The following is a 116,426-nucleotide window of genomic DNA, read 5'->3' as shown; positions in this document are numbered from 1 at the left end:
GGTCGTACCAGGGACCAAACACCACTGAGGAAAGCAGCCATGTGGACATGAGAGGATGTTAGAGAGATAGATAGAGTTGCACATATAGTCAGTAAAAATACTGATCAATAAGCCAGAATCACAGAGCCTCATCAACATCTGTACTGTGCTATCTCTCTTACTCATTGTAATTGATTTGTTCACAGACTCGTTCATTCACTCGTTTATTATGGATGTCATAAGGTGAAAGCACCAATTTGTAAGTCGCTCTGGATAAGAGCGTCTGCTAAATGACTTAAATGTAAATGTAAATGTTATCTCATTCACTCACTCTTTCCATCCATGAATCTCTGTAAGAAGTTGTTCCAGTCTCCTGGCTCTGGCTGTGCCTGGTTCATACGGTCAAAGTGGAAATAAGACACTGCATTGTCCTTGGCATTACGGGCCACATACACTACCTACAGAGAGAGGGAGAGAGAGAGAGAGAAATCGTTGCAATTACAACATAACTTGATGTAAGAGTATATTATTTAATTATACAACGGATGGGTCTAATCTTGCATGCTGATTGGTTAAAACCACATTACAGCTGGTGTCTGTTCCACAAGTTACCACCGGCTAAAGCTATGATGTTGAAATGCCTATTTACTCTGTTCCATCTCACTGTGCAATCCACTGTCTCATCAGCCCATCCAGGCAATTTATAAACTTGATCTCCACTATAAAAAGTATCTAGACATTCTCACATTTCTTTTAGACTAACATTTGTATAAACCTTGGTGTTTGTCTCTCTGACATTTGCAACATTGTTTTAATATTCAAATTCAGTCTCCAGCGGTCCCATAGTGATGAACGTGTTGTGAGTCAGGACGAGAAAGACAGACAGGCAGCGTTTCTCAGCCAGTCAAAATCATGAATCAGCTGGCATCATTTTTATGGATATATACAAAGAAATGTCAATAGGAAACAGGTCAAATGAAGTGAAATGCAGATAGTTTGCAGTCTTTTCAGCTTCAGTTTGAAGTGAGTGTGTTAGCTGTGTTGTTGGCTAGCTCCTCTGAACAACAGTGTCCTGACGAGAGAGCATATTTTCTACATCAGGTGAAACCGCGCATCATTAGTTAATTGTTATGCATGTATCCAAATAAATGTCACTAGTAATTCTGGATGCTCTGTTTGACATGACTGTAAGTTAGCCATAGTTGGATAGCTAGCAAGCAAGGTATAAGAAAATCGCCAACCAGTATGGCAATCAAACATTTTGAACGAACGACTGAGGGGCGTCTATAGATACAGAACAAAAAGACAAAACAACTGAGTCCCGTCTCTGGCAACCGAACCGATAGAAAGGATCACCAGCCGGCTTGGGTAGCAACCTTAGATTTATGATGGGACTACATCCCATGGAAGGATGAAAAAGTATGAATAAATTCATCAAAATAATGTTTTTTAATGAACATTTGTCAACCCGTGGTATAAAAGTGATATTGCCCTCGACGCCGGTGTTTGGAGGATATGTTGGTACAGTTTGCCGGACCTCGACTTCATCTCGGGTCCAACAACACCCATGTCAATATATCCTCCTAACACCGGCTTCTCGGGCAATATCACTTAAACAAACCACACAGAAGGAAATGGAAGAGGAAAAATTAGGACAACAAAAACTGTTTACAAAGACTGGAGTCTTCGCAATCCACACGGAGACGCACGCTGGTTCTAGAGAGGTTTGCAAAAGTTAGTGTATTGTGTTATGCTGCCCTCCATTGGGGATTCACACAAATTGTGTCATTAATTAAGTTCACTTACTGGACAAAATGCAGCACAGGAGGTTTGAGGATGCATAAATGTTAACCATATGCTATACCAGCAGACATGAGCAGAGTCAGATTCACAGACTACACAGACAACAAGCAGAGAGTTACATATAATGTACCCTGCAGTTCTGCTCCCAGAAGGACTTGGGTACCAACTGGACTGGGAGGTGAGTCTTGATGAGGCGAGGAGAAGTGGATAACTTGTCTGCCAGCTCTGTTCCTGTGTGTACAGAGGGGTGGGGATCTGAATCGGTTACTTTTTGGAGATAAGGATGATTTTTACAGTAAACCTGCTTATTGTCATGTAGCTGTGATTGGCACAACTTCTCACAGTATAAGATTTCAAGTCATTCAAAAAGTCCTTCAACTTTGTGACAGTAAAAAGGCTGTTGATGAGGACTTAGGTTATTGTATTGTGTGTGGTGTTTTCCGGATTCTGTTTTCAAGCATGACAAAGATTTGATCTACGCAGACTTTATTGATGTATAATCAAGATAAAGGCTTCAGTGTAGAGTCATATCAGGGTTGTATTCTAACCTGGAGGGAGAATATGGAAGTCACTCTCCAGGAAAGGCACCCTCTCATAGATAGGCAGTGAAGTCTGACGCTCAGGGGCTGACTGACCAAAATACAGCAGGTCTAGAATGTAGGAGACCCATGTGGTACCTGGGAGAGAGAAAGAGGGGGAGGGAGTATGGAGAAATGGGGAGAGAGAGGCATGTCAAAGATTTATTTCTACAAAATGTTGACAACACACAAACACACACACAAACACACACACAGACCTGCTTTGGGGTAAGTGACAATGAGGATATCATCTGGCCTGGCCTGGAAGTTTTGTATGTTCTCCCAGTTGTCAGTGAAATAGTGGGTCATGGAGACTCCATGGAAGTCAAAGAGTTTTGGTCGAGGTGGCAGCTCCATCTGTTACAACAACACAGTCCACCTCTGATCAGAGAGATATTATCAGGGAGAATTACAATAATCAACTATTCACTAATATTCTTGCTTACTTCAAGGATATTCTCCAGGTGACAAGAGGTCCCAGTTTCCACATATAATTCCTTGCCAGTTCTCTTGTCAAAATACATACAGTACAGAAAATGATAGACTGTAGATGGTCACGATGACTTTCCAAAGCACAACTAGCTGACTATTAACATTGTATGTTTCCAACATAAGCCTGATATGTGATCTATAAAAAACTGGTTGAATAGGCCATTTGATCCTGTCTCTACAAAAGCAAGAAGCTGGTTATGTTACGTTAAAGGGAAAAGGTCTGCAGGTTTCCTGGCATGGTCTCTATAGGTAGATGGCCAGTAATTTCGGGCCAAGATCTTATCTGTACACACTTCAAAACCAGAGCACAAGCACTTTCAGACTTAGGCATGTAAAACCTTTGTCAGTCTCATGGAAAAGATCTAAGAAAAGGCAACAATCTCTTCGATTCTATCGAATATTGAAATGTACATTTGAATACATTTCGTAATATTTGCATTGGTGTCAGTAAAAACTTTGAATAACTTAAACAACTGTATCTGCTTTTGAACCATAATGAACTTCATGTTCACCACAGTCACATTTATTCATGCTAAAATACAAAGCCATCATGCACAAATACACAATAGAAAGCCATCTGCGGTAAGACAACACAATTTGTGAGCAGAGAAAATAAATAAAAGTCAGTTACATTACACTCAAAATGTTGAAATATGTAAATAGAATCATAAGATATATCAGCTACTGTCACAGAACATTTGAAAATTAAAAAAGAGAAGCTCACATTTTCCATGTTGAATGGAATTCAGTAGTATCCTGTTTGGCAACACTTCTCAGCTTTTAAGTCTCTACTTGTCTCTGTACAAGCAGTCCTTCTGCTTCTCCTTCCCCTGTTCCTTTCTCTTCCCTCACTACAGCCAATGTATTTTCTCTCTTGTTTTGGTTTATATTTTCCAACCCAGCTTCACATTCTTATCTTACCTCCACTCCTTCTTACATAAGTTCAGAACTCTCTCTCTCTCATTACTGCAACCACAGATGTATTGTGTCAAGCCACCCCCTCCATATCCTTTTATTCCCGTTAGTGACCACCCTCCTTCTGCTTCACATTCACACATACACTCACTCTGATACTTCTTTCTTCTAATGGGTTCTAATTCTTCTTTCCAGTGTGTAGGTTGGTTTTTATTTCATGCACACATGTATGTGTGTATTAGCACTCCTCTCACAAATTATGTCACAAAATGGGTAAGGTGACAAGAGCCTAAAGCAACTCACTTCAATTAACATACATAAGGTTTTCAGCTCTTTTGAAGCTCCCTAGAACAGAGCAACATGTTGTCAAAGAACCTGGAGAATACCCATTCTCTCAGTCCTTGATTCATTCCACGCCTGCTCTGATTGGTCAGGCTAGCGGATATGAGCAGATTTCAACAGCACAGTGGATCCCCAGAGAGATGCGTAGAAAGTCTGCATGGGTCTGGTTCTAGATGACCTCTCCTCTCTCTTGAAGTAATGCACTGGTTGGATCCTTTGTGCTCTGGGTCTGTGAATTACCACTTCACCATAATGCTCTTTAATCCTCAGGTACTTTCCCTCTTAATGTCCTTGTTAAGCCTAATTTAATTTGTCGCCCTCGTAGGCCCTCTCTTTTACCCCTCGGACACATTGTTGGCCCCTTTTCAAGTAAGCACTTGCTTTCCGGAACACTGGACCAAGCGACCCTCGAACCAAACAATTTGTCCACTCAGAGAAGGGGGATTTGTGAAACCAGTTCCCATAAGATGTTGTCTACAGGCAACAGTATATGTTAAGGTGATTGCATGTGTGTGCGTGACACACACTGAAAGTGGGAGTATGATTCTCTGAGGTATGTGCGTGACAGAGAGTATAGGGTGGAACAGAGTGAGAGAGGGAGGGGCACTCTTCCACCGCTCTCATGCAACAGAAAGATAAACTATTTTCACTCTTGCATGTCAGAGAGAAAGAGAATGTGTGCCTGTAATCAATCAATCACATCTATTCATAAAGCCCTTTTTACATAGGCAGATGTCACAAAGTGTTTATACAGAAACCCAGCCTAAAACCTCAAACAACAAGCAATGTTGATGTAGAAGCATAGTAGCTAGGAAACACTCTCTAGAAACGCAGGAACCTAGGAACAAACCTAGAGAGGAACCAGGCTCTCTTGTACCCCTCTGCCTCTAGTCCACTGGGACACATTGTTGGCCCCTTTTCAAGTAAGCACTTGCTTTCCGGAACACTGGACCAAGCGACCCTCTGACCAAACAATTTGTCTACTCGGAGAAGGAGGAGGGATTTGTGAAACCAGTTCCCATAAAATGTTGTCTACAGGCAACAGTATATGTTAAGGTGATTGCATGTGTGTGCGTGACACAAACTGAAAGTGGGAATATGATTCTCTGAGGTATGTGCGTGACACACACTGAAAGTGGGAGTATGATTCTCTGAGGTATGTGCGTGACAGAGAGTATAGGGTGGAACAGAGTGAGAGAGGGAGGGGCACTCTTCCACCGCTCTCATGCAACAGAAAGATAAACTATTTTCACTCTTGCATGTCAGAGAGAAAGAGAATGTGTGCCTGAAATCAATCAATCACATTTATTTATAAAGCCCTTTTTACATCAGCAAATGTCACAAAGTGCTTATACAGAAACCCAGCCTAAAACCCCAAACAACAAGCAATGTGGATGTAGAAGCACAGTGGCTAGGAAAAACTCCCTAGAAGCGCAGGAACCTAGGAAGAAACCTAGAGAGGAACTTAGTTTTCTTGTACCCCTCTGCCTCTAGTCCACTGGGACACATTGTTGGCCCCTTTTCAAGTAAGCACTTGCTTTCCGGAACACTGGACCAAGCGACCCTCTGACCAAACAATTTGTCTACTCAGAGAAGGAAGAGGGATTTGTGCAACCAGTTCTCATAATATGTTGTCTAAAGGCAACAGTATATGTTAAGGTGATTGCATGTGTGCGCGTGACACAAACTGAAAGTGGGAGTATGATTCTCTGAGGTATGTGCGTGTAAGAATGTTCTAAGATAAATACACAATGCAGCGGACTAGAGGTCAAGAGGGCTAGAGAGCAATAGAACTAGTGCTTTTCAGTTCAACATCTGATTAGGATCTGTGTAGGAATTTCAGTCCGGGACTCATAGCTACATGTGGAAGGTTTTCATTGGTCCAAATTGTCTATACATTGAGCCTGAAACGGGATACTTGGTATTTGGCCACTGCCACTCTCCTTCTCTCTTTCTTTCTCTCTCTCGGAGGACCTGAGCCCTAGGACCATGCCCCAGGACTACCTGACATGATGACTCCTTGCTGTCCCCAGTCCACCTGGCCGTGCTGCTGCTCCAGTTTCAACTGTTCTGCCTTATTATTATTCGACCATGCTGGTCATTTATGAACATTTGAACATCTTGGCCATGTTCTGTTATAATCTCCACCCGGCACAGCCAGAAGAGGACTGGCCACCCCACATAGCCTGGTTCCTCTCTAGGTTTCTTCCTAGGTTTCGGCCTTTCTAGGGAGTTTTTCCTAGCCACCGTGCTTCTACACCTGCATTGCTTGCTGTTTGGGGTTTTAGGCTGGGTTTCTGTACAGCACTTTGAGATATCAGCTGATGTACGAAGGGCTATAAAATGATTTGATTTGATTTGCCTCGATTTTACTGCAAGGAATGCTAATTGGTCAACCACAGGCTAGGCCTGGGTAGAAACTACATCCTGTCTCTTTGTTCAGTGGAGAAAACACTGAGGACGGGGAAGAATAAACATCTACTTTCCAGCATAACAACTATGATTTGTTCTCTTTGAATAAATATATTTTTCTACTCCTGATTTTCTTTGGTGTCTGTGTTATTGAAGAATAACATCAACTGCTAAAGTGCAACAGCGAGTAAAAGGTGGAACAGAGTGAGAGAGGGAGGGGCACTCTTCCACCGCTCTCATGCAACAGAAAGATAAACTGTTTGAACTCTTGCATGTCAGAGAGAAAGAGAATGTGTGCCTGTAATTAATCAATCACATTAATTTATAAAGAAACCAAGCCTAAAACCCCTAACAGCAAGCAATGTGGATGTAGAAGCATTATGGCTAGGAAAAACTACCTAGAAAGGGAGGGAACCTAGGAAGAAACCTAGAGAGGAACCAGGCTGTGAGAGTTGGCCGGCCCTCTTCTGGCTGTGCCGGGTGAAGATTATAAGAGTATATGGCCGTTAAGGCCAGATTGTTCTTCAAGATGTTGAAACGTTTATAGATGACCAGCAGGGTCAAATAATAATCACAGTGGTTGTAGAGGGTGCAACAGGTCAGTACCTCAAGAGTAAATGGCAGTTGGTTCTTCATAGCCGAGCATTCACAGGTCAAGACAGCAGGTACGGTAAAGAGGGAGAGGGAGAGGGAGAGAGAGAAATAGGGTAGAAAACAACAGGTCCGGGACAAGGTAGCACGTCCGGTGAACCGGTCTGGGTTCATTAGCCACAGGCAGAACAGTTGAAACTGGAGCAGCAGCACGACAAGTTAGCACATTTGGTGAACAGGTCAGGGCTCCAATAGCTGCAGGAAAAACAGTAGAAACTGGATCAGCAGCATGACCAGGTGGACTGGGGATGGGGACAGCCAGGATTTCTGAGACATAGTCCTAGGGCTCAGGTCCAGAGAGTGAAAGAGTGTACTTAAGTTCACACAGGACACCAGATAAGACAGGAGAATTTCACCAGATAGGACAGACTGACCCTAGCCCCCCAGCACATAGACTATTGCAGCGTAGATACTGGAGGCTGAGGACACTCTGTCTGGGGACACTCTGGCCCTGTCAGACAATACCCCCAGATAGGGACAACCAGGCAGGATATAACCCCACCCACTTTGCCAATGCACAGCCCCCACACCACTAGAGGGATATCAACAGACCACTAACTTACTACCCGAGACAAGGCTGAGTATATGAAGATTTCCTCCACTGCACAAGTCTGAAGGGGCTTCAAACCGGACAGGAAGATCATGTCAGTGACTCAACCCACTCAAGTCGAGTATTGCAAAAAAAGCCTGGCATGACGTGACGCACCCCTCCTAAGGACGGCATTGAAGAGAACTAGTGAGCGACTGACTCAGCCCCCGTCATAGGGTCAGAGAATCCCAGTTTAGGGAGGGGAGCAGTCCAGGCAGAGACAGCAAGGGCGGTTCATCACTCCAGTGCCTTGCCATTCACCTTCACACCCCTTGGCCAGACTCAATCATATGACCTTCTGAAGAGATGAGTCTTCAGTAAAGACTTAAAGATCGAGACAGAGTCTGCCTATCTCACATGGATAGGCAGACCATTCCATCAAAATTGAGCTCTATAGGAGACAATAAGGAGGCCTGCATCTTGTGACTGTAGTGTATGTGTAGGTATGTATGGCAGGACCACATCGGAGAGACATGTAGGAGCAAGTCCCTGTAATGCTTTGTAGGTTAGCAGTAAAACCTTGAAATCAGCCCTAACATTAAAAGGAAGCCAGCGCTGGAGTAATATGATCAAAAATGTGGTTCTGGTCAAGATTCTAGCAGAGGTATTTAGCACTAACTGAAATGTATTTAGTACTTTATCCAGGTAGCTGGAGAGTAGTGTTGCAGTAGTCTAATCTAGAATGGACAAGAGCATGAATGAGCTTTTCTGCATCATTTTTGGACAAAAACGTTCAGATTTTTGCAATGTTATGAAGATGGAAAAAGCTGCCCATTAAATATTCTTGATATATTCATCAAAAAAGAGATTGTGGTCTAAAGTAACACCAAGGTTCTTCACAGATTTATTTGAGACAACTGTACAACCATCATGATGAATTGTCAGATTAAACAGCAGATCTCATTGTTTCTTGGGACCTAGAACTAGCATCTCTGTTTGGTCCGAGTATAAAAGTAAAACATTTGCCACCATCCACTTCCTTGTGTCTGAAACAGACTTTCAGGGTTGGGAATTATGGGGCGTCACCATGTTTCATCAAAATGTATAGCTGTGTGTCGTCCGCATAGCAGTAAATGTTGACATTGTGTTTCCGAATGACATCACCAAGAGGTAGAATATATAGTGAAAACAATAGTGGTCCTAAAATAGAACTTTGAGGAATACAAAAACTTATCATTGATTTGTCAGAGGACAAACCATCCACAGAGCCAAACTGATATCTTCTGACAGATAAGATCGAAACCAGACAAGAACTTGTCCGTGTAGACCAATTAAAGTTTCCAATCTCTCCAAAAGAATGTGGTGTTCGATGGTGTCAAAAGCGTCACTAAGGTCTAGGAGCACAAGAACAGATGCAGAACCTTGGTCTGACGCCATTAAAAGATTATTCACCACCTTCACGAGTGCAGTCTCAGTACTATGATGGGGTCTAAAACCAGACGCAGCATTTTGTATACATTATGTGTCTTCAGGAAGACAGTGAAATGTCACGCAACAGCTTTTTCTATAAAGTTTGAGAGAAATGGGAGATTCAATATAGGCCAATCGTTTTTTAAATTTTCCGGGTCAAGGTTTGGCTTTTTCAGGAGAGGCTTTATTACTGCCACTTTAAGTGAGTTTGGTAAACATCTGGAGAATAGGGAGCCATTTATTATGTTCAACATAGGAGGGCAAAGCACAAGAAGTATCTCTGTCAGTAGTTCCGTTGGATTACGGTCCAGTAGGCAGCTGGAGGGTTTAGAGGCCATTACTATTTTTGTGAATGTGTTGAGAGATACAGGATTAAAAAAAACTTGTGTGTCTCCATTGATCCTAGTTCCTGGCTGTTTTATGCAGACTCAGGACAACTGAGTTTTGGAGAAACTCCTGTAAGAGGAGTCTGTCATTTTTTTTTATAATGATCATGATCTTTTCGTCAATTGATCACTGCTGAAGTGAAGGTCATCCTCACTTGGAGAATGTGATTTTTAGTTAGCTTTACAACAGTATCAAAAATAAATGTATTGTTTTTATTCTCCTCAATCATGTTGGAAAAGTAGGCTGATTGGGCGCCGTATGGATGGTGTGACACAATTTATGGATAGTGTGGCGCAATTGCGGAGCCTCTGGAACCAATTTCAGCTCCGTAGCACATTGCCGTGTGCCTCAAGTTTTTTAACAGTGTGTAGGGCTACGTATAGCTCCGCATTGACATGATTGGTTGACTGCAGGTGAGTGAGGGAGGACCTGTATAAACACAAACATACTTCCTTGACAACCTCCTTCACAACAGCACTGTGCTGCACGGCGAAGTGCAAGAAGTATGAATGCCCTGACTTCTGATTAAATTGTTATAAAGAGTTAAAAGTGAAATGGTCTGGCAAGTAGCAACAAAGAGTACAGCAGTATGGAGACATCGCGGAAATGCATTGCATCACCAGTCACCAAACACACTGAGTCAGCGTTGACTGACACTCATTCAAAAAGTAAATGGGACAGCCATTCAGAAAAATGAACAGAGAAACACAAACACATTGTTTTGGTAAATAACACATACAATCTGTTGTGAAATCATATTTCTACATATCTATTTCAATAGCTGCAGAAATCATCAGTTGAAATTTAAGTTTTATGTTAGGTCTCTCTCATTCTTTTTCAGCAATCCATCATCTCTGCCACCTCCGCACAGTGGATGTCAAGCCATTTCTCACAATTTATTTAGTATTAGGACTACTATTGTTTAATTACTGTATATCTCAGACAGTTGTTCTATCCAAGGCATCACAGAAAGTAAGCCACATCATGTAATCCAATATGTACACATTGAAACAATTCAGGTCATATTATTAACTCAAAAGACAGACAAGTTGCATGATTTACATTATTCATTATTCATAATTATTTCATCATTAACTTTTGGTTCATGCATGTAACCGACCAATAGCTCACGAGGCTTCTTCTCTCCAAGCTGAGACCTTGAAACTGAGATATCCCTTTCCATTCTCAAAACAATGTTCTGGGTGTACTGCCTAATTGCTTCTACTAATACTGAGGATTCCTCCCACTCATGATCAATCAGTCACTTTCATGAACCTAGTCTAATTGGTTATTAGAAAAGCACATAATGTTCCTTCACATTCCCTCCTCTTATCACTCTGTGATAATTATCGTTCAATTTTCAGGTAATCATTAGATTATAGCTTCTATCAAAAGGAGGTTCTTCTATGAAGTAAGCAAAATCAACATATAAAACCAGACACTTAATTCTTTCAAACCTTTCACTCTGGGTTGTACAATCTAAAATACACACAAGGGATCTGTAGAATAAGATTGTTTCCATAGCTCTTACCTATTAAACCATTGCAGTAGAATGTTTTAACTTAAGACCTTCCCTTCATACAGTTACACATATGCTTCATTACATCATTTAATTTATGGATTCTGGCAATAACATTTCAGCTGGAGCTTATGACGTGAGTGGCATGTTAATGACAGATCGGTATCTCAATGCATTTTTAATGATACCCCAAATAAACAGAGAGGGAGGGATTCAGGAAATCCAGAAAAACTATTAACTGTATGACAAAATATTACTACTACCAATATTCTTAATACAAATATCTAAGACAAATGTGACTCACCACTTGGATTCGGTCTTATGTAGCAACATTTGAATTTCTGCTTTTACATTATATACAAGTAGAGACTCAGAGCTACAAAATGGTATATCATAAATTGCATTTGAGGAAACAATGGGAAAATAATTTTGCTTTGAAAGATGATCAAACTCACTTTTGATTAAACCGTCTTTCAATGTTTTGATACAACAATTGGAGAGCCCCTCTTTGTCTACACCCATTCAGCATTGTTCACACCCTCTTAAGCCTTAGCCCCACCCATCTCTTTAAGGGTTGCCCGTGCGTTCTGTACTAACTTGCCAGCTACTTCCAGACATCTAAGAGAGAGAGAGAGAGAGAGAGAGAGAGAACAGCTCACTGAACATTACTTGCACTTGCAGAGCTGGTTAGGCTGTTATGTTATCCAGAGCGTTGGTGACTGCAACTGTGCTGTCAGATTGTCCATTCGTAAATTCAGTGTTTCGCGTTCAGAGCGCATCCTGGATGCTCTGGCCAATAAGTAATGTAAACTAACTCACTTTTGTACATCGCGCTGGTCCGTACAATTGATCTTATTTTAGTGCCCAAAAAACGTAATACTTCCATCAATACCATTGTAAAGCACAATTTCTCCCCTTTCCAACAGAATCAATGACGAGACCATCATGATGCCCATCTCTGCATGATTCAAGAAGGGAATGAACTCCATTTGGTCTTTGTTTAAATGGCGAGTGTGTGATTGTGAGAAGGAGAGATGTTGTGTGGGGAAACGGCTTTCTTCACTAGATCTGGTCAGTTTTTTCAACTTTTCTCCAATACTATAGAGCCATTACCATGTCAATCAACGCTTGAAAAGAAACACAGTTCACACCCCAGATTTTGATGTCAACACAGTTGCTACAGTCCCATTTGTTTTCTTTGCAGCCTCGTTTGAATGTCGTGGTTGCGCACATGGAATGGGGTTAGCGTAAGTAAGGGTTGTTCTGAAAGCTCCGACCAACAGTCAAGCACCCAAGCTAACTGGCTACCATTGGCTAGCTACTTCCAGAACACATAATGAGAGAACACCCCACTGACCATTTTACTCCTTCTAGCAGAGCTGGTTAGGCAGTTGTCATGTTGTTCAGAGCGTTGGTGACTGTAACTGTGCTGCTGGCAACAATTGAATTACGCTTTGTTGCCAACGTTTACTGACACAGGACATATTCAATGGGTGTTGAGCATTCAAAAATTAATCAGTTATTTTGGATTCTGGCACACTAGGACGAGAGTCTTTTATTAAGAAATGTAGATAGATAGATAGGTAGCTAGGTAAACACTGAATCCCCAACGCATGACGTAACGTTAGATAGCGAGCCAGCCAGCTAAAGTTAGCTAGCTAGCTAACAGTACACTAACGTGAAAAGAAAATACTTTGTCAAAATTGAAGTCTTTTGTTAAGACATGTAGCTAGCTAACGTATACTCACCATATTCCGTACAAATGTGCGCAACCGCAACATTCATAGGAGGCTACAAAGAAACTAATGGGACTGTAGAGACTGTGTTGACGTCAAAATCGGGGGTGTAAACTAGGTTTCTATTCAAGCGTTGATCGACATGGTGTGACGACCCTCCCACTCTGTCTGCCGTATTCTGTCTTTGTGCTTGTTTCCTTATTAGGATGCCGGTGGGCGGAGTTGAGAGGGTCGTCAGCTTCATGGGAAACACCTGGGCCAGGTGTCTCCCAGGATAAATAGACCTCTTCCACATTCATGGAAGAGACTCTCCATGCAGACACCTTATGTAGATTGTGTTGTGGTTCTTGGTGACCTTTTGTTTGTTTGCTTTGGCACCTTTCAACACCCTGCATTATCACATTCATGCATGCAAAACACTCACTTACACTACTGATTACTGATTACACACACCATTGTATATTTTCCTTAGTTGCTTTAGTTAATAAATATATATTTTGATACTCCTTATCTCCACATTGTCTCCCTTTGTTACGGGCTTTGAGCCGGTTCGTGACTCTATAGTATTGGAGAAAAGTTTAAAAAACGGACCCTCCGTTACATCTTGACGTGTCATATCGTAATGTACAGCACGCATAAAGCAACTAGTTCTGTCTTACAATCTCTCTCCACCAGGTGTAGCACTTCTATCATCCTTTAAAAACAAGAAATGGACAGTGATGGGGGTAAGGGGGATACCTAGTCATTTTTTTGCGTCATCATTGCATGCGATCATCATTCTCAAAGCCGCTGTTTACTTCTAAGATCACTTTAGCACCGTCCTAAAAACCCGATTAAAATTCGACATAAACCTTCAAATAGGTATGTAATGAAACGTTATATAAACTCTTTATAGTGTTTTATTTACATTCTAGAGGCGAATAGGTGATAAGTTGGACAGATCGAGTGAAAAAAAGCAATTTTCCCACACAACATCTCTCCTTCTCACTATCACGCATTAGTTTCGTTTCCCCATCCGCCATTTTTAAAAAGACACGACGGTGCTCATTGCCTGCTTGAATTATAGAGAAACGGGCAGCGTTTAGGTCATGTAATTGATTCTGTTGGAAAGGGGCGAAATTGTGCTTTACAATGGTATTGACATTACAGTTGATCTGGAAGTATTACGTTTTTGGGGCGCTAAAATAAGGGCAATTGTACGGACCAAGGCGATGTACGAGTTTACGTGAGTTTACGTTAGATAGCTAGCTAAACAATGGACCATAATCACAACTCATGATGTTACTACCCTGCATGAATCTGCAGGTAGCTAACTAACCAGGTTCTATGGCTTTAACCAGCCAAGCAAATGTGTCTGAGATACAAAGAATAAAACTATGCACAAATTTAGCTAGCGGCCCAGCCAGCTAACGTTAACTAGCTAACCAGCCAGCTAACGTTAGCTAACGTTAACAGTACACTTGAAATGAAACCACTTTCTGTCAAAATTAGAAATGTGTATTATCTGAAAATGTAGCTAGCTAGACTATCTTACCAGTATACATCATGGTTGGACACGTCTCCTGTCTGATGCCATTAATAAATGCCCTTAGTTTGATGTAATCCAGACTGGTGTTTTCTCCATATCCTTAGCTATCATACTCGAATTCACCTATTTCTAAAATCGATCCTCCAGAAAGTGGAGAGCATAACACCACAAAGGTGGTGCTACAGTAGTGTGGAGTAAAGACAAATATGTGACAGAAGCCTACCGTCAATTAGACAATGATGAATTCTACCAATCTTTTACCTTCAACCCTAAAAGCTAGGCTTCTGAAAGGGATCCTTTCTGAATTGAAAGGGATCTTCCCAGAAGCTAAGGAGAATGGCTACATTTCAGACAATGAGTTCAAATTTCTTTTCAATGGCAGTATGGCTTCTTTTTACCTTGTTCCAAAAGTCAACAAAAATCTTGAAAATCCCCCAGCAGACCAGTCATTAGTGGTAATGAAAGTCTGACAGAACCCATCTCTAAGTACATTGATTACTTTATTAAGCCTTTTTTGACGTCACTCCCAGCCCATCTTCAAGATACCACAGATGTGTTGAACAAAATGAGAGAATTGAACAATATAGGTACAGCTTCCTTTTTAGTCCCCATGAATGTGGAGTCTCTCTATACACCACCATTGAGCATGAACAAGGTTTGGCAGCTATGCACCATTTCTTGAGTACCCGACCTGAAACTGAGATGCCTCCTACAGAATTCATTGTCTCACTGACTGAATGGACTCTTAATCATAACATCTTTATCTTTCAGGACCGTATTAAACAGGTCAAAGGTTGTGCCATGGGAGCTACAGCCCTTCCTACGCTGGTTTGTACTTGGGTATATGGGAAAATGACTTCATTTTGGATCCTTCTAATAACCATTTCTTTGACCGGATTATATGGTGGGGACGCTATATTGATGATGTTTGCCTGTTCTGGTCCGGCTTAGAAGATTAACTTATTTCCTTCCACCAATACCTTAACAACATTAACCCTAACATCAAACTAACTATGGAGTACAGCAAGGATAACGTTCATTTTTTGGACCTCAACATTAATAAAAATGACAAAGGTTGTTTGCACACATCAATCTTTAGGAAGCCTACAGATGGGAATACCATTCTGAGGGCAGACAGCTTTCACACCAAAAGGCTAAAGGAGAATATTCCATATGGCAAATTCCAAAGAGTCCGCAGAATTTGTGATCAGGAAACAGATTACAGTGTCAAATCTGCTGAATTGGAGAATCGCTTCTTGAATCGTGGCTACAGCGTTCAGGTCCTGAAAGATGCCGGTATAAGGGCTGGATTACTTGACAGAGAGAACTTGTTGCGAAGGGGAGAGCCTCGTGATACATCAGAGAGAGTGTATTTTGTTACAAAATACAGCACTGAATCAGAGAACATTAATAGAATCATTCAAATTAATTGGGGAATCATCCAAAGTGATACGCTACTACGCCAAGTCTTTCCTGAGCCACCAGTCATAAGCTTTAAGAGATGTCCTACCCTAAATGACAAATTAGTCCACAGTTATCTTCCGGGTGACTCTTAAAAAACTTGTCTTGACCACAAACCCCAGGGCTCTTTTAAATGTAACCATTGCAACCATTGCAGTAATATTGCACAGAAGAAGTATTTTGTTGACACAGCTTCCAAGATGGAGTATTACGTCAAGCATTTCATTAACTGTAAAACCACTCATGTCATCTATAGATTGGAATGCCCACAGTGCAAGGTGTTTTCTACATTGGATGGACAAAGAGACACCTTCAAGACCGCTTAGCGGAACACAAGTACGCCATATGGGTAGGCAATGAAGACAACCCCATGGCAAGGCACTACAAGTCCCTACACCATGGCAACCCTGCCTCCATACAAGCTATGGCTATTGATCAAATTCCGCCCTCTATTAGAAAAGGGGACCGTCTTAAACAGTTAAACCAAAGAGAAAGTTTTTAATTTACAAACTACAGGCCACTAAATACCCTGGTTTAAATGACAATATGGATTTATCACCCTTCCTGTAGGGATGTGATGGGTCTATGTGCTGTCATCTAGTGGACATTTTGCTCAATTGCCCTCAGCTATGTTTAGACTGTTGTTGTTCATGTTTTGCTGTGTTGTAGTGTACTATGGAATATATTGCTTTCTTATTCTTGACACTTCTCCCAGTCATATTTAAGGTTAGAACTACCTTTTGGTGTTCTGATACTTCTAGATACTTGGAGATGTATTTTTATGATAACATAGCTACAGTATTTAACCTTTTAATGTGTATAGTATTGCTTACTAGGTGTGTCCAATTCATTTTGTAACCACTCCCTCTTCCAATTAGGGCTAATTAGAAAAGCTGTTCAAAAGAGGACATTGTATTCCTTTTTTTTTGTACTCCCTGATGAAGGCCATGCAGCCGACAAAAAAAGTTGTTTCTATTGAACATGCCATACTAATAAAGGCATTTTAATTAATTATATGAAGAGTGCCTTGGTCCTCCTTTATTTTTGATGACCAATTTACTCCTTTTACCAAAGAGCACCTTCTATCTACCAAAATGCACTATTGTGTATCTTAGTAGCGCTTCCCTTCCTCCTCTTTCATCTCTCGGCATGTCCAGCCCACTCATTATCTCCGCCAGTCATGGCTAGCGGGAAGGTTGCCCCCCTTTTTCTGTGGCTAAACCAACTAGGCTCATAATTTAACAATTTTAATCGTATTTACAGATGGCATACACATTTGATATTAAGGCACATGAAAGTTCACATGTTCGAGGAGGCATCCGTGCCAAAAAACACATTTTGCTAAATATATTTTACGTTCAAACAGCTTTCCTGTGAAATCGTGACTTGCGACATACGCCTAGTTTCCTGAATCGGGTCACAAATGTCAAAGAGAATAACAACACACAGTTGAAACCGTTTTTGCAAATTGGCTCCCTTATCATCTTGGCGATCTCACCACAGGGTCAGGGGGTTAAAGGGATAACATACACTTCTTCCCTTTTGACACATGACTCATATCGTGCGTCCCAAAAAATACAACACTGCCGGGGCAGCGCTCTCTCTCTCTCTCCTTCTCCTGGTCCGAATCACACATATGACTACTGATAAACTATAATCTTCTTCCTAATTATCAGTGTGTACATATTACATTTATACAGAGGACAAATCAAATCAAATCAAATGTATTTATATAGCCCTTCGTACATCAGCTGATATCTCAAAGTGCTGTACAGAAACCCAGCCTAAAACCCCAAACAGCAAGCAATGCAGGTGTAGAAGCACGGTGGCTAGGAAAAACTCCCTAGAAAGGCCAAAACCTAGGAAGAAACCTAGAGAGGAACCAGGCTATGTGGGGTGGCCAGTCCTCTTCTGGCTGTGCCGGGTAGAGATTATAACAGAACATGGCCAAGATGTTCAAATGTTCATAAATGACCAGCATGGTCGAATAATAATAAGGCAGAACAGTTGAAACTGGAGCAGCAGCACAGTCAGGTGGAAGTTGAAACTGGAACAGCAGCATGGCCAGGTGGACTGGGGACAGCAAGGAGTCATCATGTCAGGTAGTCCTGGGGCATGGTCCTAGGGCTCAGGTCAGTTGAAACTGGAACAGCAGCATGGCCAGGTGGACTGGGGACAGCAAGGAGTCATCATGTCAGGTGGTCCTGGGGCATGGTCCTAGGGCTCAGGTCCTCCGAGAGAGAGAAAGAATGAGAGACGGAGAGAATTAGAGAACGCACACTTAGATTCACACAGGACACCGAATAGGACAGGAGAAGTACTCCAGATATAACAAACTGACCCCAGCCCCCCGACACATAAACTACTGCAGCATAAATACTGGAGGCTGAGACAGGAGGGGTCAGGAGACACTGTGGCCCCATCCGACAGAGGTCATTCAACCCCATTAAGTGAGTGTTTCTTTCCCTTTTCTTTCCCTGTATTTCAGACTCATTATTTAAAGACATTTCTAACATTTCAAAAAAATGTTGTACCAGGTTTACACTGGGTTTTTCAGTATATATACAGTACCAGTCAAAAGTTTGGACACACCTAGAGTGTTTTTTTGTATTTTACCCCCTTTTTCTCCACAATATGATCTTGTCTCATCGCTGCAACTCCCCAACTGGCTCAGGAGGCGAAGTCATGGTCGAGTCATGCGTCCTCCGAAACAGTGTCCTGCAAAACTGCGCTTCTTAACACCCGCCACCAATGTGTTGGAGGAAACACTGTACACCTGACAACGGAGGTCAGCCTGCAGGCGCCCGACCCACCACAAGGAGTCGCTAGAGCACAAAGAGCCAAGTAAAGCCCCCATCAGCCAAACCCTACCCTAACCTGGATGACGCTGGCCAATTGTGCGCCGCCCCGGAGGCCCCCCAGTATAGTTCTTATCAAGAGACTTTACATATGTGCAACCAAAACCCGGACAATAGATACTTCAGAAAATGTCCTTTGTGTGCCCTTTAAGGTGCATCCTTTCTAGCCTGTGAAAACCCCAATACAACCATATTAAACCCCACACAATAAATGAAACACAGTATTAACACCACTAACAAATATTCATAACAGGTGGGTTTATGTGTGGGTGCTGGCGTGTGTGGTAAAATGTAGGGTAAAAACAAACAAAATGGCCAGGCCTTATTTCATTTGGGAGCTCCTTAAACAGCCGGATCAGAGTACCTTTAAACTGTAAAGTACACAGTCTCAATAACTGCTCTCCTAAGGCACCTGCCTCAGGAAGCCTTTCAAAGGGAGAGATACAGAATCATTGGTACATTTGGAAGTGGGCTTTCATCAGTCCTGTAAGAAAAAAAGAAAAAACTTTACTTAGTTTTCACTATGCTACATCTTAGTCAGTCCTAAGATTTTCTTAAGCTTAATCTCACTTACTTCATCTTGGGCAGGAAGTCTTGATAAAAACAGAATCATACTTCAGACACATCAGATGATACAGTGTCACGTTAAGCGGAATAGGCACTTTCTAAAGTAAAGAATCCAAAAGCCCCTTTCTTCTAATTTGATCATTTTGACCTGTTGCATTGACACATGTTGTCACGTTCTGCCCTTAGTTCCTTTGTTTTTGAGTTCGGCCTAGTATGGTTCTCAATCAGAGGCAGCTGTCAATTGTTGTCGCTGATTGAGAATCATACTTAGGTAGCCTGGGTTTCACTTTTGGTTTGTGGGTGTTTGTTTCCGTGTGAGTGTTTGGGCCACACGGTACTGTTTAGTTTTGTTCCATTGTTCAGTTTGTTTATTAAAAAAGACATGAACACTTACCACGCTGCACCTTGGTCCTCCTCTCTATCTCCAGATGACATCTGTTACAGAAACACCCACCAAAAAAGGACCAAGCAGCGTGATATCGGGCAGCAGCGATCTCAGGACTCCTGGACATGGGAGGACGTTTTGGACGGCAAGGGTTGCTACACATGGGAGGAGATCCTGGTTGGAAGGGATCGCCTCCCATGGGATCAGCTGGAGGCAGCCAGGAGAGCGGAGGCAGCAGGTAATGGGAGCCAGCGCTTCGAGGGAACACGGCTGGCAAGGAAGCCCGAGAGGCAGCCCCAAAAATGTATTGGGGGGAGGAACACGGGGAGTGTGGCTAAGTCGTGCTTACCGGAGAGAGAGAACGACAGGGCAGGCACCGTGTTATGCGGTGGAGCGCACGGTGTCCCTGGTGCGTGTGTATAGTGCGGTACATTCCAGCTCCTCGTATCGGCCGGGCTAGAGTGGGCATCGAGCCAGGTGCCATGAAGCCGGCTCTACGCATCTGGTCTCCAGTGCGTCTTCTCGGGCCGGCGTACATGGCACCAGCCTTACGCATGGTGTCCCCGGTTCACCAGCACAGTGCGGGCTATTCCACCTTGCCGCATTGGCCTGGCTACGGGGAGCATTCAACCAGGTAAGGTTGGGCAGACTCGGTGCTCAAGAGCTCCAGTGTGCCTGCACGGTCCGGTCTATCCGGTGCCACCTCCACGCACCAGCCCTCCGGTGGCAGCCCCCCGCACCAGGAAGTCTCTCCGTCTCCTCCCTACAGGTGCTCCCGCCTGTCCAGCGCTGCCAGAGCCTTCCTCCTGCCCAGCGCCGCCAGAGTCTCCCGTCTGTCAGCCAGGAGCCGCAAGAGCCGTCAGTCAGCCAGGAGCCGCCAGAGCCGTCAGCCAACCAGGAGCCGCCAGATCCGTCAGCCAGCCAGGAGCAGCCAGAGCCGTCAGCCAGCCAGGCGATGCCAGAATCGCCCTTCACTCCTGCGCTGCCGGAGTCTCCCGCCTGTCCGGCGCTGCTGGAATCTCCCGTCCATTTCGGACCCGTGGCGTGGGTCCCCAGTCCAAGGTCGGCGGCTAGGGTAGCCGCTCAAAAAAACTATGGTGAAGTGGGGTCCACGTCCCGCACCAGAGCTGCCACCGCGGACAGACTCACACCGAGACCCTTCCCTATAGGTTCAGGTTTTGCGGCCGGAGTCCGCACCTTTGGGGGGGTATTGTCACGTTCTGATCTTAGTTCCTTTGTTTTTGTCTTTGTTTTAGTATGGTCAGGGCGTGAGTTGGGGTGGGCAGTCTATGTTTGTTTTTCTATGTTGGTTTTTGAGTTCGGCCTAGTATGGTTCTCAATCAGAGGCAGCTGTCAATTGTTGTCCCTGATTGAGAATCATACTTAGGTAGCCTGGGTTTCACTTTTGGTTTGTGGGTGTTTGTTTCCATGTGAGTGTTTGGGCCACACGGTACTGTTTCGTTTTTTTCACATAGTTTATTGTTTTGTTCCAGTGTTCAGTTTGTTTATTAAAAAAGACATGAACACTTACCACGCTGCACCTCTCCAGACGACATCCGTTACACATGTCCTGTACTGACTGTCCCTGTAACATCAACTAGGCAAAATATGAAACCTGTTTAACAAATCTGCTAGGTCCTTCAGAAATCTGCTGCTCCAGTTTCAACTGTTCTGCCTTATTATTATTCGACCATGCTGGTCATTTATGAACATTTGAACATCTTGGCCATGTTCTGTTATAATCTCCACCCGGCACAGCCAGAAGAGGACTGGCCACCCCACATAGCCTGGTTCCTCTCTAGGTTTCTTCCTAGGTTTCGGCCTTTCTAGGGAGTTTTTCCTAGCCACCGTGCTTCTACACCTGCATTGCTTGCTGTTTGGGGTTTTAGGCTGGGTTTCTGTACAGCACTTTGAGATATCAGCTGATGTACGAAGGGCTATATAAATACATTTGATTTGATTTGATTTGCTAGCTTATCAGCTCAATATTCAGTACTACAGTTCCACGTAATGGAAACCAGATTATTGTTTTAGGTGACATTACATTCTTACTTAAATCACTGGTGTTACCCAAACTATAGAATTGAGTAATAATAATTGGAAATGGTCAAAAACGTAGTAAGAGACAAAGATAGTCACATACAAAATACACACACACCTCATACACAAGCAGACTCCTGTAGTCACATATACACACACACACATCCATACTCACAAACACACACTCACACACATACATACACACACACACACACACACACACACACACACACACACACACACACACACACAGTCAACACAGCTGTCCCATGTATACAGTATATAGACATTAAACCCAGGACACGTACCATTTATTTTATACTGTTTTTCACACTGTGTATTCATATACTGGATTCTTGACATAGCTCACTGTAATATATCTACTGCTGTACAAGTAATTCTTAGTATATATTTTTGGTGTATATACACATAGATTGCATTTGGATTACTGATAGTATTATTTAGGTTGTTATTGGATTAGTTCTGACATTTTTTATTTTTTATTTCTCGTTTTTGATTATTTGTGTTTGACATTTTACAGCACTGTGAGGATCTAGTAACACAAGCATTTTGCTGCACCCGCTATAAAATCAGCTAAACTGTGTACACGGTCAATAAGCATAGACTTTCCCTGAGGAGGAATTATTCAAATATATTTTTTAAGGGAAAGGGTTGATGAAGTCAGCTGGTAGGTGGAGCAATTGAAGTTGAAGATTCCTGATGTTTGTGACACCCATCATTTGGGCCTGGTGGGGAGTGTGGTGATAAACAGAGGTGTCAAAGTCTGTCCTTTTGAGTTTTGAATCAGTCTTTATCTGACAAAGTCATGTTATGACATTTCAGTTATCCTGTTAGAGCTTTTGTGCTGAATCTGCTGCAGTGTTTCAGGTGCCACGTTTAAGGTCATGTTGCAGAAGTGCATTCGGGAAGTTTTCAAGACCCTGTGACTTTTTCCACATTTTGTTACGTTACAGCCTTATTCTAAAATGAATTAAGTTATTATTTTCCTCATCAAACTACACACAATACCCTATAATGACAAAGCGAAAACATGTTTTTAGACGTTTTTGCTTATGTAATAGAAATAAAAACCAGAAATACCTTATGTACATAAAAATTCAGACCCTTTGCTATGAGACTTGAAATTGAGCTCAGGTGCATCCTGACTCCATTGATCATCCCTGAGATGTTTCTACAACTTGATTGGAGTCCACAAATGGTAAATTCAATTGATTGGACATGATTTGGAACACACATTTAGGTCGCACCACAGTTGACAGTGCATTTCAAAAACCAGGCCATGAAGTCGAAGGAATTGTACGCAGAGCTCCAAGACAGGATTGTGTCGAGGCACAGATCTGGGTAAGGGTACCAAACCATTTCTGCAGCATTGGAGGTCCCCAAGAACACAGTGGCCTCCATCATTCTTAATAAATGGAAGAAGTTTGTAATCACCAAGACTCTTCTTAGAGCTGGCCGCCCGGCCAAAATGAACAATCGGGGGAGAAGTGCCTTAGTCGGGGAGGTGACAAAGAACCCAATGGTCACTCAGGACAGAGCTCCAGAGTTGCTCTGTGGAGATGGCAGACGGAAGCCACTCCTCAGTAAAAGGCACATGACAGCCCACTTGGAGTTTCCCAAAAAGGCACATAAAGACTCTCAGACCAGGAGAAACAAGATTATCTGGTCTGATGAAACAAAGTTTGAACTCTTTGGCCTAAATGCCAAGTGTCACATCTGAATCAAACCTGGCACCATCCCTACGGTGAAGCATGGTGGTGGCCGTTTCATGCTGTGGGGATGTTTTTCAGCGGCAGGGACTGGGAGACTAGTCAGGATCGAGGGAAAGATGAATGGAGCAAAGTACAGAGAGATCCCTGATGAAAACCTGCTCCAGAGCACTCAGGACCTCATACTGGGGTGAGGGTTCACCTTCCAACAGGACAACAACCATAAGCACACAGCCAAGACAATGCAGGAGTGGCTTCGGGACAAGTCTCTGGATGTCTTTGAGTGGCCCAGCCAGAGCCTGAATTTGAACCCGATCGAACATCTCTCAAGAGACCTGAATATCGCTGTGCTGCGACACTCCCCATCCAACCTGACAGAGCTTGAGAGGATCTACAGAGAAGAATGGGAGAAACTCACCAAATACAGGTGTGCCAAGCTTGTAGCGTCATACCCAAGAAGACTCGAGGCTGTAATTGCTGCCAAAGGTGCTTCAATAAAGCACTGAGGATAGGCTGAATACTTATGTAAATGTTATATTTTTATTTTTAATACATTCGCAAACATTGCTAAAACCCTGTTTTTGATTTGTCATTATGGGGTACATTGTGTAGATTGATGAGGAAAAAAATATATTTAATACATTTTAGAATAAGACTGTAATGTAACAAAATGTGGAACCAAGTCAAGGGATCTGAATACTTTTCAAATGCACTGTATAGGAGGGAGATTCCAAGATGTAGGAAGTGTCAAGGAGGGCATGGTACAGAGCATTGTATAGTCTTGGTGGAAATAGTACTGTTTGTCAACTGTAAGGGTACCCATATTGCTGGGGATCTGAAGTCTCCGGTGCGAGAGAAGCAGTTTGAGGTGACCAGAGTCAGAGTCGTGCAGAAGGTGTTGTATGCTGAGGCAGTGAAGAAAGTAGAGGAGCATGGGTAATGGTTGAGGGATCCTGAGAGGATCGCTTTTAGTAGTAGATCTCTACCAGCACTGAGGGATATGCCTACGAGTGATATATGCTTCATTAAGGTTGGCTTCTTAGTGTTCATAGCAACGGTCCTCAACTGTTCCGCATAAATGGAATGGAAATCATTGAAAATTGATGTTGTGATGGCAGCTGCAGAGAAGTACTTGGGTGTACGAGATTGGACTTCAGAAGAGTTCCAGGATGTGTTGAGTGGTGGTGTCTCATCCTCCCAGGCTGTTGGCATTGTGCAGGAGCAGATCGGCTTAAAAGGGAAAGGGGAATACCTAGCCAGTTGTACAACTGAATGTCTTCAGATGTAATGTGTCTTCCGCATTTAACCCAACCCCTCGGTATCAGAGAGGTGTGGGGGGCTGCCTTAATTGACATCCACATCTTTAGTGCCCGGGGAACAGGGGGTTAACTGCCTTGCTCAGGGGCAAAAGGACATATTTTTACCTTGTCAGCTCGGATTTATACTATAGTCCAGTTGGGTGCTTTTAATGCAACGTATTGGATGCGAACCGCCGTTAAACCTCACAGAAGAAGAAGAAGTCAGTCGTTTGTGATGCTCGTTATTTGGGTCGAGGCAGACAGGGTGGCGAGAGTGGTGAAACAGAAGAGTCATTGTCTGTTCTTTTCAGTTTTGATGTTGAGTCTTTGCCCGAAAAAGTGATATTAGGATATATAAGTTATCCTATATGAGCATTGGTGCCAAATACATTACGCTGTTACAAGTGTCAAGCTTATGGACATGTGGCAGCAGTGTGTAGGAGGGAGGTTCCTAGGTGTGAGAAGTGTGCAGAAGGGCATGAGACAAAGGAATGTGTTGCATTGGGGAAGGTAGTGGTATGTGTTTATTGTAGGGGTGCCCATGGGGCTGGGGATCAATGTCCCGTGCAGGTTGAGGTTTCCAGGGTTAGAGTAGTGCAGAAGTTGTCATATGCTGAGGCAGTGAAGAAAGTAGAGGAAGATGGGTCAAGGAGAAGGGATCCTGAGAGGAGTGGTGTGAGTAGTAGATCTGTACCAGTACAGAGGGGTAGGCCATCTAGTGATATATGTTTCAGTAAGATTGGATTTTTAGCGTTTATAGCAATGGTTATCAACTGTACTGCAGGGATGGAACGTAAGTCACAGAAAATGTAGGTTGTGGTGGCAGCTGCAGAGAGGTATTTGGTTGTGCGAGACTTGACATCAGAAGAGTTACAGGGTGTGTTAAGTGGTGATGTACCATCCTTTCAGGTTGTTGGCCTGAAGTAGGACTAAATATATTTAAAAAGTAGAGTGTTTTGTATTTAACTACGCAGTCAGTTAAGAACAAATTCTTATTTACAATGACGGCCTATCCAGCCAAACCCTAACCCGGGCGATGGTGGGCCAATTGTGCGCCACCCTATGGGACTCCCAATCATGGCTGGTTGTGATACAGCCTGAAATTGAAACACGGTCTATAGTGACGCATCTAGCACTGAGATGCAGTGCCTTAGACCGTTGCGCCACTCGGGAGCCCTTGATATGTAGGGTGGTATTTAATTGAAATATTTTTTAAATCTAATTTTTGGGCGAGTTAGATGGTAGGGTATTTTTTTTTTTTTTTTTCAAGCAAAGTATACGGGAGTTGTACTCCAGTCTAGTAGGTGTAGGTAATGCAACATATTGGATGCCAACCGCCCTTATAAACCTCATCGAAGAAGAAGTCAGCCGGTTCGTATGACGTAACAGTTCTTACCGGAAGTTAAATAATACACAACATAGATGGCGGCGTCCAGCGAGACAATGTTGAAAAAACCACACGTGGGGAAAAAGAGAAAGGTAAAGTTCTACATTTACGACACCACGTTTACAAATAGATTACTTACGCCAGATCAGCTAATGTAGCTATATTCTACTCTCGGTCCTACTTTTTTGATCCTGCAACGCTGATTAAAGGCTACACGCTGCTTGTAAGCTCTGATCCCCTATCCAATTTTCTCAACGCTTTCAGTAACATTACACTGCTAACGATTTAGTGACTGCAGCAGTTTCTCAAAACTCGTTGCTTGCTTGCCATTTTGTTGATACGTTTTCAATTGTTTGGGATAAAGAGTATACTACTGAAATCCCTTTACTTTTAGCTAGCTACTCTGTCTTCTTGAGGGCTAACGTTAGTAATGTAAGCGTCGATGCCGCTACTGTCTAGCTACCACTGAAACTGGTGAAAAGGCATCTGAAAAAGTTACTTCTCTGTAAGATTTTAAGGATTTTCGTAATATGTATAATGGACAGCATTGTAAAAAATCCAGCCTGCTCAAATTAATGTGTTATTTGACTTAATGATCGATATCTGTTTGTTCTGCAATCAGCCTCCAACGAGATACTGGGAGGGCACAGAGGAAGATGGGAAGAATGATGGAAAGAAACAGAAAGAAGGGGACAACAATGAACAGACTCCGCAACAAAATAACACTAGGACAAAGAAAGGAGGAAAGCGAGGAGGAAAGCGAGGAGGAGCAGGAAAAAAGGTCATATCAGGGGTAAGTGGTAGATCAATCTGTAGCACTGAAGATTCTTGAAATGTTTCACCCTATCCTTTAAGAATGCGTTTTTCATGAATGTTTAATTCAATCCCACAGAAATCAGATCCATTCCCAGGCTCAGCACCTGTCCCTGAAGAGAAGTTGAACAAATTCAAGAGGGGAGTGAAGGGAGAACTGGTGAGGCATTTTTGAATACACATTCACCAAGACATTCTGTCAGAATAATGTCACTTACTAAATTTGAAAATATACCATTGTTTTGTACATGTACTGTAACTTCAGTAAGTTGCAAGGTTTTTCCCCATCCCTCTCTCCCCAGCCCCCTCGGCCACAGTACAAGCTCAGAGATGTGGTCATTCGATCAGAGGCTGCCTCAGACCTGGCCCAGAAGCAGAATGCACGATATGACCTTATGCTCCCAGAGGATGCTGGGTAATGTCAATATATTTGCAGGGCCAAGTTTAGTAGACAAAAATGGCTGTCCCACTATATTCTCTGCAACTTTCTGTTTTTCTCTGGTCTTAGGTTCCTGGAGGGAGACGAAGATGAGGACACATGCACCATCTCACAGGATGACATTGTTGATGCTGTGGATATTACCGCAGGGGCAAAGGTGAGACTCTGAGGGGGCAATAGCTAGGTTTCCATCCAATTGGCGACAGATTTTCATGCAAATGTGCATATTTTCGCAGCAGTGCTGTGTTTCCACTAAACGGACTTGTTGCAGATAAAAATCAGTGCGTGATGATGTGTGCGCACAGTTTACTTTTTCACTTTTCATGTACCGAATAAAAGTCTAGATTTCAATGTTTCCATCATATTTTCAACTCTACTAATTGTTTTGTCACAAAAACGTGCATTAAATAGCAAATGTGCTTATCTGGTCTTGGCACATCTGGTCTAGCCAACAGCTATCAAATACAGTGCGGGAAGGCTAGTCTACATGAGATTATTATTGATTTAAGAGCGAGAATATTCTTATTTGTGAAACGGCAGTCAAACATCGACCATCATGTCACCAGAATAAGACCCTTGATATTTATTGGAAAGGAGCATCGAGCTCATCACCAATCAATCAAATGTATTTATAAAGCCCTTCGTGCATCAGCTGATGTCACAAAGTGCTGTACAGAAACCCAGCCTAAACCCCCCCAAACAGCAAACAATACAGGTTTAGAAGCACGGTGGCTAGGAAAAACTCCCTAGAAAGGCCACAACCTAGGAAGAAACCTAGAGAGGAGCCAGGCTATGAGGGGTGGCCAGTCCTCTTCTGGCTGTGCCGGGAGGAGATTATAACAGAGAACCTGGCCAAGATATTCAAATGTTCATAGATGACCAGCATCGTCAAATAATAATAATCACAGTAGTTGTCGAGGGTGCAGCAAGTCAGCACCTCAGGAGTAAATGTCAGTTGGCTTCAATATCCCTATATTCTACCACCATTGAGCAAGGCACTTTACCCCTAAGTGCTCCAGAGGCGCTGTTCTGCCACAACCCCTGTGCTGCTCCCTGTGTGTGTGTCAGGTACTGTGACGGGAAGAAATAAAGAATATCCATGCAAATGGACCAATAAATCAAGTAGTATTATTATTGTTTTCTAACTCTGTCACTCTCTCCCTCCACAGTACTTTAGCCTGACCCTGTCTCAGTTTGGGCCTTACCGACTGGATTACAGCAAGACTGGGCGGTCAGTTTCATGTTCTGTTTGTTGAGTGTGTTCTGTGCAAGCAGGTCAGATATTCTGTTTGTGCTTTTATTGTTAGAGCTGGATTTTCTGGGTAGATTCATTGTGATTAGTTGTTTTAGTCCTGGGAAGTCTGATGTTTTGTATGTGTGTGTTCCCTCTATTCCAGACACCTGCTGCTTGGAGGCAGGAGAGGTCATGTGACCTGCCTGGACTGGCAGTCCAAACAGTTGATGTGTGAGATGAATGTGATGGAGACAGTCAATGACGTAAAGTGAGTACACACTTACATTCACACACTCATTTACATTCAGTTTTAGGCATACTTTCCTTTCCTCCTCCCATTGACTCATCCTAATATGTACTTTTCTGTGTGTCCACTAGGTGGCTCCACAGTGAGGCTTTGTTTGCAGTGGCTCAGAAGAAGTGGCTGTATATCTATGACAACAAGGGCATCGAGCTCCACTGCATCCGCAAGTTCAACGATGTTCTCCGCATGCAGTTTCTCCCCTACCACTTCCTGCTGGCTACAGCAGTGTGTAAACTTATACTAACGTTGCAATATGTGTGTATGTGTCATTGGAATCAATTGTGTAATGAGTGATTTGTGAATCAAGATGTAGGTAAGCTCTGGGGGTTACACAAGTCTTCAGGTCTCAGGTTACTTGTCTCGGATTACTCGACACAACAGGTGACTGTAGTCTCACCCGTGAACTCATCCTGTCTCTCTCTACCCCCCTGTCTTGCTACCTCTCCTCCTCCAGAGTGCGACAGGCTTCCTGCAGTACTTGGACGTGTCGGTGGGTAAGGAGGTGGTGGCCATCTGCACCAAGGCTGGCCGGCTGGATGTAATGGCCCATAACCCTCACAACGCCATCATCCACCTGGGCCACTCCAACGGCACTGTCACCCTCTGGACGCCAAACCAGAGAGAGCCACTTGTCAAGATGCTCTGCCACCAGGGGGGTGTGCGCTCTGTCGCCGTTGACAAGACTGGCACGTAAGTCCTAGTCAAAGACATAATATAGTTCTGGTTTTGTTATGAGTGGATTTGGTCTCTCGGCCATTGAAAAGGTGGTTATGTTGTGCAGTGTAGCTGTTGTATTCAATATGATATCCACATTTGGGTCAGTGTTTTGTGATTGGTCTTTGCTTGTGTACTTCCCTAAAATGTCCAGCAGGGGGCTGTCCTGTAACACTCTTCTGTCTGTGCAGGTACATGGTGACCTCTGGCATGGACAAGAAGCTGAAGGTGTATGACATCAGAGCCTACCGGCCCCTGCAATCCTACTTCCTGCCTGCGGGAGCTTCCTGCCTGTCTCTGAGTCAGAGGGGTCTGCTGTCCGCCGCCACAGGAGACATAGTCCAGGTCATACATGCTGCTTATAATTTTGCCCATGTTTTTGTCCCATGCCTTTTGTATTTCGCTGTGGTCTTCTTGACACTGCTATTCCATAGTTCCAGTCCAGCAAGCCATGGTAACACCTCAGAACGATATTGACCTATATTGTCCACTGAATCTTGAACCAAGCATACTAATGGAATTGACAGAACTGGAACCGGAACCCAAATACTCATTACTCATGGAGAGAATAGATTGCTCTGAGGCAGCAACATGGTGCCCAGCTCTAACGCTGTCCAAACTCTCTGTACTTTTCCTGACCCAGTTTTTTTTTTACACTGAGTATTCTTTAAAGGAAAAAATCTACCCAAAACCACTCATTCCTTTTAATTTACAGTGTTAAATAACACTGTAAGGAGAATATTTTTTGTGAACAAATGTTTAATTTTGGTGTTATAATAAGGTTGTTAGCAACATGGAACATTGTGTGAATCTGCAGCTCAAGTCGAAGACAAAATCCGCAATGCTCTCTCTTTGGGCTGCTGTCTTGAGAAATTCTATAGGAAGAGAGACAGCAAAGATTTTAGCACCAAGAATGGTACAGAGTTGAAAGCTTAACAAACATAATCGGGTCTCTACTTTTATAGAAAAGTACAACCACTTTTGTCTCCGTGGCAGTTTAGCAGATGTGTGGAACATTATGTAAAAGGCGATTGGTTTGTCTTTTCAGATAACTGCATTTGTCGCAGTTCACACTATAATGTGCTCCTTCCTGCAAGGTTCCACACAGCTGACTTCCTGCAGATAGTAAACCCACGGGATGTCTCGCATACTGCAGTCGCACCTAAATGGATCGTAGCTATACGCCCAGTCACAAACGTGTCTTTGTGTATCAGGTTAGAAAAAACACTAGCAGATAACAAGCGACTAAGCAGTAAAACATGGGATAGCACTAATTATGTAATTTTCTACAACACTGCCTAGCTAGCTAGCAAGAAAACGTTGCTACACACAATAATACCAAAGACAATATTAGCATGTAACGTAGCTAGTTATCAAGGAGTGAATGGGAGTCTATTGGGCGATAGCACAAAAAAAAAACATTAGCATGAATTTCGTCAACAACTAAGTACAACATTACAAATCTTTTCTGAGAATTGAGATGATGAACTTGATACCTGTAGTATCGTATAGCTTTGGAATCGTGGCATCACATACTTGAGGAAAATAGGGACGTTTGAGAAGGGATTCCGTGACGATTAGTTTAGCAACCGCGTGACAACATGAAAGCGGTTGGTCGACAGTATGCTGGGTGGGGTGTTATAAGTTCCTTCATTCATTGGATTCCTATCTCCTTTCTATAATATCTCTGGCAACGGCACCATGCAATCCACACTGGACTAGAGGCAGACAAATAGGCAAAAATGTGCTAGACCCTCCGTTAAATAAAACATTTCTCGAGGTAGGAATATCGCAAAAATACGATCAATGCCACATTCAAGAGAAGACAACCTCCCGTGTTATGACAGCGACCTGTGTTTAAATCTGGCATGTATGATATATGTTTTTGTGATCTAAAAGTCGTATTCCTATTAACTTCCAGTGTAGTGAGAGCGACTTTATCACGGTGCTACGTCACACCGGCTTGAACGCCAATAACTCAGATACACATGAAAACGTGAAATGACCCAGAGAATCGATAGAACATCCCTCAGAGATGCACAAATATAATATAACATTCAAAATGGGTGAACCTTTCCTTTAATGTCTGTGTCTTGAGTGTTTCTCTGTTGGAACCTCTGTGCTCATGTTGATATCTCTGTGGTCACGTTGTCTGTGTAGGTGTACAGAGATGTGTGGGGCATCCCAGTGACCAAGCCCTACATGGCCCACAGGGCAAAGGGCTCAGTGTGGGGTGTGCACTTCTGCCCCTTTGAGGATGTCCTAGGGGTGGGCCATGGAGAGGGCTTCACTAGCATGGTCGTACCAGGTCAGAATGAAATTCGGATTCAAATTCAATCCATATTCTCCTTCCTGTGTGGCGTGTCCAATTGATCTACATTCTGAGTGACCCCAACCCTGGTGAACAGTCTCTAACTCCATGCTCTCTCTCTCTGCCATTAGGTGCTGGCGAGCCCAACTTTGACGGTCTGGATGCCAACCCGTACCGCAGTGCCAAGCAGAGGCAGGAGTGGGAGGTCAAAGCCCTACTAGAGAAGATCCAGCCAGAACTGATTGGCCTGGACCCTAGCCAGCTCAGCCAGGTGGACCACTCCACCTGGGAACAGAGACATAAGGACAGGGTCCAAGTACTGGTGAGTACTACCAAGGGATGGAAGCAGTTTATCAGAGTGATATTGAGAATTAAGATGGTGACAAATCTGAACTTTTTCATAAATCGGGCATTGATGTTGTGTGTGTGGTTTGATTTCAGGGCTTTGACCCGCTGGCCAAGGAGAAGTTTACACCAAGGTTAAAGACCAAAGGTCGGAGTTCAAGTGGAAAAGTGGAAAAGCGCAAGAAGCAAGTGGCACATGAGGACCAGAGGGTGAGTTCTATTACAAAAACACCATGCAATTTATATGGAATGATGTCTTCATTATTTCATCTTTTGATATTTTACTAATTATGTGCATCTCCCTTGGTCTTTCTGCTTCCTTGGTGGCTTTCCTCCACTCAGGATGTGATCAGGCAAACAGTAGAAGACAGGATGAAGATAGATAAAGAGAGGAAGGAGAAAGAGAAGAAAAAGGCGGCAGCAGCTGGTCAAAAGTCTGCTCTGGACAGATTCAGGAAGTAAGACCGAGGGACCTGTGTGTGTGTAGACGCCTCTGTGGGAATGAGCGTTGACCTTTCAGATAAAGGGCACATTCTGAGTATGGGACATGTTCCTCCGAAGCCCAGCCAGCAGGCTCCAACAGCCACTGCAGACACACAGAACATGCATACCAAACTGTATGAGATGACTTGGAACTGCATCATAATCGGTGCTCTGAGCTCATTCTGTGTGACATTTATAAACTGTCAGTGTATTTCATATCAAAATCTAATTTTATTGGTCACATACACATATTTAGCAGATGTTATTGCGGATGCAGTAAAATGCTGTCAGTGTATTTATGCCAGTTGGAAAGGCTGTCATTAAGTATTATGACCTTCTCTATTGTGACAATTATGATGGGTGTTTTCAGCACAGTTTAATACTGTTTTTATATTAAAAAAACATGTCATTTGTGAAATAAAAAACATTTGTTCACAAAACAATGTGTGGTGTATTGACCAGTCCTTTTCCATCAGTGGCAAAATATTTCATATTCTACCTCTGTTTCAATTAACTTTAATGTAATGCTACAGACCGGGAAGTCAAAAGTAGGATGAAATGTCGTCTATCCCCGTTGCTCTCTTTCGGTCTGCTGGAAAGCAAAAACCAACCATCAGTTTTATCTACACAAACACTACTACGACTGACTACTACCAGCATGTCATCAGTGCGGCATACTAGCACAGCTTTACCAATGTTTTTTTTTTTTAAACCACTAAACAAAATGCATACTTATTGATATTTAGATTCTTCCACAGTCTTAGAACATTGGGATAAAATGTTCTGTTGTGAACATGAACATTATTACGCCTTGATTGTTTTTAGTTATTTTTTACTTTCCACGCCAACTTTCTCATACGGGTTTACTAAAACGTGTGTATAAAGAGGGGGACTGATCCCTGTCGAGTACATCATTTGGGAAGGGGCATCGTCTCAATGATGGGTGCTGTAGTTGTGCTGGTGTTGCTATTCTGTGTCTGGAGCACAGGCTCAGGGTGAGAATGAAACTACTACAACAATTCAAGTTGACTGACTAAAGAGCTGATAGACTTGGTGCACAACCAGGGAATCACAGTGGCGGAATAGAGAGTGGAGCTGAGGAACATGGAGGTCAGACTGGGACAGTGGAGGGAAGGTGGAGAGAAACAATGCAGCCCATCAGCACACCTGTCAGCCATAGAGTTCTGACTGAATGCAAGTGAAAGCCAGGTGGTGGAGCTGAGTGCTGCTAAGACCGTACTGCAGTGCCATACGAACAAGGTGGAGGAACTAGAGAGAATGCAGCCTTGGACTGGGTGACAGTGAGAATGATGTAGAGGAGCTGAAGAAATACCCTCAGAGGCCAGAGTGACAGCCAGGTGGAAGAGCTGAAGAAAGAAAAGACCACCTGGGAGGCCAGAGTGACAGCCAGTGAGAGCCAGGCGGAAGAGCTGAAGAAAGAAAAGACCACCTGGGAGGCCAGAGTGACAGCCAGTGAGAGCCAGGCGGAAGAACTGAAGAAAGAAAAGACCACCTGGGAGGCCAGAGTGACAGCCAGTGAGAGCCAGGCGGAAGAACTGAAGAAAGAAAAGACCACCTGGGAGGCCAGAGTGACAGCCAGTGAGAGCCAGGCGGAAGAACTGAAGAAAGAAAAGACCACCTGGGAGGCCAGAGTGACAGCCAGTGAGAGCCAGGTGGAAGAACTGAAGAAAGAAAAGACCACCTGGGAGGCCAGAGTGACAGCCAGTGAGAGCCAGGTGGAAGAACTGAAGAAAGAAAAGACCACCTGGGAGGCCAGAGTGACAGCCAGTGAGAGCCAGGTGGAAGAACTGAAGAAAGAAAAGACCACCTGGGAGGCCAGTGACAGCCAGTGAGAGCCAGGCGGAATAACTGAAGAAAGAAAAGACCACCTGGGAGGCCAGAGTGACAGCCAGTGAGAGCCAGGCGGAAGAACTGAAGAAAGAAAAGACCACCTGGGAGGCCAGAGTGACAGCCAGTGAGAGCCAGGCGGAAGAACTGAAGAAAGAAAAGACCACCTGGGAGGCCAGAGTGACAGCCAGTGAGAGCCAGGCGGAAGAGCTGAAGAAAGAAAAGACCACCTGGGAGGCCAGAGTGACAGCCAGTGAGAGCCAGGCGGAAGAACTGAAGAAAGAAAAGACCACCTGGGAGGCCAGAGTGACAGCCAGTGAGAGCCAGGTGGAAGAACTGAAGAAAGAAAAGACCACCTGGGAGGCCAGAGTGACAGCCAGTGAGAGCCAGGTGGAAGAACTGAAGAAAGAAAAGACCACCTGGGAGGCCAGAGTGACAGCCAGTGAGAGCCAGGTGGAAGAACTGAAGAAAGAAAAGACCACCTGGGAGGCCAGAGTGACAGCCAGTGAGAGCCAGGTGGAAGAACTGAAGAAAGAAAAGACCACCTGGGAGGCCAGTGACAGCCAGTGAGAGCCAGGCGGAATAACTGAAGAAAGAAAAGACCACCTGGGAGGCCAGAGTGACAGCCAGTGAGAGCCAGGCGGAAGAACTGAAGAAAGAAAAGACCACCTGGGAGGCCAGAGTGACAGCCAGTGAGAGCCAGGCGGAAGAACTGAAGAAAGAAAAGACCACCTGGGAGGCCAGAGTGACAGCCAGTGAGAGCCAGGCGGAAGAGCTGAAGAAAGAAAAGACCACCTGGGAGGCCAGAGTGACAGCCAGTGAGAGCCAGGCGGAAGAACTGAAGAAAGAAAAGACCATCTGGGAGGCCAGAGTGACAGCCAGTGAGAGCCAGGCGGAAGAACTGAAGAAAGAAAAGACCACCTGGGAGGCCAGAGTGACAGCCAGTGAGAGCCAGGCGGAAGAACTGAAGAAAGAAAAGACCACCTGGGAGGCCAGAGTGACAGCCAGTGAGAGCCAGGTGGAAGAACTGAAGAAAGAAAAGACCACCTGGGAGGCCAGAGTGACAGCCAGTGAGAGCCAGGTGGAAGAACTGAAGAAAGAAAAGACCACCTGGGAGGCCAGAGTGACAGCCAGTGAGAGCCAGGTGGAAGAACTGAAGAAAGAAAAGACCACCTGGGAGGCCAGAGTGACAGCCAGTGAGAGCCAGGCGGAAGAACTGAAGAGTGAACACAGATCACAAGTGGCATTCTCTGCTGGCTTGGGTGACAGCATTGCAAGCCCCTTCAACATTGAGACATCACTGGTCTGCAGCAGTGATAGGCTGTCATAGGCTGTGCCAACATAGGCACAGCCTATGACAGAGAATATTACTAGAACTGGTTAAGCATGTAATGGGTAGAATAAGATACCTGTCCCATGGTAGCTAGGCAACCACGAGGTAAGGTTATACCCGAGGACGAACTTTGTTTTGCTTAATTATCTTTCCGGCTCACTTTTTTCATCACCTATATGCATCTAACCGCAAGCCTCTACTCACACCCAGCTGTAATTGTCCTATCCTTATCTTATCCTGATACAAAGGTTTCATAGTTGGACAGAAAATCAGAGGGGGCAAAGTCAACTGTTAAAGATTGTGAGAAGGTGTGAGTGTGAGAGAGAGAGTTGAGTGAGTAAATGGGAAAGAGAAATAGAGAGCGAGTAGTTTAATAGGTGAGAGTGACTGTTATTGCAGTTCCAAAGATATTCAGTCTGAGAAAGGGTATGATTGAGGACTTTATTAGTGATCAATCCATTCTTGCACACACACATTTTCTGAGTACATTCACACATCCTTCACACTAATACTTCATACTAATCTTCACAGAATCAATATTCATTCTAGGAGAGGGAGGATGAAGAACATACATGGCTACCTGGAACTGTCTCTGTTCAAACAATGCAAATTACAATGTTTCAGTTCACTTCTCACCACGTTAGTATTGAAAAGGTTATTGGAAACACTCCCCAATAACCCCCCCATAAAATCTACAACATACATCATACATAATGTTGTAAACTGCATTTGAACTTGTATTGGATCTGCTCAGCTGCATTTACGCAGGCAGACCAATTCTGATTTTTTTCTCTCACCAATTGTTTTTTGGACTAATCAGATACATGCTGAAAAAGATCTGACGTAAAAAGATATACATTTGGTCAAAAGACCAATTAGTGGGGAAAATATCAGAATTAGGCTGCCTGTGTAAACGCAAACCTCTTGACTACAGAAGAGCCCTCTGCAACAGTGGACTGAATCCCTCTCTGGGTCAGACAAATCATTACCCTCCCAGCCCAGAAAAACCAATGCATGTCTTTTATTCACACTCTACTTGCAAAACATGACAGTTACATAAGTTATTGAAGCGGGGTTATAAATACTGCATCTGTGTGTGTGTGTGTGTTCGCCTATGGCAGGTCCATCTCATCTGGTCTTCTTCATGTCTTCAGTGCTGTTGACTGACCATAGCGTTTGAACCACCAAGGAAGAAGGGCTGACTGTGTATTGAGGTGCTCCCTTTGCCGCGGTTTCAAACTTTGTTCCTTCAAGTTTATCTATAGAACTGCACAGATGAAAGCAAATCATCTATTCAGAATTCAGTTCAGATGAAGGTCATGAGTCGATGAGAGGAAACAATGAAAGAAAACCACTTGTTTTGATTGACATTTCAGCTGAATACATAATAGAGAAAATGCTTGGTACTACTGGAGTGATCTGGAGTGGGTGGGGGTGATCTGGAGTGGGTGGGGGTGATCTGGAGTGGGTGGGGGTGATCTGGAGTGGGTGGGGGGTGATCTGGAGTGGGTGGGGGAAGAGAGAAACTATCATTTACATTTTTACCATATTATTAAAGTGGAAGCAAGAGTTAGTTGCATTTTGGCAACTTCATGCATCTTTAGTGCTATTGTTTTATAACAGGTGAAAGCAGCCTGAGTCTACTTAGGCAGTAAGTAATCTTACATAGTAGCTATACAGAAGAGACTATGTACTAAGTCCTTTTTGCCGGTTGTTTCAGTCTTACAGTAAGCTGACCTTATGCTTGTCTTGTGGCAGGGCTTGTAAACTATTACAAACTACAAAGGGAAGCACAGCCGCAAGCTGCCCAGTTACACAAGCCTACCAGACGAGCTAAATTACTGCTACGCTCGTTTCGAAGCAAGCAACACTGGTGTTCCGGACGACTGTGTGATCACGCTCTCTGTAGCCGATGTGAGTAATACCTTTAAACAGGTCAACATTCACAAGACCGCAGGCCCGGACAGATTACCAGGACGTGTAATCCGAGCATGCGCTGACCAACTGGCAAGTGTCTTCACTGACATCTTCAACCTGTCCCTGACCGAGTCTGTAATACCAACATGTCTCAAGCAGAACACCATAGTGCCTGTGCCCAAGAACACAAAGGCAACCTGCCTAAATGACTACCGACTTGTAGCACTCACGTCTGTAGCCATAAAGTACTTTGAAAGGCTGGTCATGGCCCACATCAACACCATTATCCCAGAAACCCTAGACCCACTCCAATTTGCATACCGCTCCAACAGATCCACAGATGATGCAATCTCTATTGCACTCAACACTGCCCTTTACAACCTGGGCAAAAGGAACACATATGTGAGAATGCTATTCATTGACTACAGCTCAGCGTTCAACACCATAGTGCCCTCAAAGCTCATCACTAAGCTAAGGACCCTGGGACTAAACACCTCCCTCTGCAACTGGATCCTGGACTTCTCACCATCGAGAGCATCCTGACTGATTACATCACTGCCTGGTATGGCAACTGCTTCACCTTCAACCGCAAGGCACTACAGAGGGTAGTGCACACGGCCCAGTACATCACTGGGACAAAGCTTCCTGACATCCAGGACCTCTATACCAGGTAGTGGTATAGACTCCAGCCACCCTAGTGATAGACTGTTCTCTCTGCTACCGCAAGGCAAGCGGTACCGGAGCGCCAAGTCTAGGTCCAAAAGGTTTCTCAACAGCTTCTACCCCTAAGCCGTAAGACTCCTGAACAGCTTATCAAATGGCTACCCAGACTATTTGCATTGCCCCCCCCCTTTTACACTGCTGTTATTCTCTGTTTATTATTTATGCATAGTCACTTTAACTCTACCTACATGTACATATTACCTCAATTACCTCGACTAACCATTGACTCTGTACCGGTACCCCCTGTATATAGCCTCGCTATTGTTATTTACTGCTGCTCTTTAATTATTAATTTTATTTCTTATATTTTACTTATCTATTTTATACTTAACACGCATTTTCTTAAAACTGCATTGTTGGTTAAGGGCTTGTAAGTAAGCATTTTACTGTAAGGTCTATACCGGTTGTATTAAGCGGATGTGAAAAATAAAATTCAATTTTAATTAGTAAAACATTCCATTATGCATGAATAACATTACTCTAAATTCTTACATTAATGGCAAATATCCTGTAGGTTATGTGTTTCCTGGTCAGTAATATTTACATATCTACAGCAGTGTTTCCCAACTCCAGTCCTCCAGTATCCCCAACAGCACACATTTTTGTTGTAGCCCCGGACAAACTCCCTGATTCAACTCAATGAGGGCTTGATGATTAGTTGACAAGTTAAATCAGGTGTGCTTGTCAGGGGCTGCAACTAAAATGCGTACTGTTGGAGATACTGGAGGACTGGAGTTGGGCAACACTGGCCTACAGTATGTGTCTGTGTGTGTTCTAACAGTCTTAAATATATCTTCACACTAATTCCCTTCAACTACTGATTCATATTCCTTCAGCTTTGACAAAATGTCAGCATTATTACATAACATAAAATACATTCAAATATTCCTAAAAAGCTATAAAAATAAAAGCACATTTTCATAGTGCACAGTGATTCCTTACCATTCCCAATGAAATAGAGCGCTTGTGCTAATCACAGTATTGAAATCCTGGCTGAGGCACAGCCCCAAAACACAATAGTTTCCTATCCACGAGGGCAACACCCCCCTCACAGCCCCTGATCCACCCCCAGAAAGGTCCCCAGCATGGCCCGGACTTTACAGACCCCCAGAGAGGCGCGTAGGCCCAGCCAGGAGCAGGGGGGAGGGGAGTGGATGTCAGCCCAAAACCGGAGCATCTCTCTGGGGGAGATGTGGTGGATGGACACCATGGCCTGGTAGCAGCAGCGCCCATAGGGCACTGCGGGCCCACCAGAGAACAGCGGGCAGTGGGAGGGCAGCACTCCAGCCGCATGGGCACACAGACCCACAAAAACGTCCTCGGGTGGCAGAGGGGTGGGCAGAGGTGAGGAAGCGGCCATCAAGGAGATCTTGAGCAGGGAGGAGCGAGAGAGGATGTAGGCAGTGCCACTGCAGTAGTCAGGGAAGACAGATGCAGGGTACGCCCCTCTAGGGAGGTAGTGCTTACTGTCTGGGTCTCGGTCTGGAGCCACGTGAAGGTGGACCCGGCCAAGGTACAGGTCCCCATGCTCGTAGGTGTTGGTCACGGTGCTCCTGTTCAGGTAGCGCAGCAGGGCCCCGGGGTTGAACAGGACGTCATCGTCCACCTTGGCCAGGAAGTGGGCCTGGGGGCAGAAGCGTCGGGCCCAGTTCAGCATGGAGAGGGTCTTCAGGGTCAGGTTAGAGTAGGAGTCCCAGAAGCGCCCTTGGATCAGGTCCCCTCGTTCCCGGGCCTCCTCTATCAGCAGCTTGGCTAGCCCGGGGTCAGAGGCCACCCCGACCATGAACAAGGTCATGACCCTATGACCCCTGACCTCCACCTCCCCACCCCACGTGTCCCGGATGGCCTGGCGGGCCATCTGATTGGCTGGGGCGGAGGTCACCATGGCGATGAGGTAGGGTTTGGCACGCTGGCAGACGAGAGGGCTGGGCATAAGGAGGTACTCCTCGGGTCTGGTTGGGGGGACACTTTGTGGGGGTATGATCCCCCCCTGCGCCTCTACCATTGTGTTCATGTTCATGGAGGTGGCCCATGACTCAATGGAGTCCACGAAGAGCAGAGCTAGCAGGGCAGCACTGACTATCAGCACACAGAGAGCAGGCACCACCCCGAACCGCCCCCGCTTACCAAAGCGGGGCTTACACACCGACAGGCCCCGCCCCACCATGACCTCCAACCTCCACACTGCAGCACACAGGCAGCTCCACAACTCAACCCTTCTCTCTTTATCCTCCTGTCTTCTTTCCCTCCAGCTCTATAACTCAGAATTATTTTCTTTCCTCGTTTTACTTTCTTGCTGTCTCTTGTATGTCTTTCTCAACCCTCAGATAACTCTCCAGATTGTTGGTGGGTGTTTCTTGGATGCTGTCACTCTGCTGGTGGCACGAGACGTCCATTCAGTGCTGCATCATTGTATCCAGAGCAGGACAGGGAAGCTGCGCGTTATAGAGGCAAATAGAATCGGGTTAACACACACACACACATTGCCTGGAGCTGTCAATGGCTTCATATCCCACAACACTGTGCGTCAAAGCGTTGTCGTTATTCTCAGGGCAAATGAAAACAAAAGAGATAACGTATTTCCTAAAGGAGGACCCTGGCAAAGTATCTGAATGAGCGGTATCCTTTGTCGCTTAGACCGATCCTCTAAAAATATATAAGATGTGTAGCAGTTGATTCCTGCTATATAAATATCCTGATCATAAACATCACACTAACCCATAGGCTACACATCCAACTACACATCCACCACCAACTGAGACATCGTGCAGTCTGTTAATGATTAACATAATCTTTAAAACTCCACCCAAACACTTACAGGGAAAACAATAAGGCTTACACTACAGAACTTCCCCATACGTATAAAAATTGCAGTTTAACAGTATACCATGATTTGGTACTGATCGGCTACTAGATACTAGCCTACAGTTGTCATGAGCGTTTTGGCAACAAGAGCGTTACGCACGCAACATTGAGATATACTACATGTATTTGTTTTAAAATGTATATATGAAGTTAGTATGATTGAAGACACCCCAATCCTGATCTTATATTAGGCTCCAAAGAAATTGATACATATCGGATGCCTATTGCCTATCATCGTTCTGTAGTAATCAACTGTAGGCTCCAGCGAATTTGGAACTTTGAATATATGCATTATTGCATTGTTATTATTATTATAAATGGTGCCCACTCTATAAAATAAAAACGCAATAACATCAAACCTTGAATCCAATGAAGACGACCATGTCAACACATCCTGTCCATGGTTCCGTAATCCTCCGCAATATTGTGTGGCTTCAAATATTCCCCACTGAGCATAATGCAGTAACAATCTCGTCACATCCGGATGCAGGCTGTATTATGCACTTAATGTTGAAGACAGATTGACAAAGTCAATTCATGCAAATATACGTATTCGACATAAGACTGCTTGTGGTCATGCGTTTCTCTTTTTAATGTAGGACTTTTCGTAGGCTATAGGCATCGTTGAGAAGATATTAGAAGAAGATTTTGAATATATTATTGCATTTGACAATTCTTCTGTTCTTGATAGTTGCATGACATCTTGTGGACATGTTTGTAAATGTAGCCTATCTTGTCAAGTATCTTTGACCCTTCTGAGCATTATCACACAGTAAGGGTTATGCTACACTACTTGTATGCCTATAATTATTGCTTTTTGATGACCATCAGAATTTCAACTTATTACTTGAGACTTATGTTTGATCATAATGTGGCCAATATTTCTTTATGAGCCCTACTAAAGCGTTTCCCAAACATAGTCCTCGGGACACCAAGGGGTGCACGTTTTGGTTTTTGCCCTAACACTACAAAACTGATTAAAATGATCAAAGCTTGATAATTACTTGCCTATGTGAAACAGCTGTGTAGTGCTTGGCCCCCCCAAAAAAAGTGCACCCATTGGGGTCCCGATGACCGAGTTTGGGAAACCCTGCCCTACTACATTTTAGTGCTAATTAGTGCTAAAGCTGTGTATGTGACATAAGCTTTTACAAGAAGAGATGGTCTGCAATTGAGCAACCTTTTCATGCCCAAAATAATTCAGGCTGTTCTGGAGGCAAAGGAGGCTCTGAACCGTACGAGTTGGGTGTAACTAATAAACTGGCCACTTAGTGTCTATCCACCTCTTCCCAGTTCAAAGTGTTTGTGTACAATATGGGGAAAGGGGGATACCTAGTCAGTTGTACAACTGAATGCATTCAACTTAAATGTGTCTTCCACATTTAACCCAACCCCTCTGAATCAGAGATGCGGGGGGCTACCTTAATCAGCATCCACGTCATCGGTGCCCGGGGAACAGTGGGTTAACTGCCTTGCTTTGGGGCAGAATGGCAGATTATTACCTTGGCAGCTCGAGGATTTGATCCAGCCACCTTTTGGTTACTCGCCCAACTCTCCTACAAGCCAGCCACCCCACCATAATGCCTTTACCTAGCATGTGCTTTTAGATTATAGTATGTAAATAAAACTCCTTAAATTACAGTCAGATTACACAGTCCACACAGTGTAACAGTAGAATAACAGGCATGTATGAGACCATGTGGTGGTCAATTTCTGTATTATCAATGAGGAGAGACAAACTTATGAGACAATTCAGAGTTATACTTAAACTGAATAGTGAGAGGTCTGCAATAGCGATGGCTGGTCGACGAAACACCCTCAGATGATTTGTTGAGAGCCCTGACACAAAGGATACAAATATATTTTATAGCAAAGATACAAGGTGAGAAAGTAGTATCACCCAGCCAGATAGCATTTACTATGAAGACTGTTCTTACTGTTCAGAGTTTGGCACCTAAAACAAGGCTCCGATTTCATTCCTGGTACTTCATATTACAGAAACACCATTCTATGGCATACATTAATTGTCAACTCCAGATACCCCTAACTCAAGTAAAACCAATGTCCTTGACCACACGCCTAGACAAGCTCACTGAGGGGAGTGAGCCCAAGTCATGCACTATCCCAGGATAGGTGCAACATCAGAGATGACAGAATGGTTCCCAGACACTACCCCACACATCCTGTCTCAGACCTTATCTCCCCCAAAGCCGAAGGAGGGAGTGACTGGGCACAGACATTGTGGAGACAAGTAATTGGTTCCCCATTAATCACGCCATCCCTTCCCATGGTTTGTAATAGGTAAAGATACATACACACACATGTTCCCTAATGTCCTCTTCTCTTTCTGATATTCTGCATAGCAACAGGGACATGTGATAGGCAAGCCTGACTTCTCCCTTCTCTGGGCCCCAGGTGACTGAGGCCCATATGGGGAAGGAAGTGCAACTGCCAACACCAGAGTCTGAAGGGATATAATCTAATAACAAGAGTTCAACAGTTTTAATCATATAAGCATTTTAAGCAGATAAGACATCTTAATTATCTATGTTGCCGAGCTAATTCTGATTCTCCCGCCACAACCACCAACCGTTTTTGGGAATACAACCTGTTTTTGGGAATACAACCTGTTTTTGGGAATACATATTCAGAAAACACAAGAAAAACAAAGTGCCATGAATGATGTTCTGCCAAATTCTTCGGACACAAATTTTTATTTCAACAACAATAAGCAATATGAAGCCTGGAAAAGCGATGTAAAGCCAGTTTAAATATATATATGCACCACACATGAACTAGGGCTTATAGCAAGAACAATATAGGGTGAATTTGGAATAAGTTGTATTAGTATTTCCAGCTTCTGTAACCTTTTTCGACATCTATCCAACATATTAGCCCAACACATGATACATTTCTGAAATCCTCAAGATGTTTCCTAATCACCCACACACACACCAAAAAAATGTGATATCATATTCACAGGAGGCATTTGTTGACACTGAGTCATAACAATATTTTCAGTTCGCATTGGTAGACTGGGACAGCAGGTTAGATCAACTGGGACACCATTATTATAGTCCTAATTGTACCCCAATGACAATTATATTCAATTTTGTGTGATTGAGAAACATCTGAGGATTTCAGAAATGTATCGTGTTGGGCTAAACTGGATCTCTTTCCTCCATTGGAGAAGCCTTTAAGACGTTAGCTACTCCATGCTGTCCTACTTTAGCTAGCTATGGTTGGTAAAGCAGAAGAAAAAAATACAGAATTACAAAATGTAAACAATAGTTTAGATTTCCTCTTGTCAGACCAATAAATAAAAGCCTCAGGATTCAGAGATGGGCAGTATTTCTGTAAAACCCGAAATAAGATTTTGTCTAGAAGGGATACAGCTTCAGTCAAATTGGACTTTTCATAGCAGGTTTAGGAGAACTATGCAGCAGGTTAGGATAATTAATGTAGCAGGTTAGGAGAACTAGGTTAGACATGACCACTAGACATTTTAATTTTCACATACATTTACATTTTGGTAATTTAATTCACACTCGTATCCAGAGTGACTTACAGTCAGTGCGTTCAACTAAGGTAGATAAACAACTACATGTCACAGTCATAGCAAGTAAAACGTTTCTGTAACCATTACTGAGAATGTTGTTGATATGCGGGCTGGCTACTTACAAATGTATTTTACATGATGTCCCATTCTATCCGAATTCCCCCTAGGTGGAATTATTAGGCTTATTACAGTCAGATTTAATAAATGGTCAGATTTACACACCATACTCACCTCTCTCCTTATTCTAATGAATATTATATTACCAAGAATGTACGCAAGGATTAGGCCTATAATATTGACAACAAAATCTACCAATCAGCTCCCCTTCGAAGAAGGCAGACAGGCTGACGTCAGTCTGTCTGGCTCGCGCCGCGCGCTAGGAGGGAGAAAAGCGCAGAACGCGCGAGGAGGAAGAAGAAAAAACTCCAAGCATGCTGGCAGAATGGGGTCACGAACTATGACCTTTTACAGAAGAAAAACAAAAACAAATATTTTTTTTAAATAGAAGACCCAGACCTAAATCTGCAATCTTTCATCCGGTGGTAAGTCTTCACCCAAAATATTTAAGTGGTTTAATGCTAGTGAAGGCATAGTCGAGACAAAAAAACTGGATATTTTGTTGTAGCTTGATGCTGTGCGGTTCGAGGGAGAGCTCTAGCCGGTGGTGGGCTTGGGTCTGGATGGTTGTCAATCGTGGGCAGTGCTGTCATCTCTCATCTTATTCCAACATTAAACTTATTACGTCAGGCAATTAAAATATCCATTCAGTGATAAACGCCTTTGAAAACCATGTCCCCCGTGTCAAACTTTTGATATCAACGGAGATATAAACGTGCCAAAATAAAGCTCTAACGCCGAGGACAAAAGATGAGCTGTAGCTGTCAGTGCAGCCAAGTAGCTAGAATGTTAGCTAGCTAGCCGGCTAGTACTACCGCGCAGATGAACCCGACCCTTTTACCTTTGCCATCTCGGGGACAAGGAATTTTGCTTTGATTGCGTAATCATATGCAGGCGCTTTTTTTAATGTCAGGGTTTTATCATTGCAATAATATGTTAAATAACGGGTATTTAATCGATATAAACATATATATATTTACATTTAATGAATGGCTGCCTGCCGTATTGTTGGCGAAATGCCAGGTTCTCCATTTTGTTCGTTTTGAATGTCGGAAGAAATTCGTTTTTGATAGACTTGTCATTTGGCTAGTGAGCGAACGAACCCATGGCCTTCCCCCATCCTTTAGCCAATGACAGTCCTCACCGCGGTTCAAATCATAGCCTTTTCTTCCTTTAATGAGAGAGAGAGAGAGAGAGACTCACTCTTTCAAACACACACAATATGATTGGTAAAATCCAGAAATGGAAAGTGTGATGTGTAATTGTGTACACTTACAGCCTTATGCCCTCCACTCCTTAATCAAATCACGGAATAAGATGCCCTCCCCTGGATGAGTTGTCCTCAGACAGACATTACATTCTCCTTCAGAGGACAAATCGGTCATGATTGTGCATCTCTGATGAGATGGCTTTGCATGCGAAGAGACTATCACATTTCTCTTCGAGAAAATGGAACAATGAAAATAGAATACCTGGGAAATAGGCAAGATGATACCAACGGTATCTCTGGCGGGGCATAACCCTCGCCTGGCATATCACTGGGATACTGAGCAGCAAGGGGCCTCCAATCCACACCATGAAATCAAAGTCGAAAAAGGAGAATGAGGGCGCTGGCCTTGGTGCTGAATTGCATGAAGTCAAGGGGAGAATTCTATGATAAAAGCACTTATTCATCTTAAAGTTGCTATATTTTGTGGCTGTTGCCGCACACTCTTGTTACGATCCAAATATAATGTACAAAGCAAATGAGGTATTACCTGAACTTGGTTAATGACAATGCTCACGTTTGTTTTCTGTTTGAAAACATTTGCTTAGGTTTGTTCTTATTGAACGTAACCCTGCCTGCTGATATAAGAGAGGTTGCACACTGCAGTTGACAGATGTCTTTGGCCTAGCTCCAGACAGGCCCCTCTAATGACCTTATATCACCATGATGACCAATGTGGAGGTGCTTTCTCAGCAGATAGTGGCGTCTGAGAAGGTGACAGAGGTGAGTGACTGTGTGTGTGTGTGTGTGGTTGTGTTATTATGGGAGAGGATGTGTTTATGTTTGTGTACTGTACGGTAAATTGTGCTTGCATGTTGGTTTTCTGTGTGTGACTGTGTCTGTACTGTGTATGTGAAAGGGCACCCTGACCCTAACCCATCCCACGCTTCCTGTTCAAAGATTATTTACTTTGTGAGACAAAGGTGATACACTTCCAGACACCCCTGTTTTTGTCTGGTTCAATGAACTAAGTAGACCAGACCCAGCTCCTATTGAATTAGTGTCTATGGGAGACACCCAGTTATATAGACCGGAACTGACCATTTTCAATAGTAAACGGCCTGAGTGAACTGTCTTAATTAATCCACCATCTTTGAAGCTGCTGCTCTGTGTGGCCCGGCAGGTCGCTTCTGACTCCTTGGTTGCCGTGGAGACAGAGGCCACTCTTAACCTTCAGAAGAGAGGGGTCACTCTGAGGGCACAGTCAAGCCCCTCCCTCTGACTAGCTGCTGTTGGCTTCCCTGCTGCTCCCACATGTATGGGTGTGTGTGTGCTTTGTTGCACATAATTCTTAGGATTTGACTGTTAATGTGTTTGTATTGTGTGTTTCAGGTACAGACCTCTCCCGCTGACTTGTCAGTGATGAGTGGATCTCCACAACGCTTCCAGATCATCTCCACTGAGCCCTCAGCCACACCGCAGCACATTCAGGTAACAATACCCTACATTATTGACATGCTACTGCTTGAAGTCACTGCCACCTATTGATAGCCTACACACACTGCACCATAGTGACAATTTCTAATATACACAGATTCAGACAAATCCCACTAAAAACAAAATATTGTTTTAAAAACTATTTGGATACAGCTTAAATAATTGTAAGTGCTTCATTTAAAGGGATAGCTGTTGTTTGGATGGGTGGATGGATGTAGGATTATGACCCCTCCCTCCCTCTCAGATTGTAACGGACCAGCAGACGGGTCAGAAGATCCAGATAGTCACGACCATGGATCCCTTCAGCGGTCCCAAGCAGCAGTTTATCCTGGCAGCGGCTGATGGCTCAGGAACGGGCAAAGTCATCCTGACCTCCCCAGAAAACCAGGGCACCAAGCAGATAATTTTCACAACCGCAGACAGCCTGGTACCCGGCAGAATACAGGTACTGAAGTAGCCATAACACCACATCTAAACCACAGCATTAGATGACACACTGTGTAACCTTTGACCCCCTCAGTGACCCCTCAGCGACTTCTACTCCTGGTGTTCTAGATTGTGACAGATGCAGCGTCGGTGGAGCAGTTATTGGGGAAGGCAGGGGACGTGGGCCGGCCTCAACCTGTAGAGTATTGCGTGGTGTGTGGAGACAAGGCTTCAGGTACGCATGCACACCGCACACACACTCACAGGACATTGGTCCATTCATACCACTAACCCCTCCTCTCTGTTCTGTTGTCAGGGCGTCACTATGGGGCTGTCAGCTGTGAAGGCTGTAAAGGCTTCTTCAAGAGGAGTGTGAGAAAGAACCTGACTTACAGTTGCCGGAGTAACCAGGACTGTGTTGTCAACAAGCACCACCGTAACCGCTGTCAATTCTGCCGGCTGAGGAAATGCCTGGACATGGGCATGAAGATGGAGTGTGAGTCACACCAACGCACGTACATGAAGATGGGAAGAATTTTTTTTCTTCCCATCTCAACATCATCCCAACATCAGTCATGTCTGCTCACAAGGTACCAGTAGGGCAGGGGGAGGCAACTACATTTAGCCGCAGGCAGATTTTTGTCAAGAGTGGAAGGTCGGAACATAATTATAATAATTTGTACACTGCAAATTAGTGCTGAGCGATTAACAAACATTTCGGTTATTTTTAGTTTTTTAAACAACTAATTGACCAATGTCTGTTAAATTATTTGAATTCCATTTCGTTCATTTTTTTCCTGTGAGCTCGATGTGCAGTTTCTGAATCAAATGAGGCCTGAACTGTGCAATGTATTAGTTGTAGTTTCCAACAGGTCAATATTCTACATAGCTTAGTGCAGAAAACGTGGTAATCAACTACAATGACCATAATCCATTGCGCACCCACTTAACCTTGTCAGGTCTGTGCGGAGCAGACACAGATAGATATTGAGAGAAGAGAGAAAGGGATAGAAAGCAGTTGATTCGCGAGTCTGAAAATAAATGATCTAAAGTGATTGATAGTTGGTATTCAGCAGTCATAAAAGTATGCCTTATTGACTTTGAAGAACTACAAAATAGGGATTTTGTCAGACAGTATAGGCAGCAGCTCTATAGATCTGAGATTATGACTTGGAATTAAATAGTAAAGTCATCAAATAAAATAAACATTTTATTAAAGTGAAGTAATGTGAATAAATTATGGTTAATAACAGTGATAAGCAGTAATGGGCAGTCACAACCATCATGGACTTTTATTAATAGTTTTATTCAGTGTTGTTACAGCATTCAACAATAGTGCATTTAATGTAAAATATATATATTTTTTTTACCAAAACCGAACCGACTTCAAAAAGCACTAATCGCTCAATACTACTGCAAATTGACCAGAACTAAGCCCAAAAAGAGCTAATATTTGAAGATAACAATCATTTCAATACTTGATTACATTGAGACATTGTCATATCCCACTGGGCACACACTGGTTGAATCAACGTTGTTTCCACGTAATTTCATTGTACCAATGTGGAATAGAATGCCCAGTGGGATATGTATATTTTATATTTGTGGGAATACTTGGTTGGGAACAGATTTCCTAAGTTACACTAAATTTTAGCTGAATTTCATTTTTTTTTTTTGCTAAGAACTTTTGGGGTCCCGAAAAAAAATCAACCTGCCTGTTGCCGACCCCTGCTGTAGGGTTTTAGTGTTGTTGATGGTGTTTCTGTCCTGTGTGTCCTCAGCCGTGCAGAGTGAAAGGAAGCCCATTGACCTGCCCAGAGAGAGGCCTGTTAACTGTGCTGCGTCCACAGAGAAGATCTACATTAGGAAGAACCTGATGAGCCCACTCATCGCCACGCCAACCTTCATCGCCGACAGTGATGGCTCCAGGTCAGAGACTGAGATTACTACTTTGATTGGTACTTTGGGATCAAATCAAATCAAACGTTATTTGTCACATGTGCCTAATATAACAGGTGTAGTAGACCTTACCGTAAAATGCTTACTTACAAGCCCTTAACCAACAATGCAGTTCAAGAAATAGAGTTAAGAAAATATTTACTAAATAAACTAAAGTAAAAAATTAACACAAGAAAATTACATAACAATAACGAGGCTATATACAGGGGGTACCGGTACCGAGTCAGTGTGCGGGGGTACAGGTTAGTCGTGGTCATTTGTAAAGTGACTATGCATAGATAATATACAGCGAGAAGAAGCATTGTAAAAGTAAAGGGGGGGGTCAATGTAAATAGTCCGGGTGGCCATTTGATTAATTTTTCAGCAGTCTTATGGCTTGGGGAAGGACGCTGTTAAGGAGCCTTGTGGTTCTAGAATTGACGCTCCGGTACTGCTTGCTGTGCGGTAGCAGAGAGAACAGTCTATGACTTGGGGGAATGGAGTCTTTGACAATTTTTTGGGGCCTTCCTCTGACACTGCCTAGTATATACAGTATATCCTGGATGGCAGGAAGCTTGGCCCCAGTGATGTACTGGGCCGTACACACTACCCTCTGTAGCGCCTTGTGGTCAGATGCCGAGCAGTTGTCATACCAGGCGGTGATGCAACCGGTCAGGATGCTGTTGATGGTGCAGCTGTAGAACTTTTTGAGGATCCGTGGACCCATGCCAAATCTTTTCAGTCTGCTGAGGGGGAAAAGGTGTTGTCGTGCCCTCTTCACAACTGTCTTGGTGTGTTTGGACCATGTTAGTTCGTTGGTGATGTGGACACCAAGGACATTAACTCTCGACCCGCTCCACTTCAGCCCAGTCGATGTTAATGGGGCCTGTTCAGCCCTCTTTTTCCTATAGTCCACAATCAGCTCGTTTGTCTTGCTCATATTGAGGGAGAGGTTGTTGTCCTGGCACCACACTGCCAGGTCTCTGATCGCCTCCCTATAGGCTGTCTCATCGTTGTCGGTGATCAGGCCTACCACTGTTGTGTCGTCAACAAACTTAATGATGGTGCTGGAGTCGTGCTTGGCCATGCAGTCGTGGGTGAACAGGGAGTACAGGAGGGGACTAAGCACACACCCCTGAGGGGCCCCAGTGTTGAGGATCAGTGTGGCAGATGTGTTGTTACCTACCCTTACCACCTGGGGGCGGCCCGTCAGGAAGTCCAGGATCCAGTTGCAGAGGGAGGTGTTTAATCCCAGGATCCTTAGCTTAGTGATGTGGGCACTATGGTGTTGAATGCTGAGCTGTAGTCATTGAACAGCATTCTCACATAGGTGTTCCTTTTGTCCAGCTGGGAAAGGGCAGTGTGGAGGGCAATTGAGATTGCATCATCTATGGATCTGTTGGGGCGGTATGCGAATTGGAGTGGGTCTAGGGTTTCCGGCATGATGGTGTGGATGTGAGCCATGGCCAGCCTTTGGTCATGGCTCACATCACATACCGAGGTGAGTGTTACGGGGTGGTAATAATTTAGTCAGGTTACCTTCACTTTCTTGGGCACAGGGACTATGGTGGTCTGTTTGAAACATGTAGGTATTACAGACTCGGTCAGGGAGAGGTTGAAAATGTCAGTGAAAACAGTTGCCAGTTGGTCCGCGCATGCTCTTGAGTACACGTCCTGGTAATCCGTCTGGCCTTGCGGCTTTGTGAATGTTGACCTGTTTAAAGGTCTTGCTCACATCGGCTACAGAAAGCTTGATCACACAGTCGTCTGGAACAGCTGGTGCTCTCATGCATGCTTCAGTGTTGCTTGCCTCGAAGCGAGCATAAAAGGCATTTAGCTCGTCTGGCAGGCTCGCGTCACTGGTCAGCTCGCGGCTGGGTTTCCCTTTGTAGTCCGTAATGTTTTTCAAGCCCTGCCACGTCCGACAAGCGTCAGAGCCGATGTAGTAAGATTCAATCTTAGTCCTGCGTTGACGCTTTGCCTGTTTGATGGTTCGTCTAAAGGCATAGCTGGATTTCTTATAAGCGTCCAGATTAGTGTTCCGCTCCTTGAAAATGGTAGCTCTGGCCTTTAGCTCGTTGTGGATGTTGCCTGTAATCCATGGTTTCTGGTTGGGAAATGTACGTACGGACACTGTGGAGACAATGTCGTCAATGCACTTATTGATGAAGCCGGTGACTGAGGTGGTATACTCCTCAATGCCATTGAATCCTGGAAAATGTTCCAGTCTGTGCTAGCAAAACAGTCCTATAGCGTAGCATCCGCGTCATCTGACCACTTCGTATTGAGCGAGTCACTGGTACTCCCTGCTTTAGTTTTTGCTTGTAAGCAGGAATCAGGACCATATAATTATGGTCAGATTTGCCAAATGGAGGGCAAGGGAGAGTAAAGGTGGTTTTTCCTCTGGTTGCACATGTGACATGCTGGTAGAAATGAGGTAAAATGGATTTAAGTTTGCCTGCATTAAAGACCCCGGCCCCTAGGAGCTCTGATTGGTCCTGTGGGTTAGAGTTTGGTGTCTGACTGGTGTTGTGTCCAGATCCAGTCTGCTAGACCCAGGGATGCTGGTGAACATTCAGCAGCCTCTGATCCAGGCTGACGGGACTCTACTGCTGGCCACAGACACCAAGGTAGAAACTCTGTTATTCCTCAACATTCTCAGTGTAATACCTGTCCTAACATGCTGTGAATGGGACCGGTCATTGGAATCAAAGTGTGTTGTTGTTCTCACCACTGGCTCACTGGATGTACCCCCCTCGACAGTCTGAGTCGGGGCAGGGGGACTTGGGGACCCTGGCCAGTGTGGTGACTTCTCTGGCCAACCTGACCGACTCCCTCAGTGAGTCCCTGAACAACAGTGATACCTCAGACGACCAGCAGGAGGAGCAGTCTGCCAGCGAGATAACACGGTACGCATGCAGTGGCTCTGTTTGAATATGTCTGTCTGTGTGTGTGTGTGTGTAATTGCTCATGTATTGTGTATGTGTCTTCAGTGCCTTCGACACCCTGGCCAAAGCCCTGAACCCATCTGAGTCAGGGTTGGGCCAGAACCTGGCGGAGGGTGGGGAGTGTGTGGGCGGAGCCACCATCCAAGTGATCAGCCGGGACCAGGTGACCCCCCTCATTGAGGTGGAGGGCCCACTGCTCACAGACACACACGTCAGCTTCAAGGTGGTGGATCTAAACTTTAAACTTTTAAATGTATTCACATTTTGCTGGTGTTCAACCATTTATTTTTGTATGTACGTAACCTTTGAGATTTCAATAATCTGACATCTCTATCTATCTCGGTCCCAATCTGTCCCTCCTGTAGCTGACCATGCCCAGCCCCATGCCAGACTATCTGAATGTTCACTACATCTGTGAGTCAGCGTCCCGCCTCCTCTTCCTCTCCATGCACTGGGCAAGCTCCATCCCTGCATTCTCCGCTCTTGGGTAAGAACACTCATATCAAGGTGTTATTACGCTTTTGGTATTTATGTGTGTAACTTGAATTGTCTGTGTTTGTGTGCATCATCTTAACCAATCATGATTCAGTCCTGTAACAGTGTGTGTGTCTCAGTCAGGAGAGTAACACCAGCCTGGTACGTGCCTGTTGGAATGAGCTATTCACTCTGGGGCTGGCTCAGTGTGCTCAGATCATGAGTCTCTCCACCATCCTGGAAGCCATCATCAACCACCTCCAGAACAGCATCCAGGACGGTACACCATCAAACCTCCAGATCTCCATACAAAACAATGAACGCACTAAATTCACAAAACGCACACCCTGATACAATCAGACACACAGTCCCCAGAAAATAAGTTAATTTCTAATTATTTCTGTTGTAAGGTGTTGTCTGCTGTTCCCCTGTAGATAAGGTGTCTGCGGAGAGAGTGAAGCTGGTGATGGAACACATCTGGAAGCTGCAGGAGTTCTGTAACAGCATGGCTAAGATGGAGACAGACAGCTATGAGTATGCTTACCTGAAGGCCATAGTGCTCTTCAGCCCTGGTAAGCATGGTCCGATTAACATCACACATTATGTTAGAAATACATCATAAATCACAGGGGACCCAAGTTTCTCCTGGTCAGGTCACATGGTCGAGACAATATAAATTCCCTAGTTATGAGAAACATCGGACTTATCAGATTAGAGTAAATTTACTCCGATAAATTATATTTGACATATACAGTACATGGGTCATTCCACGAAATGAGTGCATTTTGCGTCACTTTGATATTTTAAGTAGAAATTGTGCACAATAATACAATTTTCAAAGCCTGTTATATTAAATGAAGTGCCCGTTTTAATATAGACCAAATGGAAAATAAATCATATACAGTGGGGCAAAAATGTATTTAGTCAGCCACCAATTGTGCAAGTTCTCCCACTTAAAAAGATGAGAGGCCTGTAATTTTCATCATAGGTACACTTCAACTATGACAGATAAAATTAGAAAAAAAATCCAGAAAATCACATTGTAGGATTTTTAATGAATTTATTTGCAAATTATGGTGGAAAATAAGTATTTGGTCAATAACAAAAGTTTATCTCAATACTTTGTTATATACCCTTTGTTGGCAATGACAGAGGTCAAACATTTTCTGTAAGTCTTCACAAGGTTTTCACACACTGTTGCTGGTATTTTGACCCATTCCTCCATGCAGATCTCCTCTAGAGCAGTGATGTTTTGGGGCTGTTGCTGGGCAACACGGACTTTCAATTCCCTCCAAACATTTTCTATGAGGTTGAGATCTGGAGACTGGCTAGGCCACTCCAGGACCTTGAAATGCTTCTTACGAAGCCACTCCTTTGTTGCCCGGGCGGTGTGTTTGGGATCATTGTCATGCTGAAAGACCCAGCCACGTTTCATCTTCAATGCCCTTGCTGATGGAAGGAGGTTTTCACTCAAAATCTCACGATACATGGCCCCATTCATTCTTTCCTTTACATGGATCAGTCGTCCTGGTCCTTTTGCAGAAAAACAGCCCCAAAGCATGATGTTTCCACCCCCATGCTTCACAGTAGGTATGGTGTTCTTTGGATGCAACTCAGCATTCTTTGTCCTCCAAACACAACGAGTTGAGTTTTTACCAAAAAATGATATTTTGGTTTCATCTGACCATATGACCTTCTCCCAATCTTCTTCTGGATCATCCAAATGCTCTCTAGCAAACTTCAGACGGGCCTGGACATGTACTGGCTTAAGCAGGGGGACACGTCTGGCACTGCAGGATTTGAGTCCCTGGCAGCGTAGTGTGTTACTGATGGTAGGCTTTGTTACTTTGGTCCCAGCTCTCTACAGGTCATTTACTAGGCCCCCCCGTGTGGTTCTGGGATTTTTGCTCACCGTTCTTGTGATCATTTTGACGCCACGGGGTGAGATCTTGCGTGGAGCCCCAGATCGAGGGAGATTATCAGTGGTCTTGTATGTCTTCCATTTCCTAATAATTGCTCCCACAGTTGATTTCTTCAAACCAAGCTGCTTACCTATTGCAGATTCAGTCTGGTGCAGGTCTACAATTTTGTTTCTGGTGTCCTTTGACAGCTCTTTGGTCTTGGCCATAGTGGAGTTTGGAGTGTGACTGTTTGAGGTTGTGGACAGGTGTCTTTTATACTGATAACAAGTTCAAACAGGTGCCATTAATACAGGTAAACGAGTGGAGGACAGAGGAGCCTCTTAAAGAAGAAGTTACAGGTCTGTGAGAGCCAGAAATCTTGCTTGTTTGTAGGTGACCAAATACTTATTTTCCACCATCATTTGCAAATAAATTCATTAAAAATCCTACAATGTGATTTTCTGGATTTTTTTCCCTCATTTTGTCTGTCATAGTTGAAGTGTACCTATGATGAAAATTACAGTGGGAGAACTTGCACAATTGGTGGCTGACTAAATACTTTTTTGCCCCACTGTAGCCCATCTGTAAATAGCCCATCCAACTCCCTCATCCTCATAGTTATTTTTTTGTTGTTGCTCCTTTGCACCCCAGTATCTCTACTTGCACATTCATCTTCTACACATCTATCACTCCAGTGTTTAATTGCTAAATTGTCATTACTTTGCCACTATATGGCCTGTTTATCGCCTTACCTCCCTAATCTTACCTTATATGCACACTGTAGTTTTGTTCTATTGTGTTATTGACTGTACGTTTGTTTATTCCATGTGTAACTGTGTTTTTGTTTGTCACACTGCTTTGCTTTATCTTGGCCAGGTCAAATAAAGGTTGAATAAAAACTATAAATGTAAAACAACCCACATAGGTATATATATGTACAGTATATCAACTAGATGAGTAGATAAGCTTAACATCATGATAACATTTCCATATTTACCTCGTAGTGTATTGTTAGGAAACAGATATTGTGTGTCTCACTAATCAGACCATCCAGGCCTGAACAGTTGCAGCCAGATAGTGAAGTTCCAGGAGAAAGCCCAGATGGAACTACAGGACTATGTGCAGAAGACTTATCCAGATGACACATACAGGTATGCTGTATGCCAATCAGGATCTTGATATATCCTTAAACCCTCCCCACAGGTCCCATAAATTCATATGTGAATCAGTTTTTTTCTGATTGGATCCATAAATCACGTATTAACTTGTCTCTCTGATTGGTTGTCCTAGGTTGACGCGTATCCTGATGCGACTCCCTGCGCTGCGTCTGATGAGCTCCAGCATCACAGAGGAGCTATTCTTCACCGGCCTGATCGGCAACGTGCCCATCGACAGCATCATCCCTTACATCCTCAAGATGGAGACCGCCGACTACAACACCCAGATCACCGGTCCCACAGCGTGACCCCCCACCACCACCTCTATCCACCCCCAAACCTCTCCAGCCCATCTCTAGACTTGTACCACCCACACAACACCCCAGTTCTGAAACCCCCATCTTTTGTCCTGCAAACATTTGATGTAATTAAAATACTCTTCGCAAGATGCAAAGTCATGGAGAAATCTCTTTCTTCCCAGAAAGTCCGCTCCTCATCGTTTGTGATTATGGGTCGTAACCATGGGGACCCCTGGATGAGGGTTTGATGGTTCTCTGAAAGAGATGCATGATGGGACTGTGAGTCTCTTGTCCAGATTCCGTGATTCAGAGCACTTAACCCCCTGGAGAGGGAGCGCTACTGTGGCTAACACGTCACTGTCACCTCTACTGCTTCAGCAAAATGGCTTCAATGTACTGTAAAGTTGACCTTTTCGCTCAAGCCTTTCAACATGGTTTTATCTTATGCAGGCCTTACTGTACATTCATGCTCAACAAAAAGTATATTGATGTGAGTTACCGCTTGCTTCTGCCTCTAATCTCGATAATCTGTATTTAACACTTCGCCGACATAGACTAAGAATGAGCGACGCTTGCCTGAATGTCGTTACATGAGTAAACTGAGACATGAATTGGTGTAAAGGTTTGTTGTGTTTTTGTACTTTGAACTTTTCACCAGGTATTACAATGTAAAAAAAAAAGAACCATTTAAATGTATAAATAGCCTATGTTATGATGCTGGTTCATGCCTCAAGCTCTGTCTGTCCCTGAAACGTTTTGGTTGAAAAGATGACCAATTCCTCTAATCAGGAATATGACTTAGTTCACAGTTTAATAGCAGCTAACCTGGATCCTTAATCTACAGAGTATACGACGATGGACAAGCAAATTTGTGTACTGAGCCACTTCATTCAGGATAATATGACATCTGTTCTCCACTTCAGATAGAACATCAAATCTATTATTTGTTTCAAACTGAACAGGAGAACGGTTAGAATGGTTACATTTCAATTTTGGGGGGTTCAATTCACTGCAATTGTTATGGAACTTTCCCTAAACCAGTCCATATGATGACAGCCTGTTGCTGGGGAGGGTCATCGATCCTACAGAGAAGGAGTTTAATAACCGTCTTGTTAGTATGTCTGCCTAAAGCAAATGCACATTCATTATATGGTTTAACTTGAACCATTTAGATAATGTGTTGAAGATTTTGTTTGTTCAATCACCACATGACCCTGGCTCCAGGTAAAAGTTGCCCTTACCCATAGATATAAAATTAGATTATCCTGGTAGTTCTAACCTTTACTGTTAGAGAGGTAAAATAAAGTCTAACATCAGTGGTTAGGGGCAACTTTATGGCCACCATTTTGTTTTGCTGTCATGACAATCAAGCCTTGTGTGACATGATGTCCTGTTCTGTGTCCAGTATTTCTCTTTTCTGTTTATTTATTCCCATCCAGCTGGTATTATACAGTGCACTGGGTGCAGTAACACACTGCATACTGTAGTGATCTCAGTCCACTTCCAGACTTACTTTACAGTGTCTTTTTTATTCATATGCAGGTATTCACACCATAGGAAAAATATATAGACAAAATGTGTTTTCCCTTTAATATTAGCATGATTTATCTATAGTTTCACTGTTGAATGAACATCAAGCAGGTATTTTCCTTTTGTATTCTTGCACAGTATATCGTTCTGTGATATAATAGTTTCCAAAATGTAAAAACATGGTTTGTTGTGAACAAATGTATTTGTTCCATGTTAATAAGTGTACTTAAAGTACCACACCTCTAGTACCACATCAAAATATGTATACATTGTCCAACAGCAACAAAACCAGTAACACTAACTTATAACATGTAAAGAAGTAGGTTGTACTCTAAAATGATAGGTGTACTGTTGTAATAGCTGGTTTTAAAAACTGAAAAGACTGTTATTTTGACTATTCTGTGAACTGAGCTCTATACTACATGTATTATCATTCAAATGAGTGCATGTCCTTTTTTTAATCAGAGTTTTATAATATTGCAACTTGCCAGTATTTGACCTGAAGAAAATGAGCATTGTTATTGTTTTTGTATAGTGCATTGCTGTGCATGCAATTGCTTATGCATTTTAGTAAATGCTGTACGAAAAATGTGGAGTTTTAATGTTGTGGCTTACAAATGTTATCAGCCTGAGCAATTTCAATGCATTAACTACTAAATGCAACAAAAACTGTTTTCTATTGTTTACATAGGGGGGATATGGACGGTGTTGTTTTTGGTTTGTAAAAGCCTTTGTTTCATGTCTGTAGCTTTTTAAATACAGTACATATAAAAAGTGTCTTCCTGTCGAATGTGATATTGTATTTGGAGAAAAAAAGAAACATATTCCATGGCCCGAGGAACTTCACCTTTTACACACTAACCAATGAGCCTAGTAACTTTATGTTTTCTGAAGGTTATTGTAGGCCTACATATATTCTACCTCTTAACTTGACAGTGAATACAACAATTTGATTCCTGTATCACATCATTCCCTCTCTCTCAGGCCACTGGAACTGCAGTTATCAGTGTAATAAACATATCTTCATATATCTAAAAGGTATGTGCTTTTATTTATTTTTTTACACTACTCCGGAACACGGATGCCATCGCAGCAGGAGAGGACCCTCATGGATATATTTTTCCAGGGACGATGAGAGTAGTTGAGAGGAAGAAGGCAGACGTTCTGGTTTAAACTGATAGCACACCGGGAGAAGATAAGAGTACAGACTCGGATGGATGCAGGAAGGATGGCGGCTGCAGATGTGGAACATGGATCGGATGGCGGTGGAAGGAAGAATGGACCTCTGTCCAAAAGAATGGGAAAAGAAGCAAAGTTGGGATGGGAAAGAAGACACCTAGTGTTGAATAGGCCTTCAATGCATGCTGCATAGTTGGCTCCCCACCAGCAGGATCCAGCGATGTTAATTGTAAAGAAGGTGGACTTTGTTGATTTTTTTTGGCAATGGTGATCAAGGGTACAGCTAAACTGGAGGGAAAGTCTAGGAAGATGGACATTATTGTGGATACGGCAGAGCAGATCCTGGGAGTAAAATATTTTTCAGGGTAGGCGTTAGATGATGAACTGTCACAAGCAGTGATACCCTCTCAGGCCCCAGAGCACTGAGGAGAGAGCTATGGAAGATTGAAAAAATGAGGGATTGGAATATAGATCACCATATTGAGTTTCCCTTTTAACCCCCGTACAGTTGGTGGCGGTAATGCACCCTAAACATTGGCTGCCAACCGCCGTTAAACACCACTGAAGAAGAAGACAATAAATGTTGGTTTCCACTAGTTATCACAGCCACAAAGTTAAATTGGCCATGTCACAAAAAATCATGAAAACAAACGTTAGCTTTTGGTCTTACGGTCAGGGTTAGCAGCGTGGATAAGGTTAGGTTTAAAATCAAAGTTTAGAAATAGGCAGGGTTTATGTCTTTGTGGCTGTGGTAACTAGTAAAGGACCTTAAACGTTACGCATATAGTTTACGTCATCAAAGAGCGCCCAACTGGAGTGTTGTGCGTCCTTTTCAATTACAAATTATAACGTGGAAATAAAGACTAAAAATGCCTATGAAAGGAAGATTCCCCATTAGACGAACGCTGGAGTATCTCCAGAAGGGAGAAGTTGTATTGAAAAACAGAGTAAAGATTTTGACAGTAAATTACAACACACATGGACAGCTCAGCGACGGAGCAAGGTCAGTTTGTTATACTAGCTAGTTAACCTAGCTGTTTTTGGATAAGTCTTTCAATGCAGAGAGCAATGATATTTCTGTTTCATTGTTATAATTGTACAGATATGCAATAGAAATTGAACCAGTAGTTGCCGAGTTAACTGCGTTCAAGACAACTGGGAAATCGGGGGGTGAGCTGAGCTGAGCTGAGCTCAGACTGGGAAAATCGTTTAAAATGGTCACCCGACTCTGAATTCCATGTCGAAAACTCGGGCATCTTTCTAGAACTCCGACTTTCTGATATGGAACGAGATAGTTGCCAAAAGGTTACATTTACGTGTATATTTTTTTTAAGCGTGAAGCGTAAAAGTTCAATTAGATCTGTGTGATCATTTAAAGTTCAAAGCTCTCCTCCCCCGATACTCGTCCCTGTATTATCAGTCTCAATATTTGTATAAAGAAGTGAGGGGATGGTGATTCAAACCGTAGAATAAACTTTTAAAGTTACTGAATTGAAATACTCTCCCTCTGTTTCTCTCTCCCTTCACTGTAGGGGACAGTAATTATACCGTAGCTCTAAAGTTATTGGAGTTAAGGAGTCTGAAGTTTTTACACAAGTTGAAGCTGGCTTAACGCTGGGCCGAGGGCGTAAACATTGGCATGGTTGTTGCTCTCTTTCTTACTAGTCACAGCGACATAATAGTTCGGGCTACTAGTCACAGCTACTAGTAAGCTTGCAGAAAACCTGGTTGGATGCTACCGGATTTACTGTTTATTCCTGCTTGATTCTGGGAATTTATTTACATTTTATTTTATTTAACCTTTATTTAACTAGGCAAGTCAGTTAAGAACAAATTCTTATTTACAATGGCGGCATACCAAAAGGCAAAAGACCTGCGGGGACAGGGGCTGGGATTTAAATTTTTTAAAATAAATAACCTATAAATATAGGACAAAACACACATCACGACAAGAGACAACACTACATAAAGAGAGACCTAAAGACAAGAACATAGCAAGGCAGCATGGTAGCAGCACAAAACATGGTACAAACATTGTTGGGCACAGACAACAGCACAGAGGGCAAGAAGGTAGAGACAATACATCACGCAAAGCAGCCACAACTGTCAGTAAGAGTGTCCGTGATTGAGTCTTTGAATGTCTTTCAACAGTAATACAATCAAGGCACGGCATAGTACAGGGAGAGCTCTGCAGTGCTGATTTATGACATCTGAATGTGCATCAGATGGCAACAAGATCATATTGTACAGCAACTTCATCAGGTAACATGAATACAAAGCTGGCGAGAGGTGGTTAGAAAAGGATGGGAGGCCAAAAGTCTGAAACCAATAGAGAATCAGAGTCCCTCCAACCAGGGAAACCTCCAACTAGGATTTCTGGAAACCCCAGGTAATTTATTGAAGGTTCCTGTAATTCTGCAACCCTAGCTACTAGTCACAGCTACGCAATAGTTAGGGCTACTAGTCACAGCTACGCAATAGTTAGGGCTACTAGTCACAGCTATGCAATAGTTAGGGCTACTAGTCACAGCTACGCAATAGTTAGGGCTACTAGTCACAGCTACATAATACTGACCCGAATGTAGCTAGTCAATCAAGCAACTTGCCTAGTTAAATAAAGGTAAAAACCTCTAGCCCAGTTGCTTTGCAGCTCCCAGTTTAATTTCCAAAATAAAAGTCTAGAGCTTGTTTTAGAACTACATTCAATTTTTAAGTCAGTTAAGAACAAATTCTTATTTTCAATGACTGCCTAGGAACAGTGGGTTAACTGCCTGTTCAGGGGCAGAACGACAGATTTGTACCTTGTCAGCTCGGGGGTTTGAACTTGCAACCTTCCGGTTACTAGTACAACGCTCTAACCACTAGGCTACTCTGCCGCCCCCAATAACGACGTTATACCAGTAGATGAAGTAGTATAGGCTTGGCCTTCAGCAAATTACTTGTGTGAGAATGATAAAGGCACAGAGCCTTGTCTTGAATAACCACCTGAGCTGCAAAATAGAGAGTTAATATGATTAGGCTGTCCTGAGCGAAATAGCCAAGGGTTCCCAAATGGTTTTGACTATAGCCTATTCTTATTGCCAAATCTGTTTTCCCTATCAGCCTATCAGCAACAACCATGCCAATGTTTACACCCTCAGCCCAGCGTTAAGCCAGCTTCAAACTATTTTGTTTAAAATGTATTTAGAGGCCTGTTAGCTAGGGTCTCTTTTTAAGGGGAGCCTTATAATAAAAAGCTATAAAACACAAATAGAGTTCTACAATTATTCTGCAAGACACCAGTATCCAAAATGATAGCCTAAGTTGCAATGCCTACAAGTTGAAGGACTATTTTTTTTTTTTTGGATAGGCCTAAATTAAACATTGAATTATTAAAGTGGCAGGCTAAAGAACTTGGGAATTTAGCTAATTTTGAATACTCACATGGATTTCAATAAACAAATTGATAAAACTGTTCTATTCTCTTTGATTTAGTTCCTATCGCAATTCACAAATGACTAAATGGATGACATGCTGACTGAACTGAATGAAGGATGAATTAAATGTTGGAATGATATGTTGAACGCATCATGCATGCTCTACGCTTTTGTTTTGGCTAGTAGTCAAATAAGCCTCCAGAACGGCATTTTCTGAGGGTGAGGGATGCTTTTAAGGAGGCACATTTTTTTTTGGTGACATGAAACTGACAAAACCTTAAGTTATTATTGTACGTCAGAATTGCTGCACAAGATTTGTTCAAGTCTAAAATGTTAGGCCGTAATCGTAACATGGCGTTTGAATGTTCACAGATTTTATGCATGACTTTTCTTATGATCCTACCAATTTACGTATGGATTTTCTTACGATCCTACTGATACGTACGTTCAACATTTTGGCATGTATCTCACTCCATATTCCGACCTGAAGATCACTGCTGTCAATGACTTGACCTCGTTTCTTTTCAAATTCCCAGTTGTCCTGAAAGTACAAACTGTCGATCATGTGACAACGAGTTGTTCAGCAAGACGCACGTAACGCCCTGGATCAGAGCTATAACCCAGTGGTCAGGATCTATGAGTGTGTTGGTACAGCCTGGTTGGCCATGCATCTTTTCTCTTTTTCTGCAGAAAATTTGTGTTCTTCAATGTTCCACAAATTCAGTACAAAAATCCTTGGGTTCAAATTATGATGTTTAAGAACATGACACCATCGCCATTCCTAAAGTTCTACCTAGGTGAGTCCAATTATGTACTTACCATGATTGATAGAACCTTTAACTATGCCTCTATTTTACATGTTTGTGCATCTGTCATTACTGCATAAAGTCTGTGGTTGTGATTTTATGAAGTCTATTGGGCCTGTTTTGTTGTTTAGAAGTCTGACATGGTATATCCTTAGAATTAGAAAATAATTAGTAAATTAAAAGGATCTCTGTATATCTCTTCCATATAGATGATGGAGAGCAGGTGTTGGTGGATGTGGAGGGGAAGGACCATAAACAAATCACCCAACATGTCAAGACTATTCTTGGCAAGACCGAGTAAGTACTGATAGTACCATAATCTCCGATACTCATTCTCATCACAGCCCACTGCTTGATTTGGTTCTATAACAGGGATGTATTCATTAGTCGAATTCCTTTGCAAAACGTTTGGTCGGTCACAAAACGTTTTGCAACAAACTGTTTACTCTAGGAACCAAATGGAGGCAAACAGAACGAAAAGGGGTGGGACCTACCTGCATCTGTCCAATAGAAACTCTTGTTTTTCATATGCAAATCATTTTGCAACAGAATCTGACTAATGAATACATCCCAGAAGTGTAAATGTGTAGGCCTCCCTGGGTTGCAGCAGTCTGTTTGTCATGACAACTACAAATGATTTGGCTAAGCTAAAGCATAAACAGACTAGTCCTCAGGCTAGATGCCAGTAAATAAGCCACAAGTTAATGTCGCTGACAGTAGCCTAATGTCAAGGTCCAATGCAGACATTTTTATAAAATCATTGCTGGGTAACAATTATAGTACCCTAGAGGTTTGAAACTCTCCCACCAAAACAGGCTGAAATTTCAGGCAGTCTTGTCAAACAGCTCTTACACTAAAAGGGCATTATCGTTTTCACAATTTCACAGAATTATTCCAACCTCAGTGTGGAAATATACACAACACAGGAAACTCATGTTTTTGAATGCACTAGCCCTTTAAGGTTAGGTGTTACTCTTGTCTAAGTGTATAATACAATATTACTGGTTAATTTGTCTTCTCATCATTGTCTATTCTCTCCCCTTATAGTGAGGTCCTGCAGGCTGAGGCTTTAGCCAGGATGGAGGCTGCTAACCCAGCCAACTTTGGGCCCAAGAAGTACTGTCTGAAGGAGTGTATCTGTGAGGTGGAGGGCCAGGTTCCCTGCCCGGGCACCACGCCGCTGCCCAAGGAGATGACTGGGAAATACCGCGCACAGATGGCAGCCGCACAGGACTGAGACTGGACAGCAATACTACTATATCAAATATGTTTCACTGGAAATACTGTGGATCTGTTTTTGTACATTAAAGGAAATATTTAGATTTTATGTCAGCGGTTGTAAATAAGGATAATTGAGACTGATGAATTAAATCAAGTGTGTATGTGTGGAGTTGATGCATAATATTTGCAACACACACTCGCATCCTGTAATGTCGATAAATGAAAATGCCACCCTTCCAATTCTTCATAGGTCATGTCTTTAATTAGTGTTGAGTGATGGAGCCTCAATAGCTGTTTAGACAGGCAGCCCAATTCGGATGTTTCAATAATTGGTCTTTTGTCAATCAGCTCTGAAAAGATCTGATGTGATTCGTCAAAAGACCAATTTAGTGGGGGGGAATCTGAATTGAGCTGCCTGTGTAAACGGAGCCAGTGACAGGTAAACAGGCAACATTATGAAAAAGCTCAACAGTTCATTAATATTTGCCACAAATAAATTATGCATGTTTCAGAAGGTTCTGTTTAGCTACAACACAGTTGAGTGTGCATAAGACTACAGCGAACAATACTGCTTTAGTTCAACTTAATATCAAGTACTGTTGTATAAGGCAAGGAAATTAGTACTTGGATACAAAGTACAACAGGAAACAGTTTGCCACAGTATGTGATAATACTAGGTAGAATTGAATCGGTTTAGTGTTTTTTCATTACCAATGAGAAATCAAGATGTAAGTTTTGCCAAGACCTTATGAATACAGAGTTGAAGGCTGATGCTGTGACAGATGGAGCATTCTGGGTAAAGTAACCTATTATTCTGTGCCTCGGACCTAAACATCTCCAGTGCAACAACGGTGTTGTGTGTTAATTGGTAAGTGCAGTTAAGAGACTTGGTTGAACCAGTTGCATAAATACATACTGTAGTTAAGTTGGCATATGAGAAAGTACACTGGATGTTTGCAGGGTGAGAAAGTAAGTTAAGAGCAGGACAGATTCTGACCCTGCCATCATTGGTGCACTAAGAGAAAACACAGGGTTAGGATTTGTCTCCACTGTGTTGGGAGGAGAACACAGCGCAGGGAGCGAGACTAGGACAAAATCATAATTGAAAGACTAGCCTACTTTGGACCACTGCAGAAGCGTCTCAGTGATATCATGCACACTCAAAAAAAAAAGAATCTATCCTGCGCTTCAACTTAGTCATTCAATAGACATAACCAGCTAACAGAAGGAGTCCCTGAAAGCAAAGCAGGATTTTAAAACTGTTTTTTTGTTGGTATCGCTCACCATGGCTTAATGTTTCATCAACATTCTCTTTCTAGCGGTCACTGGACCCCCAGGGATGACAGAGAAAAGATGTCTTAACGGCAATGGGGTTCCACTCCCATACAAACTCAAACATGCATGTGAAGATCTGACAGACAAAATGTAGCAGTAACAAGTTAGTCATGCTTAGTATTCAGGTGCCGACGACAGCTGTCAGTTCAGAGTGAACGTTTTCGTTCAAGAAGACCATAACATTTCCAAAAACTGCAACCCTGGTTCTACATAAGGTATCGGTATTGAATAGCAGGACTACAGACGATGTCAGGCCTCTGTTGCCCAAATATGACCCCATGGATCCTACCTCCTGTGGCTGACTGTGCACAACTGTCTGGAAGTGCTGACTTACTCTGCCCTTGTGCTTCTTCTTACCATACAGATAGAATTACAAAAACAACAGGGCTCCTAAATGAGGCCTTCATAGAGTGTGAGTGTTATTAGTATGTACAAGAGTGAAGAAATGTAAATGCATCTCCTTTTAGTGCTAGGCTGCATAACACTGAGCAGGGTCTCAATAGACTAGTTTTGCTTTCTCTCCTTGTCTCCTCTCATTGACCCTGCACTTACATGGCAGGATGATCAGGATCGGCAAAGAAATAATGCTAGGTGCTGTCACCTGTGCAGTTCATTCACATCAATACAGATGAAGGAGAGGGAGTATAGACTATTGAGATGCGGCCCTTGGTCTAGAGGGCTAATACTCAAGGGGAATGGGGGGTGGGTGGTTCCTTCACAAATGTTTTAACCCACCTAACACGGACCTTAACCAACCCAGAATCAATGAGATCATTGGCCATTTAAAGCTGGAATCATTAGCGGTGAAACTGCCATGTCTGTTTGCGTTATTACAACAACAAAGACGTTACTTCAAACAAACACTTTTTTCATCGGACATCATTGCACATGAGATAGAACCAGTGGAGGCTGGTGGGAGGAGCTACAGAAGGATGGGCTCATTGTAATTGCTGAAATGGAATGTTATCAAACACACAGAACATATGGAAACCACGTTTGACTCCGTTCCAATCATTCCATTCCGGCCATTACAATAGCTTCCCCCACCAGCCTCCTCTGGATATAACAGTAGAGTATGTACTACAAACTGTTTTTATCATGATACTGGATGCTCATCTCCTCCGTTTGAAAAACAATAACAAATGCACCTGGGGGCGACCAGTGGCGATGTTTCGCCTTTTGCGGATCCCAGCTTTAAAGGGAACTACTGTAGAGTCGCAGGATTAGCTTCTAGCCCTGGGTGGGCAGCCCTGTTGTAAGAATCAGGTGATGGCATGGAGGATGAGAAAAGTAGAGACGGAGGTAATGTCTCTGTCAGTGTGTCTTAAGCTTCTGTTCCTGCAGGGTGCGCTGCAGCTCTCTCAGGTTCTCTGACAGCAGCTCCACCTCATCCAGCCTCCCGTTGAGCTTGGCGTCGAAGATGTACGCCCGAATGTTATCAATCTGCTGCAGCAGCAACTCCTCCTCGATCAGGTCAACGTCCAGCATTGCCGCCTCACCCTCCTCTTCAAAGGGATTGGTCGAGGCTCCCGGCAGGGTATTCCCAGAAGCCTCTTTAAAAGGGTTACCTTCATCGTTCTCCTCCTCCTCTTCGAAAGGGTTGCCTGTGACGCCATCAGCCTGCCCTTGCACCCCGCCCTCCTCTTCCTCCTCAAACGGGTTGTACTCCTTCTTCCCGTTAGCTACCTCCTTGTGCTCCTTCTGGATCTCCTCTGAGAACGGGTTGTACTCCTTCTTCCCGTTAGCTACCTCCTTGTGCTCCTTCTGGATCTCCTCTGAGAACGGGTTGGACGGATCCTCCTCCACCGTGGTGGAGTCTTCCTCAAAGGGGTTGAAGGAGGCGCTGTTCTGTCCCTCTACATCTCCCCCCAGCCACGGGGGCGACTCCTCATCCTGGTCCGTTAGGGCAGGGAAGGCCCTCATGGATGGGGGGCTGCTCTCTGCTTTAGGGGTCAACTCTTCCTCCTCGTTCTCTTCCTCCCCCTCCCTATGGAGGCTCCCTGTATCAGTTAGGTTCAGTGAGCCCTGCCAGGTGTATGTGGCCTGAGTGGATCCTGGGGCTTGGCTCTGAGCCCTGTGCTTCATCTTCCCCCTCTCCCTGTCCTCCAGGTGCTGCAGCTCCTCCTGGCCCGGTCTCTGGGACAGAGTGATGGCCAGGTGGGTCTGCTGCTGGTCGTACTCATCCTGGAGAACACACAGTTCAACAAATCACACCCTAGTCCCTACACAGTGCACTATTTCTGACCAGAGCCCTGTTACGGTCCATTGCATTGTAATCGCAGTACATATCGCAGCTACATTTTGTAACATTATGTAGGTTTCCCCACCTGAAGCTGCCTGAGGTTCTCCTCCAGCATGGCCACCTCGTCATGTCTATGGGCGGCCTTGGCCTGCCGCAGGAACGACCGGATATTCTCTATCTGCTGCAGCATGGGGTCTTCCAGCTCCCCGTGGGTGTGGAGGGTGTCTGAGGAGGGCAGCCAGCCTCCAGCTTTGGTCATGTGGGGGACTCTGGGGGCCTGGGGAGGCTCCCCGTTGGTGCTAGAGGCTGGGCGGTTCTTCTCAGAGTCCTGCCTTCTCTTCTGGGCAGCCTGGCAGGAAGATAGAAAGGTACGCTTTTAGAGACAGCTTTACTATTTAATACACTACTTATAAAAGCAGTTGCTTTTAGCTTTCCTGGTATCAGACATATCAGACCCTTTTTGGAGTATCATTATTGGGTCTTTAGTTTAAACAATAAGCAGCCTCCTCACCAGTCTTTCCTGGGCGAGCCTCTTCTCCTGCTCCTGCTTCCGCTTCATCTTCAGCTCCTCATACTTATCCTTAGTGGGCAGAGACATCAGACCCAGTAACTTCTCCTGCAGGAGGGGGGCGGGATAGGGAGTGAGAGATGGAGAGAAACAGAGAAAGAGAGAGAAAAGGGTTGAGAAAGAGAGGGAGGTGTTTGCATGTGTTGTGTTGAGCTATTATTCTGGGGAAAGTGACCAATCATTCACTCTTCACCACACCATTCAGCTTATCCATAACTGCTCTTTATGTACAGTAGTGTACCCTCTGTCTCACCTGGACGAACAGTGTGGCTGTGTATCTGACCATCCTCTGCAGCTGGAGATTCTTTGGATGGGGCTGTGGCTCCTCCTTCATTCCCAGTGTTAAGATCCTCTTACTGACAGAAATACATAGAGAATGTTACAAGAATATGATTATTTAGCAGACACTTTTATTCAAACTACAGTTGGGCCAAAATACACTATATATACACAGAAGTAGGTGGACATCCCTTCAAATTAGTGGAAGCTTTCCAGAAAGCTTTCCAGAAAATATTCCATGGGAAGTAAAGCCCGGGAACTTTGGGAATCTTGCTTAAATTCTTCAAAGAAAAGTTAGCTTATAATAGTGAACCTTTTTTGTGGGATACACATAAGGCAATTCTAGGTCTTGTGGCATATTTTGGTTGAACTATCCCCAATTCAATGGAATTGCAATCCTCTACATGCACAGTGCATTCTTCCATCACATATGCAGTGCACTCTTCCATCACATGTGCAGCTGATTCTCAAGCTCTTGCACACTAATGAGATGCTATTGGGCCCACACTACTAGACTGTGAGTCAAGGACTACATGCTTTCTGGTATGTTTTGATTACAATACTGGCAGGGGTGAATATATTTATATGACATATTATTTTTTGTTAACTAGTAAATAGTAGCCTACAGCAAAGTGTTTTTAACTCCTTTCTAACTTGTTAACAATTTATGCTAGTTAGTTTTTGCTACCATGTGGGTTTTAGCTTTCTTGAGCCTGCTAACTAAGGAGTGTTAATTCACCTGTTTCCATACATGTTTCATTTTAAAACATTTATCTTACAAAGGAGTTGTTTAATCTAACTGCTTTAACAATTTATCTGTACATGGAATTATATTTTTCTTTACTCCTTTTTTTCGAATCTTTACAGGAAAATGCCACGGGCATTATCTGATGTGTGGAGACATTTCACTGCAGCTAATGTAGAAGGAAAAGTGTACTTTTGTAAATACTGTGGCAAATCATGTGAAGAATGCAACAAAAATCCAGAATCATCTAGCCAAGTGCATAAAGTTCCATCAGCGCTCACAACAAGCAACCTCTGACAAAAGTCCCTCTACTTCTATTCGAGGTGAAAATGATGAATCAGACACCTTATCGATAGAAACAGCTCATGGTCTTCCTGGAATCAGAAGTTTTCTTGACTCAATACAGGAACGTAGTGAGAGAAATGCTGATGAATGTCTTGCTCGAGCTGTGTATGCAACTGGTTCACCTCAGATGCTCACAGGCAATGTGTATTGGAAGAGATTTCTGAATGTTCTTCACCCAGCATACACCCCTCCAACCAGACATGCTTTATCTACTCATTTGCTGGATGCAGAGTTTAACAGAGTTCAAGTGAAGATCAAGCAAATCATAGAGAAAGCAGACTGTATTGCAATAATCTGATGGGTGGTTGAATGTTCGTGGGCAAGGAATAATTAACTACATTATCTCCACCCCTCAAACAGTATTCTACAAGAGCACATAGACACAATGGACAACAGACACACCGGCCTCTACATTGCAGATGAGCTGAAGGCAGACATCAATGACCTTGGACCACAGAAGGTATTTGCACTTGTGACAGACAATGCTGCGAACATGAAAGCTGCTTGGTCTAAAGTGGAGGAATCCTATCCTCACATCACACCCATTGACTGTGCTGCTCATGCACTGAATCTGCTCCTCAAGGACATCACGGCACTGAAAACAATGGATACAGTACACTCTACAAGAGAGCCAAGGAAATGGTTAGGTATGTGAAGGGTCATCAAGTTATAGTAGCAATCTACCTCACCAAGCAAAGTGAGAAGAATAAGAGCACCACATTGAAGTTGCCCAGCAAAACCCATTGGGGTGTTGTTGTCATCATGTTTGACCGTCTCCTAGAGGGGAAGGAGTCTCTCCAAGAAATGGCCATATCACAATATGCCGATATGGACAGCCCCATCAAGAGGATCCTCCTGGATGATGTATTTTGGGAGAGAGTGGTAAGCAGCCTGAAACTCCTGAAACCTATAGCAGTAGCCATTGCACGGATTGAGGGAGACAATGCCATCCTGTCTGATGTTCAGACTCTGCTTGTAGATGTAAGATAACAAATCTGTACTGCCCTGCCCACTTCACTGTTGTTCTAACAGAGGAAACTGCAGTTCTGAAATACATCAAAAAGCGTGAAGACTTCTGCCTGAAGCCCATACACGCCGCAGCGTACATGTTGGACCCTAAGTATGGTGCAGAGATCAACAAGGCCTATGGTTTCATCACTACTGTGTCTCGCCACCTTGGCCTGGATGAGGGCAAGGTTCTTGGCAGTCTGGCGAAGTACACTTCCAAGCAAGGGCTTTGGGATGGAGATGCAATATGGCAGTCGTGCCAACATATCTCATCAGCCACTAACATCAGCCAACTCAGAGCGCAACTGGTCCTTGTTTGGGAACACACACACACAACAGGCTGACCAATACAAAGGTTGAAAAATTGGTGGCCATCCGGGCAAATTTGAGGCTTTTTTTTTCTTCTATTGGAACGATTTAATAATTTGAAATTATGTCTACTTATGATATGGTATAGGGTTTCTGTTTCTGTCTCCATATATGGTAAATCTACCCAATGCAAAAAGCATCTACATTTAAAATGGTATTAATAACCATTTGCATATATTTCCATTAATTCCCATGGAAAGTTTTCACCTCTGAATATTCCCCAAAATGTGCAACCCTACTGACAGGTGTATAAAATCGCGCAAAGTCATGCAATCTCCATAGACAAACAGTAGAATGACATTGGCAGTAGAATGGCCTTACTGAAGAGTTCAGTGACTTTCAAGTCAGTTTGTCAAATTTCTGCCCTGGTCAACTGTAAGTGCTGTTATTGTGAAGTGGGAATGTCTAGGAGCAACAACAGCTCACAGAACGGGACCACCAAGTGCCTAAGATCACCATGCATTGCCGCCATTGGACCCTGGAGCAGTGAAAACATGTTCTTTGGATAAATGAATCACGCCCCACCATCTGACAGTCTGCCCCAATGCAGTGCCAACTGTAAAGTTTAGTCGAGAAGGAAATAGCCTGAGGCTGTTGTTCTTAGTTCGGGCTCGGCCCCTTAGTTCCAGTGAAGGGAAATCTTAACGCTACAGCATACAATGGCATTCTAGACCAGGTGTGCCCAACCTTCTTTGACGTGAAATCTACTTTTTCATTTTCCAGGCTGATGAGATCTACCAGTCTCTAAATCTAAACCAACCAACAAAATGTATGAAACGCAACACACCACTGAGTATGAACCTGTTGCTATGATACCCAAATATAATGTGGACCAATAACATGTTTTACACAAATAAGTGCAACTCATTTAATTTCCTACCTTAGTGTGACTTTTGGCATTGGTGGAGGCAAGTCGTTTTTTATAGTCAGGGCTGCAGCAGCGTTGCAAGTCTCATGCAGGCCACAAGGTGGTCATCCGTCATAGTAGATCTGTACTTGGACTTAATTATCTTCATGTGAGAAAATGCACTCACAGAGGTAGGTTGATCCAAAAAGGTCTGATAAATTGAAAGCACGTCGTATTTGGGATACTTCTCCTCTAGCAGTAGCTCCCAGAACTCTTCCTTCATCTCAGTGGCTGCCCTGGATTTCAGCTGAATGTCATTTTGAAGGGCGAGAATTTCAGTTTCTGAAAAAGTGATCCCATTTTGGAGGCAATGACTTCCACATTTATGTCTATGCCAAACGGAAAGCACATAAACTCAGCAAAAAAAGAAACAAGACGTTTATTTTCAGCAACCTTAACATGTGTAAATATTTCTATGAACATAAGATTCAACAACTGAGACATAAACAGAACAAGTTCCAGATATGTGACAAACAGAAATGGAATAATGTGTCCCTGAACAAAGGGGGGTGGGGGGTCAAAATCAAAAGTAACAGTCAGTATCTGGTGTGGCCACCAGCTGCATTAAGTACTGTAGTGCATCTCCTACTCATGGACTGTACCAGATTTGCCAGTTCTTGCTGTGAGATGTTACCCCACTCTTCCCCCGAGGCACCTGGAAGTTCCCGGACATTTCTGGGGAGAATGGCCTGAGCCCTCACCCTCCGATCCAACAGGTCCCAGCCATGCTCAATGGGATTGAGATCCGGGCTCTTCGCAGGCCATGGTAGAACACTGACATTCCTGTCTTACAGGAAATCACGCACAAAACAAGTAGTATGGCTGGTGGCATTGTCATGTCGGAAGGTCATGTCAGGATGAGCCTGCAGGAAGGGTACCACATGAGGGAGGATGTCTTCCCTGTAACGCACAGCGTTGAGATTGCCTGCAATGACAACAAGCTCAGTCCGATGAAGCTGTGACACACCGCCCCAGACCATGACGGACCCTCCACCTCCAAATCTATCCCCCTCCAGAGTACAGGCCTCAGTGTGACACTCATTCCTTTGACAATAAACGCGAATCCAACCATCACCCCTTGTGAGACAAAACCGCGACTCGTCAGTGAAGAGCACCTTTTGCCAGTCCTGTCTGGTCCAGCGACGGTGGGTTTGTGCCCATAGGCGACGTTGTTGCCGGTGTTGTCTGGTGAGGACCTGCCTTACAACAGGCCTACAAGCCCTCGGTCCACAATATCTCAGCCTATTGCGGACAGTCTGAGCACTGATGGAGGGATTGTGCATTCCAGGTGTAACTCGGGCAGTTGTTGTTGCCATCCTGTACCTGTCCCGCAGGTGTGATGTTCAGATGTACCGGTCCTGTGCAGGTGTTGTTACACGTGGTCTGCCACTGAGAGGACGATCAGCTGTCCGTCCTGTCTCCCTGTAGAGCTGTCTTATGCGTCTCCTTGCAGCATGCCTAAGGCACGTTCAGATGAGCTGTGAGCCTGAGCATCTTTCATTTGGTGTTTTTCCAGAGTCAGTAGAAAGGTCTCTTTAGTGTCCTAAGTTTTCATATCTGTGACCTTAATTGCCTACCGTCTGTAAGCTGTTAGTGTCTAATGGCCATTCCACAAGTGCATGTTAATGATTTGTATATGGTTCATTGAACAAGCATGGGAAACAGTGTTTAAACCCTTTACAATGAAGATCTACGAATTATATTAGAAAGGCAGGGTCCTGAAAAAGAAACTTTTTTTTTTTTGCTGAGTTTATAAGTATCAATAGGCTCAAGTGATCAGTGAAACGCCTATCAAACTCGGATAAGATGCTCTGGACTTGCTCCACGTAACGTGCACTGTCAAACTGTGCTGTATCCTTGCCCTGACATTCAAGTTCTGAATGCATGTGTTGAAAGAAGTGCAGGTCCTTACGTTGCAGCTTTCTTGTGAGTAGTTGTAGTTTGCATTTAAAAGTGTTCACAGAGCTGGTCATGTTGATTGCATGTTTGCCTTCTCCTTGCAGCTCTACATTCAGTTCATTAAGCATGCAAGTTAGGTCAGTGAGAAAAGCTAAATCCAGGAAGCACTGTGTGTCCTCTAGCTGTGCATATTCTGCATGTTTGGAGACCTTGAGAAACTCATTGATTTCAGGCAACAACTCACTGAATCTCCCTAAAAATGTACCTTGGCTCAGCCACCGCACATCCGTGAGCAGCAGCAGTTCTGTGTGTTCAGCTTCGGTCTCTTCTAAGTGAGCGTGAAATAACCTCCGCCGTAGGGTTCTTGCTCGAATAGAACACACAATCGCAACATCCATCACCTCTTTCATGTTTAACATCTTCCCGCACAAAGCTTGCTGATGAACTACGCAGTGAAAACTAAGACAAGTCCGGGAAACAATCGTCCCGTTTGCACAATGCAACAAACCCAATAATGCGGTCTACCATAGCGGGTGCCCCATCGGTAGTAATGGAAATAAGCTTACAAAAGGGCAGTTGGAATTTGTTCGCAAACTCCATAAAAGCTTGAAAAATATCTTTGCCCCTTGTATGTCCTTTCAGTGGCAAAATGGCAAGTAGTTTGTAGTTTTTCCTTTGTACTCATGTTGTCAAAAAACATTCTGATGAAAATGCATAACTGTGCCACATCTACCATATCTGTGGACTCGTCAAACTGGAGGGAATAATACTCGCAGTTGGCAATATCTTTCTTCAGTTGATTCTCCGCTATTCCCTCACATCTTGTCACCGTATTTCTAGACAACTGAATGTCATTGATGGAAGCCATCAATTCAGTCTTATTCTTAAAATCCCCAGAGAGTCTGTAGCCTCAATAAATGCTTCCTTGATCTCCCAAACTTTGAACAACTTTTTATGCCTAGCAAGAACGTGACTCACACGATAAGATGTTACGGTTGCCGCCTTCCCTTCGGTCACAGGCCTTGTGAAAATTGACTTCTGCGCTGCCCGTTGATTTTTTTAGTTCTTGTACCTTTCCTCTTCGTAATTTAGTCTTTGCTGGGAAATCTCTTTCCTGGGTTTTGTGTGTGGTTTTAAATGTCGTTCTATTTTACCTTTCTTTGGGATAGCGATGCCATTATGGCAGATGAGACACACATTTTGAGTTTGACATGATAAAAAAAAGAATCATCCTCCCATTCTTGTGGAAATGATAAGTTTTCTGTTTTTTTGTATCGTTCCCTTCACTCATTATTGCTGCTGTCTACCACACAACTTAAGGACGAATCTGACTACAAAGTTAGCTAGCTAGCTACCTGCCTGGCATCACTGTTACCTCGACTTGGCGTTGGAGGGCGGCATCTGACCACGCTAACTAGGCATACGTCAATAAGTGGGCAGGGACTGGTCATATTTTATGTAAATCACGTGACTTTTCAGACATTGCTATGAATGAAGGACTGTCGAATGTAAATAGCGTGAAAGAGATTATAGGAATTGATTTGTGTGGCTGGATTTTAGTAGATGTATATCATCTCACAATCGACTGGCAAGCATGCCGCGATCGACCAGTAGATCGTGGTAGACTGGTTGGGCACCCCTAGACGATTCTGTGCTTCCAACTTTGTGGCAACAGTTGAGGAAGACCATTTCCTGTTTCAGCAAAACAATGCCACCATGCACAAAGAAGAAACGGTTTGTCAAGACCGGTGTGGAAGAACGTGACTGGCCTGTGCAGAGCCCTGAACTCAACCCCATCGAACATCTTTGGGATGAATTGGAACGCTGACTGCGAGCCAGGCTTAATCGCCCAACATCAGTGCCCGACCTCATTAATGCTCGTGGCTGAATGGGAGTCCATGCAGCAATGTCCCAACATCTAGTGGAAAGCCATCCTAGAAGAGTGGAAGCTGTTATAGCAGCAAAGTGGGAACCAACTTAATATTAACTTTTGGAATCATGGAAATAGAATGTTTATTCCAATTCTATAGTTAGAATATAAATAAGTGGACACTTTGAATACAGTGTTGTTTGACATGACAACGAATGAAAATGCCATGGACAAGTTAAAGTGACAGGGTAGGAACCAAAGTGATGTTCAGTGTTTCCTAGGGGACCCTATAATCTTTGGCTACATGACATCTTTATTCATGTAGCCAACATATTCATGCCTGGCCTGTTCCTCTTTGACTTAGAAGATACTGTTGCACACAAACAACATGCTGATTTAAGCCTCCACCAGCACTGGTATCAGGCTGTATTAGCTAGCTACATTTGCTCTGACTCAGTACTTTTATTAGCTAGTTAGCTAGCCAGCTAACACAATTTAGTAATTTACAACATTATCAATGTCTACACTGTATTTCTGATCAATTTGATGTTATTTTAATGGACAGAAAACATGTTTTTCTTTGACCCCAAACTTTTGAATGGTAGTGTAGGATATTGTGATATTTAGAGTAGCATATCATAGAAGAGGTGTCCCTCAAATATCGCCAACCCTACATACACGTAACACATTCTGTATATAGTATGTACCTCAGTGCATCGATAAGTTCGTAGTACTTCTGGACTTCCATTCTCAGTCCACCAGCCGTGTCCAGGTTATAGGTGGTCTCTCCAGCACTGTGAGAAGTTAAAGTTTGACCAAACAGAACCACAGCCACATACATCTCTCGTAAAATGTAGCACACTATATAGAGAACGAGGTGTCATTTCAGACAGACTACGTCTTACTTAAGAGACTCAGCCATTCTGATGTACTCTGGAGCTCTCTCGTCCACCTTGTCCATGCACAGCCTCAGCCTCTGGAAGGAAGACAGGAGGATGAATGGTGAATGACAGCAAGCTCACTACACAGTGAACAACAGTGTGTTACCTCGTAGAGCTTGACGATGTCAGGCACGTGGTCCTTCTCCTCCAGTTTCTGCTGTTTCCTCATCAGGGTGTCCATGCAGTGGCAGCAGCAACGGATCCTCTCGTCATCCTTCTCTTCCAGAATGGAGGTGACACTGCTCAGGCTGCTGATGCTGCCTCTCCTGGAGCCTATCCCGCTGATGCTGCCCCCACCACCCCCTGTTGGAGGGGACTGAGACTGGCCCGGGCTGCCTGGAACACTCAGGGCCTCCCGTGTCCCACTGGTCAGCTTGTCTGGAGAGAAGAGAACTGGTTGGTGAGTCACTAACTAACTAATTCTGAGAAACACTGATGTCACTGTTGATTTTCTGGTTAAATATGGGTGTAATATCGCTGTAAGTGTGTATACAGTGTACTCACAAGCCAAAGGCAGGGGCACAAACTCCATGCACTTCTTACACATGATGGAGCCACAGAGACGGCAGTGGTGTCGTCTGTTCCGGAGGTTGAACTTGTTCCCGCAGTCGGGACAGAACGGGACATCAGAGTCACTCACCCACGACACAACAGACTTCTCAATCGCTGGAGAGAGGAGTGGATTTTCAGGATTCACACAGAAAATTACGTTCAAATTCACACAGGGAGGAGCTGTACTCGATAAGAACAAATGTGGGTCCTGTATAATGTGATAATGAAAAAAACTAAATATACTGCAATATGGCCCCCTCTCAACCCACCTCTAATCTTGCCTGCATCTATGTTCATCCTGTCAAATGAGGTCAGCTGAAACACAAGACAGGATACATGGTGAGTCATGTCCAGACAGAAAGGGTGTGTAACTGCTACTGTATGTGTCAAACCCACATCGACAAACCCAAGGGGGAAACGACTTGTGATTGTTTGTGTGCTCACTTTCTCCAGCCTGATAATTAGCTTGTTGACCTCGATGACGTAGTGGTCGATCCTGGCAGCTCTGTGCTTCTTGAAGAAGTCCAGATGACTTCTGGTGGCTCCTACGGAGGAGAAGAGGGGACACCATCAGACTGGATGGAAGAAGTCTCTAAAACTAGAGACCATAACAAAACAACACTCTTAGTTACAATTCAGGTGAGATGACTCAGTAGCATGCAATGACCAGACCAATACATTTCTTGTTAACTGTGGATTGTTGGAGCAGCAGATGTAAAGGCCTTTACCACCCCACCACTTTGCTCTTCTCCCAGTTTCCCCTCTGCATACTGCTCTCCCAGTCTCACCCAGCTCCTGAGGCTCCCACATGTAGGGGTCTACTCCACCATAGTAGAAGGACTCATAGCTGTCCATCTCTGGCTTGTCCTCTCCATCCCTCTTCAGCAGCTTGTCTTTGGCTTTCTTAGCCTTCTGGACTAGACCTGCAGCCAACAGGATGACAGTAGTGATTACTTCAATGAACTGGGCAAGGCTACCCGGCTATGAGACTCACTCTTGGGGCATTATTAGCTGACCTAAATGGAAAGACAAGCATTACGAGACTCACTCTTGAGCTGTCCCCTGACATGTCTGTCATCCCCAGAGTGTTCCTCCTCATAGTGCTCCTGCAGCTGGTAGAATGACTGCAGGTCCTTCAGGCAAAGCGGGCACAGGAAGCCCTCCTTCACCTCCCCTGTGCCCTCAAAGGGGGGCAGGTAGCTGGAGGCCATGTTGATGGGGGGGTGCAGGGGGGTAGCAGTGACACCCACGGTGTGTCCCTGTCTCATGCCACGCCCAACTTGGTGTGACGCCCACCACTCATCAGCTTCATTATACACCAGGAGAAAGCCTGAGGCAGAAACGGACAGCTTGAAGCAGTAGAGGGGGTCAAGGGTTCTGACAATAACATACAGGGGCATATTACCCCGATTCTGTTGTAAAACATTTCTTAAACAGAAGCAAATGGAACGAAATGGGGAGGGACCTACCTGAATTTGTCCAATATTAACTCTCGTTTTAGTTGCACTGTTTGGACTAATGATTACACCCTAGGTAAGAAGTCCAGATCGTTGTTTATGGAAGTCATGGTTTACTGAATGACAACCCTAAAATCATCCAGCAACGACTAGTCAGGTGACATGGACATAACGGTCTTTGATCATTGAACGCTTACTACTCACGTAAATCCTATGCATGGCTAAATGTATAGTGTTAGAAATAATAAAGTTAGCTAGCTAACAACGAGAGCAGTAGGCTGTGTTTACATTGTCAGTCGGAAGGGAAATCACTTGAGTAGAACTATCCAGTCCAGACAGACAGATATATAACCAGGCAGCTGGCTGGCTACTGAACAATTCACACACATAAAGCAACCATGAAAAAAAAACAGCTAGCTGACTAAGTTAGCAAAAGGCTAACGAGATAGCTATGGTTCTGGTTCTGACGTTTAGCCAGCACCAAGCGCACACCGTTTCCAATGACACAAACAATCCAAAACAGATGTATTTACTTACAGATCGCAATGTAAGTCTGCTAACGGTGTAGTTTATGTATGAATATTTGACAGCTCGTTGCTAATCTCCAGCTGCAACGCTCTCTCCGCGGGTGAAAAGTTAGCAGTCTAGTCCACCGAGCTATAATAAAACGGTCTAGTCACACACTGTACTGTGATACCGTCAATAGTCTCGTCATGTGATTAGCATACAGCCGAGACGGGAAGTGAGAATGGACAAAAAGCACGTTGAAGCCAAAAGGAACCCTGACCCTAGGTCTGCGACCGTGCTATCCGGGAACCTTGGGACGTCCCTAACCCACTGAAGTTTACATTTAAATGGTTTAGGTAGGGGTTAGTGTTTAGGGTATGGACGTCCCAAGGATCCCGGATTTCACTTCTGACTGCCCTGTCTTATAACAGGAAGAGATACATTTATCAGAGGAAGCACATGTTCTTGGACACACACACACACACAAACACTGAGTTGTGAGGATAGATATTCATGGTGGACTGGAAGAGAGGAGGGAAGAGAGAGACGTGAGAATGTCCGGCCTGGAGAAGATCTGTGAGGTCGTCAGCCTAGAGACCTGCCATCCATACTTCAGACTGTCGCTCAGCAGATACCTCTCGCACAAGGCATGGTGCAGTAGGCCTAAACTGTGTCCAGACTGGTGAACAAGTGTAGAGTAGGCACCATGCATTACCGTGCATTTGTAACCCTCTTCCCTGTGTCAGATCCCAATGGCCCTCCTGCAGAATCGGGAGAAGATGACCAACGAGTCGCCCACAGGTCTCAACCTTCAACCTTCTGCAGTCATACCCATCAGACCCCATCTGAGACCAGTACTTCTTCAATTCTGGACAGACAAAGAACTGGTGAGTGATCGTAACATGGTACACACACACACACACACACACACACTGCCTTTTCATTTTCACTCCTGCTCTGACCAAGGGAGAGTAGTGTATTCAGTCCAGAAATTCCTGCTGTTTATTCACAGAGTTGTTTATTTGGTAACAGCAGTTGTGTTCTGTTGAGTCCCAAACAACTGAACAACAACACATTTATAAAGGCCTATTTACAGGATACAAAAACTAAAATGTAACACAATAAAATAACAATAAGGAGGCTATATACAGGGCATACCAGTACCGAGTCAATGTGCGGGGGTTCAGATTAGTCAAGATAATTTGTACATGTAGGTAGGGGTAATGTGACTATGCATAGTTAATAAACAGCGAGTAGCAGCCGTGTATAAACAAAGGGGGGGGGATAAAACAGTCTATGAATTGGGTGACTGGAGTCTTTGACAATTTTTTGGGACTTCCGCTGACACCGCCTAGTATATAGGTCCTGGATGGCAGGAAGCTTGGCCCCAGTGATGTACTGGGCCGTACGCACTACCCTCTGTAGCACCTTACGGTCAGATGCTGAGCAGTTGCCATACCAGGCGGGGCTGCAACCGGTCAGGATGCTCTCGATGGTGTAGCTGTAGAACTTTTTGAGTGTGCAGACCTCTGGCACCTGCACTGCCCTGTCACTGTAGAGATAATTGACAGTACTGTAGGTTGGGGTTAGGTTCCAGATTTCTGCTGACGTTGTGTTCAGGTTGTACAAGCCTCTGGTTAAATTGAGGCCAGCTTGTGCTAAGCTTGTGTTCTACAACCTGCAAGTTGTCTGAGGATGATTTGAGGTTGTGGTCTAGAGGCCTCCGGTCTGGTTCTGTTCAGTGGTCAGAAGGAAGGATTGGGGTTCTGGAAGTCCTATCACAGCACCCTCAAAGCCTAGCGCAGTGATGAAGATGTTGATGATGACTGTGAAGAAAACAAATACTGTTGCTGTGTTGTTCATCATGTTCAGCTTTGAGTGTTTCCTCACATCATTCAGATCATACTTCACTAGAGAGAGAGAGAGAGCAGGAAGGTTATTCAACATGTTCACCTTTCTGTTTACAGATAGCCATATAGTGTGTGTGTGTGTGTGTGTGTGTGTGTGTGTGCGTGTGTGCGTGCGTGCGTGTGTATGTGTGAATGAGTGACAGAGTGTATTACTAACCTATAAAGACCAGCAGTAGTCCCACGACAACCTGTAGCGTAATAGACATGGACAGCAGTACTATGAGAGGTTTGTAGAATCTGTACTGTGACTCCATGTATAGAACAGTCTTTAGCTGGGATGAGTTAGCCATGAGTAGAGCCACATCAAGCATACTCTGAGCTACACTCTTCCTAGTGGCATAGTGATTCATGTTAATCTTTCGGTACACCTTTCCAGAGGGGTCAAGATGGTCGTGGTTCGCCTGTGGGTTAGAGGGTAGACCATCAGGCTTATGGGTCACACATGCTCATGTAGCGTGGTTCGTTCTGCATTGTGTACTTTTAATTAGGACGCTGCCACAACTGAAGGTCTGCTGGTGGAATTATTTTTATTTGCCCTGCACACGAAGAGACAACACACATTATGTTAACCCTTGGCGCAGTCCTAGCTCTCAGGCACCTTGCTAGCCGAAGGTCAGACAAAAGAGAACACAAAGGGGGTACGGAAAATACAGATAACCCGCGATGGGCCAAACCAAAATATACAAAACTTTTACAATCACATGTATGTACAATATTGATATGAAAAAGTGCTTGTACACCAAAGAATAACATTAGCTATGCAGCTGTAATTACTTTTTTTTTTTTATAAACTGAATTATTATTATTATTATCAAATTATTAACATCCCCTCTTGACCTGGCCTATTTGAATTGGTCCTTGTGTGCAATTCGGTGTATAATCTAGGGGAACAACATCACACTGCTACACTCAAACACACGAATGCAGTGGATTAACTACAGGCACTGCCTTTCCTCTATGGCAGAAGGGTGTGTTCTACAACTACATCACACACGGGTGTCCACATCTTCTCACGGAGGTGGGGTTGGGAATTGTCAAGTACGGATAAAGGTAAATACGAGATGTCACAAGTGGGTGCGACACTCCGAAACACAAAGGGCATAGTCAGCTCTTCGCGGAGGCGAGAAATATGGCGAGGAGCCAGACAGTGAAATGATTTCCGTAGTCAAAAGGTTGGAACGCTTCATGTCTCCACTATAGGCTATGAATGCTCTTTAATGAAGCTAATAGACGACGAGCAGTAAATTATATTGGATTGTGGGGGAATACTTTGTGAAGTGTCCATACCAGTAGGAGTTATACAGTCCTCACTGGGCACAGACGGCAGTTCAACATCTCATTTTGATTTACATTTAGTTGTCAACTAATGTGAATTCAATGTGAAATCAACAACAAAAAAATTCACTATGTCATGTGATTTAGGTTAAAGGTTGGGTGGAAAAGAGACTAAATACGTTGATGATTTTTCATCAAATCGAATCAGTTTTCCATGTTGATTCAACGTCATCACATTGATTGAGATTATGTGAAAACACAACCTGGACTCGGGGGTAGACGTAACATAGTAAATATAAATCGGGGACAACCATTTTTTTGCCCAGTGGGTCATAACTGCAATTTATCTCCTTGTAGCCCAAATCCGAATTTTCAGTCAAAATGTACAACATCCTATTTAGTTGCTTATGACACAGTTAAAAATGTGCTAGGACCCCACCACAGTAGCCTGAGGTTTGAGGTTATAATGTTTAACTTACTTCTATGTCGTCTAGTTTGTTGAGAGTGATGTCCTCCCCATTCGCCCTTGCTTCACTGTCCATGCTGGCCAAGACAACTGCGGTTACCGATATAACCAACACATGAAAACTAGTTTAGAATAGTTACATACGTTACACACGGTAGGCTACCGTACATCTCGCAAGTAGACTAAAGATCAGCTGTCATCTGCAGTTTGCCGTAGCCTTTCTTGTCACCGGCTTCACGCAGCCAAACTGAAAATGTTGAGTGTATTTCCCAGGGGTGTGAGCTTTGTTTATTCAAAACTACCCCTCCCACTGTCTAATCTTACGAACGCAGTACACTCAATCGCTCTCTCTTTCGGTCTTTCTCTTTCTTAAACAGATACCAACACACATACTGTACACACACAGCTCTGGAGTGGGAGGGGTTTTCCCTCAATGAAGAACATAATACTTGCTCCTCTGGTTTCATTGTCTCAATAAGTTCTATTTTTTTGATGGATGACAAACAGGAATGAACAAGATGTTATTTTAGTTATCATTAAACATTACCTTCAAGCGTTTAGTGTGGCGTTAGACAAACAAAAGTAGGATATCAAAACAAAATGTTGATCATGTTTGACAAGCATGCACACACACACGCAAGTACACACATACGGATAGATGTGCGCACACACACACTTCCAGGTATCCAGTGAGACAGACATGATGAGAGGTGATGAGAGTTGGGCACAGCTGCTGTGTTGGCATTCACTCCTATCACTACAGTAGTGAGGTGGAGTGGAGAGTTAGTAATGAAGTACATAAGTACTTTTTATGTGTTATTTCAGCCATGTCTGTGATAAATGTGATTGGCAATGGGCACATCTGTTGGAACAGTTGTGTATTTTGCGTCATCAGTGTTGCTTTATGGGGATCGGCTGTCTGATTCAGCTAGTTGGTGTAACGGTTTTCGTCGTCTGAAGAAGAGGAATCGGACCAAAGTGCAGCGTGGTAAGTGTTCATGCTTTTTATTGAATAACCGAAACAGTCCTGTAAGGTGCAAACCACTAAACAGAAAATAACTACCCACAAAAACCATGTGGGAAAAAGCTACCTAAGTATGGTTCCCAATCAGAGACAACGATAGACAGCTGTCCCTGATTGAGAACCATACCCGGCCAAAACAAAGAAATACAAAAACATAGAAAAAAGTACATAGAATGCCCACCCAAATCACACCCTGACCAAACCAAAATAGAGACATAAAAAGCTCTAAGGTCCGGGCGTGACAGTTGGAGTGCTTTTAGAGTAACAACATGAGAAAAAAAGTGTTAGCTCATGGACGGATTGATGTGTGTGCACCAAATGTCAGAGGATGGAGTCTAATTTAGTCAAAGAGAATTCAGCAAGCAACAAGCTTTATTAAAGACACAAAGAGAGAGAGACGGAGAGGGGGGGAGACAGAGGGGGAGAGAGAGAGAGAGAACATGAATCATTATTTAGCTACACTGTTAAAAGAGAGGGTTTTAAAAACAATAAACAAGTGGCAGGTCCATCATGAAAGATATTATTGCCCTGGAAATGTCTTTGTAAGCAAAACCCATCTCTCTCCCACACAACATGAGCTTGTCATCAAGGCATTTCCAGGAGTATAGAGGATAAGAGGGAGGGAAACAGTGACACATAAAGTGTTCAGTGTATAGGGAAGAAGCAACTCCTTTCACTTCCTCTTACCGCCCAGACACCAACAACCTAGGTTACTTTCATAGTTATTATCTCTTTCCCACTTTATAAACCTCTTTCTCTCTCCCTCTCAATACAAGGGCTTTATTGGCATGGGAAACATGTTTACATTGCCGAAGCAAGTGAAATAGATAATAAACAAAAGTGAAATAAACAATAAAAAATGTACTCTCTCTCTCTTTCTCGCTCTCTCCCTTTCTCTCTCTCTATCCCTCTTTCTCTATCTCTCCCTCTCTGTCTCCCTCTCTTTCTCTCGCTCGCTCTCTCTCACTCGCTCTCTGCCTCTCTCTTTCTCCCACTCTCTCCCCCTCTGCCTCCCCCCCTCTCCGTCTCTCTCTCTTTGTGTCTTTAATAAAGCGTGTTGCTTGCTGAATTCTCTTTGACTAAATTAGACTCCATCCTCTGATATTTGGTGTAAATTACACTCATCTGGGATGCATAGTCTTTGGGTCTATAATGCTCTCATTCAGGCCTATTTCTGTCAGTTAATAACAGATGGCATCTGTTGCTCAACAGCCTGACTCTTCAAAGTCAAAGTGACTTGATATAGCAACAAGCTCTGGGGCAATCTGACTGAAATGTAGGAACCATGTGTGGGTCGTGATGAGTTGTACACTACATGACCAAAGTAATGTGGACATCTGCTCATCGAACATGTCATTCCAAAATCATGGGCAGTCATATGGAGTTGGTCTCACCTTTGTTGCCATAACAGCCTCCACTCTTCTGGGAAGGCTTTCCACTAGATGATGGAACATTGCTGTGGGGACTTCCATTCAGCCACAAGAGCATTAATTAGGTTGGGCTCTGATGTTGGGCTATTAGGCCTGGCTCGCAGTCGGCGTTCCAATTATTTGTGCACGGGGAAATTGTCATGCTGAAACAGGAAATGGCCTTCCCCAAACTGTTGCCACAAAGTTGAAGGCAAAGAATCATCTAGAATGTTATTGTATGCTGTAGCGTTAAGATTTATCTTCACTGGAACTAAGGGGTTCGAACCATGAAAACAGCCCCATACCATTATTCCTCCTCCACCAAAAATTACAGTTGGCACTATGCATTTGGGCAGGAGCGTTCTCCTGGCATCCGCCAAACCCAGATTCTTCTGTCAGACTGTCAGATGGTGAAGTGTGATTAATCATTCCAGAAAATGTGTCCAATGGCGGTGAGCTTTACACCACTCCAGCCGACACTTGACATTGGGCATGGTGATCGTAGGCTTGTGTTGGCTACTCGGCCATAGAAACCCATTTCATGAAGCTTCCTCTGATGTTCCTTCCAGAGGCAGTTTGAACTCGGTAGTGAGTGTTACAACAAGGACAGGCAATTTTTTACACACTGTGTTTCAGCACTCTGCAATCTTGATGTTTCCACTTCACAATAACATCAATTACAGTTGACTGGGGCAGCTCTAGCAGGGCAGACATTTTAAGAACTGACTTGTGTGAAAGGTGTCTTCCTATGATGGTGCCACCTTGAAAGTCACTGAGCTCTTCAGTAAGGTCATTCTATTGCCAATGTTTGTCTCCGGTAATTGCATGGCCGGTGCTAGATTTTATACGCCTGTCAGCAATGGGTGTAGCTGAAATAGTCAAATCCACTCATTTGAAGGCGTGCCACATACTTTTGTGTATATATAGTGTATATTTTGAGTTTCCCAATCACGGCCGGTTGTGATACAGCCTGGAATCGAACCAGGGTCTGCAGTGACGCATCTTGCACGGAGATGGAGTGCCTTAGACAGACTCGGGAGTCCCATAGGGCTGCGCACTATAAGGCATGCGGGTTAAAGTGTTGGAAAGATATTGATGGAATGAGGCTAATTAAATGTGAGGCGAGCGTAACTGACAAGCAGACGGTCTGCTATCAATTTACTTTCATTAACGATTGCGCTGTAATTGCTTTGTTAGTTCGACCACGTTGGTCGCTATATTTTTGCAGGGAGGCTAGCTCACTGCACCTGAAAACCCTCGGGGAGGATTAACATATTTAATGGCCATCGCATGTAAATTGATAGGCTAAGGATAGAGGCTTTCTCTGAATGTCAAACGAAAAACATACTGTATTAGACCAAACCTCAGTCATCTGTACCAATGCGTTTTATTGTATAGAGTTGTAGAGTCATAATAGGCTTTAAGGCAAAAGTAACAGAAAATGCACAACAATTAATCAGTTGTTATACCATGCAAGAATATTCAAGTAGAAAAGTAATCAAGAGACGCACTAAATTATTTTGCAGGGGTATATCCACTTATATTTTACCACAAACGCATTAGGCCTAAATCATAAAACAAACTACAGGTCCATTTAGTCGTATATAACACATTTACTTTATATAACTCTGAAAATTACACTTAGCCTATTCAATTCAAGGTCAGAAAGAAAAAGAGCAGATTCCGAGACTGCGTCCTCAGCTGGATACAGACAGACTGCAGAGCCAATAGCTAATCCCGTCGCTTTAGTCTTTATTTCTTCCCCACGTGGGCTTCATCTGGAAAAAGAATATGTTTGAACATCTCATTACAAGAAGATAGGGCCAGCAACCAACACAGCTATTCATTAACTTAAAATCCATATGAGCGTTAATAATTCTGATAATCAGCGTGCGTAATTACCAACAAGTTTCCGCAAAAAAAATATATATCTGATTGAAACTTTTCGATCTAGATGCTTTCTGAGCGTGTTTTCTGGATATTCGTCATAAAAGCAGCTTTCCAGAGACATGGTAGTCTACCTGTGATAGAGGGGTCCGTACTATATTCATAATAAATCATTCATTATATCAATTTACACATGTTATTCTTAACATCGGTCATTCACACACAGCACCCACCAGCCCCGCTAGTTACTCCTGTTCGGTCAAATCCTCGACAGGTGCGGACCTTTTGCCTGGGTGCTGTCTCTTCTCCGCGCGACTCTTGTTCACGTTGTCTAATAGCTGGAGCAACAGGTTGGCCTTACTGCAACCAGGGTCCAGCACGTCACAGGGACTGTTGGCGCCCAAATCCGGGCTCGTGTTATCCAAGTAGCGTTTGCCGGGGTGTTGGCGCTTCTCCAACTCCCTGAGGTCCCCTGCGTCTGACTCGTCGTCCACCTCTCGCCTGCCGGGATGCTGGCGCTTACTGTAGTACATCACGTAGCGCTTTCCCGGGTGCTGACGTTTGGAGAGTTCACTTAGAAATGCGGGGTTCTCTGTAATCTGCTCCAGTATTAAGCGCTTGCCTGGATGCTGTCTTCTCTGGAGCTCCACAAAAGAGTCAAATTCGTCTTCGCGTTTTCCCGGGTGCTGTCTTTTCTGAACCTCGTCATAGTCTTCGTCCTCGTCCTCCTCTCGCTTCCCAGGGTGTTGCCTTTTTTCCAGCTCCTCCTGGTACCTTTTACCGGGATGCTGCCGCTTCACCAGCCACTCTGGCTGAGAGGTCAACCCTTCTGTAAAAACAATTAATACATTATTAGTTTAGGGACAGCGGAAAATATCAATCTACCACCACTTGTAATGACATGCGTACATGCATTTCCACTTGAACACACACCGTGTTAATGGAATTTACCTGTGAAAGTTATGTTATCTCAAATATATTTTTTCTATGTAAAACTTTTTTTCTGTGAATATTTTTTCTGTTTTAATTTTTCCACCATTAAACGGTGTGCTTTGGTGCCAGGACTGTGGGGAAATAATGGACGCACGCGCGCTTTGCAGATTGCCCTATCCAAATTCATTTTCATCCGAACAAATAACAAAATCTATTAATTTATTCACGTTAATCTTGCACAAAACACGAATAAAACATTTGAAATGGTGGGTTATTTCTGTATAAATACCATGTAATCGAAATAATTTAGTTTATCTGTCTTTGTGAAACTATACAATCGAATGATTTGTCTTCGTGCAAAGTTACTATAAATAGGCATAAAAATGCATGACTTGAATTTGTGTGTTCAGTGGGTGGCAGATAGCCTAGCGGTTTGAGCGTCGTTGTGCTAATCAACCGAAAGGTCGTTAAATCTGTCGATGTGCCCATGGGCAAGGCACTTAACCCTAATTTGCTCCATACTACTATGACCGACCCTGTAAAACAGCACATTTCACTGCATCATTTGGTGAATGTGACAATAAAACATCTTAATTTGCTTTGTAATTCATGTTAAACACCACGGCTCTCGTCAAAAGCGGCCACTTTGCCAAAAAGATCAAAAAGCAACTATTAAGCACCGTTCGCGCCATCCTCATCCCCTATATTTTTGAGAATGGAGCGGAGCAGGAGGCTCTCGGCTCTCTGTAGGATGATATCGTCAATAGTCTGCCGGTCCCCCGTCTCCTCCTCAGCGGGGATGCCCTGTCCTCGAGCCAACGTCAGGTTGCAGACCACTAGAGATGCCAGAATGATCAGGCAGGCGGACTTCATGGTAAGTTGGCTAGTCGTTCGAAAACAAGAGAATATATCATTATTAGTGGAGATATACTACTTTAAAAGCATGCAGGTTGCATAATAATTCATTGACTTGGCGTTGCATAACGAATTTAGAGTTTTCTATGTTTTACGCACATAATACGTTTCAATATTGGTGCGTAAAACTGGAAATTCCTTTTTGGAATAGATATTTCCAAATAATTTTTGGGAGCACGTCCATGTACAAAAATACGAATTAAAGTGACCCAAACTTACCTTAGATTTGTTTTCTGGCTAGTGTCACTTACAGCACCTTCAATAACCTAATTGCAGCAAACCAACTAGAAAGGTTGTTCTTTGCCTCTTGCAGCGCTTGGAGACCGATTGAGGCCAAGTTTAGAGGTATGTGCAGATACAACAAGTCCAGCCATTTATAGTCAGTGGTTACCATCGTCACGCCAACCACGTTGTAGTAATTTCATAGGATTCCTTTCATAGGATTCAAATGATGTCACAAATTCGTGCGCAATTGGATTAAAGTCAGTTATAATCTCTAGAGGACGATGTCCGGTTATTCTCTTGGGCGCCAGCTGGGCCGACCAGCCTAATCTGTGGGAGTGAAATTGGCACTTGATGATGATAACTAAAAGAGACGATTCATTCATAAATCTTCTTATCATATGTGTGTGCGATAATTTGGCAGAACACCGATTTAAATTAATTCACTTATTTTGCGAGTGTGGCTTTACTTACTAGTCGTTTGTTTTGATTAGGCCTACACTAAATGTCAACTATGAAAATGTTTGGATTCATTCATAAACCTACTAGTTACAGCCCCTATATCTGTATTCTATTTCCAATTATAGACATTCATTGGTGCGTCATGTTGGAAAGGACGTTGTTGTGCGCCATCTCCATGTCATTATTTTCCTAAATTCTCATCGAATTTAAACCTGTGGTGATATAGCTATGCTCCTGTGCTGTGAGTCAATAAGAAGAAAACCACATTAAGAATAGATGGCCAGAAGGCTCTACATCAGCCCCTCGCGGTCACAGGTGCGAGACATGGTGCCTCTCATGCGCCATGTGAGCTCACCACATCCCTCAAGCGCACATTTATTAATGCACTCGTGGTCCCGCCCACACCTGATGGAAATCTTTGAGGAGCGCAAGCAATATTATCCTAACTTGCGAAGCGGCTGGACTGGGCCTATTATGCACTGTCTGTTCAAACAGCTACCACACAGCTCAGACCTCTTGACTTTTTCCACAGCTTGATACATTACAGCCTTATTCTAAAATGGAAACAATATATCCTAATTTGCGAAGCTGTTGGACTGGGGACATTATGCACTATCTGTTCAAACAGCTAACACACAGCTCAGAAACCCATACAGTGCCTTCAGAAAGTATTCTTACCCCTTGACGTTTTCCACAGTTTGATATGTTACAGCCTTATTCTAAAATTAAGTTTTTTTTAATCATCAATCTACACACAATACCCCATAATGACAAAGAGAAAACCAGGTTTTTAGGAATGTTTGCAAAAAAAAACTTCTCTGCAGCACTCCACCAATCAGGCCTTTATAGCACTCCACCAATCAGGCCTTTATAGCACTCCAACAATCAGGCCTTTATGGTAGAGTGGCCAGACTGAAGCAGCACTCCACCAATCAGGCCTTTATGGTAGAGTGGCCAGACTGAAGCAGCACTCCACCAATCAGGCCTCTATGGTAGAGTGGCCAGACTGAAGCAGCACTCCACCAATCAGGCCTCTATGTTAGAGTGGCCAGACTGAAGCAGCACTCCACCAATCAGGCCTCTATGGTAGAGTGGCCAGACTGAAGCAGCACTCCACCAATCAGGCCTCTATGGTAGAGTGGCCAGACTGAAGCAGCACTCCACCAATCAGGCCTCTATGGTAGATTGGCCAGACTGAAGCAGCACTCCACCAATCAGGCCTTTATGGTAGAGTGGCCAGACTGAAGCAGCACTCCACCAATCAGGCCTTTATGGTAGAGTGGCCAGACTGAAGCAGCACTCCACCAATCAGGCCTTTATGGTAGAGTGGCCAGACTGAAGCAGCACTCCACCAATCAGGCCTTTATGGTAGAGTGGCCAGACTGAAGCAGCACTCCACCAATCAGGCCTTTATGGTAGAGTGGCCAGACTGAAGCAGCACTCCACCAATCAGGCCTTTATGGTAGAGTGGCCAGACTGAAGCAGCACTCCACCAATCAGGCCTTTATGGTAGAGTGGCCAGACTGAAGCAGCACTCCACCAATCAGGCCTTTATAGCACTCCACCAATCAGGCCTTTATAGCACTCCACCAATCAGGCCTTTATGGTAGAGTGGCCAGACTGAAGCAGCACTCCACCAATCAGGCCTTTATAGCACTCCACCAATCAGGCCTTTATAGCACTCCACCAATCAGGCCTTTATAGCACTCCACCAATCAGGCCTTTATAGCACTCCACCAATCAGGCCTTTATAGCACTCCACCAATCAGGCCTTTATAGCACTCCACCAATCAGGCCTTTATAGCACTCCACCAATCAGGCATTTATAGCACTCCACCAATCAGGCCTTTATGGTAGAGTGGCCAGACTGAAGCAGCACTCCACCAATCAGGCCTTTATGGTAGAGTGGCCAGACTGAAGCAGCACTCCACCAATCAGGCCTTTATGGTAGAGTGGCCAGACTGAAGCAGCACTCCACCAATCAGGCCTTTATGGTAGAGTGGCCAGACTGAAGCAGCACTCCACCAATCAGGCCTCTATGGTAGAGTGGCCAGACTGAAGCAGCACTCCACCAATCAGGCCTCTATGTTAGAGTGGCCAGACTGAAGCAGCACTCCACCAATCAGGCCTCTATGGTAGAGTGGCCAGACTGAAGCAGCACTCCACCAATCAGGCCTCTATGGTAGAGTGGCCAGACTGAAGCAGCACTCCACCAATCAGGCCTCTATGGTAGAGTGGCCAGACTGAAGCAGCACTCCACCAATCAGGCCTTTATGGTAGAGTGGCCAGACTGAAGCGGCACTCCACCAATCAGGCCTTTATGGTAGAGTGGCCAGACTGAAGCGGCACTCCACCAATCAGGCCTTTATGGTAGAGTGGCCAGACTGAAGCGGCACTCCACCAATCAGGCCTTTATGGTAGAGTGGCCAGACTGAAGCGGCACTCCACCAATCAGGCCTTTATGGTAGAGTGGCCAGACTGAAGCGGCACTCCACCAATCAGGCCTTTATGGTAGAGTGGCCAGACTGAAGCGGCACTCCACCAATCAGGCCTTTATGGTAGAGTGGCCAGACTGAAGCGGCACTCCACCAATCAGGCCTTTATGGTAGAGTGGCCAGACTGAAGCAGCACTCCACCAATCAGGCCTTTATGGTAGAGTGGCCAGACTGAAGCAGCACTCCACCAATCAGGCCTTTATGGTAGAGTGGCCAGACTGAAGCAGCACTCCACCAATCAGGCCTTTATGGTAGAGTGGCCAGACTGAAGCAGCACTCCACCAATCAGGCCTTTATGGTAGAGTGGCCAGACTGAAGCAGCACTCCACCAATCAGGCCTTTATGGTAGAGTGGCCAGCCTGAAGCAGCACTCCACCAATCAGGCCTTTATGGTAGAGTGGCCAGACTGAAGCAGCACTCCACCAATCAGGCCTTTATGGTAGAGTGGCCAGACTGAAGCAGCACTCCACCAATCAGGCCTTTATGGTAGAGTGGCCAGACTGAAGCAGCACTCCACCAATCAGGCCTTTATGGTAGAGTGGCCAGCCTGAAGCAGCACTCCACCAATCAGGCCTTTATGGTAGAGTGGCCAGCCTGAAGCAGCACTCCACCAATCAGGCCTTTATGGTAGAGTGGCCAGACTGAAGCAGCACTCCACCAATCAGGCCTTTATGGTAGAGTGGCCAGACTGAAGCAGCACTCCACCAATCAGGCCTTTATGGTAGAGTGGCCAGACTGAAGCAGCACTCCACCAATCAGGCCTTTATGGTAGAGTGGCCAGACTGAAGCAACACTCCACCAATCAGGCCTTATGGTAGAGTGGCCAGCCTGAAGCAGCACTCCACCAATCAGGCCTTTATGGTAGAGTGGCCAGCCTGAAGCAGCACTCCACCAATCAGGCCTTTATGGTAGAGTGGCCAGACTGAAGCAGCACTCCACCAATCAGGCCTTTATGGTAGAGTGGCCAGACTGAAGCAGCACTCCACCAATCAGGCCTTTATGGTAGAGTGGCCAGACTGAAGCAGCACTCCACCAATCAGGCCTTTATGGTAGAGTGGCCAGACTGAAGCAACACTCCACCAATCAGGCCTTTATGGTAGAGTGGCCAGACTGAAGCCACTCCACCAATCAGGCCTTTATGGTAGAGTGGCCAGACTGAAGCAGCACTCCACCAATCAGGCCTTTATGGTAGAGTGGCCAGACTGAAGCAGCACTCCACCAATCAGGCCTTTATGGTAGAGTGGCCAGACTGAAGCAGCACTCCACCAATCAGGCCTTTATGGTAGAGTGGCCAGACTGAAGCAGCACTCCACCAATCAGGCCTTTATGGTAGAGTGGCCAGACTGAAGCAGCACTCCACCAATCAGGCCTTTATGGTAGAGTGGCCAGACTGAAGCAGCACTCCACCAATCAGGCCTTTATGGTAGAGTGGCCAGACTGAAGCAGCACTCCACCAATCAGGCCTTTATGGTAGAGTGGCCAGACTGAAGCAGCACTCCACCAATCAGGCCTTTATGGTAGAGTGGCCAGACTGAAGCAGCACTCCACCAATCAGGCCTTTATGGTAGAGTGGCCAGACTGAAGCAGCACTCCACCAATCAGGCCTTTATGGTAGAGTGGCCAGACTGAAGCAGCACTCCACCAATCAGGCCTTTATGGTAGAGTGGCCAGACTGAAGCAGCACTCCACCAATCAGGCCTTTATGGTAGAGTGGCCAGACTGAAGCAGCACTCCACCAATCAGGCCTTTATGGTAGAGTGGCCAGACTGAAGCAGCACTCCACCAATCAGGCCTTTATGGTAGAGTGGCCAGACTGAAGCAGCACTCCACCAATCAGGCCTTTATGGTAGAGTGGCCAGACTGAAGCAGCACTCCACCAATCAGGCCTTTATGGTAGAGTGGCCAGACTGAAGCAGCACTCCACCAATCAGGCCTTTATGGTAGAGTGGCCAGACTGAAGCAGCACTCCACCAATCAGGCCTTTATGGTAGAGTGGCCAGACTGAAGCAGCACTCCACCAATCAGGCCTTTATGGTAGAGTGGCCAGCCTGAAGCAGCACTCCACCAATCAGGCCTTTATGGTAGAGTGGCCAGACTGAAGCAGCACTCCACCAATCAGGCCTTTATGGTAGAGTGGCCAGACTGAAGCAGCACTCCACCAATCAGGCCTTTATGGTAGAGTGGCCAGACTGAAGCAGCACTCCACCAATCAGGCCTTTATGGTAGAGTGGCCAGACTGAAGCAGCACTCCACCAATCAGGCCTTTATGGTAGAGTGGCCAGACTGAAGCAGCACTCCACCAATCAGGCCTTTATGGTAGAGTGGCCAGACTGAAGCAGCACTCCACCAATCAGGCCTTTATGGTAGAGTGGCCAGACTGAAGCAGCACTCCACCAATCAGGCCTTTATGGTAGAGTGGCCAGACTGAAGCAGCACTCCACCAATCAGGCCTTTATGGTAGAGTGGCCAGACTGAAGCAGCACTCCACCAATCAGGCCTTTATGGTAGAGTGGCCAGACTGAAGCAGCACTCCACCAATCAGGCCTTTATGGTAGAGTGGCCAGACTGAAGCAGCACTCCACCAATCAGGCCTTTATGGTAGAGTGGCCAGACTGAAGCAGCACTCCACCAATCAGGCCTTTATGGTAGAGTGGCCAGACTGAAGCAGCACTCCACCAATCAGGCCTTTATGGTAGAGTGGCCAGACTGAAGCAGCACTCCACCAATCAGGCCTTTATGGTAGAGTGGCCAGACTGAAGCAGCACTCCACCAATCAGGCCTTTATGGTAGAGTGGCCAGACTGAAGCAGCACTCCACCAATCAGGCCTTTATGGTAGAGTGGCCAGACTGAAGCAGCACTCCACCAATCAGGCCTTATGGTAGAGTGGCCAGACTGAAGCAGCACTCCACCAATCAGGCCTTTATGGTAGAGTGGCCAGACTGAAGCAGCACTCCACCAATCAGGCCTTTATGGTAGAGTGGCCAGACTGAAGCAGCACTCCACCAATCAGGCCTTTATGGTAGAGTGGCCAGACTGAAGCAGCACTCCACCAATCAGGCCTTTATGGTAGAGTGGCCAGACTGAAGCAGCACTCCACCAATCAGGCCTTTATGGTAGAGTGGCCAGACTGAAGCAGCACTCCACCAATCAGGCCTTTATGGTAGAGTGGCAGACTGAAGCAGCACTCCACCAATCAGGCCTTTATGGTAGAGTGGCCAGACTGAAGCAGCACTCCACCAATCAGGCCTTTATGGTAGAGTGGCCAGACTGAAGCAGCACTCCACCAATCAGGCCTTTATGGTAGAGTGGCCAGACTGAAGCAGCACTCCACCAATCAGGCCTTTATGGTAGAGAGTGGCCAGACTGAAGCAGCACTCCACCAATCAGGCCTTTATGGTAGAGTGGCCAGACTGAAGCAGCACTCCACCAATCAGGCCTTTATGGTAGAGTGGCCAGACTGAAGCAGCACTCCACCAATCAGGCCTTTATGGTAGAGTGGCCAGACTGAAGCAGCACTCCACCAATCAGGCCTTTATGGTAGAGTGGCCAGACTGAAGCAGCACTCCACCAATCAGGCCTTTATGGTAGAGTGGCCAGACTGAAGCAGCACTCCACCAATCAGGCCTTTATGGTAGAGAGTGGCCAGACTGAAGCAGCACTCCACCAATCAGGCCTTTATGGTAGAGTGGCCAGACTGAAGCAGCACTCCACCAATCAGGCCTTTATGGTAGAGTGCCAGACTGAAGCAGCACTCCACCAATCAGGCCTTTATGGTAGAGTGGCCAGACTGAAGCAGCACTCCACCAATCAGGCCTTTATGGTAGAGTGGCCAGACTGAAGCAGCACTCCACCAATCAGGCCTTTATGGTAGAGTGGCCAGACTGAAGCAGCACTCCACCAATCAGGCCTTTATGGTAGAGTGGCCAGACTGAAGCAGCACTCCACCAATCAGGCCTTTATGGTAGAGTGGCCAGACTGAAGCAGCACTCCACCAATCAGGCCTTTATGGTAGAGTGGCCAGACTGAAGCAGCACTCCACCAATCAGGCCTTTATGGTAGAGTGGCCAGACTGAAGCAGCACTCCACCAATCAGGCCTTTATGGTAGAGTGGCCAGACTGAAGCAGCACTCCACCAATCAGGCCTTTATGGTAGAGTGGCCAGACTGAAGCAGCACTCCACCAATCAGGCCTTTATGGTAGAGTGGCCAGACTGAAGCAGCACTCCACCAATCAGGCCTTTATGGTAGAGTGGCCAGACTGAAGCAGCACTCCACCAATCAGGCCTTTATGGTAGAGTGGCCAGACTGGAAGCAGCACTCCACCAATCAGGCCTTTATGGTAGAGTGGCCAGACTGAAGCAGCACTCCACCAATCAGGCCTTTATGGTAGAGTGGCCAGACTGAAGCAGCACTCCACCAATCAGGCCTTTATGGTAGAGTGGCCAGACTGAAGCAGCACTCCACCAATCAGGCCTTTATGGTAGAGTGGCCAGACTGAAGCAGCACTCCACCAATCAGGCCTTTATGGTAGAGTGGCCAGACTGAAGCAGCACTCCACCAATCAGGCCTTTATGGTAGAGTGGCCAGACTGAAGCAGCACTCCACCAATCAGGCCTTTATGGTAGAGTGGCCAGACTGTGGCCAGACTGAAGCAGCACTCCACCAATCAGGCCTTTATGGTAGAGTGGCCAGACTGAAGCAGCACTCCACCAATCAGGCCTTTATGGTAGAGTGCCAGACTGAAGCAGCACTCCACCAATCAGGCCTTTATGGTAGAGTGGCCAGACTGAAGCAGCACTCCACCAATCAGGCCTTTATGGTAGAGTGGCCAGACTGAAGCAGCACTCCACCAATCAGGCCTTTATGGTAGAGTGGCCAGACTGAAGCAGCACTCCACCAATCAGGCCTTTATGGTAGAGTGGCCAGACTGAAGCAGCACTCCACCAATCAGGCCTTTATGGTAGAGTGGCCAGACTGAAGCAGCACTCCACCAATCAGGCCTTTATGGTAGAGTGGCCAGACTGAAGCAGCACTCCACCAATCAGGCCTTTATGGTAGAGTGGCCAGACTGAAGCAGCACTCCACCAATCAGGCCTTTATGGTAGAGTGGCCAGACTGAAGCAGCACTCCACCAATCAGGCCTTTATGGTAGAGTGGCCAGACTGAAGCAGCACTCCACCAATCAGGCCTTTATGGTAGAGTGGCCAGACTGAAGCAGCACTCCACCAATCAGGCCTTTATGGTAGAGTGGCCAGACTGAAGCAGCACTCCACCAATCAGGCCTTTATGGTAGAGTGGCCAGACTGAAGCAGCACTCCACCAATCAGGCCTTTATGGTAGAGTGGCCAGCCTGAAGCAGCACTCCACCAATCAGGCCTTTATGGTAGAGTGGCCAGACTGAAGCAGCACTCCACCAATCAGGCCTTTTATGGTAGAGTGGCCAGACTGAAGCAGCACTCCACCAATCAGGCCTTTATGGTAGAGTGGCCAGACTGAAGCAGCACTCCACCAATCAGGCCTTTATGGTAGAGTGGCCAGACTGAAGCAGCACTCCACCAATCAGGCCTTTATGGTAGAGTGGCCAGACTGAAGCAGCACTCCACCAATCAGGCCTTTATGGTAGAGTGGCCAGACTGAAGCAGCACTCCACCAATCAGGCCTTTATGGTAGAGTGGCCAGACTGAAGCAGCACTCCACCAATCAGGCCTTTATGGTAGAGTGGCCAGACTGAAGCAGCACTCCACCAATCAGGCCTTTATGGTAGAGTGGCCAGACTGAAGCAGCACTCCACCAATCAGGCCTTTATGGTAGAGTGGCCAGACTGAAGCAGCACTCCACCAATCAGGCCTTTATAGGTAGAGTGGCCAGACTGAAGCAGCACTCCACCAATCAGGCCTTTATGGTAGAGTGGCCAGACTGAAGCAGCACTCCACCAATCAGGCCTTTATGGTAGAGTGGCCAGACTGAAGCAGCACTCCACCAATCAGGCCTTTATGGTAGAGTGGCCAGACTGAAGCAGCACTCCACCAATCAGGCCTTTATGGTAGAGTGGCCAGACTGAAGCAGCACTCCACCAATCAGGCCTTTATGGTAGAGTGGCCAGACTGAAGCAGCACTCCACCAATCAGGCCTTTATGGTAGAGTGGCCAGACTGAAGCAGCACTCCACCAATCAGGCCTTTATGGTAGAGTGGCCAGACTGAAGCAGCACTCCACCAATCAGGCCTTTATGGTAGAGTGGCCAGACTGAAGCAGCACTCCACCAATCAGGCCTTTATGGTAGAGTGGCCAGACTGAAGCAGCACTCCACCAATCAGGCCTTTATGGTAGAGTGGCCAGACTGAAGCAGCACTCCACCAATCAGGCCTTTATGGTAGAGTGGCCAGACTGAAGCAGCACTCCACCAATCAGGCCTTTATGGTAGAGTGGCCAGACTGAAGCAGCACTCCACCAATCAGGCCTTTATGGTAGAGTGGCCAGACTGAAGCAGCACTCCACCAATCAGGCCTTTATGGTAGAGTGGCCAGACTGAAGCAGCACTCCACCAATCAGGCCTTTATGAAGCAGCACTCCACCAATCAGGCCTTTATGGTGAAGCAGCACTCCACCAATGGCCAGACTGCCAGCAGCACTCCACCAATCAGGCCTTTATGGTAGAGTGGCCAGACTGAAGCAGCACTCCACCAATCAGGCCTTTATGGTAGAGTGGCCAGACTGAAGCAGCACTCCACCAATCAGGCCTTTATGGTAGAGTGGCCAGACTGAAGCAGCACTCCACCAATCAGGCCTTTATGGTAGAGTGGCCAGACTGAAGCAGCACTCCACCAATCAGGCCTTTATGGTAGAGTGGCCAGACTGAAGCAGCACTCCACCAATCAGGCCTTTATGGTAGAGTGGCCAGACTGAAGCAGCACTCCACCAATCAGGCCTTTATGGTAGAGTGGCCAGACTGAAGCAGCACTCCACCAATCAGGCCTTTATGGTAGAGTGGCCAGACTGAAGCAGCACTCCACCAATCAGGCCTTTATGGTAGAGTGGCCAGACTGAAGCAGCACTCCACCAATCAGGCCTTTATGGTAGAGTGGCCAGACTGAAGCAGCACTCCACCAATCAGGCCTTTATGGTAGAGTGGCCAGACTGAGTGGCCAGCAGCACTCCACCAATCAGGCCTTTATGGTAGAGTGGCCAGACTGAAGCAGCACTCCACCAATCAGGCCTTTATGGTAGAGTGGCCAGACTGAAGCAGCACTCCACCAATCAGGCCTTTATGGTAGAGTGGCCAGACTGAAGCAGCACTCCACCAATCAGGCCTTTATGGTAGAGTGGCCAGACTGAAGCAGCACTCCACCAATCAGGCCTTTATGGTAGAGTGGCCAGACTGAAGCAGCACTCCACCAATCAGGCCTTTATGGTAGAGTGGCCAGACTGAAGCAGCACTCCACCAATCAGGCCTTTATGGTAGAGTGGCCAGACTGAAGCAGCACTCCACCAATCAGGCCTTTATGGTAGAGTGGCCAGACTGAAGCAGCACTCCACCAATCAGGCCTTTATGGTAGAGTGGCCAGACTGAAGCAGCACTCCACCAATCAGGCCTTTATGGTAGAGTGGCCAGACTGAAGCAGCACTCCACCAATCAGGCCTTTATGGTAGAGTGGCCAGACTGAAGCAGCACTCCACCAATCAGGCCTTTATGGTAGAGTGGCCAGACTGAAGCAGCACTCCACCAATCAGGCCTTTATGGTAGAGTGGCCAGACTGAAGCAGCACTCCACCAATCAGGCCTTTATGGTAGAGTGGCCAGACTGAAGCAGCACTCCACCAATCAGGCCTTTATGGTAGAGTGGCCAGACTGAAGCAGCACTCCACCAATCAGGCCTTTATGGTAGAGTCAGGCACTCCACCAATCAGGCCTTTATGGTAGAGTGGCCAGACTGAAGCAGCACTCCACCAATCAGGCCTTTATGGTAGAGTGGCCAGACTGAAGCAGCACTCCACCAATCAGGCCTTTATGGTAGAGTGGCCAGACTGAAGCAGCACTCCACCAATCAGGCCTTTATGGTAGAGTGGCCAGACTGAAGCAGCACTCCACCAATCAGGCCTTTATGGTAGAGTGGCCAGACTGAAGCAGCACTCCACCAATCAGGCCTTTATGGTAGAGTGGCCAGACTGAAGCAGCACTCCACCAATCAGGCCTTTATGGTAGAGTGGCCAGACTGAAGCAGCACTCCACCAATCAGGCCTTTTTAGAGTGGCCAGTGAAGCAGCACTCCACCCAATCAGGCCTTCCACCAATCATGGTAGAGTGGCCAGACTGAAGCAGCACTCCACCAATCAGGCCTTTATGGTAGAGTGGCCAGACTGAAGCAGCACTCCACCAATCAGGCCTTTATGGTAGAGTGGCCAGACTGGAAGCAGCACTCCACCAATCAGGCCTTTATGGTAGAGTGGCCAGACTGAAGCAGCACTCCACCAATCAGGCCTTTATGGTAGAGTGGCCAGACTGAAGCAGCACTCCACCAATCAGGCCTTTATGGTAGAGTGGCCAGACTGAAGCAGCACTCCACCAATCAGGCCTTTATGGTAGAGTGGCCAGACTGAAGCAGCACTCCACCAATCAGGCCTTTATGGTAGAGTGGCCAGACTGAAGCAGCACTCCACCAATCAGGCCTTTATGGTAGAGTGGCCAGACTGAAGCAGCACTCCACCAATCAGGCCTTTATGGTAGAGTGGCCAGACTGAAGCAGCACTCCACCAATCAGGCCTTTATGGTAGAGTGGCCAGACTGAAGCAGCACTCCACCAATCAGGCCTTTATGGTAGAGTGGCCAGACTGAAGCAGCACTCCACCAATCAGGCCTTTATGGTAGAGTGGCCAGACTGAAGCAGCACTCCACCAATCAGGCCTTTATGGTAGAGTGGCCAGACTGAAGCAGCACTCCACCAATCAGGCCTTTATGGTAGAGTGGCCAGACTGAAGCAGCACTCCACCAATCAGGCCTTTATGGTAGAGTGGCCAGACTGAAGCAGCACTCCACCAATCAGGCCTTTATGGTAGAGTGGCCTTTGAAGCAGCACTCCACCAATCAGGCCTTTATGGTAGAGTGGCCAGACTGAAGCAGCACTCCACCAATCAGGCCTTTATGGTAGAGTGGCCAGACTGAAGCAGCACTCCACCAATCAGGCCTTTATGGTAGAGTGGCCAGACTGAAGCAGCACTCCACCAATCAGGCCTTTATGGTAGAGTGGCCAGACTGAAGCAGCACTCCACCAATCAGGCCTTTATGGTAGAGTGGCCAGACTGAAGCAGCACTCCACCAATCAGGCCTTTATGGTAGAGTGGCCAGACTGAAGCAGCACTCCACCAATCAGGCCTTTATGGTAGAGTGGCCAGACTGAAGCAGCACTCCACCAATCAGGCCTTTATAGAGTGGCCAGACTGAAGCAGCACTCCACCAATCAGGCCTTTATGGTAGAGTGGCCAGACTGAAGCAGCACTCCACCAATCAGGCCTTTATGGTAGAGTGGCCACCTGAAGCAGCACTCCACCAATCAGGCCTTTATGGTAGAGTGGCCAGACTGAAGCAGCACTCCACCAATCAGGCCTTTATGGTAGAGTGGCCAGACTGAAGCAGCACTCCACCAATCAGGCCTTTATGGTAGAGTGGCCAGACTGAAGCAGCACTCCACCAATCAGGCCTTTATGGTAGAGTGGCCAGACTGAAGCAGCACTCCACCAATCAGGCCTTTATGGTAGAGTGGCCAGACTGAAGCAGCACTCCACCAATCAGGCCTTTATGGTAGAGTGGCCAGACTGAAGCAGCACTCCACCAATCAGGCCTTTATGGTAGAGTGGCCAGACTGAAGCAGCACTCCACCAATCAGGCCTTTATGGTAGAGAGTACAGAGGCCTTTTGGTAGAGTGTCAGACTGAAGCAGCACTCCACCAATCAGGCCTTTATGGTAGAGTGGCCAGACTGAAGCAGCACTCCACCAATCAGGCCTTTATGGTAGAGTGGCCAGACTGAAGCAGCACTCCACCAATCAGGCCTTTATGGTAGAGTGGCCAGACTGAAGCAGCACTCCACCAATCAGGCCTTTATGGTAGAGTGGCCAGTCTGAAGCAGCACTCCACCAATCAGGCCTTTATGGTAGAGTGGCCAGACTGAAGCAGCACTCCACCAATCAGGCCTTTATGGTAGAGTGGCCAGACTGAAGCAGCACTCCACCAATCAGGCCTTTATGGTAGAGTGGCCAGACTGAAGCAGCACTCCACCAATCAGGCCTTTATGGTAGAGTGGCCAGACTGAAGCAGCACTCCACCAATCAGGCCTTTATGGTAGAGTGGCCAGACTGAAGCAGCACTCCACCAATCAGGCCTTTATGGTAGAGTGGCCAGACTGAAGCAGCACTCCACCAATCAGGCCTTTATGGTAGAGCCAGACTGAAGCAGCACTCCACCAATCAGGCCTTTATGGTAGAGTGGCCAGACTGAAGCAGCACTCCACCAATCAGGCCTTTATGGTAGAGTGGCCAGACTGAAGCAGCACTCCACCAATCAGGCCTTTATGGTAGAGTGGCCAGACTGAAGCAGCACCACCAATCAGGCCTTTATGGTAGAGTGGCCAGACTGAAGCAGCACTCCACCAATCAGGCCTTTATGGTAGAGTAGCCAGACTTTATCAGGCCTTTAGAGTGGCCAGACTGGAAGCAGCACTCCACCAATCAGGCTTTATGGTAGAGTGGCCAGACTCCACCAATCAGGCCTTTATGGTAGAGTGGCCAGACTGAAGCAGCACTCCACCAATCAGGCCTTTATGGTAGAGTGGCCAGACTGAAGCAGCACTCCACCAATCAGGCCTTTATGGTAGAGTGGCCAGACTGAAGCAGCACTCCACCAATCAGGCCTTTATGGTAGAGTGGCCAGACTGAAGCAGCACTCACCAATCAGGCCTTTATGGTAGAGTGGCCAGACTGAAGCAGCACTCCACCAATCAGCCTTTATGGTAGAGTGGCCAGACTGAAGCAGCACTCCACCAATCAGGCCTTTTTATGGCAGAGTCCACCAATCCAGAGTGGCCAGACTGAAGCAGCACTCCACCAATCAGGCCTTTATGTAGAGTGGCCAGACTGAAGCAGCACTCCACCAATCAGGCCTTTATGGTAGAGTGGCCAGACTGAAGCAGCACTCCACCAATCAGGCCTTTATGGTAGAGTGGCCAGACTGAAGCAGCACTCCACCAATCAGGCCTTTATGGTAGAGTGGCCAGACTGAAGCAGCACTCCACCAATCAGGCCTTTATGGTAGAGTGGCCAGACTGAAGCAGCACTCCACCAATCAGGCCTTTATGGCAGAGTGGCCAGACTGAAGCAGCACTCCACCAATCAGGCCTTTATGGTAGAGTGGCCAGACTGAAGCAGCACTCCACCAATCAGGCCTTTATGGTAGAGTGGCAGACTGAAGCAGCACTCCACCAATCAGGCCTTTATGGTAGAGTGGCCAGACTGAAGCAGCACTCCACCAATCAGGCCTTTATGGTAGAGTGGCCAGACTGAAGCAGCACTCCACCAATCAGGCCTTTATGGTAGAGTGGCCAGACTGAAGCAGCACTCCACCAATCAGGCCTTTATGGTAGAGTGGCCAGACTGAAGCAGCACTCCACCAATCAGGCCTTTATGGTAGAGTGGCCAGACTGAAGCAGCACTCCACCAATCAGGCCTTTATGGTAGAGTGGCCAGACTGAAGCAGCACTCCACCAATCAGGCCTTTATGGTAGAGTGGCCAGACTGAAGCAGCACTCCACCAATCAGGCCTTTATGGTAGAGTGGCCAGACTGAAGCAGCACTCCACCAATCAGGCCCAATCACTGAAGCAGCACCACCAATCAGGCCTTTATGGTAGAGTGGCCAGACTGAAGCAGCACTCCACCAATCAGGCCTTTATGGTAGAGTGGCCAGACTGAAGCAGCACTCCACCAATCAGGCCTTTATGGTAGAGTGGCCAGACTGACCAATCAGCACTGGTAGACCAATCAGGCCTTTATGGTAGAGTGGCCAGACTGAAGCAGCACTCCACCAATCAGGCCTTTATGGTAGAGTGGCCAGACTGAAGCAGCACTCCACCAATCAGGCCTTTATGGTAGAGTGGCCAGCCTGAAGCAGCACTCCACCAATCAGGCCTTTATGGTAGAGTGGCCAGACTGAAGCAGCACTCCACCAATCAGGCCTTTATGGTAGAGTGGCCAGACTGAAGCAGCACTCCACCAATCAGGCCTTTATGGTAGAGTGGCCAGACTGATTGAAGCAGCACTCCACCAATCAGGCCTTTATGGTAGAGTGGCCAGACTGAAGCAGCACTCCACCAATCAGGCCTTTATGGTAGAGTGGCCAGACTGAAGCAGCACTCCACCAATCAGGCCTTTATGGTAGAGTGGCCAGACTGAAGCAGCACTCCACCAATCAGGCCTTTATGGTAGAGTGGCCAGACTGAAGCAGCACTCCACCAATCAGGCCTTTATGGTAGAGTGGCCAGACTGAAGCAGCACTCCACCAATCAGGCCTTTATGGTAGAGAGCACTCCACCAATCAGGCTTTATGGTAGAGTGGCCAGACTGCAGAATGGTAGAGCACTGAAGCAGCACTCCACCAATCAGGCCTTTATGGTAGAGTGGCCAGACTGAAGCAGCACTCCACCAATCAGGCCTTTATGGTAGAGTGGCCAGACAGGCCAAGCAGCACTCCACCAATCAGGCCTTTATTTATGGTAGAGTGGCCAGACTGAAGCAGCACTCCACCAATCAGGCCTTTATGGTAGAGTGGCCAGACTGAAGCAGCACTCCACCAATCAGGCCTTTATGGTAGAGAGTCCACCAATCAGGCCCAGACTGAAGCAGCACTCCACCAATCAGGCCTTTATGGTAGAGTGGCCAGACTGAAGCAGCACTCCACCAATCAGGCCTTTATGGTAGAGTGGCCAGACTGAAGCAGCACTCCACCAATCAGGCCTTTATGGTAGAGTGGCCAGACTGAAGCAGCACTCCACCAATCAGGCCTTTATGGTAGAGTGGCCAGACTGAAGCAGCACTCCACCAATCAGGCCTTTATGGTAGAGTGGCCTTTATGTAGAGTGGCCAGACTGAAGCAGCACTCCACCAATCAGGCCTTTATGGTAGAGTGGCCAGACTGAAGCAGCACTCCACCAATCAGGCCTTTATGGTAGAGTGGCCAGACTGAAGCAGCACTCCACCAATCAGGCCTTTATGGTAGAGTGGCCAGACTGAAGCAGCACTCCACCAATCAGGCCTTTATGGTAGAGTGGCCAGACTGAAGCAGCACTCCACCAATCAGGCCTTTATGGTAGAGTGGCCAGACTGAAGCAGCACTCCACCAATCAGGCCTTTATGGTGAAGCAGAGTCAGGCCTTTATGGTAGACTGAAGCAGCACTCCACCAATCAGGCCTTTATGGTAGAGTGGCCAGACTGAAGCAGCACTCCACCAATCAGGCCTTTATGGTAGAGTGGCCAGACTGAAGCAGCACTCCACCAATCAGGCCTTTATGGTAGAGTGGCCAGACTGAAGCAGCACTCCACCAATCAGGCCTTTATGGTAGAGTGGCCAGACTGAAGCAGCACTCCACCAATCAGGCCTTTTTAGAGTGGCCAGACTGAAGCAGCACTCCACCAATCAGGCCTTTATGGTAGAGTGGCCAGACTGAAGCAGCACTCCACCAATCAGGCCTTTATGGTAGAGTGGCCAGACTGAAGCAGCACTCCACCAATCAGGCCTTTATGGTAGAGTGGCCAGACTGAAGCAGCACTCCACCAATCAGGCCTTTATGGTAGAGTGGCCAGACTGAAGCAGCACTCCACCAATCAGGCCTTTATGGTAGAGTGGCCAGACTGAAGCAGCACTCCACCAATCAGGCCTTTATGGTAGAGTGGCCAGCCTGAAGCAGCACTCCACCAATCAGGCCTTTATGGTAGAGTGGCCAGACTGAAGCAGCACTCCACCAATCAGGCCTTTATGGTAGAGTGGCCAGACTGAAGCAGCACTCCACCAATCAGGCCTTTATGGTAGAGTGGCCAGACTGAAGCAGCACTCCACCAATCAGGCCTTTATGGTAGAGTGGCCAGACTGAAGCAGCACTCCACCAATCAGGCCTTTATGGTAGAGTGGCCAGACTGAAGCAGCACTCCACCAATCAGGCCTTTATGGTAGAGTGGCCAGACTGAAGCAGCACTCCACCAATCAGGCCTTTATGGTAGAGTGGCCAGACTGAAGCAGCACTCCACCAATCAGGCCTTTATGGTAGAGTGGCCAGACTGAAGCAGCACTCCACCAATCAGGCCTTTATGGTAGAGTGGCCAGACTGAAGCAGCACTCCACCAATCAGGCCTTTATGGTAGAGTGGCCAGACTGAAGCAGCACTCCACCAATCAGGCCTTTATGGTAGAGTGGCCAGACTGAAGCAGCACTCCACCAATCAGGCCTTTATGGTAGAGTGGCCAGACTGAAGCAGCACTCCACCAATCAGGCCTTTATGGTAGAGTGGCCAGACTGAAGCAGCACTCCACCAATCAGGCCTTTATGGTAGAGTGGCCAGACTGAAGCAGCACTCCACCAATCAGGCCTTTATGGTAGAGTGGCCAGACTGAAGCAGCACTCCACCAATCAGGCCTTTATGGTAGAGTGGCCAGACTGAAGCAGCACTCCACCAATCAGGCCTTTATGGTAGAGTGGCCAGACTGAAGCAGCACTCCACCAATCAGGCCTTTATGGTAGAGTGGCCAGCCTGAAGCAGCACTCCACCAATCAGGCCTTTATGGTAGAGTGGCCAGACTGAAGCAGCACTCCACCAATCAGGCCTTTATGGTAGAGTGGCCAGACTGAAGCAGCACTCCACCAATCAGGCCTTTATGGTAGAGTGGCCAGACTGAAGCAGCACTCCACCAATCAGGCCTTTATGGTAGAGTGGCCAGACTGAAGCAGCACTCCACCAATCAGGCCTTTATGGTAGAGTGGCCAGACTGAAGCAGCACTCCACCAATCAGGCCTTTATGGTAGAGTGGCCAGACTGAAGCAGCACTCCACCAATCAGGCCTTTATGGTAGAGTGGCCAGACTGAAGCAGCACTCCACCAATCAGGCCTTTATGGTAGAGTGGCCAGACTGAAGCAGCACTCCACCAATCAGGCCTTTATGGTAGAGTGGCCAGACTGAAGCAGCACTCCACCAATCAGGCCTTTTTATGGTAGAGCACTCCACCAATGGCCTTTATGGTAGAGACTGAAGCAGCACTCCACCAATCAGGCCTTTATGGTAGAGTGGCCAGACTGAAGCAGCACTCCACCAATCAGGCCTTTATGGTAGAGTGGCCAGACTGAAGCAGCACTCCACCAATCAGGCCTTTATGGTAGAGTGGCCAGACTGAAGCAGCACTCCACCAATCAGGCCTTTTGGCAGAGTGGCCAGACTGAAGCAGCACTCCACCAATCAGGCCTTTATGGTAGAGTGGCCAGACTGAAGCAGCACTCCACCAATCAGGCCTTTATGGTAGAGTGGCCAGACTGAAGCAGCACTCCACCAATCAGGCCTTTATGGTAGAGTGGCCAGACTGAAGCAGCACTCCACCAATCAGGCCTTTATGGTAGAGTGGCCAGACTGAAGCAGCACTCCACCAATCAGGCCTTTATGGTAGAGTGGCCAGACTGAAGCAGCACTCCACCAATCAGGCCTTTATGGTAGAGTGGCCAGACTGAAGCAGCACTCCACCAATCAGGCCTTTATGGTAGAGTGGCCAGACTGAAGCAGCACTCCACCAATCAGGCCTTTATGGTAGAGTGGCCAGACTGAAGCAGCACTCCACCAATCAGGCCTTTATGGTAGAGTGGCCAGACTGAAGCAGCACTCCACCAATCAGGCCTTTATGGTAGAGTGGCCAGACTGAAGCAGCACTCCACCAATCAGGCCTTTATGGTAGAGTGGCCAGACTGAAGCAGCACTCCACCAATCAGGCCTTTATGGTAGAGTGGCCAGACTGAAGCAGCACTCCACCAATCAGGCCTTTATGGTAGAGTGGCCAGACTGAAGCAGCACTCCACCAATCAGGCCTTTATGGTAGAGTGGCCAGACTGAAGCAGCACTCCACCAATCAGGCCTTTATGGTAGAGTGGCCAGACTGAAGCAGCACTCCACCAATCAGGCCTTTATGGTAGAGTGGCCAGACTGAAGCAGCACTCCACCAATCAGGCCTTTATGGTAGAGTGGCCAGACTGAAGCAGCACTCCACCAATCAGGCCTTTATGGTAGAGTGGCCAGACTGAAGCAGCACTCCACCAATCAGGCCTTTATGGTAGAGTGGCCAGACTGAAGCAGCACTCCACCAATCAGGCCTTTATGGTAGAGTGGCCAGACTGAAGCAGCACTCCACCAATCAGGCCTTTATGGTAGAGTGGCCAGACTGAAGCAGCACTCCACCAATCAGGCCTTTATGGTAGAGTGGCCAGACTGAAGCAGCACTCCACCAATCAGGCCTTTATGGTAGAGTGGCCAGACTGAAGCAGCACTCCACCAATCAGGCCTTTATGGTAGAGTGGCCAGACTGAAGCAGCACTCCACCAATCAGGCCTTTATGGTAGAGTGGCCAGACTGAAGCAGCACTCCACCAATCAGGCCTTTATGGTAGAGTGGCCAGACTGAAGCAGCACTCCACCAATCAGGCCTTTATGGTAGAGTGGCCAGACTGAAGCAGCACTCCACCAATCAGGCCTTTATGGTAGAGTGGCCAGACTGAAGCAGCACTCCACCAATCAGGCCTTTATGGTAGAGTGGCCAGACTGAAGCAGCACTCCACCAATCAGGCCTTTATGGTAGAGTGGCCAGACTGAAGCAGCACTCCACCAATCAGGCCTTTATGGTAGAGTGGCCAGACTGAAGCAGCACTCCACCAATCAGGCCTTTATGGTAGAGTGGCCAGACTGAAGCAGCACTCCACCAATCAGGCCTTTATGGTAGAGTGGCCAGACTGAAGCAGCACTCCACCAATCAGGCCTTTATGGTAGAGTGGCCAGACTGAAGCAGCACTCCACCAATCAGGCACTCCACCAATCAGGCCTTTATGGTAGAGTGGCCAGACTGAAGCAGCACTCCACCAATCAGGCCTTATGGTAGAGTGGCCAGACTGAAGCAGCACTCCACCAATCAGGCCTTTATGGTAGAGTGGCCAGACTGAAGCAGCACTCCACCAATCAGGCCTTTATGGTAGAGTGGCCAGACTGAAGCAGCACTCCACCAATCAGGCCTTTATGGTAGAGTGGCCAGACTGAAGCAGCACTCCACCAATCAGGCCTTTATGGTAGAGTGGCCAGACTGAAGCAGCACTCCACCAATCAGGCCTTTATGGTAGAGTGGCCAGACTGAAGCAGCACTCCACCAATCAGGCCTTTATGGTAGAGTGGCCAGACTGAAGCAGCACTCCACCAATCAGGCCTTTATGGTAGAGTGGCCAGACTGAAGCAGCACTCCACCAATCAGGCCTTTATGGTAGAGTGGCCAGACTGAAGCAGCACTCCACCAATCAGGCCTTTATGGTAGAGTGGCCAGACTGAAGCAGCACTCCACCAATCAGGCCTTTATGGTAGAGTGGCCAGACTGAAGCAGCACTCCACCAATCAGGCCTTTATGGTAGAGTGGCCAGACTGAAGCAGCACTCCACCAATCAGGCCTTTATGGTAGAGTGGCCAGACTGAAGCAGCACTCCACCAATCAGGCCTTTATGGTAGAGTGGCCAGACTGAAGCAGCACTCCACCAATCAGGCCTTTATGGTAGAGTGGCCAGACTGAAGCAGCACTCCACCAATCAGGCCTTTATGGTAGAGTGGCCAGACTGAAGCAGCACTCCACCAATCAGGCCTTTATGGTAGAGTGGCCAGACTGAAGCAGCACTCCACCAATCAGGCCTTTATGGTAGAGTGGCCAGACTGAAGCAGCACTCCACCAATCAGGCCTTTATGGTAGAGTGGCCAGCCTGAAGCAGCACTCCACCAATCAGGCCTTTATGGTAGAGTGGCCAGACTGAAGCAGCACTCCACCAAAGGCCTTTATGGTAGAGTCAGACTGAAGCAGCACTCCACCAATCAGGCCTTTATGGTAGAGTGGCCAGACTGAAGCAGCACTCCACCAATCAGGCCTTTATGGTAGAGTGGCCAGACTGAAGCAGCACTCCACCAATCAGGCCTTTATGGTAGAGTGGCCAGACTGAAGCAGCACTCCACCAATCAGGCCTTTATGGTAGAGTGGCCAGACTGAAGCAGCACTCCACCAATCAGGCCTTTATGGTAGAGGCCAGACTGAAGCAGCACTCCACCAATCAGGCCTTTATGGTAGAGTGGCCAGACTGAAGCAGCACTCCACCAATCAGGCCTTTATGGTAGAGTGGCCAGACTGAAGCAGCACTCCACCAATCAGGCCTTTATGGTAGAGTGGCCAGACTGAAGCAGCACTCCACCAATCAGGCCTTTATGGTAGAGTGGCCAGACTGAAGCAGCACTCCACCAATCAGGCCTTTATGGTAGAGTGGCCAGACTGAAGCAGCACTCCACCAATCAGGCCTTTATGGTAGAGTGGCCAGACTGAAGCAGCACTCCACCAATCAGGCCTTTATGGTAGAGTGGCCAGACTGAAGCAGCACTCCACCAATCAGGCCTTTATGGTAGAGTGGCCAGACTGAAGCAGCACTCCACCAATCAGGCCTTTATGGTAGAGTGGCCAGACTGAAGCAGCACTCCACCAATCAGGCCTTTATGGTAGAGTGGCCAGACTGAAGCAGCACTCCACCAATCAGGCCTTTATGGTAGAGTGGCCAGACTGAAGCAGCACTCCACCAATCAGGCCTTTATGGTAGAAGCAGCAGCACTCCACCAATCAGGCCTTTATGGTAGAGTGGCCAGACTGAAGCAGCACTCCACCAATCAGGCCTTTATGGTAGAGTGGCCAGACTGAAGCAGCACTCCACCAATCAGGCCTTTATGGTAGAGTGGCCAGACTGAAGCAGCACTCACCAATCAGGCCTTTATGGTAGAGTGGCCAGACTGAAGCACTCCACCAAGCACTGAAGCAGCACTCCACCAATCAGGCCTTTATGGTAGAGTGGCCAGACTGAAGCAGCACTCACCAATCAGGCCTTTATGGTAGAGTGGCCAGACTGAAGCAGCACTCCACCAATCAGGCCTTTATGGTAGAGTGGCCAGACTGAAGCAGCACTCCACCAATCAGGCCTTTATGGTAGAGTGGCCAGACTGAAGCAGCACTCCACCAATCAGGCCTTTATGGTAGAGTGGCCAGACTGAAGCAGCACTCCACCAATCAGGCCTTTATGGTAGAGTGGCCAGACTGAAGCAGCACTCCACCAATCAGGCCTTTTATGGTAGAGTGGCCAGACTGAAGCAGCACTCCACCAATCAGGCCTTTATGGTAGAGTGGCCAGACTGAAGCAGCACTCCACCAATCAGGCCTTTATGGTAGAGTGGCCAGACTGAAGCAGCACTCCACCAATCAGGCCTTTATGGTAGAGTGGCCAGACTGAAGCAGCACTCCACCAATCAGGCCTTTATGGTAGAGTGGCCAGACTGAAGCAGCACTCCACCAATCAGGCCTTTATGGTAGAGTGGCCAGACTGAAGCAGCACTCCACCAATCAGGCCTTTATGGTAGAGTGGCCAGACTGAAGCAGCACTCCACCAATCAGGCCTTTATGGTAGAGTGGCCAGCTCTGAGAAAGCACTCCACCAATCAGGCCTTTATGGTAGAGTGGCCAGACTGAAGCAGCACTCCACCAATCAGGCCTTTATGGTAGAGTGGCCAGACTGAAGCAGCACTCCACCAATCAGGCCTTTATGGTAGAGTGGCCAGACTGAAGCAGCACTCCACCAATCAGGCCTTTATGGTAGAGTGGCCAGACTGAAGCAGCACTCCACCAATCAGGCCTTTATGGTAGAGTGGCCAGACTGAGCAGCACTCCACCAATCAGGCCTTTATGGTAGAGTGGCCAGACTGAAGCAGCACTCCACCAATCAGGCCTTTATGGTAGAGTGGCCAGACTCAAGCAGCACTCCACCAATCAGGCCTTATGGTAGAGTGGCCAGACTGAAGCAGCACTCCACCAATCAGGCCTTTATAGAGTGGCCAGACTGAAGCAGCACTCCACCAATCAGGCCTTTATGGTAGAGAGACTGAAGCAGCACTCCACCAATCAGGCCTTTTGGTAGAGTGGGCTAGACTGAAGCAGCACTCCACCAATCAGGCCTTTATGGCAGAGTGCGGCCAGACTGGAAGCAGCACTCCACCAATCAGGCCTTTATGGTAGAGTGGCCAGACTGAAGCAGCACTCCACCAATCAGGCCTTTATGGTAGAGTGGCCAGACTGAAGCAGCACTCCACCAATCAGGCCTTTATGGTAGAGTGGCCAGACTGAAGCAGCACTCCACCAATCAGGCCTTTATGGTAGAGTGGCCAGACTGAAGCAGCACTCCACCAATCAGGCCTTTATGGTAGAGTGGCCAGACTGAAGCAGCACTCCACCAATCAGGCCTTTATGGTAGAGTGGCCAGACTGAAGCAGCACTCCACCAATCAGCCCCAGACTGAAGCAGCACTCCACCAATCAGGCCTTTATGGTAGAGTGGCCAGACTGAAGAAAGCACTCCACCAATCAGGCCTTTATGGTAGAGTGGCCAGACTGAAGCAGCACTCCACCAATCAGGCCTTTATGGTAGAGTGGCCAGACTGAAGCAGCACTCCACCAATCAGGCCTTTATGGTAGAGTGGCCAGACTGAAGCAGCACTCCACCAATCAGGCCTTTATGGTAGAGTGGCCAGACTGAAGCAGCACTCCACCAATCAGGCCTTTTATGGTAGAGTGGCCAGACTGAAGCAGCACTCCCACCAATCAGGCCTTTATGGTAGAGTGGCCAGACTGAAGCAGGGCCTTATGGTAGAGTGGCCAGACTGGAAGCAGCACTCCACCACCAGCCTTTATGGCAATCAGCAGCCTTTATGGTAGAGTGGCCAGACTGAAGCAGCACTCCACCAATCAGGCCTTATGGTAGAGTGGCCAGACTGAAGCAGCACTCCACCAATCAGGCCTTTATGGTGAAGCAGCACTCACCAATCAGGCCTTTATAGCACTGAAGCAGCACTCCACCAATCAGGCCTTTATGGTAGAGTACAGTGGACTCACCAATCAGGCCTTTATAGCACTCACCAAAGCAGCACTCCACCAATCAGGTCTTTATAGGTACCAGTGGCCTTTATAGCACTCCACCAATCAGGCCAGCACTCCACCAATCAAGCCTTTATGGTAGAGTGGCCAGACTGAAGCAGCACTCCACCAATCAGGCCTTTATGGTAGAGTGGCCAGACTGAAGCAGCACTCCACCAATCAGGCCTTTATGGTAGAGTGGCCAGACTGAAGCAGCACTCCACCAATCAGGCCTTTATGGTAGAGCAGCCAGACTGAAGCAGCACTCCACCAATCAGGCCTTTATGGTAGAGTGGCCAGACTGAAGCAGCACTCCACCAATCAGGCCTTTAGTGGTAGAGTGGCCAGACTGAAGCAGCACTCCACCAATCAGGCCTTTATGGTAGAGTGGCCAGACTGAAGAAGCAGCACTCCACCAATCAGGCCTTTATAGCACTAGAATCAGGCCAGACTGAAGCAGCACTCCACCAATCAGGCCTTTATTTCCACCAATCAGGTAGAGTCAGGCCTTTATAGCACTGAAGCTTTATAGCACTCCACCAATCAGGCCTTTATGGTAGAGTGGCCAGACTGAAGCAGCACTCCACCAATCAGGCCTTTATGGTAGAGTGGCCAGATTGAAGCAGCACTCCACCAATCAGGCCTTTATGGTAGAGTGGCCAGACTGAAGCAGCACTCCACCAATCAGGCCTTTTATGGTAGAGTGGCCAGACTGAAGCAGCACTCCACCAATCAGGCCTTTATGGTAGAGTGGCCAGATTCGAAGCAGCACTCCACCAATCAGGCCTTTATGGTAGAGTGGCCAGACTGAAGCAGCACTCCACCAATCAGGCCTTTATGGTAGAGTGGCCAGACTGAAGCAGCACTCCACCAATCAGGCCTTATGGTAGAGTGGCCAGACTGAAGCAGCACTCCACCAATCAGGCCTTTATGGTAGAGTGGCCAGTCTGAAGCAGCACTCCACCAATCAGGCCTTTATGGTAGAGTGGCCAGATTGAAGCAGCACTCCACCAATCAGGCCTTTATGGTAGAGTGGCCAGACTGAAGCAGCACTCCACCAATCAGGCCTTTATGGTAGAGTGGCCAGACTGAAGCAGCACTCCACCAATCAGGCCTTTATGGTAGAGAGTGGCACTCCACCAATCAGGACAGAGTGGCCAGAGCAGCACTCCACCAATCAGGCCTTTATGGTAGAGTGGCCAGACTGAAGCAGCACCCACCAATCAGGCCTTTATGGTAGAGTGGCTAGCCTGGCACTCCACCAATCACTGAAGCTGAAGCAGCACCCACCAATCAGGCCTTTATGGTAGAGTGGCAGACTGAAGCAGCACTCCACCAATCAGGCCTTTATGGTAGAGTGGCCAGACTGAAGCAGCACTCCACCAATCAGGCCTTTATGGTAGAGGGCTATTCGAAGCAGCACTCCACCAATCAGGCCTTTACAGGTAGAGTGGCCTGAAGCAGCACTCCACCAATCAGGCCTTTATGGTAGAGGCCAGACTGAAGCAGCACTCCACCAATCAGGCCTTTATGGTAGAGGCTAGACTGAAGCAGACCCAACAATCAGGCCTTTATGCAGAGTGGCCAGACGGAAGCAGCACTCACCAATCAGGCCTTTGCAGAGTGGCCAGACTGAAGCAACACTCCACCAACTAATATGGTAAGAGTGTTGGGACTGAAGCCACTCCACCAATCAGGCCTTTATGGTAGAGTGGCCAGGACTGAAGCAGCACTCCACCAATCAGGCCTTTATGGTAGAGGGCTAGACTGAAGCAGCACTCACCAATCAGGCCTTTATGGTAGAGTGGCCAGACTGAAGCAGCACTCCACCAATCAGGCCTTTATGGTAGAGTGGCCAGATTGAAGCAGCACTCCACCAATCAGGCCTTTATGGTAGAGTGGCCAGACTGAAGCAGCACTCCACCAATCAGGCCTTTATGGTAGAGTGGCCAGACTGAAGCAGCATCCACCAATCAGGCCTTTATGGTAGAGTGGCCAGACTGAAGCAGCACTCCACCAATCAGGCCTTTATGGTAGAGTGGCCAGACTGAAGCAGCATCCACCAATCAGGCCTTTATGGTAGAG

The 116,426-nt window shown here is 45.7% G+C and overlaps 8 protein-coding genes across 12 annotated transcripts; 3 read left to right on the top strand and 5 right to left on the bottom strand.

The window, feature by feature from the left end:
- Nucleotides 1-4: 4 nt before the first annotated feature.
- On the bottom strand, nt 5-4,576 carry sult1st4 (sulfotransferase family 1, cytosolic sulfotransferase 4; the record flags this gene model as incomplete). Its single annotated transcript, XM_065015568.1, has 6 exons — nt 3,577-4,576; nt 2,579-2,717; nt 2,331-2,459; nt 1,913-2,013; nt 311-437; nt 5-24 (listed from the first exon to the last, which is right to left on the bottom strand). Coding segments are annotated over exons 1-6 (525 nt in total), but the record flags the coding sequence as incomplete, so codon positions are not given.
- Nucleotides 4,577-26,064: 21,488 nt separating this feature from the next.
- Nucleotides 26,065-33,153, top strand: wdr46 (WD repeat domain 46). Its single transcript, XM_029621619.1, has 14 exons — nt 26,065-26,159; nt 26,690-26,860; nt 26,960-27,040; nt 27,183-27,295; nt 27,389-27,476; nt 28,489-28,550; nt 28,717-28,821; nt 28,932-29,082; nt 29,312-29,547; nt 29,763-29,916; nt 31,732-31,879; nt 32,014-32,204; nt 32,324-32,437; nt 32,570-33,153. The coding sequence occupies exons 1-14, from the start codon at nt 26,103-26,105 to the stop codon at nt 32,687-32,689; spliced, it is 1,791 nt and encodes a 596-aa protein (XP_029477479.1). The 5' UTR covers nt 26,065-26,102; the 3' UTR covers nt 32,690-33,153.
- A 3,743-nt stretch (nt 33,154-36,896) lies between these two features.
- b3galt4 (UDP-Gal:betaGlcNAc beta 1,3-galactosyltransferase, polypeptide 4) lies at nt 36,897-41,976 on the bottom strand. 2 transcript variants are annotated; one of them, XR_003859328.2, is made up of 3 exons: nt 41,756-41,976; nt 39,474-40,966; nt 36,897-37,391 (listed from the first exon to the last, which is right to left on the bottom strand). XR_003859328.2 is itself a non-coding variant. In XM_029621083.2 (2 exons), exon 2 carries the CDS (start codon nt 40,696-40,698, stop codon nt 39,580-39,582), a length of 1,119 nt encoding a protein of 372 aa, XP_029476943.1. In that variant the 5' UTR covers nt 40,699-40,966; nt 41,756-41,975; the 3' UTR covers nt 36,897-39,579. The 2 variants fall into 2 exon arrangements, 1 of the variants encoding a protein (XP_029476943.1); XM_029621083.2 differs by having other exon boundaries at nt 36,897-40,966; nt 41,756-41,975.
- A 3,360-nt stretch (nt 41,977-45,336) lies between these two features.
- Nucleotides 45,337-59,226, top strand: nr2c2 (nuclear receptor subfamily 2, group C, member 2). 3 transcript variants are annotated; one of them, XM_029621622.2, is made up of 15 exons: nt 45,337-45,497; nt 46,888-47,062; nt 47,672-47,770; nt 48,021-48,221; nt 48,332-48,437; nt 48,519-48,698; nt 49,984-50,131; nt 52,680-52,770; nt 52,904-53,049; nt 53,134-53,311; nt 53,454-53,575; nt 53,703-53,842; nt 53,997-54,134; nt 56,509-56,614; nt 56,754-59,226. In XM_029621622.2, exons 2-15 carry the CDS (start codon nt 47,003-47,005, stop codon nt 56,926-56,928), a joined length of 1,890 nt encoding a protein of 629 aa, XP_029477482.1. In that variant the 5' UTR covers nt 45,337-45,497; nt 46,888-47,002; the 3' UTR covers nt 56,929-59,226. The 3 variants fall into 3 exon arrangements, with proteins under 3 accessions (XP_029477482.1, XP_029477481.1, XP_029477480.1); XM_029621621.2 differs by having other exon boundaries at nt 53,973-54,134; nt 56,518-56,614; XM_029621620.2 differs by having other exon boundaries at nt 53,973-54,134.
- A 1,184-nt stretch (nt 59,227-60,410) lies between these two features.
- On the top strand, nt 60,411-65,177 carry mrps25 (mitochondrial ribosomal protein S25). Its single transcript, XM_029621631.2, has 4 exons — nt 60,411-60,631; nt 63,735-63,841; nt 64,060-64,147; nt 64,898-65,177. The coding sequence occupies exons 1-4, from the start codon at nt 60,498-60,500 to the stop codon at nt 65,085-65,087; spliced, it is 519 nt and encodes a 172-aa protein (XP_029477491.1). The 5' UTR covers nt 60,411-60,497; the 3' UTR covers nt 65,088-65,177.
- Nucleotides 65,178-65,311: 134 nt separating this feature from the next.
- LOC115102071 (rabenosyn-5-like) lies at nt 65,312-81,039 on the bottom strand. 2 transcript variants are annotated; one of them, XM_029621626.2, is made up of 13 exons: nt 80,811-81,039; nt 79,180-79,461; nt 78,920-79,054; nt 78,576-78,676; nt 78,401-78,446; nt 78,084-78,245; nt 77,686-77,957; nt 77,544-77,614; nt 77,346-77,432; nt 69,470-69,572; nt 69,160-69,264; nt 68,734-68,997; nt 65,312-68,590 (listed from the first exon to the last, which is right to left on the bottom strand). In XM_029621626.2, exons 1-13 carry the CDS (start codon nt 81,037-81,039, stop codon nt 67,721-67,723), a joined length of 2,727 nt encoding a protein of 908 aa, XP_029477486.2. In that variant the 3' UTR covers nt 65,312-67,720. The 2 variants fall into 2 exon arrangements, with proteins under 2 accessions (XP_029477486.2, XP_029477487.2); XM_029621627.2 differs by having other exon boundaries at nt 78,123-78,245.
- Nucleotides 81,040-81,074: 35 nt separating this feature from the next.
- Nucleotides 81,075-84,104, bottom strand: LOC115102073 (ninjurin-1-like). The gene is made up of 3 exons (XM_029621632.2): nt 83,760-84,104; nt 82,163-82,406; nt 81,075-82,005 (listed from the first exon to the last, which is right to left on the bottom strand). Exons 1-3 carry the CDS (start codon nt 83,820-83,822, stop codon nt 81,809-81,811), a joined length of 504 nt encoding a protein of 167 aa, XP_029477492.2. The 5' UTR covers nt 83,823-84,104; the 3' UTR covers nt 81,075-81,808.
- A 3,441-nt stretch (nt 84,105-87,545) lies between these two features.
- On the bottom strand, nt 87,546-90,247 carry LOC115101627 (pro-thyrotropin-releasing hormone-A-like). Its single transcript, XM_029621084.2, has 4 exons — nt 90,134-90,247; nt 89,680-89,882; nt 88,300-88,895; nt 87,546-87,957 (listed from the first exon to the last, which is right to left on the bottom strand). The coding sequence occupies exons 2-3, from the start codon at nt 89,870-89,872 to the stop codon at nt 88,312-88,314; spliced, it is 777 nt and encodes a 258-aa protein (XP_029476944.1). The 5' UTR covers nt 89,873-89,882; nt 90,134-90,247; the 3' UTR covers nt 87,546-87,957; nt 88,300-88,311.
- Nucleotides 90,248-116,426: the final 26,179 nt, after the last annotated feature.

Source organism: Oncorhynchus nerka, unplaced genomic scaffold, assembly GCF_034236695.1.
Source record: "Oncorhynchus nerka isolate Pitt River unplaced genomic scaffold, Oner_Uvic_2.0 unplaced_scaffold_19___fragment_4___debris, whole genome shotgun sequence".
In the NCBI taxonomy this organism is placed as follows: domain Eukaryota; kingdom Metazoa; phylum Chordata; class Actinopteri; order Salmoniformes; family Salmonidae; genus Oncorhynchus; species Oncorhynchus nerka.
The sequence above is the reverse complement of the archived record's forward strand: the minus strand, read 5'-3'. Positions and strand labels throughout refer to the sequence as shown.

Excerpts from the sequence above, each read along its gene's own strand:
- wdr46 (XM_029621619.1), top strand. The coding sequence starts at position 26,103 with ATGGCGGCGTCCAGCGAGACAATGTTGAAAAAACCACACGTGGGGAAA. Across the intron at positions 26,861-26,959 it reads GAAAAAAGGTCATATCAGGG|AAATCAGATCCATTCCCAGG; the intron begins GTAAGTGGTAGA and ends TCAATCCCACAG. Across the intron at positions 28,822-28,931 it reads GAGACAGTCAATGACGTAAA|GTGGCTCCACAGTGAGGCTT; the intron begins GTGAGTACACAC and ends TGTGTCCACTAG.
- b3galt4 (XM_029621083.2), bottom strand. The coding sequence starts at position 40,698 with ATGGTGGGGCGGGGCCTGTCGGTGTGTAAGCCCCGCTTTGGTAAGCGG.
- nr2c2 (XM_029621620.2), top strand. The coding sequence starts at position 47,003 with ATGATGACCAATGTGGAGGTGCTTTCTCAGCAGATAGTGGCGTCTGAG. Across the intron at positions 52,771-52,903 it reads TGCTGGCCACAGACACCAAG|TCTGAGTCGGGGCAGGGGGA; the intron begins GTAGAAACTCTG and ends CCCCCTCGACAG. Across the intron at positions 53,312-53,453 it reads ACACACACGTCAGCTTCAAG|CTGACCATGCCCAGCCCCAT; the intron begins GTGGTGGATCTA and ends TCCCTCCTGTAG.
- mrps25 (XM_029621631.2), top strand. The coding sequence starts at position 60,498 with ATGCCTATGAAAGGAAGATTCCCCATTAGACGAACGCTGGAGTATCTC. Across the intron at positions 60,632-63,734 it reads CAGCTCAGCGACGGAGCAAG|AAAATTTGTGTTCTTCAATG; the intron begins GTCAGTTTGTTA and ends CTTTTTCTGCAG. Across the intron at positions 64,148-64,897 it reads ACTATTCTTGGCAAGACCGA|TGAGGTCCTGCAGGCTGAGG; the intron begins GTAAGTACTGAT and ends CTCCCCTTATAG.
- LOC115102071 (XM_029621626.2), bottom strand. The coding sequence starts at position 81,039 with ATGAAAAGGCAGTGTGTGTGTGTGTGTGTGTGTGTGTACCATGTTACG. Across the intron at positions 77,615-77,685 it reads ACATCGTCAAGCTCTACGAG|AGGCTGAGGCTGTGCATGGA; the intron begins GTAACACACTGT and ends TCTTCCTTCCAG. Across the intron at positions 69,573-77,345 it reads GAACTTATCGATGCACTGAG|TAAGAGGATCTTAACACTGG; the intron begins GTACATACTATA and ends TATTTCTGTCAG.
- LOC115102073 (XM_029621632.2), bottom strand. The coding sequence starts at position 83,822 with ATGGACAGTGAAGCAAGGGCGAATGGGGAGGACATCACTCTCAACAAA. Across the intron at positions 82,407-83,759 it reads ACAAACTAGACGACATAGAA|GCGAACCACGACCATCTTGA; the intron begins GTAAGTTAAACA and ends TCTAACCCACAG. Across the intron at positions 82,006-82,162 it reads ACTACTGCTGGTCTTTATAG|TGAAGTATGATCTGAATGAT; the intron begins GTTAGTAATACA and ends CTCTCTCTCTAG.
- LOC115101627 (XM_029621084.2), bottom strand. The coding sequence starts at position 89,872 with ATGAAGTCCGCCTGCCTGATCATTCTGGCATCTCTAGTGGTCTGCAAC. Across the intron at positions 88,896-89,679 it reads GGATGAGGATGGCGCGAACG|AAGGGTTGACCTCTCAGCCA; the intron begins GTGCTTAATAGT and ends TTGTTTTTACAG.